At 40.2% G+C, this 114,920-nt stretch overlaps 1 protein-coding gene and 1 pseudogene across 4 annotated transcripts; one reads left to right on the forward strand and one right to left on the reverse strand.

Moving 5' to 3' along the window:
* Positions 1–21,531: 21,531 nt before the first annotated feature.
* On the reverse strand, positions 21,532–83,021 carry mlip (muscular LMNA-interacting protein). 4 transcript variants are annotated; one of them, XM_067386865.1, is made up of 13 exons: positions 82,866–83,021; positions 58,350–58,466; positions 56,495–56,626; positions 53,579–55,279; positions 52,955–53,026; positions 52,419–52,499; positions 45,233–45,316; positions 45,066–45,125; positions 44,564–44,614; positions 43,364–43,408; positions 40,317–40,448; positions 38,150–38,190; positions 21,532–25,092 (listed from the first exon to the last, which is right to left on the reverse strand). In XM_067386865.1, the coding sequence occupies exons 1-13, from the start codon at positions 82,899–82,901 to the stop codon at positions 24,990–24,992; spliced, it is 2,655 nt and encodes an 884-aa protein (XP_067242966.1). In that variant the 5' UTR covers positions 82,902–83,021; the 3' UTR covers positions 21,532–24,989. The 4 variants fall into 4 exon arrangements, 3 of the variants coding, with proteins under 3 accessions (XP_067242966.1, XP_067242965.1, XP_067242967.1); XM_067386864.1 differs by lacking the exon at positions 38,150–38,190 and having other exon boundaries at positions 21,545–25,092; XM_067386866.1 differs by lacking the exons at positions 21,532–25,092; positions 38,150–38,190 and adding an exon at positions 40,631–40,705 and having other exon boundaries at positions 40,312–40,448.
* Positions 83,022–89,009: 5,988 nt separating this feature from the next.
* LOC137020886 (5S ribosomal RNA) lies at positions 89,010–89,126 on the forward strand (annotated as a pseudogene).
* The last annotated feature ends 25,794 nt before the right edge of the window (positions 89,127–114,920 follow it).

The following is a 114,920-nucleotide window of genomic DNA, read 5'->3' on the forward strand; positions in this document are numbered from 1 at the left end:
CTGATAGGTTCTTTTCTCAATCTGATTGCAATCACATCATTCGCTATAGAGCACAGCTGATTAGTTCCTGCTGTATCAGTAGCCAATGAGCTCGCTGCTCAAACTTCAAATTCTTGGTCAGCATTTGCTGTAGCAGAAGCAGCATGCTTTCAGAAACCCTCCACCTTCCCCAGCTCCACCTGTATCGATCTGCTAAGGGTAATTCACATATATTGTACAGCAGCAGCGTGTCTTACTTGCTCACAGCAGTGTGTTGTGTATTTATTGGCAGTAGCAAGTCCTGCACTTGCTCTACAGCAACATAAGCAGCAGCATAGCAGGTCTATTCCACCAAGACTAAACATATCAACACTGTCATATCTATTACCATGCCAAACGCCCCGAGGGTTGTCATGACAGAAACATACAGTATATATATATCACCTGATTTTTTTTTTCATGTTCATGGTATCTGCTGGGAACATGAACCATGCTGTGTCATATTTCACCACAAAATCAAAAGGAAAATAATGCAATTTTGAAATGAAATGCCATGAAAGTAATGTCACTATGCAAAGTGTTGTTGAGTTGTGTGAGAGTCATGATATATGCTGTTTCCATATGTTACAGGGTTGAACTGTGTGTGATTCTGTTCATCTTGAAATATTTATGTACAGTTCTCCAGTGTTCTACTTTGCATAGGTAGAAAGTGAACTAGAAAGTGTGTGCAATGGAATGTGAGAGTGACATTAAAATGTATTAGACATTTAGTATGACATAAAATTTCATTACAACAGATGCAATGAAGTGGTATGTCAGTAAATGCTGTGTAGCATTTTGTTTATAGTGTGGTTAATTAACACCAATTATTTTATTAAATTTAAAATGGAAAATGTCATGCAATGTGATAAACAATCCTTAGAACACAGAAATATATTGACAGGACAAACACACACCCTGTTAATAACATATATACACAAAATGCTACACAGCATTTACTGACATCCGACGTCTGTTGTGAAGATCTATACATATTGACCTACATGATGAATTATACGTGTAGGTCTATATGTACATTTCTGTGGTTTGCTTCGGATGAAAACATCTCCTGAATCAAATATGGGTGTTTTTGCAACTATTGCACTTTTAACAAGCAGCCTGTAACCTTGCGGGACAAAGCTTTCAATTGCCATTTTTCTGTGTTCTATGATTTTTTTCAGCATTCACACCTAATAGAATGTTCACCCAGCTAGAAAATAAAACAACACCAAAAATGTTTTTATTCGTTTATAAAGTTAAAAAAACTTTATAACACAAGGCTGTTTAATTCTTGATTCTGATTGGTTGATGAGCATTCTAAGGTGTGCAGTTATTTTAGTTTAGTTTAGTTTAGTTTATTTCTTTATTTGAAAGGGGACAATGTACATTAATAAACATTAAAACAATGTAAATGTACCCGAGTTAGCTCAAAAGTGCTAATTTTCATCGGTAGTCCCCCAGCCAGATTTAAACAAGGCAACCTTTAAAAACAATCACAAGTACAAAAACACACAAAAAAAAAAAAAAAAAAAAAATTATATTACAACACATTATAGTTCCCATTCAGTCGGTCACGTTCGACGTATGTCGGACAGACCGACGAATAGGAATCTCGCTAGAGAGGCCAATCTACTTCGAGTGTAACTAAACGAGCCAATGCACATTGGCATGCAATCATATGCATCAGCTGCTTGCCTCGCAGCGCGGGTATATAATGAGCAGCAGGTGCGTTGCATCTTCAGCTTTTCGCTTCGGAGCCAAACCTTCTCAACACTGAAGAAGATAGCTACTGAAACCACGAGTGTGAACGAGTCTGCTCTTCGAGACGTCTCTTGGTTGTGGTGCAGGCGGACAGCGCAGCAGCGGGGCCGATTTCTCCTTTGTTTTTCTTTGCCTTTTTTATTTGAGCAAAAGCTGTAATCAGCGTGAAGGCCGTTCTCACGGCTGGTGAAACGGTGCGCCTAGAGCGCTAAAAAGCTGTTATTACAGCTGGTAAGAGAGCGCCTTCAAGGAGAGTGCACACGACAGGCTGCACATTTCCCTGTCTGTGCTGCAGCGGCTTTTCCCCTGCATGCTTCAGCACCTAAAAGAGTCAGTCCTTGAAAGAGCTTACACGAGTAGTTCGCGTCTTTTTAAAGATGTCGTTCTACTTGTGTGTTTCTGGATGCGGTCGTTACCTGGCGCCTCAGGATGGTCACCAGCGCTGTATCGCGTGCTTGGGCTTAAGGCACGCTGAGGCGGCGTTTGTGGACGAGTCATGTACCCATTGTGGGAAGATGACCGTCGCGGAGCTGCGGTCGAGACTCCACTTTCTGCAAAGGGGTGGAGTCCCAGTCCCGACGCCTCGTTCCAATCCTCCTCAGAGGGTTGCTTCGGGCGGCGGGGCTGGTGACTTGAGGATCACGGTGAGCGCGTTTCCTTCGGGGAACCAACCCCCTAGGAACCCTCACCCCTCTTGCGCTCCGCAGCCAGTAGAGCTGCCGGGGGAACGCGGTGGACCACCCCAGAGGTGTGTACCATCCGTATCCTTCGGAGCTCCCCAAGACGACCGGATGTCGATCGCTGCATCAGAGGGTGAGCCTGACACTTCTGGGGATGACGATTCGGCGCAGCTGCCTCCCTCGGGAGTGACGACTGTGCCCGATTCAGACCCGGAAATGATGGCTATGCTTTCCCGGGCCGCCAACAGGGTCGGGCTCGTGTGGAACCCTCCACCGTGTCCCGAGCCCTCGAGGTTGGATGATTGGTATCTCGGGGTGGCAAGGGCTGGTTCTCAGCCCCCCACCCCAGTGCCTTTCTTCCCGGAGGTGCATGAAGAGCTCACTGGCACGTGGACGGCACCTTTTACTGCCCGAAGCCGTGTCGGTGGGTCCTCCTCCCTCACCACCCTTGATGGTGGAGCGGCTAAGGGTTATACGCGCATACCCCCTGTGGAACGGGCCGTTGCTATGCAACTGTGCCCTAACTCCACCTGGCGGGGGGAGCCGTCTCTCCCTTCCCGGGCCTGTAAGTACTCGTCGGATCTTACCGGCAAGGCTTATCAGGCCTGTGGGGAAGCCGCTTCCGCCTTACACGCTATGGCGTTGTTGCAGGTCCATCAGGCCAAGGCACTGAAGGACCTGCACGAGGGTGGTCACGATCCGCAAGTTCTACAAGAACTTCGTGCCGCGACGGACCTCGCGCTCCGAGCAACGAAGGTTAGGTCAGTGGGTCGTGCGATGTCCACCATGGTGGTCCAGGAACGCCATCTCTGGCTGTGTCTTGCGGACATGAGGGATACCGACAAAGTCAGGTTTCTTAATTCCCCCGTGTCCCAGACCGGCCTCTTCGGCAACGCGGTCGAGAACTTTGCCCAACAGTTCTCGGCTGTACAAAAGCAGTCAGAGGCGATCAGTCACATCCTGCCGAGGCGTTCAGCTGCTGCACCTCCACCGCCGGCGGCACCTCAGACTGCCCGTCGCCGAGGGCGCCCCCCTGCAGCCGCCCCCGCTCCGACGCCCCAGCAGCAGCAGCCTCCATCCAAGCGGCGTTGTGGAGCCGGTCGCGGGCGGGGTGCCCAGCCCGTCCAGCCACCCCCTAAGAAGAAGGGTGGCAAGGCCAAGTCCAAGCGGCCCTAGGACGGGCGACCCGGAGATGGACGGGACTGCTCTTCAGGAGGTGGTGACCGCACCGCTCCTTCCCCCGGAGGAGGGCCGGGTGGAGAATCTTTTGTTTCCCCTTTTTGTTCCGCCGCTGGCTCAACGGCCAGCGGTACCCAAATTTTCAATAAAAGAGCAGTTTCCTCTATCTCCGGGTCCGAAGAGGGCTCGGAGAGCAGTGGGAGGGCTAGAACCTCACCACTCTCATCCACCTCTTCTGTCGCCAGCGGACAGCAGCGAGCAGCAGGTAGGCAAAACCTCGACTGCTCCCTCTGTCCACCCGTGGAAGCAGGTAAGTGTTGCACAGCACACTGTGACCCCGCTTCGGGCCGCCTCACACAGAGAGCCTCCCGGGCCGCGTCCCTGCGTTCCACCTCGCTGCCCCGCGGCGGGTACGCCGGTGGTCCCCTTGGTGCCGCTTGCGCGGTCTCTGGGAGCCTGGCTAGCGCTCCCCAGTCCGTCTCGCTGGCTCCTTCGGACCATCAGGCTCGGCTATGCGATTCAGTTTGCCCGGCGCCCCCCCAAGTTCAGGGGCATCCTCTTCACTACAGTGAAAGATGCCGATGCCCCTGTTCTGCGTGTGGAGATCGCAGTCCTACTGGCGAAGGACGCGATAGAGCCGGTCCCTCCAGCCGATTTGAGGTCGGGGTTCTACAGCCCCTACTTCATTGTACCCAAGAAAAGCGGCGGGTTACGACCGATCTTGGACCTGCGAGTTTTGAATCGGAGCCTTCACAAGCTACCGTTCAAAATGCTCACGCAGAAACGCATTTTCGAGTGCATCCGTCCCCGAGATTGGTTTGCAGCGATCGACCTGAAGGACGCGTACTTCCATGTTTCGATTCTTCCGCGACACAGGCCATTCCTGAGATTCGCGTTCGAAGGTCGAGCATATCAGTACAGAGTCCTACCCTTCGGGCTGGCCCTGTCTCCCCGCGTCTTCACGAAAGTCGTGGAGGGAGCCCTTGTTCCCATGAGAGAACAGGGTGTTCGCATTCTCAACTATCTAGACGACTGGCTTATCCTAGCACAGTCTCGGGATCAGTTGTGCGAACACAGGGATTTGGTGCTCAGTCACCTCAGCCAGTTGGGGCTTCGGGTCAACTGGGAAAAGAGCAAACTCGCCCCAGTGCAGAGGATCTCTTTTCTCGGTATGGAGTTGGATTCGGTCGAACAGATAGCACGCCTCACAGAGGAACGTGCTCGGTCGGTGTTGAACTGCCTGAATACGTTCAATGGCAGGACAGCGGTCCCACTGAAGTTCTTTCAGAGGCTCCTGGGGCATATGGCGGCTGCAGCGGCTGTAACACCGCTCGGTCTGCTTCATATGAGACCGCTTCAGCACTGGCTTCACGGCCGAGTCCCGAGATGGGCGTGGCAACGCGGCACGTTCCGGGTGCCAATCACTCAGGAGTGCCGCCGAACCTTCAGTCCGTGGTCGGACCCCTTGTTTCTTCGGGCAGGAGTGCCCCTAGAACAAGTGTCCCGGCATGCTGTGGGTTTCACAGATGCTTCTGCCACCGGCTGGGGTGCCACGTACAACGGGCATGCAGTCTCAGGGGTTTGGACGGGACCCCATCTGCATTGGCACATCAATTGCCTCGAGTTGCTGGCAGTACGCCTTGCTCTGAGCCGCCTCAAAGGCCTGCTTCAGGGCAAGCATGTACTGGTCCGTACGGACAACACTGCGACCGTTGCGTACATCAACCGTCAAGGTGGTCTACGCTCCCGTCGCATGTCGCAACTCGCCCGCCATCTCCTCCTGTGGAGTCGGAAGCATCTGAGGTCGCTTCGCGCCATTCATGTCCCCGGTGTGCTCAACCGTGTGGCCGACGAGCTATCACGAGCTGCGCTGCCCGGAGAGTGGCGACTCCACCCCCAGGTGGTTCAGCTGATCTGGAGAGAGTTCGGAGAGGCTCAGGTAGACCTGTTTGCCTCACCAGAAACCTCCCACTGCCAGTTGTTTTACTCTCTGACCGAGGGAACACTCGGGACAGATGCACTGGCTCACAGCTGGCCCCGGGGCCTGCGCAAATATGCGTTTCCCCCAGTGAGCCTACTTGCACAGACCCTGTGCAAAGTCAGGGAGGACGAGGAGCAGGTCTTGTTAGTTGCGCCTTACTGGCCCAACCGGACCTGGTTCCCAGAACTCTCACTCCTCGCGACAGCCCCTCCCTGGCCCATCCCTCTGAGGAAGGACCTCCTCTCTCAGAGACGGGGCACTCTTTGGCACCCGCGTCCAGACCTCTGGAAACTCCATGTCTGGTCCCTGGATGGGACGCGGAGGTTCTAGGTGACTTACCCCCTGAGGTACTGAACACCATCACTTCGGCACGTGCACTGTCTACGAGACGTGCTTACGCCTCGAAGTGGAACCTGTTCGTCGAGTGGTGTTCTTCTCGTCGAGAAGACCCCCGAAGATGCTCGATCGGAGTCGTGCTTTCCTTCTTGCAGCAAGGGTTGGAGCGTAGGCTGTCCCCCTCCACCCTCAAAGTCCATACTGCTGCCATATCCGCTTACCACGACCACATAGATGGCAAATCTGTTGGTCAGCACGACCTGGTCATCAGGTTCCTTAGGGGGGCGAGATGGTTAAATCCTCCTCGTCCCCCCTCCATACCCTCTTGGGACCTTACTCTGGTGCTCAGAGCACTCCAGATTGCTCCCTTTGAGCCTTTGCTGTCAGCAGACTTAAAGATTCTCTCTATGAAGACTTTGCTGCTGGTGGCATTGGCCTCCATCAAGAGGGTAGGGGACCTGCAGTCATTTTCGGTCGACGAATCGTGCCTAGAGTTCGGGCCGGGTGACAGCCACGTGGTACTGAGACCCCGGCCTGGCTACGTGCCCAAGGTTCCTACCACTCCCTTCAGGGACCAGGTAGTGAGCCTGCAAGCGCTGCCCTCGGAGGAGGCAGACCCAGCCCTGGCTTTGCTCTGTCCAGTTCGCGCCTTGCGACTGTACTTAGACAGAACTCGAAGCTTCAGGACCTCAGACCAGCTCTTTGTCTGTTACGGAGACCAGCAGAAGGGAAAGGCTGTCTCCAAGCAGAGGATGGCCCACTGGATAGTGGATGCCAACGCCCTGGCTTACCAAGCTCAGGGCGTGCCCTGCCCGCTCAGGTTGCATGCCCACTCCACGAGAGGTGTGGCATCCTCCCGGGCGCTGGCTCGTGGCGCCTCGCTAACAGACATTTGTAGAGCTGCGGGCTGGGCGACACCTAACACGTTCGCTAGATACTATAGCCTTCGTGTTGAGCCGGTCTCCTCCCGTGTTCTCGCCTCAGGTCAGAGGCACGGAGAGGCCCCGGCTTAGTGTCGGCTTGCTGCGCTACATGCGCATTCTATTCTCCAGAGAGTCCCTACGGGCAGACCCTGTTGAGTCCTCCGGTTACCCTTCGGCAGCCGACGTGGCGGAGCGTCTGGCGCCAGGCCTATACTCCGTTGTATCCTTGAGAACCGGATTTAGGCTGGGTTCCATATGTGTGACCCTACGGGGATCCCATATGGCTTTTTCCACGGCTGCTCCTAAACCAAGCCCGTGTCTTTCCCTCTGGGAAAACCCATCTCTCATCGAGTGGAGTCACCCCAGTTCTTCCATATGTTGTACAACCTACAAGGTTAGTCCATATGTACTTATCCATATAACTCCTTCGGGGAAGGATACGGCTTCCGCAGCGTTCCTTATCGCATGTAAGGCTACGCTTTCCCAGCGTTATCCAATTGTCGCACTGAGTGGGTTTTGGGAACAACAGTGATCGACCCTCTCTGCGTGAGCCTGGTCCCACCGTCCTTAGGCAAGGGGGTTCAGGTGGCTCACGTCAGAGCGCTGGAAGAGGGCAGGTCCTGTGGCGCTTTGGTAGGGATTCCTATTCGTCGGTCTGTCCGACGTACGTCGAACGTGACTGACTGAATGGGAACGTCTCGGTTACATAGGTAACCCTCGTTCCCTGAAGGAGGGAACGGAGACGTACGTCCCGTCGCCACAGGCGTTGTCCTGCTGATGCTGCCGCCTGCTCGGTTCGGCTCCTCAGCGAAAACCTGAAGATGCAACGCACCTGCTGCTCATTATATACCCACGCTGCGAGGCAAGCAGCTGATGCATATGATTGCATGCCAATGTGCATTGGCTCGTTTAGTTACACTCGAAGTAGATTGGCCTCTCTAGCGAGATTCCTATTCGTCGGTCTGTCCGACGTACGTCTCCGTTCCCTCCTTCAGGGAACGAGGGTTACCTATGTAACCGAGACGTTAATAAATACAATTCATATAAAAATTATATAGTATTTAAATACACACATAAAAACATTAGTGCCCACAAGTTTGGCTCTCTACAAGCCATTTTTTTGCATTCTTTTTGAATGAAAAGAATGACAAAGACTCTCTAATGGTTGCCGGCACTGTGTTCCATTGCTGAACTGCTCTTACGGAGAAGACGGCCTGACCAAAAGCTGTTTTTCTCCGGGGTATGATGCAGTCTTCCCTCACTGCCCCTCTAGTTACCCTAACCTCACTAGATCTAAAATATATAAAATCACATAGTGGAGGGGGTGCTAAGCCATATCTAATTTTATAAATTAAACAAATGTTTTTAAATTTAATTAGATCCCAGGTAAGTAACTGATATTTCCTCAGAATACTACAGTGGTGGTAGTGGTATGGTTTTTTATCCAGTATTTTTAATGCTTGTTTGTATAATCTTTCTAATGGTTTTATTGTTGTAGAGTGAGTATTGGACCAGCTTATTAAGCAATATGTTATGTGGGATAAAATCATGGAAAAGAAATATAATTTAGCAGCTTCTGTTGACATGAAATCTCTAATGAATCTAAAATTTGCTAAACTGAACTTAATCCTATTACTAACTTTTTTGATGTGAGTTTTGAAATTGAGATTTGAATCTATATATAATCCTAAATATTTATATTCTGTGACGACCTGTAACCTTTCTCCAGATATAAAAATTTCAGGTTCTATATTTATATTGTTTTTAGAAAAAAACATGGTAACTGTTTTAGATATATTCAATTGCAGACAGGATTGTTCAAGCCAGATTGAAATCGATGACATGGCCTCAGTTAGTTTAGAGGCAACTTCCTCTGCTGATTTTCCATAGGCCAAAATAACTGTGTCGTCTGCATACATCAAAGTATCACAGTTCTTACACAAAGATGGTAACTCGTTAATGTATAATCTAAAAAGAATTGGACCTAAAATTGAACCCTGTGGAACACCAGTTGATAATAGTAAGGGGGTAGAATTATATTGGTCAATTCTTACACTTTGTGAGCGAGATAAAAGATATGAGTTAATAAGACTAATATATTTTGAAGAAAAATTAAATGCATGAAGTTTGTGCAATAAAACTGAATGGTTAACTGTATCAAATGCTTTACGAAGATCTAAACATATTCCTCCCACTATCCCTCCTTTGTCTATATTTGATTTAACCTTTTCCAGAAAATAACATGTTGCTGTCTCTGTAGAGTGATAAGCCCTAAATCCAAACTGCATTGAGTGCAAAGGAAAAGAACTGCAATTAAGATGATTGATAATTTGTTTAGCAACCAATTTTTCAAAAACTTTAGATACTGTTGGTAAAATGCTAATCGGTCGGTAATTAGATGTAAGAAGGGAGTTGCCACCTTTAAATATAGGAATGACACTAGCAATTTTCCATGACTCAGGAAATTTCCCTTGATCTAGTGACACATTGATGATATGTGTTAAGGGACCCTTAATTGACTGACCTATTTGTTTTAGCATAAGTGTATCCATCCCATACACATCTTTTGCTCTTGAAGACTTAAGCTCTAAAATTGCCTTTTCCACATCGGATATAGATACAGATTTTGGATATAGTGGGGACTCAATTAACAAATCTGAAGTAATGACAGGTAAGTTGTTATATTTCACAGGGAAACTTTTAGCTATTTTCCAGTAAACACACAGCTAAAATAATTCCAGGTCTGTCAAACGCATTACATTTCCATATCACTTCGCCAAATTATTTCAAAGGTTCTTTGTGCCTATAACAGCAGACGAACCAAAACACACAAAGACATATTTGTTGCTGACCAAGCAAACAAATATGACAAACAATAGGGTAAAAATAACAGACAATTTCTTTGTTTTTCCACACTGGACCGGACAGGACCGGTGGAGGATTTAGAGCAGGGAGACTGGACAGAACCAGCAGAGGAAGAGGGTTGTCGGGTTGGACCAGCTGAGAAGGAGAGACCTCAGGAGTTGAAGAATGAGTGGGAACACACACCAGGAAATTTGTTTTATCATGGTGGATTTAATTAACATCTCAGTACACTATTTCCCCTAGATAGTCTTCAAGGGACATTTTGTAATGCCAGCTTACTGGATTTCTCTCCCTGATCTCGGCCACAAAAATTGCTTCTTGGTTATAGACTAGAAAGCCCTTCCTCATCTGCTGGATTCACACTGGATTCACTATCTTTCTCCTCTACCATGGTCAACAGCTGCGCCAGATCTCAACCTCTGCTGGCTTCTTCCTGGTCCTCGGCTCTAACTTGGTCATCTGCCTTGCCTGTTGACCTATGTTCTTCAGTTCAGCCAACATCCAGATGTCTCTTGCTTGGCTGGCATCCCAGAGGTCTCCACCATGGTTTCTCACTCAGCCAGCCACACCATCTTGGTCTCTATCTCCTCTGGCTCCTCGATGAAATCCTCCTCCTGCACCGGCACTCCAGGGATCTCCATCTCTGCAGACACTCCAGAGGTCACCTGTTCTGCTGGCTCCTCTGTGGTTCTCTCCTCTTCCGGCTCTGCCATGGTCATCTCCTCCACTTCGGTCATGGTCCTGGCCCTCCTTCCCTCCCCCTGGGATCCATCATTACCTCCCTCCACCAAGGCAGTTTAACACTTGGTGCTAGGTGTTGCCTAGTGGGGGGGTTAGTAATGTAATGTCAGGTTTGTTCCTGGACTTTTATTTTCTTCCTTGTTTCTGTATCACTACCCTTGTGTTTGAGTTTGTTGCCAAAGTTTTTATTTTCCCACACCTGTTTCATGTTTACTCCTTATGTGTTTATAGCCTTTTGTTTCAGTTTTTTGTTGTCAGTCATTGTCTTAACATCTTAAATTTGCTAATGTTTAGCTGTTGTGTTTTTGATTGTTTTGGATTCCTCCTTTTGTTGGTTCATCTTCTTGTTTAATAAAGTGTGATTAGATCCGCACCATAACTACTAGAATGACCCATTTATAAAGACAGCTTTATTCATGAATGAATCAGCTAATGAATAGCTTTAATGGATGAATCTATGACTCACTTATTAAGAGCAATCACCTATTGGCGGTTTCCGTCACATATAAACATATCTCATGCCCCAATGCCCACACTTGCAGTCTTTGCTCTTGATCACTTGTCTACATACATGACGAATTTCCTGTATTTGGCTCAAGTGTTCAAGTGGGCGTGAAGAATGCAAATGTGTGTAGAACTTTTGATTACCTGATGGACACACTTTTAGGGCCCTATCTTGCACCCAGCGCAATTGACTTTGTACACCGACGCATGTGTCATTCCTATTTTGCACCCGCGCAAAGCGCGCTTTTCCCTCCACAGAAGCACGTCGCTAAACTAGTGAATGAACTTGCGCTCCCTGGGCGGTTCAGCGCAAAAAAGGAGGCGTGTTCCGGCGCAAACAATCCCTGGTGCTATTTTGCTGTTCCATTAAACACTTGCGCCACTGACCAGAAAAAACCTAGTCTAAACTCAGTGGCGCGTTGCACGTTGTTCATTATGCTATTTTAAGGGCGCATGCTTGACCATAATGTATAGCGTGCACAACGCGCATACACTTTGCTCATGTAATCTACACAGATGCAACAGTTATTTTTGCAAATCATAAATTGTTACACTAAAAAAATATTAACACATGAGATAACAGAAATCATTGTGGTGTGCCACGAAGATGTGAAAAAACCTATTTAACCGACGCTATTTTGGGTGGGTTTCTCCCATCCCCATACAACACAACTTCTCTGTCTTTCACTGCTCTTACAAGAACATCAGTCTCCTCGGCTGTGAACCGCTCCTGGCGTGCGCCTGGTAAATACGCCATAATAATAGCAATCCATAATGGAACTTGCGCACCTGCTTTTAAAGGGAATGTTGGATGACGCTCTGATTGGTTATTTCACGTTACGCCCAAACCACACCTATGAATAATGAAGCTACTTCAGACCAACCCATTTTAGATTTGCGCCGGGCGCTAGAGCCATTTATCCTGCTGGGAAAATAGCAACAGTGCCGAGACCCGCCCACAAAGTTACTTGCGCTTTGACACTTGCGTTTCAGGGGTGCGTTTCCCAAAGCGAACTAAGGTCGCAAGTTCCGTCGTTACCAATAGAGTTCAATGGGACTTACGACCATGGTTTACCAACGATGCTTTCGGGAAACGCACCCCTGATCGTTAAAATAGGGCCCATAGTCTTGCAAAAACTGCAAGCATTTACAGAGCTTTTTTTTATCATTATTTTCAGTACTTTGCACTTTAAAATACACTTCTAAATGTCTGTTCAGTGCTCGCTATGTAACTAACAGTAGACACAATTTTAAAATTGTGGTGCTTCTTTAAGTGATAAAAAAGCAGTTGCAAATACACATAGCCTATAAATTATATGCAGTATATAATTAATTTAACTTACAGTCGTATGTTTTCCTTGATATCTCGCGATTTCGGGGCATGCGAGTTGCTAAACATAATGCATGATGGGGTTTGTGTTCAGTGTGCATGAAGGGCACTTCACTTGGACATTTTTAACACATGGGACAGTCTTGCACACTTACTTCTTGTCGCACGCATGCGTAAGTGTGGGTATTTGGACTGGGCATCTGTCTCAAACACACACTTAAGTGCTGAAAAAAAAACAGCATATGCTGGTAAGGTAGGTTTTGAAGCTGGTATGCTGGTTTGAGATAGTTTATGCTGGTCTAATGCTGGTCCATTCTGGTCCTATGCTGGTCCAGGTCCAGCACGGACCAGGACCAGCTCAGGACCAGCTTAGGACCGGCATAGGATCAGCACTTGATCAGCATAAACCATCTCAAACCAGCTTCAAAACCTACCTTAACCAGCATATGCTGTTTTTTTTTTAACAGGATTGCTCGAGTCTCTGTTTCTTGCTCTAAAATGACATTTTGAAATTAGTCTGTGATGGCTTAGGATGAAATTAAGGGTATGAAATTAGTTCTACACACAATCCTTTTTAGGGGAATAAGTGTATTTATGCAAGTTGGTATCACAAATAACACAGATACTGGCTTAAATATGTCATAACTACACACTGGTATGGTGTTGTTAAACTTCAAGTTGTGTTTGCAGTACCCCTCTGCAGTCAACATCCTTTTAAAAAAATATCTACAACCCGCATCTGTTTTTCTATTACAAAAGAAAGCGTTATTGAGCTGTTTTGGATCTTTGAGAGATAACCTTATAATCGGGCTTAACAGCTCATTTTGAACAAAATAAAATGGAAACAACTTCTAGAGTCATAGCTCTGAGTAAAACTTGTGCTGAGGTCATATGAATCAGTCTTCAAGAGTCTTCATTTGCACTCACCGGTGTACTGTGGGTTGTCCAACCTCATTCAGAAGTCCCTTCGTGACATTATGAACCAATTAAATTCTGCTCAGATTTGCCCATCCAGCCATTTCTACCCCACAAAGAAAATAAGCAACACATATTGGGTACCTCTAGGCAGACTTTTTTATGCTATCTCAGGATTACAATTGCAGGGGGAAAAAAAACACATGCTTGAGTGCCAATTTCCACTCATGTGACCACAGGAAATACTGGGTCTCCTGATTGTATATTGCTATGGGCCACTTATGTTGTATATAAGTTCAGACAGTTTTTGACATGCTGCACGGCGGGCGGGCGCCGCGAGTTCAAATCCCAAATCCTCACCTACATTACAATATTGCAAACTGAAATATTTTTTTATTTAATCAAATCAATGTATTTCTTTAATCAAAGTTCTATTTTTTCTGTTCCTTGTTCCTTGTCTCATATGTTTGTAGAATGTATGTTCTTTGAATATTTATTGCTATCAACTTATTTAGTTCAATTAAAATGGATGTGTTCGTATAGCCATAGTAAATCCAATTCAGCAACGTTTCATTAGTTTATTTTATCGTCTTTTAACTGTTAAAGGGATAGATAAATGATGACAGATCTAATCCTTTAATATGACTTGTTCGATAAATTCACCTTTCTTAGAAGATATATCTTGACCTTACTGTTTTTTTTTTTCTTTTGATGAACAGATTTCTATCTGTGAGTCACTCACAATGTGAACTTCTCTCATCTGTTCGGTTTCAAAATGTTCAGCAGAGTGAAGGATGAAATTATTTATTTGGAGAGGGACCATGAATTGAAATATTAAAAGTAACTGCACCACAAAGAGCAAGATTTGTGAATTCTTTTTTTTTAATGGCCAAAAATACAATGAATTAATTATACTGTATCCTAAATCATTCTTTTGAAACTGATGAGGGCCTCTAGAATAAATTTCCATAACAGAGCATAACGGACCTTTGCCAGTTCAACTGCTAAGCCTTTTATTTAAGATGACATTTAAATCTAAAATCTTAACAGAATTGAATTAATTCTTATTATATTCAAATATAAGTTTAGAATATTCAGTATTATAAACTGTAACTGTCATTAACTTTCAACATTGCTCTTTAACTGGAAATTTTCTTTTACATTTCTAAATTATGCATCTGGCTCCGCATGCACTGATAGATTGGACTGACCTGGTGGTGATGGTGATCAGTGATGACCCATGGTGCAAATTCAGATTCCTCTTCAGTGTAAATCCACAGTGCAGTGGTTTGGATATGTAAGTTTTATCACATCTTCCTCAGGAGAAGATTTGTGAATAGTGGCAAAAGAGAACGTTCCGTTTTGGATTTGGTTCCCCGGACTCTTAGTTTGTATGTTCTTGTTTCCTGTTTTTCCTTTGTTCCAGTGCTCAATAAGCTACTGACACTGTCCTATTGCTATTTTTACCGCAACACAATATAATATACGATGCCACATTGTGCAGCTTTTGGTTGTAATTTTCAGTCGAAGGTCAACAAGAGAAGTGACGTCTTTACTGCTTTACTAGCAATAAGAGGATCTATGAATGGCAAGTTGTGCAGATTGTGGATGAATAAAACCTCTTCACTATAGCCCTGAAGACTTTGAGGGTTTTTATCTGTATGTTTTGGTGCAGTGGTAGTAAGTATGACTTGTATGACTGACGTATTAAAATCGTCTGATCACCTGAATGCATACACACTTAAACGTGCTGAGAAGATGCTACTGTGACGGATGTTCATGAGTATACAGTATACTCACAATATTAATGTATTTAACTAATGATCCTTTTTCGATTTTTATTTATTTACATAGAATTAATTTGTCCACGAAAACCTTTATCATTTTGTTTTGTATCTTATTTTTGCTATTTTTTGGAAAATGTTTTATATCTGTATTGCATGGTGACGTCATTTCGGTTCAGCCCGCGCTGCATCCTCAGACCGCGTTAGCGGTGCTCTCTCAATATAGGCCTGTAAAAGTTCTGAGAAGTTTGATTAAGTCAATAATATGCAGTAATATTATTGCTCACAGTGTTATAAATGTATTAGAAAGTGTTTTATGAATGGATGGATTGGATTTGATAGTTTTATTATGGAGTACAACGCTTTAAGTATGTGTGTGTGCACCAATAGAACGTGGTGATTTTAACGGATTAAATAACTGCCTTTAATTTGTGCTGGTGAAAAATCACAGATGAAACGTTTTCTTATGCTGTACTTATATATCTGTAGCCAGAATTAGGCCGGTTACACTACTGTTTATGCAATCGCAGATATCTTGTGCATCACGGCACACACGAGCTTTGAGGCAGTCTGTCTCAATCGAGATGTGATAAATAGGCTTACCTTCGTCAGTCTCCACAACAGGTGCAGCATTTGGTTAAAGCATACACTTATATCCATCGCCAACTGTAAGCTCTTTCAGCTGTGGTCTACTAAAAGCCTCAAAGTCATCAGGGCTAAAGTGAAGAGAACAAAGACGCGGATCTTTAGGAAGTTTTATTCGTCCGCATTCTTCACAACTTCCCATTTGTTTCTCCTCTTATCGCTAGTAAAGCAGTAAAGACTTACATCGCTTCTCTTGTGGCTCATCGACTGAAAATGACAACCAAAAGCTGCACAATGTGGCATCCTATATTATATTCTGAGTTGTGTTGCAGTAGAAATAGCAACAGGGTAGTGTCAGTAGCTCAGAGAGTGCAACCATTTGACGTCATCGACGTAGAACGCACTGTGCGTCTAAACAAAACGGTGCCGCCCATTGTCCAAATCGGTCCAAATATGTCATCGATTTTTTTGTGTGATGGGTTTTCTACTACATATTTCATCATTTATGTTATATTAAGCCATACAAGTCTTAACACCAGGGTTCCCTTTAAAAAACTAGGCAAGAAATACCTAGATGACTTACTACTTCTGGCAAAATTCTGAAGTGCACATATGATGGACAATTTACTATCCCATGAGGCCATGGGAGAGGATTTGTGAATAGCAGTGACGTTGGTAGGTCACATGACAGTGTGACAACATGGCGAATGTAGTACGTCTGGATTACATTCATATTATATAGAACATACTTTTTAGTGGTCACAAAGTAATCACTTATTCAAGTACCTAATCAGGGAGTATGCGATTTTGGACACAGCCCTGTTTGTTCTAGTTTAGATCATTGTTAAGTCTATGTATTTATACTGTTCAGTTTATTGTCTAGTATTATGTTTCCATTGGATTGTAGCTGTTGCGTTTCCCTTCTCACATGTACCTTTTTGAGTTTATTGGATATTTTTGTTATTTTTGTTAAATAAAGGAAAGTGCTGCAATTAGATCCTGTCAATGTCAAATCCATTTTCCTCTGAATTGTCCTTGAAGGGAAATTTTGTGATATTGTTGAACTGGTGCTCATGATCAGTGGATCCTCTTTCACTGACGGGGAGGTTGATGGGGGCCAGACACTCCCCCACCAAGGACCCAGATCCAGACCCACAGCAGCCATGGACACAGAGCCCGGTTAAATGTTATTCCCGGAGCTTAATACAGCTGCCTTATTCATCCCAAAAGAAGCACAGATCAAGTTTGACATCCTGGAAAGGCTTCCCACCCAAACAATCTGTTGGTTTATTCCTCCCCACTGGTCCCGCTTGGCTTGTTGAATTTCGTACCGGTTCCCTGGCCCTTCCTCTGGTTTTGCCCAACCTCCTTGCTCCTTCCACCTCCACTGGTTCTACCCATCCTTTTTGCTCCTTCGTCTCTTCTGGTTCCACCCAGCCTCCCGGTTCCATCTCTGGTGGTTCTGCCAAGCTGTTTTACTCTTTCGTCTCCAATTGTTGAGATGGATAGCAATCTGATCACTAAAAAAACTCTAAGAGGAGGTGGTTTGAGACCGTCAATTGTAAATACATCTGGTTGTTCTAGTCACATACTTAAACTTTATTCTCCTCCCTTACAGCATTAGTATACACGTGGATGAGACACATGGATGGAGCAATTCAAACAGTCACTGTTTTGACTTATTACACGCAAAATTCCCCTGTAAATATGGGAGTTTCCAACCTATTTGCACATGTGGTTAATTGTCTAATTATTTATAATAAATCACCAGCATTTGTCACAGTTCACAATCACATAAGCAGCCTTTAATTTGGATCATAATAAATTAGTATGCAAGAGTTTAATCTAAACTAATTTGGCTGTTTTCAAATAGCAGAGCTTGTGTTGTTCCTTCTACACAAGTGGAAATGTAAAGATCTGTCTGAGCTCAGACTTAAGTTCTAAATTTGGCTCATCCAGGTTCATCACGCTCTGTATCTTCCTCTTTATCTGTCGACTGGCTTACAGCAGCATTTTAATTTAACACCTCTATTGACTGGCCCATGTATTCAAGAGACTGTTTCTTATTTTGTCTATCTTCACTATTCCACAAAGAAAGTGAATTTCTAATTAAAAGGACAATAAATGAGATGGACTGAATACAAGCTCATTAAAGAGGGTGTAAATACTTGAAAGACTGTCATTAGAAAAGGTTCACTTACAATGAGATAGTTTAAATATCAGTGACTTTTTTGTTATGGCACTATGGAGACATTTATGTTGTTAATCTGGTCTTTTCAGGCACTTGAGCTGCCGACCAGCTACTGTGTCTAAAGGGCTTGTTATGATACAAACAGTTCATGAGGGCTAATGAGAACTGAAAACACTCGAGATTCACGTCCGCTCAATAAACCCTTCCAGTAATTAGATCAGAATTACATGCAAGGGAGCTGCTTAAGTGCCATTACATTTTTTTCTTAAAGACTTTTTTAAATTAAAACATTAAGTATGTTTGTTGTTGCTATGATTTATCAGGATTTTTACAGGAAAATGTTCACAGTAGCAAAACATTCACATGGGATGCCATCATGATCTTTAGGTTGTTGTCGTTCACATAATTCTAGAAAGTTTTTTTTTTTTTTTTTTGGTATTTACCATGTGTAAAAATAGGTTATAATTCAAGAGAAAATAGTATTTTTACTTGAAACAGATTCAAATAATAATTTACAATAATTCATTGATACACAAACTTTTATTTCTGCAGTTCTGCATGTCTCAAGATTCATTGTCTACTATCTATAGGGCATACAGTACATGCATATGCTGACTTACAGGCTAGAAATGTGAAGAGCTCACTGATGTATGCAAATTTACAAAAAATCAAGTTTACAAAACAACAACAACAAAAAAAAACTACATTACTGCTGAATGATGTCACATGTTTCAGCTTCAAACTGGTTTTGAGACTCTGTAATTAGCACAAACCAACCAGAGTCCTTTAACATTGGTTAAAACAGCAAAGGAATGTGATTAGGTTTGGCAGGTCAGACTATGAAGACTTAAAGTGTAGATTTTGAAAGTCAGTTGCTGTGAGTTAGTCACTGCTCAGTGTGCACTGAAGTGGTGCCAGGAACTGTTGGTTTTTAATTTGGTCAGGCAAGTATGGGATTTGGCCCGCCTGGGTCCTGATTGCTTGGGTGGGCAATCACGAGCCTGAACAACTGCGCACATCACTTGTTTTAAGCTGTGTAATGACTGAGAAGTTTATGAAACCAGTAAGGTTTGACCCTGTGGAGAGCATTTGAAAAAACCCAACAGCAAGTCAGACTCTTGATTCAAGTACCCTATATTGGGAGTGTTACTTTAAAATATATTCCAGTACTAATGACTAATCACTCAGTCAAAATAAACCTGTGGCCTATTCAAAATACCAAAATAAGAAAGGAAATTAATTTCTTTGGATTACTATCAGGCCACATATGGTTTTTTATTTCTCATTTGCATATCATGTCAAATTCAAGATAAATGTTAAAGGCAACCTATTATGCCCTCATTTACAAGATGTAAAAATGTTTTAGATCATTTATTATAGCACGCTAAAATTGACACTTTTTGGCTGTGAGCAAAAACGCACTGTTTTTGAGTGTGTCCCTTTAAATGCAGATGAGCTGCTGCTCCCGGCTCACTTTCCAGAGGGCAAAGTTTACAGAACTCGTGCTCCGGCATCCCAGCAACAACAAAATAGGACAATCTCACGCACCAAAAATGCAAACTCTTATTAACGATAATTCCAATAGCACATGAGTTCGGCATCTGGATATGATGTTTGAGCACAAAGTGATGGTGTAGGAGCCCTATTATTGTTTATCCGAATTTATTCAAAATGTTATTTTTATTTATAATTATTAAGTATTGCCTTGTATGGTTGTTTTGTGTTTTTATGGGTACGAGTCCTCTATAGGAGGTGGGGACTAGGTGAAGCCATTAACATATAATGGAGTTATGTCGGAGTGCCAGGTGGAAGTGCTGTGAGCGGATATTATCTTTGATTGTGCTCACAGGAGCTGGCGCACAAGAAAGAGCAGAGGCCGTGAAGTTTGTGTTTGTTTGTTTGTTGACTGAATTTACATTTGTTTTGAGTTTTAAAATAAAGAAGAAATGCACTTTCAGCCACTTTATGGATTTTATTGAAGAGGAAGCACAAGTCAAACACTGGTCAATAGCGTTTCCTATGTGGTAAACAAAGAGGAGTCTTTGCTGCTACAGATGGTATTGACCCATCCTTCAGAATCAACCTTTGAGAAAATCCAGTTTAAAATGATTGGCGCAAATGTACTTTACCTCCTTTCTTCTGGACATTACCTTTAAAAATTAAGAAATTTAACCACAATGTCCTCAGTGACTCAGATGGCAGGACTCTAAGGAGACTCTTATCTGCATTTGTACATCCCAAAACACATCATATGTATTGCCTCTTTGTCACAGATATTGTAAAACTCAAGCTGCTACAGAAATGGATCAGGGCAGTGTCTATGTTAATATGGCAGATCAGCATTGTTTGTGAGTGGGGCTTCTACCTATGACAGTGCCATCATACACTCTAAAAAATAGTTTGGTTAAAAACAACCCAAGTTGGGTTGAAAATGGACAAACCCAGCAATTGGGTTGTTTTAACCCAGTGGTTGGGTTAAATGTTTGCCCAACCTGCTGGGTAGTTTTATTTAACCCAACTACTGATTAAAAATGACTATATGGCTGGCTTAAAATGAACCCAAAATAGGTGAGCAATTAAAAATCAGACACATAATTACTAGAGGCAACAATAATAATCAAAAGGTGTACATTTATTAATAAGCAATTTAATAAATGTTTATTGTTTATTATTCATTATCTTATTAATAAATGCTCATTTATTAAACATATTAATAAATGTTAATTTCCAGCATATTTTGGGTTCATTTTAAGCAAGCAATACAGTAATTTTTATACAACAGTTGAGTTAAATAAAACTACCCAGCATGTTGGGCAAACATATAACCCAACCACTGGGTTAAAACAACCCAATTGCTGGGTTTGTCCATTTTCAACCCAACTTGGGTTGTTTTTAACCCAGCATTTTTTAGAGTGTAGGGGAATCGAACACCTTATAAAAGTGAATTTTGCCTAGGTCCCCTTTAAATTCATGTCACTTTGCAAAACAAAAAATTAAGACCAGGGTGGTTTATGTACAATGCCTTAGCCAACTGCTTTACCACCATCATTGAAATTTCATGACACTGTCTTTGTCACACATACATTTTTCGGATAATGTTGGGTCAACAACGTTCCATTAACGTTCCGTTCCAGATTAACTTCTGCTAACTAATAGATTTGAGATTGAATAATTGTCAGATTAGCTCAATTGCATGAACAGAAATGTGAACAGAAATCACCTTTATTTGGCGTATACACTCTGTTTGCTCTGTAAGCCACTTTCTCCAGCATTATTTAAAAAACTACTGTAAACAAACATGGCATCTGAGGGCTAAATGTCTATTTTTCTCTATAGTTATGCTTTCAAGTTCTAGTTCTGTTTCCATCTTTTCCCTTGTTCTGATTTGCCTGAGATCTGTTTTTTAGTCAAGCCCTGGATACACTGCACAATTTGGTAACACTTTACAATACGGTTCATTTGTTAAACATTAGTTAATGGATTAACTAACATGAACTAACAATGAGCAATACATTTGTTACTGTATTTACTAATCTTCGTTAGTGTTAGTTAATGAGAATACAGTTGTTCATTGTTTGTTCATGTTAGTTCACAGTGCATTAACTAATGTTAACAAGCTTTTAATAATGTATTAGTAAATGTTGGAATTAACATTAACAAAGATTAATAAATGCTGTATAAGTGCAGTTCATTTTTAGTTCATGTTAACTAATGTAGTTAACTAATGTTAACTAATGAACCGTATTGTAAAGTGTTACCCACAATTTTAGCAATCCTATCATTACAAATCACACTGTGCGACATGTATCTGCACGACATGCATGTAGACTATGCGATGTTGACACCTGTTGACTCGTAGGCTACGATGCAAGTTTCTAAAGAAGAATAAAACATCGTCAGCACATGCTACTGGTAAACAAAACACCATGTTGAATCACACTTTGGCAGTTTTTATGTGTGCTGAAAATAAAAAGGGAGTGTCTAAATAAGAAGGGAAAAGAGCTTGAGTTAAGCAGTTTTACGTTTTAGTACCATGTCCAGTTGATTTGTCACATTTTCATTGGCTGGTCAGTAGGTCGTAGCAGCAAACATTCTGTGCGTTGATCATAATGAATTTCTGACACTGCCAGAAAATGATCGTAGGCTATCCATGGTCGCAAGACCAGGAAAATGGCCGTCTTTGAACCTCTCTCACTGTACGACATAGAACCACCGATTAAGAGCCACAATTACAGAAATCGCCACGATTGTTTCACGATGGCAATCTTTCATCTGGGACAGCCGAAAATAATGCAGTGTATCCCTGGCTTTAGTTTCAATGGTTATTCATTAGTTCCTCACCTGTTCTTCTTTCTGTTGATTACTCTCTCTGTATTTAAACCCTTAGTTCCCTCTTCCATCACACTCCCGGGGGGCCTTACTCTGCCATCATTTTTGTTGCACGTTGAGGGATTTATTCAGTAAATGTATTTCCATTGTAGTTTATGTGCATGTCTTTTTAGTGGATAAAAAACAATCCACAGTTAATCACTGTGATGCCATGATTTAGGCTATAATTTCTAAGCATTCTTCTTTGCACTGTTCAATGAATGAAATGACATGATTGAATAGGTTTGGTTTATTATCTTTATTTGTCATTGTACTGAATCAGTGCACAGGCTCAGTTATTTTCTTGGCTTATAGTTAAAACATTAAAACCATTAAAAAATAATTCCCTTTGACTAAAATTACTTTTTAAAACACATCTAAACTGTTAATATTCCTTTTGAGTAAGACACAAATTAAAACACGATGAAGACGTTAAAATGTTAGGTACCTGATGTGTCATAAGAATGGGCTAGAGGTTTAAGCAGGAAGTTGTTCTAAAGGAAGTGATTTGTTAGTTTGGACAATAAAAAATATTCTCCTGATCAATGTGATTTCTGTCATACTCAATGCTTTTTACATTAACTAAAATATATCCACAATTTCAAATGACATATAGAATTTTTGCAGTGACAAGAAAAGTTTGAGAGCATAGCCTTTGAAAATATATGGATTCCTAGTTTAGTTTAGTTTTAGCATGTTGAACAAGCTATGTGTGCCTGAGTCAATATGGCCTAAACTTACATCAATAGAAATGCAGACTTTGTGTGACTGAACATCATGTCGACCACCAAAAAGCTTTATAATCTGTGAACGTCCTTTGGTCTTTGATAGAGTAAGAGAATAGGTGTATTTGCTTTCACGGTGGTTTATTTAGAGGGAAAAGGACACCAACACCACAAGCTCTGCCCAGCTGAGAATGATGGTGGAGGAGAATCATGGTTTAATGCTGCTTTGCTGCCTCAGGACCTGGACACTTCGCAATCATTGAAGGAACAATCAATTCAAAAGTGTATCAAGACATTTTACTGGAGAATGTCAGGACAGCAGTTCATGACTTCAAACTTTAGAGAGGTTAAGTAATGCAACAAGACAATGATCCACAGCACACATCAACTAAAGATTGGTTTTAAAAGTTTGTCTGTTTTTTTTTCTTCTCCCCTGAATTATGACCTTAGGCCAACTAAAATGGTGTGGCAAAACCCAGAAATACAGATAAACTGAAAAAGATTTGTGAGGAGGGATAATCCATAATGGCTCAAAAGTCTTATAAGCAGCTACAGTACTTGTTTATTGGAGGTTTTGCTGCTATACAAGTTACTAAATTCAAGGGTTCACTTACTTTCCCTGCACTGTGAATCACTACTAAATGTATTCAATAAAATGTGAAAATACAATTACTTTGTGTTATTAGTTTATTATATTAATTGGTAGTGAAAATTACGATCAGATCACATTTTATGAGTAATCAATGCCATATATTTTCAAAGGCTATATTCCCAAACTTTTCTTGTCACTGTATAAATCATCTGTATGTACATAAAATAAATTCTATATATAATTTGAAATTGTGGATACCTAGTTAGGAAACCCTGGACTAGAGTATCAAAATCAGACAGACAAATATTGATTGGGCCGATATTGATTTTCTCAAGGCGCCACCATTAATGCAGCTTTTGACAGAACTGCATATTGGCCGTAAATGGCTTAAGTAATCAAATCTATTTGATCAGACCTACTCTTTGCTCTAAATGAAAATTGATTGTGAGGTCACATATGAAATATGTTTGGGGGTTTTTTTGCAAGGAAAGGTGATTTTGCGTTGAGTGCTTAGAGAAAGAAGCCGTAAGAAATGGATGTCAAAACACAATGAACCTAGACAGCAATATAAATTGGCATGATAATAATAGTTATAATATGAACTATCATTTTATGTTCCAACAGTACAGAGAAATGTCTTGGACATGGCATTTATTATTAATGGAATTGAAAAGGCTATGTCATATCACTGCGACAGTGTAGATGTGATGTGGACAGTAAGGCCGTTTTCAGAGCAATCACTCTTTCACTGGATTGCTGTAAGTTCACTAAATAATTACATGTCTGTTATTTAAAGGCTCTTGTGGTTGTTGTTGTTGTTGTTCTAGGTTAATGTTACAGAAATGAGCCCAGTTATCAAATGGCCACATTTTACAGCAAAATCAATTATTGTTATTATTTAATGTTACTTAAAGAAAATTGGGTTACGCTTTATTTGAAGCTTTTATGTATAATGCATTATAAAGGTATTCATAATGTAGGTTATGTAATGTATTATGACTTTTCATAAATAATTGTAACCAAAGTTCAAATGCATTAATATCATATGCATTTTTTGATTTTTTTTTTTTTTTTTTTTTTTTTTTACAAATTTCTGTCAGCAAAATATATTTTCTGATTTGATTTTGGGATGAAATTTGAACTTGATACATTCTTGATGAGGTTCAGATTTTGTTCTCTGGAGAGTATTAGAGTAACAATAATGTCAAATTGCCTTTTGATTTCAAGTTTGGTTTCCCACCATGAAGGGAAAGTCCACTTCAACTGATTATTGAGCTCATGTCAGCATACATCAGCATACATCATACATCAAAATTACTTTTGCACCTTTAATTGTGGATTGAATAGTTTTTAAGATGCTGGACGTGTGCTGCATTGAAGAGTCATTTTTATGTCTAGTCACAGTTACAATCAGATAAGGCTCCTTTGTTGGCATCATATGTGTGTCTCCTGGGTGTTGATGGAGGGAGGAACATCTTGTGTGGAGATCCTGGTCTGCGTGATCAGAGATGTCAGTCTGGTTTTACAATCTCCTTGCCGCTCTCCACAAGCTGACTGCTGGTCCGAAGCTCCTCGACCATCTGCTGGGGTTTCACCACTCGCACTGTTGACAAACTGAAAATACATGCACTGTTTTACTAATGGTATGTGAGCAGTGGGTGTGAAACTAAAGTTTATCATCAAATCACTGAACCAGAACGGACTCACAAAACCTTTTTGTTTTTGTTTTTTTTGTTTTTTTTGTTTTTTACAAAAAGAAAAGCTTATTTTAGGATTGTGCCACTAACATAGTCGCACACCACCCACTCATAAATTAACCATGCCATAATGCAAATAATAATAAACCTGGGATAGATTTCATGAGATTGACACAAACATACTGCTCTTAATTGATATTATTGACATGGCAATATGTGTAAATACAGGATAAGTTGATCAGTTCTGATGACAGAACTGTGGTGGTACCATGGTAAAGTGATGATTGCAAATGGTAACACCATGATGCACCATAATATAAGGGCTTTTCACATTTTAAATAGTTAACAGTGGTTCGTTCTAAACCCTGGGTGAACACAATCCTGGGTTCCCTTTCTATCAGTCATGTTCGATGTTTGACTCATTCAATTTTTGCTTCGGGGCTGAGTGATTGCCTGTATCAGAGCGATCACTCTTCCAATTAATCTAAAAGAGCACTCCCTTTTGCAGAGCATCTCGTTGCTCAATATGGAGTTGGACATGATGGCACATCTGCCTGAATACGTTCAGGGGGAAGACAGCGCTTCCACTGAAACAATTTCAGAGTCTAACGTGGTGATGCAGCTTGGATTGATGCATATGAGACCGCTTCAGCACTTCAGAGTCCCGAGACAGGATGGCGCCACAGCACACATCGTGTGAACGTCACACCGATGTGTCGCCAAACTTTCAGCCTTTGGTCAGACATTGGATTTCTACAGGCAGGATTGCCCTTAGAACAAGTGTCCAGGCATGTTGTTGTTACAACAGATGCCTCCAGAATGGGCTGGGCTCCTGGACAGGACCTCGACTGCAGTGGCATATCAATTGCCTGGAGTTGCTGCCAGTGCTGCTTGCCCTGCGCCAGTTTTGTGCATCAGGGCAAGCACATGTTGGTCCGGACGGACAATGCTGTGATGGTTGCATATGGCTGAAGGTCCAGCTGATTTATAGTTGATTCTGGGAAACCAAGGTAGACCTGTTTGCTTCCCAGGAATCCTCCCACAGGAACCCCTCAGCTCAGGCAGGCTTGCACACAGCTGCCCTGGGGCCTACACAAATATGCATTTGCCCCAATGAGCCTGCTTGCACACACTGTGCAAGGTCAAGGAGGACAAGGAGCATTGGTTGTTGAGGTCTTGATGGATGCACCTTACTGGCCCACCCAGACCTGGTCCTTGTGACAACCCCTCCCTGGTGGATTCCTCTGAGGAAGGACCTTCTTTCTCAGGGAGGAAGAACCATGTGGCACCCTTGCCCAGACCTCTGGAACCTCCATCTGTGGCGTCGGGACAGGAAGTAGTGGACTTAAGTGGCCTACCACCAGTGGTATCACTCAAGCCAGAGCTCCCTCTACTAGTTGAGCTTACAGTGAAGGCCGTTGCCCTCCACCTTGAAAGTGTATGTTGCCGCCATTGCTACACATCATGTTGCAATAGACGGTAGGTAACTAGAAAAGCACAACCTGATCATCAGGACTGCAGGCTGGGTTACACCTAATACCTTTGTGAGATTCTATAATGTCTGGGTGGAGCTGGTTTCTTCCCATGTGTTGAGCACAAACAAGTAAAGTCCAGTAAGACTGGCTTGGTGTCTCGCTTGCAGTGCCATTCTCCTCTAGTGGGGATGCCAGTGCCCTCTGTGCTCTCCACGAGAGTTCCCCAGCTGTGGCAAACCCTGAATTAGAGTATTTTCCAGAATCCTCCAGCAGTCGGACTCTGTGAAGGAGTTCAACATCAGGCCCAGTACTTGTGTGCAGCCCCTGTACTGGGCTAGGTGCCCCATACAGTGGGTACGGAAAGTATTCAGACCCCCTGAAATTTTTCACTCTTTGTTATATTGCAGCCATTTGCTAAAATCATTTAAGTTATTTTTTTTTTCCTCATTAATGTACACACAGCACCCCATATTAACAGAAAAACACAGAATTGTTGACATTTTTGCAGATTTATTAAAAAAGAAAAACTGAAATATCACATGGTCCTAAGTATTCAGACCCTTTGCTGTGACACTCATATATTTAACTCAGGTGCTGTCCATTTCTTCTGATCATCCTTGAGATGGTTCTACACCTTCATTTGAATTCAGCTGTGTTTGATTGTACTGATTGGAATTGATCAGGAAAGCCACACACCTGTCTATATAAGACCTTACAGCTCACAGTGCATGTCAGAGCAAATGAGAATCATGAGGTAAAAGGAACTGCCTGAAGAGCTCAGAGACAGAATTGTGGCAAGGCACAGATCTAACCAAGGTTACAAAAACATTTCTGCTGCACTTAAGGTTCCTAAGAGCACAGTGGCCTCCATAATCCTTAAATTGAAGATGTTTGGGACGACCAGAACCCTTCCTAGAGCTGGCCGTCCGGCCAAACTGAGCTATCGGGGGAGAAGAGCCTTGGTGAGAGAGGTAAAGAAGAGCCCAAAGATCACTGTGGCTGAGCTCCAGAGATGCAGTTGGGAGATGGGAGAAAGCTGTAGAAAGTCAACCATCACTGCAGCCCTCCACCAGTTGGGGCTTTATGATCTTCTCCAGAGTGCTCAAGACCTCAGACTGGGCCAAAGGTTTACCTTCCAACAAGACAATGACCCTAAGCACACAGCTAAAATAACAAAGGAGTGGCTTCACAATGACTCCGTGACTGTTTCTTGAATGGCCCAACCAGAGCCCTGACTTAAACCCAATTGAGCATCTCTGGAGAAACCTAAAAATGGCTGTCCACCAACATTTACCATCGAACCTGACAGAACTGGAGAGGATCTGCAAGGAGGAAAACTTGTTGCATCTTTCCCAAAAAGACTCATGGCTGTATTAGATCAAAAGGGTGCTTCTACTAAATACTGAGCAAAGGGTCTGAATATTTAGGACCATGTGATATTTCAGTTTTTCTTTTTTAATAAATCTGCAAAAATGTCAACAATTCTGTGTTTTCTGTCAATATGGGGTGCTGTGTGTACATTAATGAGGAAGAAAAAATGAACTTAAATGATTTAAGCAAATGACTGCAATATAACTAAGAGTGAAAAATTTCAGGGGGTCTGAATACTTTCCGTGCCCACTGTATGTAGTGATTCCTTCCTGGTGATCCCATATGTGTATTCTTCCACGGTACAGTTTCCCTGTCAGTAAACCCATGTCTTTCCCTTGGCAGATCTTGCTCTGCCCCTTCTCTGCTTCTGTAGTAGCCCAATCCCTTATCAGGTGGGAGTTACAGCAAATATTTTACAACATAGCGAGGGCAGTTGCCAGTGGGCCAGCTACAGCTTGCCAGCATCAGCGTCGCCAATACTCGTAACACAGTTCAGTGGTTATGACTCTTTCCATAGGGACCCCTAATGTCAGTCGACATAACGTTGAACATGATGACAGAAAGGGAACGTCTCAGTTACTGTCATATGCTCATTCCCTGACGTTATGTTCCTCCTGCCACAACATTGAACTATGGCCAGGACACAGTCTCAGCTCATCAGCACAAACCTAATGAGTCAATGCATCTTATGTACCTGTATTTACAGGGAGGCTCTAGCATTGTGCATCCTCGTATTATATATATCACCATCTGTGCTATCAAGTTTATCCTGAATCGACTTTTCCGACTAAGAATGAAAAGGTCTCTTCACTCCAATTGTCACATTTTCTTCACCATTTTACATTTTGCCTCTCAAATGCTGAAACATAGCCTTTTGTTTATACAAAACATTTCTGTGACTTTCCAAAGCATGGGAATATAGTGCATGTGATTGGCTGTTTGGCACTGCAATGCAAGGTTAACAGCTCAAAATGTCCATAACCCTGGGTAAAATACAGTGCTAACCCCATTTCTAAATTACAAGCTGGGTTAAATGTGGGGTTTAGAACAATGATAATCGAGGTTAGGTGCAGAAAGCCCTAATTAATTACAATATTCATATACCATGGTATTTACACCAAAGACTACCATGATACTATCAAAAAAAAAAAAAAAAAACATGGTATTACCATAATGCTGTTTTGTTAGTGATGTGGATAATGTAAGTTTAAATCATGTTCTTTCACCTCTCTATATTCTTCGATAATAAAGGAGATAGAAAGAATAGCAGCAAGACAATACATAATACTCTTTCTGAAAGATTCCAGGAGAAAACAGAAGAAAGATAAATGTTTCCCTCTGATTCTTTGAAGAAGAAAAAAAAGATACCTCAGTCAGGATGGAGGGTGACACTGAGCACGGCTCTCGTCGCTCATTCTAAGCCAATCCACAAACACTTAATCAGCTACAGACAGATCTTGAGAGAAGCTAAGCACTCAATATCTCGCTCTCTAGTGGCCGGAAAATATCAACCGCCGCCAAGGGCCACCATGATTCATCCGAACCCTATTAAACAATGTCCAGTAATGGATAATGAAGGATCTGGGCATACAAATAATGGGAAAATATTTCTATCACATGACAATGAGGCAAGATTCGGATATTCAAGAAATAAAATAGAATAAAACCATTTTTGGGAGGCTATGAGCTACTTTGCTGATCTTATACATTTAGATACATTATGCATAAGTTCTCTGTCAAATTCAGTTTTCTAATATAATATTCACCAGTTATTCTTGAATATTCTCCACCTACTTCACGTCAGTAGACATTGTCTAAATGGACTTTTCAGCACTCTGATGGGCTATAAATCACTCTTAGCCTTACTTCTCCATCTTATCATTCATTACAGCTACTAATTTACCTGCTGTTTATTGTACTCCCTCTTGTCACATGTCATCCAAGCCATCAATTAGGTATAATGAGATCACATCTCAACTACAGAGCCGTACAGGGAGCTGAGCTCCTCTTGGTCAAATGGGGCTCTGATATTGGGAGCTTTTCACGTCACAATTACAATTACATTTTGATTTCCATGTCTGTGCCATAATGACAGCTTTGTGAGCACAGAAATATAATCATAAAGACTCGAAACATCAAGACATCATTTATAATGCTTTAGAGATTTGAAAAAGTGCAAATATGATTGTGGCAAATGTCACTGATCATTTTTATTATTCTTTTTATTTAATTTTCCAACTTTTTTTGTCCAAATTTATTACTAAATATAAGCATTAGCATTTACCATAAAGATATGTTATGTTTGTGCTTTACGTAAAATGTAAACTGATGTGAAATTGATGTCTCCAACCACTGTTAAACATAACCCACAAACAGTATTTGTACTTGTCAGTTTTCCCCCTGGGGTCTCAAACCCTTCCCCTTTTTCAAAATGAATCAAAAGTGACTCAAAAATGATCAGCAATAATATTGAAGTCAACAAAACAAAATGCATGTGAATTATAATTAATAAAACAATCTGTCGTCTGACAGTCTGAGGTGTCGTTGTTGGTGGTTGAGTAGATTCCATATATAAAGTGCTTTAAGTGCTGAGAAAAGAGATATATAAATGTATAAAAATGCTATATATTTTTTTATTTACAATAATAATTTATATAGCCCCCCTTTTTGACAAACTATACATCATTAAAAAGATCTAAGACTCAAGCTTAAATTTTTAATCTTTATTTTACACTCAACATCGTATAGTGACCGTTATTTGTTAATATGCGGGGAGTTATGAATATGAGAAACGGAGTCGTTACCTTTTCATTGAAATATGAGCGTCAGCTTCAGCCATTGAGAAAAAAACTCTGTACGATCATCATGAAAAAACTCCACAAAATAACATCTCTCGGGGCTTTTAGCTTAAAAGCATGCACATTTGGAGAAATATTGATGCACTGTCATACGTTTATGTCAATTTTCTATACAGAGGAGTAATATTTATTCCATTTTTACCCAAAACGCGCTGTTTTCGTCATATGAGCGCTGTATACACTGACTACTGTGTGTCCAACTCATACCCAAAGCCGGGGGGCGCTCTGTGCACCTTAAGTCCACAAATTATACAGCATGAACAAGAGGCAGTCATGTGACATACACAGAACTAACAGAGGCTACCAGACATCGCTATAATCATTGATATAAACATACAGAACGTCACTTTTGAAAGTAGTAAATACACGATTGTGACGATATGTGGTTCATCTGTGTTCTTCACGCCATGTCAGGTATTCATAATAGTAGATTATATTTATAATGCAATGCTAATCGAGATAGCTTTTCTCATTGTGCAGAATAGCCTAAAATGATATATTTTCTGTCTGATTTTTGATCCAAAGCCACATCACATCAAAGAAGGTTATTTAAAACAATCGACTAGTAAGTTTGGAGCAAAAACGTGGTTTTAAACGTATAAATTGTCGTGTTTTGTTGGTGTGCTAAGCTAACATGCTAACAAGCCCAGGGATGCTCCTGTTCTGAGCTGATGCAAATAAATCATTTTTTAATCGTAAAGCTCACTTTTTTTCTCTCTTTTTTTTCCAAGAAGGGCATTAGATACAGTTTGAAAGAAGGTGAAGTCGGAATTTTGGTGAATGAAATGAGGGATTAAATCATCTTGAATAGAACATCAGTAATTATAATAGAGACAAAAGAAAAGAATAAGAGCCATAAGATGGCTGGAGAGGTGTGAATGTGTTCAGGGGAGACTGAATCTGAATGGGACTGTTAGCACCACAAACACCATATCGACAATACCCTTGAATAGATGACAATAAACATCAGTTAACATTTTAGAGTCCTTTCTAAATAAAGTGTCATTACATGGTCTTGAAAAACATGTCATAAAACTCAGAGTTTTAAATCTATCATCTTCAGATTTGAAATATAACATGGTCAGACATGTGGCTTTAGCTGCAGTGCATTTCTAGATTGCCACAAGGCCAACTTCACTTTTATTTTTTTTTCATAAATATATTTCATAAAAATAAATTTCTAATAACTATTCAAAATTTCAAAGCTATTTTTAACTATTTTCTTCATTGTGACAATAATTAATTATGAGTTTACCATAAACTGCAAAGTGTCTGCTTTCACATGAGACCTTACTTATGCTTTTAGTGCAAAGGGTTCATGAACTGTATCTGTTTTAGTTTGGGTATGTCATTTTTTGGGATTTTCCAAAAGTGGGGCTGCTGGCTAACAGGTTAAGGGACTCATAATTCCATTTCTATTTGTCAAATATCTTTATTTGTATACACTGGGGGTCACAAGTTTAGATAGTTTAAAGCTGTTTTTATTTTATTAAATATTATTACATTGAATTGAAAATAAATTTTTCCATATAATTGAAAATGTAATTTGTTGTGATGCAAATCATTACTCCAGTCTTCAGTGTCACATGACCCTTCAGAAATCAGGATCAAGTCAAAAAGATCATTTCATGTGACTGCATCAACCTAATCAGACAGGAATAATTCATTTAAGGTAACAAGATCGGCTATTGGAGAAATGCTGAAAAGCACACAAGCAAACTCATGACTGCTGTTATTCATTTGCAAATGTCAGTCTATCTATGTAAATGAAGTACAGCTGCTTAGATTAACAGCGGTCAACACCACAGGCATTACTGCGCTTATAGCTTGTCTAGTTATGTTGTCACATTGACAGCTTGAATACATAAGCAAATAGCTTTTATAAACTCATTTACAAATTTAATGATGCTGCAAGCTTGCTTTGGCAAGGTGATTTATTTTCTAGAGAATAAAGCAGACCTCCTCTGCATATAGGAAGTGAAAAATTGAATGTTGATAAGCTGTGTGCAAAATAAACGTCTCTGCCAAGAAAAGCCTTGGAGTTTCCTTTGGATGAAAGCCATTTTGCTCTGCTCAACAAAATATTGTATGGCAGCGAGAGCCCATTAATGTTATTTATCTTTGCAGCCCAAACATCACAAGTTCTTTATAAGATTAGTTCACAAATACATTATGGCGGTAATGTACAGACAGTGTCCACAAAATGTGGCATTTGAAAGTTATAATGCAAAAGTTTATTGGATTTTTTTTTATTTTTTTATGGAGGAATTATTCTTTTAAGGATAAAACGGTTGATTTAAGGATATTTACACTAGATTTAAACACACTCATTGAGGTTATTTACAAGACAGGCGCCTTTTCAACCATTCAAAAGCATTGCATATTTTTCAGCCACAGTACTGACAGAGCTGTGGGTTTTAAATTAATGACAGACTCAAGTTCTGGACGCTGTCTGACAGACAAACCCCATCTGTCCTGACTGTGAATGTGTTAACAGATCATCTCACTTATACTTCTCCATCATCTTTCACCTTTGGACCCCTGCATTTTCATGAATTTTCTTTTCCAGTAGGTCATGATTATTGAGGATGAGGACTTTAGTTTAAAAGTTTACAGTTGTGGATAAATGTGATGTCCTGCCTAGGATAATTGACATTGTCCTTTATTCAAATATCATTCAAAAATTGTTAAAGATTTTGTAAGCATAATGCGTAATTGTTCTTGGAGTCAGTTGTTTTATTTCTTTTATAAAACAATGAATTTTGGCTTGGCTATCATACAAAGAAATTGTGAACACATGCAAAAATAAGAAAGAACCAACCAAATATTAATAACTGTAATGCCATAGTCAATAAATCCTGTGCCTTTTTTGCCAAATAGTTTTGTCAGATACATGCCTTAATCAAGTTTAATGTTTTTCCCTCATATGTTGATTGTTTAATCGAACTTGTATGGTCGTTAAAAACAAATATTCTCTCCGAGCATCAATTGTGGCCACTACTGTAGATTATTAGCATAACTGAGCATTTCCTATATGGGTCATGAAAAAAAAAAAAGTATTTTTCCACAAATTTTGTATGTATAAATTGTATAATATCCAAGGTACACATTTCTAGTAACCATGCAATTAATTCTCATATTGTATTTTCAGGAAGTTTTGAATATTTTTCCTCTATCCAAATTTGTTTGACACTACCGAAACACATTAATAATTTAATGTGGGTTACATTGACCTATTAAGATTTTGTTTACATCTACCTTGTAAATACATTTTTTTGCTTTTTCTTTTTTTTTTTTTTTTTAAGTTTTCACAGGTAAATCAATAATAATTACAATTTTAACAATATTTCAAGTATAATTTGTGAGATTTGTTGTTTTTTGAATCCAATCTTTCAAAAAACAAGCCAAAAGAAATTCTGAAAAATGTACAATTTCAACCCTTTTTAAAATTAGGGTAAAAAATATTATAAATGCAATAGAAAATCTACATGCATTTATTTCACAAGAAAATGAAATTTTTAAATGTAAAAATTATTTTAACTCATTCTACATGTTCAATGTGTAGGCAACAAGAATCCCCCTGAAAGCGTCATTTAGTGCATCCTACTTTTGGATTTCACAAAAGAATTATTATTAATAGGACAACAGCTATACAAATGCCTTTTGAGTGGAAATGAAATGAGGTGTGAATGTCAAACACACATGAAGTGGTTTTTAAATGTCATGATGAAGGGGAGTCTGAAGACATTCACACGTCAGAGAGTGAAATAAATGCATCTCTTGTATCTGTAATCCTCTTCAAACACAATAATTTTGTGACAAATCCCGATGACTTTTTCTGTCTGTGATTGTATAAAAAGCCTGTTAAGAGATAAATACAGTGTTTAAGGTGTCAAAACACTGGCATCCTCAACCATAGATAGCTTCTAAAAGCTTGCGTATGGGAAAGACGTCGTACGCAAGAGCTCAAATTTTCTATGATTTTTTTTGTTTGTTTGATCATCACCGCTGTCTTATCACATGATTCTGTGCCGACGGAAAATACGGGGTGAACAATCATAGAAAATCAAAAATCATAAGTATGCATCAAGGGTGCATGGCGGACACTGAGGGGATCTCACACTGAAGACTTTTGTTACAGCCAAAATTATTCATTTTTCTCTAAATATATTTATGGTTTTATACATTTTGATTTAATATTAATCAAAAACAACAACATTCATACAAAGTAAAAAGATTATTTATTATAAAGACCTTATCAAACTTAATCAATACATTTCCTTTAGACATAAGCCAAAATGTGGCTTAATGTATGTCACTACAGTGTAGGGTAAGTTACTCTAAAAAAAAATAATAATAATAATTAATTAATAGAGGAAGTACAGAGTGCTTAGATTACTGTACTTATTAATCTGGTAACACTTTAGAGTACTGTTCCATCATTAATGAATAACTACACTAACACAATATTAATATTCTAGTAACTGCTATTAACTAACAAGAAACTCTGATGAATGAATTAGTAAGTAATAGCTCTCAGTTGAATGTGGTTGTTCACTGTTAGCTAATCAGTAACTATTATTATTTACATTCCTCCCAGAGGACTACTAAGACCTACTATATACAAGCTCAAAATTTATGTGAATAATGCATAATGTATAATTAATTCTAAAGTAAACATCGTGTTAAACTACAAGTAACTCAAACATGATCAAATCCTTTCATTTTAATTATTTGGAACAGAATTCTAAAGTGAAAAACACATGAATATGTAAACTAATGATGAAATCACTGTAAAAGTGAAGTTTTTCTAAGGTTTTGGATGTTAATGACTCAAGTGTTACAACATCCTTCTAAAGGAATTCGTAAATATTTGAAACAGTTCTAATAATTTCTACCCAAGATAATTTTTACTAATATAAATTTCTTGTGAAATAAATGCATGTAGATTTTCTATTGCATTGCATTGTGACATATAGTATCAAGATCCTTATCCTCTATCATTTTCTCCATAATTTTAAAAAGGAAATTTTACATTTTTCAGAATTTCTTTTGGCTTGTCCTTCCTCCCAGTCTTTGTCTTAATTAATTTTTTATCTGTCTGTGGAAAAAGTGTGGGCCATTCTACAGAATTGGTGTAAACTGCTGTCCCACAACCAAAAACACATTTAAAAAGCATTTAAGTATTCAAATCTTAGATGTTTACTAAGATACTTTTATTATCTATTGAATCCCACAATATTTAAAATATCAGTAAGATTATTATATATAAAGTCATCATTTATTGGGTACTTTCAGTTGTAAGGTATTTGTCCCGAACCCTAAACTACGGAAGAGGATTAGGGCCAAGCAATAATAATAAAAAAAAAAAACATCTCGAGATTAAAGAAAAACAAGATCAAATGTTGAGAATAAACTCATTTAATTAAGAGAAAAAAACTTGTTAAATTTTGAGAAAAAGTCGAAATAAAATGTTGAGAATAAACTCGTTAAATTACGAGAAAAAAGTTGTTAAATTACGAGAACAAATTCATTAAATTATGAGAAAAAACACATTGTTTCAAGAAAAAAGTCGAGATAAAATGTTGAGAATAAACTCATTAAATTATGACTTTATTCTCAACATTTTATCTCGACTTTTTTCTCGAAATATAACGAGTTTGTTCTCATAATTTAACAACTTTATTCACATAATTTAATGAGTTTATTCCCAACATTTTATCTCGACTTTTTTCTCGTAATTTAACAAGTTTTTTTCTCGTAATTTAATTACTTTATTCTCAACATTTTATCTCAACGTTTTTCTCGAATTTAATGAGTTTTTTTCTCGTAATTTAATGAGTTTATTCGCAACATTTTATTTTTACTTTTTTCTCGAAATTTAACAAGTTTTTTTTCTCATAACTTAACGAGTTTATTCTCAACATTTTATCTCGACTTTTTCTCGAAATTTAATGATTTTTTTCTCGTAATTTAATGAGTTTATTCGCAACATTTTATTTTTACTTTTTTCTCGAAATTTAACAACTTTAATCTCGAGATGGTTTTAATTTTTTATTATTGCTTGGCCCTAATCCTCTTCCGTACTAAACCCTGAATTTCAACTTGTTTTTAAAAATATTTTTGATTTTGATTTTTTTTTTAAGTGAACAAAAATATATTTATTTATTTTTTAAATCATGAAAAGAAAAAAAAAAATGTGCCCTGCATTTTCATGTCACTACCGAAACAGTGTATTAGCGAGATTGGTGAGACTGATTTTAACCACACTTCTACATTTATGATCAGGAAATATTCCTTTATTCTAAAGTAAAGATCATAGTAACCCTCTAGTAATGACTCAAGAGTGACCAAATCCATCAGAAGCAATTTAAGTACTATATTACCCACCACAATTATTTCTTTATATATTGAAAAGGTGCTTAGTTTTCAACACCAGTAAGACTTATTTTGTAAATGGAAAAATAATATGTGTGCATGACCAAAGTCACCTCATTCGAATGGGATGTCAGAAGAAAAGAGAAAAATCTTATTTATTTAGTTTTTGTGTTTAGGGTTAATCAGCATTATAAATAGCTTGATTCGTCTTCTTCTCTCTGAGGGTTCTGCAGCAATATGTTTGGTCTGTCATCAGTGTGATCTTATCTTGTGGGTTTTACATATGTACTGATGTGGGGGATTGCTCATGACATTGGGTTCTAGTGATGCGTGCACTTCCTGATCCCGCTGGAAATGAGTCAAACCCAGCAGGACATGCTGCAGCTCTGAAGAATCATTTCCAGGGGCACATTTCAAATTCCTTCTGAAGTGGGCTACATATGGAATGTTGACCCTTTGATTTGCTTGTTCCTTGATATAAAACCTCAACACATAATGGAAGGGCTGGACATTGTATTCAGACAGACAGATTGATAGACTCTAAATGTCAAAACAATTGGAAAAAAAATAACTGAACGTCTGTGACACTTTTGTGTGTGGTACTGCATATGAACTATTAGTGGCGAAGGGACTCAGGCGATAAACAGAATTTTGTTTCAAAAAAGATGTCTTTTAAGGATAAGTTCACCCTAAAATTATATATAATGGGATATAATGGTCCATATAATGGCAGTGAATAGCGACCAACATAGCGACCAACAAAAAGACACAAAAGGATCACAGAATGATACCATGAGACACGTGTCATATATCCCACATGTTCTGCGGGTATATGATGTGCTTTGGTGGAAAAAAAAAGGCATTTAATGTATTATTTAATGAAAATCCTGACCTTGCTGTTGATCTTCTGTGCTCGACTGAGCCTTCATGAGCCTTCATTAGCGGCCAGAAAAACACACAAGTTGTGAGAAAACAAGATGAAAAAAAAATCCCATAAGAGTATCCATGTATGTTCTTCACAGTCAGAATGACAGTTGAGAGATTTGAATGTGAAGATGTCTTGTTGTGACATCTCAGAGAGGAAAGTAGACGGATTGTATATTTCATGTCGTGTTTTTATCAATCTTAATTTCTCATAACTTGTGTGTTATTTCTAGGTGAGTCGGAGTGAACTGCGGCGCTGAACGCACAGTCGAGGACAGAAGACCAGCAGCCAAGATCAGGAATTTTATTAAATAATACAATAAATTTCCATTTTTCACCAAACCCATTCATCACTTGGAATATATGACACATGTCACATGCTGTGATACTTTTGCATTTTTCTTTTTTTAAAGCTTGATGCTGATCTCTATTCACGGCCATATTCATGGACATTTACAGCATTGCCTACAGTACTGCACATATATCCTTTGAGGTTAGATTCATGCGCTGTGACAGGAGTCACAGGACAAGAATCTAACCACATCAAGAAACAATAGTTGAAAAGTTGAAAAATAAAAGTACAATATAATTGCTAACATGCATTTTAAGCATGCCTCACTAGGTAGGACTTTCCCTTCCTGACCATACCGGCTCAACAGCCTATGCCTGAAAAGCATGTCAGATTGTCAGATGCTGCGTCCTCCTCCATCTAGCGGAGGAAGGAATCTGAAACTGCTTTGTGCATATAGTGTTCAGCACACATTTTGTGGTTGCATTTGAACTGCAGAGCCTAAACTGCATAATTCCTTTAGTAAATCTGATGCTAAAACAATACAGACAGTGTGTGCAAATAATGTCTTTCATTTTAATGCAGAATGAATCACATGGATCTACTGGGACAAAAAGATGCAATTGAACCTATTCAAAAATTACAGTAAGAGGATAGATTAACTAAAATATTTTTTTTATTATTATTGCACTTAATGTTATTTTTAGGCTTTATAGCACATGCATTTAAAAAAATCTAGATGATTTTCTAAAAAAATCTATAATAACCTCCTTCATGTGGCATGTCTATGAATTACATATGTGTCATATACACCCCCTTTTTTGTACATCTGCTCGTTATGAATTCCATACCTTATGCTGAGGTTGTAGCGGTACACAAATGTCACGGCTCGATACGAGTTCAAAAGCAACAAATCCCCAAATGCTAGGTATCTTTTCATTTATTATGAACAGATGTTTTGTGCAAATTACAGTTTGTTCCACCTAGTGGTATTTAGTCATTTAAAATGCAACATCTGTTTTCAAACTTATTGGTTTGATTAACATGTTGTTTGTAGCCTGTTGTCATTTTCTTTGCACATGAGTGTTCATTAACATGCGGTGACAATGATGGATGCATTACTCTTATTCAAGAAAGATGAGCATGAAAGAGAAAAAGAGCCTACTTCACTTTTTCACAAGGAGACAGCGAGTGAACCGGCACCTGCTTCCCATTTCCGGGACACACTTATTTCATAACTGGACTGTAGTAGTGACACTTCCACCACACAAATCGGCACAATGCCAAAAGATATGGTCTCATTATAACAGCAGAAACAACTTAAAATACTCCATCATTTATGGTCAAACATAAGAGTAAGACATCATTCACAAAATTATAAAGGGACAAAAATAAAACATTATGAAAAAAAAACAAAAAAAAAAACAGGATGCCGCTTTGTGCCATTTCCTTTGCTTGACGTTTGTGGTGCGTGTCACAAAAATTAATCGAAACTCAGCCTATGTGCTATTAGCAAGCTCTTGTGTGCCATTTGAACTCTTGTTTTGGGTTGGTGCATAGATTGTCTCTTCTTCTGCGCTTTTTCCTGTTGTGGCGGTTAGCAAACAGTGTTGCATTACCGCGCACACCCCCTTCTGGATTGGAGTGTGGATCACATGTGACTGACTGTATTCGTCGTCTGACTGTATGCACCGAACTGTGACGGTTCATTACAAATACATGTACCGTTACACCATTTTGCAACATGAAAGATATCTTCCCACATTCATTCTGCATGTGATGACATATGCTGTTAGTTTGATTTTGAGTTTTTGTTGACGGCGCATGAATCTTCAGAGAAACGCACCTTGTACTGGTAACGACTGGATTTGTTCTCTTGAAGGTTCTTGAAAGGATTTGGGTGGAATTCTTCATCATGTTGTTTATCATCTGTAACTCTGAATGTTGCAGTAAGTGGTCTAATAACTCCAGGCTTTGTCTAAGACAGATAAACAAGAAAAAAATATATACAAATCAATAATTTCCAAAATAAGCTAAAGATTTCAACAGCCAACACCTAGTATGTGTCGTCTAGAACAGCAATGTGCTCTGCTCTCTGCTCACAGCCTTAGCAGTGATTCACAATTAAACATATGAATTACATTCAACGATATGGAATACCTTTCAAACTAATCCTGGCTTCCTTTGGCCTAGAAAATCCTTTATCTCACGGAATGCTTTTCCTATTGTTTTCTCCTGTTGGGTATGGAATGTCTTAGATACAAAACCAAAGTGTTCAAAAATACAGTATTTTTGGAAATATTGTTAATGACAATTTTTTGTTACTGCATTTGTGTGTTTAAATATTTCAGTAGGTGTAATTTACTTTACATAACAGATCTTTCTGGTTCTCAAATGCAATTGGCTGAGAGCTGTGTGATATTCCTTAAGTATTGTACTATTTCACCATTTGTATCACTCTGCGTGCGGTTGAGCAAATCCACCATATATTTTACAAATACTACTGTTGTTGTGTCACGGAATGTAGTCCATTATTTATTGTGATATGAAGATGTAACACTGAAAGTTACAGTACATTATTACACCATTAGATGGCGGCTTTATGAGTGAGACAGTAGCAAATTGAAAGGGACTGGTTGTAAAGAAGGAACTTGTTTTAGGGCTGTAATGGGCTGAAATGTCTTTTTTTTTAAAGACAAAGATCTCACTTTCCTAAGCAGACAGCAAACTGATTTTTTTATAATGTGTATAATATTATGGACACTTGAGAACTGAAGAATGAATGCTGAGGTAGATGCAGGTACTCATTTAGTCAATCACTCTCTCATAATACCATGATACTCTACTCTACATATTATAATAAGCTTCAATGTATTTATTTACACAATTGTGCCGTCGAACTGTTGTAAAAATGCAATATCACACTCATACCCGAGCGATATGGCTGCATATCAGCACGCTGTGATTACCAAGGAATATTGTTCATACAATTATTTACAAACCCGATTCCAAAAAAGTTGGGACACTGTACAAATTGTGAATAAAAACAGAATGCAATGATGTGGGAGTTTCAAATTTCAATATTTTATTCAGAATACAACATAGATGACATATCAAATGTTTAAACTGAGAAAATGTATCATTTTAAGGGAAAAATAAGTTGATTTTAAATTTCATGGCATCAACACAAGGCCATGTTTACCACTGTGTGGCATCCCCTCTTCTTTTTATAACAGACTGCAAACATCTGGGGACTGAGGAGACAAGTTGCTCAAGTTTAGGAATAGAAATGTTATCCCATTCTGAAAGATCTGGACTGCAAGCTGGCCATTTCAGTACCCGGATCCTTCTTCTACGCAGCACTGATGTTGTAATTGATGCAGTATGTAGTCTGTCATTGTCATGTTGGAAAATACAAGGTCTTCCCTAAAAGAGACCACGTCTGGATGGGAGCATATGTTGTTCTAGAACTTGGATATACCTTTCAGCATTGATGGTGCCTTTCCAGATGTGTAAGCTGCCCATGCCACACGCACCCATGCAACCCCATACCATCAGAGATGCAGGCTTCTGAACTGAGCGTTGATAACAACTTGGGTTGTCCTCGTCCTCGTCCTCGTCCTCTTTAGTCCGGATGACATGGCGTCCCAGTTTTCCAAAAAGAACTTCAAATTTTGATTCGTCTGACCACAGAACAGTTTTCCACTTTGCCACAGTCCATTTTAAATGAGCCTTGGCCCAGAGAAAACGCCTGCGCTTCTGGATCATGTTTAGATATGGCTTCTTTTTTGACCTACAGAGTTTTAGCCGGCAACGGCGAATGGCACGATGGATTGTGTTCACCGACAATGTTTTCTGGAAGTATTCCTGAGCCCATGTTGTGATTTCCATTACAGTAGCATTCCTGTATGTGATGCAGTGCCGTCTAAGGGCCGAAGATCACAGGCATCCAGTACGGTTTTCCGGCCTTGACCCTTACGCACAGAGATTGTTCCAGATTCTCTGAATCTTTGGATGATATTATGCACTGTAGATGATGATAACTTCAAACTCTTCAATTTTTCTCTGAGAAACTCCTTTCTGATATTGCTCCACTATTTTTGGCCGCAGCATTGGGGGAATTGGTGATCCTCTGCCCATCTTGACTTCTGAGAGACACTGCCACTCTGAGAGGCTCTTTTTATACCCAATCATGTTGCCAATTGACCTAATAAGTTGTAAATTGGTCCTCCAGCTGTTCCTTATATGTACATTTAACTTTTCCGGCCTCTTATTGCTACCTGTCCCAACCTTTTTGGAATGTGTAGCTCTCATGAAATCCAAAATGAGCCAATATTTGGCATGACATTTCAAAATGTCTCACTTTCAACATTTGATATGTTATCTATATTCTATTGTGAATAAAATATAAGTTTATGAGATTTGTAAATTATTGCATTCCTTTTTTATTCACAATTTGTACAGTGTCCCAACTTTTTTGGAATCGGGGTTGTACATCCAGCTACAGTGTTCATAATTTATGTAGGATTTTTGTACTTTCACCTTTTTCATGAAGAATATATGCTCTTAGTACACAGCATAATAGTCACGTATTTAATTCTCTCTGCCATTTTGATCAGTCTTTATGTGCACTTCACCAGTTAATTACTCTTCGTCAGCGATGCCATAGAACTATACAGAGCTACCGCAAAAACGGAAGTTCAAACACAACGTTCTGATTGCAGCACGTACTTGTTTCTCTGGCGCATACGATCCATACCCTAAATAGTTAATTTTACAAAATCTCCACTCCATACTGAACTACAAAATGGAGCAGAATCTGAAGTAACATTTTCAATGCAAATAAATATGATGATCAAATGCATTTGATAAAAAAAAAAAAAACATGCTTACCAATGTTTTTTCAGGAGTTACAGAGGGTTGAAAAGGAGAGCTTGCCTAGAAAAAACAAAGATGGCTTTACCCATGACATCTATAAAAGAGTCAGTAATGAAATGCATCTGCATATAAAACTGTGTATATTCTACATTATTTTACATTTGACAATATATCCAATGTATTAAAAAATAGTTTTCAAACAAGTGATTCCACAATATGCTCTTAATTATTATAATATCATTTGAAGTGATTTCATATCACATTCATCTTTGGACCACTCTATGTCTGTAATCTTTTTGGAGTTTGTGATATTCCATTAAATTTTTCTATTGCCAAAATCTGTGGAGCAACAGGAGCAAACTGAATCTCCCAATGCTGTAATTTGTGTATGACAATAAAAACTTGTCCAAGCGAGATGAAATTCTGCTCTCAGAAAGTAAACAACATCTAAAATACCATTATTATAAAGTGAATAATACTTCAATAAAGGTCAGAATACGTGCAGTTTCATACAAATCACTTCTCATCATAAACAAAAAGTTAATGAAGATCCTAGCAATAGAAAAAGGGTCCAGTTTCCAGGTAAGTTGTTGGAATATGTACACTTTATATTCAAAGACATAATGCATTAGCTTAGCATACTGAATGGGTAGTACAAAGTTTGAATAATGTGATTGGATCTGACTGAATAACAGACATTTACTTTGATTACCCATGTTTCTGGAGTGGTGTATTGAGAGCTCAAAATGGCTTGCAGGTCTCTTCTGACAGGATTGTGAACAGCAGGGAAAATGCAGCTAAAACTGCAACTATACAGTTGTGCATTAAGATGACTAGGCTTATCAACATTTAAAAGGAGGGAGAAAATGCTTCCAATATTTTTCCTTGTTGACATCAAAGACTATGCATCCAATTAGTTTTCTCTCTCTTGGATCTAAAATCTAGTTGTGAAATCTGGATTCTTGATTGGCTTGTGTGCTCAGATTCACTGGCACACAAAAAGACTTTGGATAGTAGAATTGGACCTAGACTAAAGCAAAAATTAGGTGTTATCAGAGTCTTACAATAGCAATGTTACAAGAGCTCTGAGAAGGCATTTCAATATGAAGGACTGCAAAATAAGAATATTTCCAGAACTCAGACTTTATTAGTGATTTGTCAGATTTGCCTTTTTCTGACTGTAAAATATGTACAGAAATCAGTGGAAAAACTCACATATCTTGTTTCCCGTCCCAACAGTTTTGGAGATGGTGATGACGTCTGTGACTTTAGAAATTCAGAATAAAAGAGAAAAGAATGATTTAAGAAAGAACTCAGCAGCTCACAATTTCAAAGCAAGTACAGTGAGTCAAAATGGCAAGCTGGGTTTGAACAGCAGGGACTAAAATGCTCCTGGCTAAGATTGATCATGTTAGTCAGAGTGGATGACTGATTTCTTCATCTCGTGTTGCTAACAGAGGTATTGTTTGAAAATAATCAGGAAATTGTAATCAACATGATAATCTATTCTCTTTTTTATTTTATTTATTTTTAATGGATGAGGAAATATAATTTATACTGTAGCTCAGTCAAAGTTTTATTCTTGTGGCAAAGACCAAGATACACTGATTGATACCTAGACAAGCGGTATAATTTATGATTTGGCTGAAAGCGATGCCATTGTGGATAATCAAAATGACGATGAGATAATTCCCAGTGTCAATCTTTAATTACATACCCTTGACGTCTCCACTGCCAAAGACTTCACACTGGCTTTGTTCACATGGTCTGATTGACGCTGAAAAAAAAAAAAGAAAAAAAAAAGATTAAAACATGAAAATTGGTAGATAAATGGAATATTTTTGAAGTCTGCTTTGAGCAGAGTGTATTATGGTGGCAGCTCACCTTTCTGATCGCATCCTCAAGGACTTCATCAATGGTTGCGTACAGTTCTGCAGACTGCTGACGCAACTGCGCAGGAGAGCACATCTGCACACAAACATTGTCTTTTCACACATCAGGCAAGAAATCTAACATTCAAATGTATCACAATACTGGTACAATATCAGAATGTAGTTCATTTTGCTGGACAGTTCACCAAAATAAAAATATATTTTATATATTAAAAAGAGATACTAGTTTTGGAAAGTCCAGGGAATTAAATACTTAAAGGGTTAGTTCAGCCAAAAATTAAAATTCTGTCATTATTTACTTACCCTCATGTTGTTCCACACCTGTAAGACCTTCGTTCATCTTCAGAACACAAATTAAGATATTTTTGATAAAATCTGATGGGTCAGTAAGGCCTTCTAACACTTTCAGTGCCCAGAAAGCTATTAAAGACATATTTAAATCAGTTCATTTGACTACAGTGGTTCAACCTTAATGTTATGAAGCGACAAGAATACTTTTTGTGCTCCACAAAAACAAAATAAAGACTTTATTCAACAATATCTAGTGATGGGCGATTTCAAAACACTGCTTCATGAAGCTTTACGAATATGAAGCTCTAGCGCAAGTTCTGCTGGGAAGACTCAAATGTTACGTCACTTATCAATTCAGATCTAACCAATCATTATCTAACACTTGGAGTATAAAAGATCAGCACTTACGCTTGTCTGAGTTCGCAGATGCTGACGGAAACTTTCAGTTAACGGAGCGTCAGTCGCAAACCAATTTGCTATGTCTTCTAACAGATATACCGTGTGCGATTATTCAGATTCCGAGGAGGATTTCGTTCCACCATCTCCTCTTCCCCTGCGTCGTAGTACGCGCATTCAGTGCCGCGACACCTCATGGGTTCAGTGGCCCTCGGACAAAATAATCAACACTCTCGAGGCTGTCGGAATCCCGGTCAGCCAAGGATTATCCAGAGAAGACTTGCTTCTCATGGCCCAAAATACCCTAGGCAGTCCACCTATCACGGCCGACACCGCTGCTTCAACTTCAGCGCCGTCAGGCCACACCAAACAAGTCGGAAAGAAGAGGGCCGCCAAGTCGTCTTCTCCACATTCAGCCAAAAGATCCTCGCAGTCTGCACGGATAACATCTCCTCCGACCGTTTCCGGACCTGTGGATATTAATTCGCAGCTCATTCAGGTTGTTCAAAGCCTTTCTGACACCGTTAAAGGCTTAGAATCAAAGGTTTCGAAATTTGAAAATTCCTTTGCGTCCTCTAACCTTTCAGCAAATTCTTTTCCAAGCGCTCTAGCAACTCCAACGGATTTTCCTCCACCTGCCGGATTAAACTTTTCATCGTGTGTGCCTTCGACCTCTTCTGCCTTGCCAGCTTCTCTTACGATCCAGACGCCATTCCAACATGCTTCGGCCGTGCCCGCTACGCCAAACTTCAGTCTCTCCACGGCTGTTCCAGCTCAAGAGTTTGGTAGGAGTTTTGTTTCACCTGCTGCAGTAACGGTGTCACCCCAAATAAGAGCTAACATCATCCAAGGTAAGAACATAAACCTGGCAACCTTATTGCTTCCTTCACCTGCAGCTGACAGACAAATGGTTGACTGTGGTGACGTGGCAGTCTTTCTCAAAACGTCCGATCCCAGATTACAACGAAATCTCTCATTTGGCGAATTCGTTATTGCTTTCAGCATCTACCGAGACATTCTGTGCCAAGTGTTCCCAGATCGAAGGGAAGAGCTCGATCTTTACCTAACCATGATGGCGGATTTTAATCAAAGATATGGAGGAACTCTATTTTACGAATATCACAAATCTTTTTCTGCCAAATCCGCTTCTTACATTTGCCTGTACAACACAAAACTGAACTGGTCAGTTACCGACACCGAACTGCTCGTCCGTCATTTTGGCGGTCAAAAGATCTTAGCATGCACTATATGTAGCGCTCACGGACACTCGGCTTCATTCTGCCCTAAAGCATTCGCTACTAAAGACCCGGCCGCTGTCCATAGTGCTGAAAACGTAAGCGCTCCTCTCGACCGTAAAGGTCGCCCTATTGTGGAGTTTAACGGCATTAGCCTATGTAATAATTTCAATGAGTCTGTGTGTTCCTTTTCTCAATGTAAATTTGCTCATATTTGTAGCTTTTGCAAGGATCCACACCCGAAATCAGTCTGCCCTCGCCGGTACAGGCCAGCAACCCGAGGGAAGACCCAAATTCAGAAAAAATTCTGAACAGACACCCATCAACACCTATTAATATTCCAGTCCTCTCTAGCTACCTCTCTTCTCACCCCGATCCAACTTTCGTTGATTACTTAATCACCGGTCTGTCTCAAGGGTTTCGGGTGGGCATCCTTTCCCATCTTACATCTTCTTTTGTGACAAAAAACCTTCGATCCGCTTTATCAGAGCCTGATGTGGTTTCAGCTCTGTTAGAGAAGGAAGTAAATAAAGGTTACGTTATTGGCCCTTTTGCTTCTCCTCCCTTTTCTCCTTTTCGGATCAATTCTATCGGCGTTGCTACTCGTAAATATTCTGGTAAAAAACGTCTCATCTTCGACATGTCTTCTCCTCATTCTATTCATACCGCAAGTGTTAACGAACTAATCCCTTTAGCTCCGTTTTCTCTGCATTATGCTTCAGTCGACCATGCCATTCATTTAATCAAGATAGCCGGTCAAGGCGCTTGGCTGGCTAAAGCCGACATTACTGATGCTTTCAAGACTATGCCCATTCACCCCTCCGACTGGGCATTATTCGGCGTTAGATGGGAATCAAAATTTTACTTTGCAGTGAGGCTCACGTTCGGGTGTAGAAGTAGTCCCCATATTTTTAATTCTCTTTCTGAAGCCCTGTGTTGGATCCTGCTAAACGCCTGTAAACTTCCATTCGTTTTACATTTGCTCGACGATTTTCTGCTGATCGATTTTCCTTCTTCCCAATCTTCAATTCTCGACACGCTTAAGCAAGTTTTTAGTGATATCGGCGTTCCCCTTTCAGAGGAAAAAACCATGGGCCCCTCAACTTCGCTAGAATTTCTCGGCATCTTACTCGATACTGTCAACATGCAAGCCTCTCTTCCAAACGAGAAGCTTTTACGAATTAGGGAGTTTCTGGAAACTCTTTCTTCGTTACCTTCCGTATCTAAGCGCGACATGCTTTCTCTGCTCGGTCACTTAAATTTCGCTATGAGTATTATTCCTCAAGGCAGGACATTTATTTCTCGGCTGTTAACTCTCGCGCACTCCGTGCCAAAATTAAGCGACCCAATTCAGGTAGACGAAGGGTGTTTGTCTGATCTCAGCTTTTGGTCTCGCTTAATAAATCATTGGAACGGTATTTCCTTTTTCTATAATGATGTTCCTGAATCATCCATAGATTTGCAATTGTTCACTGACGCTGCCCCCTCTATCGGTTTCGGGGGGTTTTTAAAGGGCAATGGTTTGCCGAGGAATGGCCAAAAGCATTTCCCAAGCCTGAATCAGGTTCCGTCTCTTCCGCTCTTCATGAAATCTACCCTTTGGCGGTAGCCAGTGTTCTCTGGGGCTCCGAGTGGTCTCGCAAACGTATTATGATGTTTTGCGATAACGAAGCCACGGTCGCTATCATCAACAAAGGTAGATCTTCCTCTCTGTTGATCATGCCAGTTCTAAGACGTTTAATTTGGCAATCCGTCGTTCATAATTTTATTATTTTGGCCGCGCACATTCCTGGTCACCGTAATATCATTGCTGACTCTCTTTCTCGCTTTCGTTTCCAGGCTTTCAGACGGCTCTGCCCTTCAGCCAATCAGGATCCAACACCATGCCCTCCACTAGCAAGGATCATATTAAATTAGACCAATTGCTCAAATCGGCTAGTCACTATATCTCCAAAGGCGTGGCTCCTTCCACACTTAAAGCTTATACTTCAGCATGGTCTTCATTTCTTATGTTTTGTTTTTCCCTTCAGATTTCTTTATTTCCCATTCTAATATCGACCGTCTGTGCTTTTCTAGTTCACAATTTTGAAAATCGCAAACTTAAAATTTCTTCCATCCGTAGGTCGCTCGCAGGCATTCAATTTTATGCAAGATATTTTAATCCTAATTACCCAAGTCTTTTCTCCGTGCCATCCATTCGCTTATTACTCAAAGGGATGGCTAACTCGTCCAGCAAACCTCCAGATCACCGCCTTCCAATTACTTTGTCTATTTTACAAAGATTAATTCTTTCCATCCGCAATGGTCTCTTTTCCCCTTATATTAACATTTTGCTGGAAGCAGTGTTTCTATCAGCCTTCTACGGTTTCATGCGCCCAGGGGAATTTACTTCAGATTCTAAACATTTCAATCCTGCCCTTGGTCTGTCTTTTTCTGATTTAGGTTTTTCACCCAATTTCTTTACTCTTTTTCTGAAGCATTCTAAGAATGATTCTCAAGGATCTGGTGTCACTCTAACCTTTTCTAAACTTAATAACAGCTTCTGTCCTTTCAATTCCATGATCAAATATCTCAAAGTCCGGCCTAAAACTCTTGATCATTTTCCCCTTTTCCTCTTACCTGATGGAGCACCCCTCACTAAAGCTTGGTTCAGGACTCATTTAGCTACCACCATAGAAAGCTGCAGCCTTTCCCCCTCGCTATATACTGGTCACTCTTTTAGGATCGGGGCTGCCACCACAGCAGCCCAACGAGGAGTTTCATCTTCAGCCATCAAGCTCCTGGGCAGATGGTCCTCCTCTGCATTCGAATCCTATATTAGACCAGATTCTAAAACCATCCTCGAAGCTCAACAAGCTCTCTCAAGTCAAGTTTAAGGTAAAATCATGCAAATACTGGTGGTGGTGTTTTCGTATTTCATTTAATCATTTCCAGCTTCTATAGCTGTTCAATTTTTGGGGGCTCGTGCGGCCTCATCTCTGTGTGGCCTATCGTGGCCGTGTGACCCATTGCGGCTTTGTCTCTGTGTGGCCGATCGCGGCCTCGTCTCTGTGTGGCCTATTGTGGCTGTGTGGCCCATTGCGGCCTTGTCTCTGCGTGGCCGATCGTGGCCTTGTCTCCGTGTGGCCTATCGTGGCTGCGTGGCCGATCACGGCCTTGTCTCTGTGTGGCCTATCGTGGCTGTGTGGCCGATCGCGGCCTCGTCTCTGTGTGGCCTATCGTGGCTGTGCGGCCGATCGCGGCCTTGTCTCTATGTGCCTATCGTGGCGTGTGGCCGATCGCGGCCTTGTCTCTGTGTGGCCTATCGTGGCTGTGTGGCCGATCGCGGCCTTGTCTCTGTGTGGCCTATCGTGGCTGTGTGGCCGATCGCGGCCTTGTCTCTGTGTGGCCCATCGTGGCCGTGTGGCCGATCGCGGCCTTGTCTCTGTGTAGCCTATCGTGGCTGCGTGGCCGACTGCGGCCTCCTCTCCGTGTTGCTTGTTTTCCTTGTCGCTCTCTTCCTTTTACGTTTTAATATGTTTTTCTCTGTTTCAGGAACTGCAAGATTCTTCTCGGGTGGGTATTCATTCCCCCTCACAGTTTTGAGGGGAAGTGGGCTCCGTCCCGGCAGTCACGTCTCACCACCATTTTTGGGGGTTGGCTACGCCCCTGCCTTCAGCTTCAGGCAGGATACGCAACGTCTGCAACCCTCAGTATCGTGAGCTACGGACGGGGCCTACGCCAAAGATCACAAACTTTCTATATATTCTGCTTACCGTTTGGTAATAAATATCAGTGTTACGTCATTTTGCCTCCTGAGTCTTTCTGGTAGAAATGAAGCTCTAGCGCAAGTTCTGCTGGGAAGACTCAAATGTTACGTCACTTATCAATTCAGATCTAACCAATCATTATCTAACACTTGGAGTATAAAAGATCAGCACTTACGCTTGTCTGAGTTCGCAGATGCTGACGGAAACTTTCACCTCCATCCTCCCCACCACCACCAGGATGGTCCCTGTCCATACTCCTCGGGGGTTGGCTACGCCCCTGCCTTCAGCTTCAGGCAGGATACGCAACGTCTGCAACCCTCAGTATCGTGAGCTACGGACGGGGCCTACGCCAAAGATCACAAACTTTCTATATATTCTGCTTACCGTTTGGTAATAAATATCAGTGTTACGTCATTTTGCCTCCTGAGTCTTTCTGGTAGAACTTTTGTTTCGAATCAGTGGTTCAGAGCATGTATCAAACTGCCAAAGTCATGTGATTTCAGTAAACGAAGCTTCGTTACGTGATAAGTGTTTCAAAAGTTCAATGGTTCACCACTGGGGGGCGTGACTTTGGCAGTTTGATACACGCTCCAAACCACTGATTTGAAACAAAAGATTCATAAAGCATCGAAGCTTCACAAAGCAGTGTTTTGAAATCGTCCATCACTAGATGTTGTTGAATAAAGTCTTTATTTTGTTTTTCTTTGGAGCACAAACAGTATTCTCATCACTTCATAACATTAAGGTTGAACAACTATAGTCATATGAACTGTTTTAAATATGTCTTTAGTAGCTTTCTGGGTGACAATGGAAGCGTCACTGAGCCATCAGATTTTAAAAACAATACCTTAATTTGTGTCCTGAAGATGAAGGTCTTACGGGTGTGGAACGACATGAGGGCGAGTAATTAATGACAATTAATGACAGAATTTTCATTTTCGGCTGAAATAACCCTTTAAATTAATGGTACTTCATCTCATTGTATTATTCATTCCATTAAAAAAAAAAAACAGTTATCAATGCTAAGATGCATGCCAGGCCCACCTTGGCAACCACTGTCCCTATTGTTTGGCCCATCCTGAGAGTGTTTGGCACTCGTTACATTATAGAGCTAAAGCTGTGACTACACTCGAGGTAAAACCAAAAAAGTTAAATATAAAAAGGATAGTTAAGAAGTTTGCCCTGAACTTTATTTGGTGCACATCTCATATTTCTTTGTTGTTTTACACGTAAAATAATGTAAAGCAGTCTTGTGTACATTCTACAAAATACTGGGTTGTTTCAACCCTAATTTGGGTCAAACAGGCACAAACCCAACCGTTGGGTTACATTTTTTAATTAAATTTTCAACCCAACTGTTGGGTTTATATTTGAGTTAAAACAACCCAGTGTTTTTTAGAGTGTACTGAAATATATCTCGATAAAGCAAAAACTCTATTGGTTGTACCAGCCACCGCACAGTATACTGTCATACACAGCTATTTCAGATGTTTTGGTCTCATTCTACCTCTGTGTGTGGATCCTCCCAAGAATAGTTGTCCGCAGGATTGAGCAAAGCCTCTTTCTTGTTGACATCTTCATCTATAGCCTTCAGCAAGGAAATTAAGACATGTAGTTGAAGCTTTAATCTTTTAATGATACAATATTTTCTTGAGCTTAACAAGTGGGTAGAATGAGGTTGTAGAAGTTACTAAATCCCAAAGATGTGTCTGCTTGCATCTTATACTGACCCTGTTCAGTACATTTTAACCTCTCCTATAATGTCTAATGAAGTATGCAATGTGGATGACTCATTCTGCTGGTTCTTTTAAGGTCCCATTTGACCACTTATGAGCAATTTCATTCTGCTGTCCATCAACGAAATAAAAATCAATGATTCAGTTTCAACCTCCTCCATTGGTATCTTTACCGACGACACAATTGCATGGAATCCAAAAAAATAACAAAGATATAATGGCTTAAAATGACACTGAATGAGATCCATTTATTAATTGAACACTAAATAATAGCTGTCATTTTGAGTAATTAGATAAAGCTGCTCACCTGCTGTTCCAGGAGCAGAGTATTTGTAGGAATAGCAGCGAGTGCCTTGTAGGTGGATTTGATCTTGTATGGCTATTTTAGGAAAGAATAGTTGAGAAGTCATAAAAAGTCAAAAGCAGAATTAAACAACATAATCTACAGTAGTACTATGCAATAAGGGTTTATTATTAATTCCCTATCATGAAACAGTCATATCACAATATTGTTGTTTTTGCATGGAAAAAGTTATCAATACTAAATCATGTCGTTCTACTTATTGGGGAAAAATGCATGCATGCATGAATGCATATAAATTAGCCAATATTCCCATGCCTGTGACTGCAGATCAACATAAACATCACCATCCGTTCACCATATCTCAGTCTGTATGCATGGTATGTATCCCCAGAGATAGCCGTGCAAACATATCTACTGTGGTATACCATACATGTATTGTTCATGCAAAACTTGACCTTTGCTAAAGATCTACTGCTCAAGTATGAGTATGATGCATATCATGTTCCCCAGCAATGTGGGAGGCATGTCACTCCTGGAAATGCACATCACTCTTTGCATGATTGCCACTGCTCAGCAGTAGAGCATGCAAGTAGCTTGCAGGTAACAGCAAAATGGCATGCAATGTACCTTCCTATTTTTACAGTCCCCATCTGCGCAGTCTGGTGTGCTGCCCCATAGGGATGGAGAGGGTGATGAACAGAAGGAGTATGAGGGTGAGGGGGAAAGCTGGCGGCTTGGGACTGCTGGGGAGGGTGAAAGGGTGCTGCGATCTGGGGTGGAGGAACGAGAGTTTGGGTGGACTGCAGGACAAGCAGGAGAGGCTGGAGGTGTGTAGGTTAGGCGGGTGAGACCCATGAGTCTAGGAGAGGGAGACGGGGATGATAGGTGCACTCTTTCAACATCATTTTTGCGACCATTTTGGAAAAGAGTACTTTGTTTATTATCTCTGTGGCTTAAAACTGGAGATATGGAATTACTTTCTGCTTCAAAAGAGTGTTTCGGAGTAGGAAAGGCGGGAGATTTACATGAACTTTGAGTGGGTTTTGGTACCAAGGAGTCTGAATTGTCAGATGGACTTCCTGTATCTTTCAGATATAGTTCGTTGGAGAGTTCAGGTGATTTCTGACTCTGTTTTAGTGGCAATGAATATTTTTCTGACCCAACATGGGGTTTTGTTTCATCTTTATGTATCAAGGATGTTAAAGATTCAGCTGACTTATTTGGATCCATAGATACCAGGCATTCCCCTGACATGGATGGATGTTTATGGTTCTCATTGCTGGAACATGACAGAGAGCTTGATTTAGGAGATGAGGACCTCATGCGGGAGTAGGAGCTACACAAAAGAGAGCTAGGAACTGTTGGCAAACGATTTGCCTTGGGACCTGATTTAGAGAGGTGAGCCTGGACTGCAGGTAAGCTTGGTGAAAGGATGTGACTTGTAGGCAAGACGATGCTACTACTACTGGTGAAAGGGCACGAGTCAAGACTTTCTGGTGGTTTCGTCAGTGGGGTTTCGTCAGGTGCCTCGACAAGCTCTGGTTTCCAAAGCTGTGGCTTTAAAATCTGGCAAGATTTAGAACAGGGTCTATCTATGGAGGTACAAGACTTTGCTTTGGGCATGTTCATGGGTGCAACAGAAGAGGCAGCTGAGCATGCTAAACAGGAGGACATGTTAACTGGACTGATGGGCCAGCAGGGCGTGTAAGGTCTTTGAGAATAAGAGGATAGGACAGGGAGACGGCCTTTCCTGAGGATGGCCGTTAGCAGGGAGAGTTGGGTTGGAGGAGTCCTGTGCCGGGCACGGGGCGAAAGAGGACAGGGTGAAGTTGCCCGACTGTCACAGCAGGGTGTTACGCAAGTGGACGACATCTGCAGCAAACTGGAGCCCGGAGCCAAAGAGTGCCGCTTGATTCTCACTACAGAGGGTGTGAAGGTCCCTGATCTTATGGAGGAACACGGGGAAACTGTGCGACTAAGGGGACCAGGAGAACCATCACGTGAGAACATGTGGAGTGCTGACCAGCTCCTCTCCTTGTCCCAGCCCTCGGACAGAATAGACTCCTTAGAAGAAGCAGGGGATGTGAGAAAATCCATGGAGCTGGCAGGGCTAAGGACCTCTTCTCTCTGGGATGAGCTATTTAAAAACAGACCTGAGCTGACCTCAGCAGCCAGTGAAGTGTTGTGAAATCCTAGATGAGAAATGCCAGGGTGTTTGTTAACAGTTTCCATGGCAGGGCCAGGCTCAGGGGTTATGCTACCAAATTCTGCGTGAGGATCAACTTGGGTGGTGAGTGGTTTAAGGGTTAAATTGTCAGTTGACTGAATCTGAGAAAGAAAGAAAATTAAAGAACCATAAACAGAAAAGATTTGAGTAATGATTGCATTGCAATGATGACTAATCACTGTTTTCTTCAAACTGTTCAATAAGACTACATGGTGGGCCTACAATAAAACCCATTATTGAATAAAATTTTTGATGCATCAGTATCAATTCTCACTTGTTGCCCAATGAGAGGCACTTTCAACTGGAAGCAGGTTCAACTGTGCTTTCGTAAATCCTATCTCAAATGTCAGGCTTGTGATTCCAGCACCAAATGGTCTTTATGATTAAGTGACCCTAACTGGGCATACCATTGGGGAGAGAAGTCTTTGAAACACGTTTAAAAACAGTCATTATTTTAAGCTTCTGATAAACACTAGTGGCACAGACTAATTAGACACAATAAACATTCCTATCCATTAATTGCATGGTCAGAACTGTATCTACTGTGTAAGCACCCTCATGTGTGTGTTTAATTAACAGGGGACTGTAACTACCTCTGATCAACACATACACAGCTGAGTGTGATCAGCATAATCATTATCATGATGTCTCCCATTCGAGTCATATGAAAGCAACTTGAACATTGTACTCTACAAACAGTCCTTCATCTCTAAAATCAAGCATCGTGTTAGTTCAGGTAGGCCACGTCAGTCAAGCTTGCACCAGCTGACAGTCAGCTGTTTCATGACGCGTACCAATCCAGTTGTGACATTTAAATGCCAATTCATTCTGCCTCTCTCTATTGCTTAGCTGCACGCTGCATTTAACTCCCTCCTCCATCCCCAACTCCACCTGTCTGGATTCTTTAATCTAATCTGTGTCTGTTACGACTGGCTTTGCATATAGTAATTTTATTTTCTTTCCCTGTGTATTTAGCTGTTTACAACACTAATGTATTGTGACTGTTATTATGTATGTATGATACTGGATCTGTTCTATAGCCCAGGGGGGTTTGACTTGCTGCTCTCCCCGCTCTGTCCAAGCAGGACTGCATGGACGGGCGTGTGGAGTTTGCCCAGAACAGATCCATACCGCCAACACTAACTGTATGCATTTATCATTATAATAAATATACATTTGACGAAAGTGGCCTGACTGAAAGCCTGAAAAGTCACTGCTTCAATAGTTTTTTTTTTCTTTTTTTTTTTCTAGTCAGTCATTGTCATAACATTTTTATTATATATAACTTTTCTGACAGAATATACCAAAATACTCACCTCACTTTTAGTGGTGTTCTTGAGCGTTGCAACAAGCTGGCCCTCTTCAGGGTCTTGGATGTAAATAACCTCAGCTTTGTAGACACCCTCTTCTGCCATGCTCTTCTCAGAGTCCCCTGGCTCTTGTGAAGTCTGACATTGGAACAGGAAATGTTACTAAGCGACATCAAACCTGAAACGGCAGCTGTCCCAAAGCAGGCCTCTGCTACGGATGGCTATTTCTAGATTCTGAGCATCTTGACGATATAAGAGAGTCAGTGAATGCATTTATATGTGCGTGTGTTTCCCGTTCCAGCTTGTGCCTCTTTTTACCAGAAGTCCATGTCCCTCATGTATTGCACACATGCAAGAACACATGACCCACCCTGATTGTGTAAGCCCTTCAGCAAATGCCTTTGACATTTTCCCTTTCACACACACATAGGTCGGTCATCTGCTAAGGGACTCTGGGTAGAACTTCACCCGTAATCACTGAATTCTCCCTCTATCAGATTTGTGCAGTATTTGCTATTTAAAGAAATAGTTCACACAAATGTGACTGTTCCAAATGCACATGATGTCATTTAGATCAAACAACACAAAAAATAATGTAAAGGGACTAATCTAAATGTGAAATACAATTGAGAGCTTCAGTGGAGGTAAAAATATGTGATTTATGACTTAAATATGGGTCTGTTCTTCCAAAAAGCTTGGGAAATAGCCAACATGTTCTCCAACCAATTTGTCAGTTCCCTGAAATATGACCCATAGGAGCATTTACTAAAGTTGTGCCCCTATCGACAACAGGACACTTTCATTTTAATGCATTGTTCCCTTTTATCTGCATCATATTTTGGGTTTTGCATAGCTCAACTGGTAGAGCATTGCAATATATAACAATGTATTGCAATGTGATTATGCGATCCCAGGGAACACATGTGCTCATAAAGTGTATATGCACTATAATTCACTAAGGGTAGGTTTAGGGGTGGGGTAGGTGTAGTCGTTAATAAAAAATGTGTTTTGCTAAATGGAAATAGGACAAATGGTGTAAAAATTTCTCACATTGCATTTAAATGAACATGCATTTTGATTGGCAACGACCGTCATATTTTTATGACAACAGACGTAACATAACACTGTCATTATTTTTACACCAGCTAGAGGGCGCATGACTTTAAAATGTAAATATAGGCCGTAATAAGGTGCTTGAAAAATGACCTATAGGGTTTTTTTATTTTTATGTTTTTTTTTTTTTTTCTTTTGAGGAAAGTCTGAAACTGATTTTATGATACTTCTAGTGCTTTAAACATGTTCACTATGAACTATCACTGTATGTAAAGATCTGCATACGATTCTGTAAAATTCTTCAAAACACTCATGTTCCATGGAAAAATAAACCAACGGAATATGGGTTTGGAGCTGCACAAAGTAAATAATTAACCAATTCCAAGTAGTGTCATGTTCGTTTCCTCTTTTTTGAGTGACACATTATGGCATAATCTGATTTTGCTGAGTTCAACATGTTCCTGGGTCAACATTTTTGTTGATCCTGGAACAACATTCAAATCAACCAATCAGATTTGAGGGACAAGTTTACAGATTATGTCAAGTTTAGGCTTAAAATCATGAATTGGTGCTTCTGCATCAGTGTTATTCATCTATCATTTCACTCTGATTTTTGGGATAGCTTATGGGTAGGGTTAGGTTTAGGGGTAGGAATAGGGTTAAGACTAAATTTTCAGACTAGAATGTTGTTCCAGGATCAACAAAATATGTTGAGCCAGGAATGCATCTAACTCAGCAATATCAGGACATGCCACAGTATGGCATACATTTACAGGAACCATACCGAGCCGTCAAGAGTATTTCTCACCTTGTTTGGTCTGCCTGTCTGAAGTACCTTTTTCCAGACCCTGTTCTCCACAGGCAGTCTTTTTAGAAGTGGCACAAAGGTGAAAGACTTGAGCTTGGTTGCAAAAACAGTGGTGACCTGTAAAACATACATATTATTAAAGTAATTCCAGTACACATTGAGAAACAGCATTGAGCAAACGAAAACAACAAAGAGCCATCAAGCTGCACCAACAAATGATAGAATCAAAACAAGTGCTGTATCCAGATGAGCAGAAATGTTTCATCCTCATATTGTCTGATTGGAGCATTCAGTGTTACAAAAACTGCAGTGTCTTCATTCTGAAGCACAAATCTAGAGCTGTGATTACAAAATCATGCTACAGCCATTAATACCACTTCATTTTGCAATCATGCCTTTTCTGAATTTTGGTTTAACATATTTAGCTAACACCAAGCTCCTGAGGATGAAATAAGTGTCTGTCTTGCTAATATTGACAAAATGTGATAGTGACTTGTTTTCCACCCTAAAAAAAATATTACATAAGGGAGTTTGACATACTTCATTTCTGACAAAATTTGAAATGAGTAAAGAAAGCTTACACAGCACATTTGCATCCTAATCCAAAAATGGTAAGACAGAGTAACTTTAAAAGAAATGTTTTACCTTCTGCTGACTTTAGCACTGCTGTTGACATGAAGTGCTTTGAGAACGATAACGTGTGGTCTCCCAGATTGCTTTCAAGCTGTTTTATATTCATTGGAATGCAGAAACAACAGAGGGTTCATTCAATGTATAAATGTAGGCGTTAGGGACAGCCCTTCCTGCTCTCTTTTTAAAATCTGACAATTAACGATTGTTGGCTTGCTCTCTTGACAGAGAAGTGTTACGTTTGTGATTACTAGCAGATGTTATCTGGTTTAAAACACACCTACTCGTTCTTTAATATAAGCCTACTATTGGATTGTACACTGTTTAGAATAATAGTGAAGTCATCAAAACTAATGATGACCACAAAAGGAAATATGGTACTTTGAGTAGTTACTGAAACTATGTTTATATTTCCAGTTTTGAAGGAGTTCCCAAGCATGCTGGGGTGAACATGATTTCATCAAGTACAACACATTCCTGGATAGGCATCTTTGGCACTCTGACTGGTCTGCAGCTATGCAGCTCCATACACAACAAACTGTGACGCACTGTGTATTCTGACACATTTCTATCAGAACCAGCATTAACTTCTTGAGTCTGTTGGATTGGACCACACGGGCCAGCCTTCACTCCCCACGTGCATCAATGAGCCTTGGCCGCCCATGACCCTGTCACCGGTTCACCACTGTTCCTTCCTTGGAGCACTTTTGATAGATACTGACCACTGCAGACAGGGAATACCCCACAAGAACTGCAGTTTTGGAGTTTTTTGCCCAATAAATAAAGGTGCAGTTGAGGAAAAAGTAATCAATAATTCATCAATAGTGGGTCACTTTCACTCGTTAGGTCAGATTGCTTTTATTTACACTGAAACTCATACGCCTTAAACCTGACAGTCTACAGACCACCTAAAATCCATTCAATTACCGTCTCTGGCAGATTCTTGATCTGGCAAGCTCAAATCCGACTCCTGGGAATAAGAGCTCTTTTTCAGTCTGCCTATAGCAAAAATTTTGTGTTTTAAATTATAATGGTGCTTACAAGCTTTCACTAGATTGCCTTGTTAGTGGCATCAAATCTTTGAGACTTTTAAGTTCACTATATATAGTGTTATTTATTGTGTTCTTTATTTGATTATTTTATTAATCTTCTTGGGATTGTAGTAGTTAATTCCCTTGAATATATGTTGAGCTTCAAATCAAAGTGTGTAATAGTGTTTTATTAATTTCAGAGCTGGTGTTACAATACAGAAGGGCCGGAGACTGAATGTAACAGATAATGGTTGTTTACTGACACACAGCAGAGGTTACAGCGCAGCAGGCGAGTAAATGGATGATGTTGGAGTGAATGATGAGTGATAGTTAAGTGATACTGTCCTTTGTGATTTGTAGAGATGATGATCCTGGATGACGATGGCGAAACGAGACACTGGAGACTGAAGACACTCACAAACAGACTTGGAACACAGGAGGAGACTTGGAAATGCTGGAGACAGATAAGTATAACAACAGGAGTCCTTGAGGTAAGCATGGAGGTAAGTCCTAATGCGAACAAGACTGGACAGTGATTGAGTGTGTGTGAGTGTCTTTTATGTGGTGACTGATGAGCGTGCTGATTGAGTGCAGGTGCGTGTGATCAGTACTCTGGTGATGGAGTGCACTGTGATTGGATGGTGTGCCTTCCTCTTCCACGTGGGGCAGTCTGTAGGGATGAGCAGCATGGAAAGTGTCTAGCAGGTTGGGACCAAGAATGTCATTTCGGGGGACCCATGAGTGCTCCTCGGGACCATAGCTTTTCCAGTCCATGAGATACTCCTGCTGACCACCACGGTGCCGGGAGTCCAAGATATCGCGAACCTCATAGGCTGCTCCATCGCCCAGGATAAGGGGGGGTGAAAGTGTGACAAATGGAATGTGGGGTGAATGCGATACTGTGGTGGTAATTGGAGTTGATACATGACTGGGTTGATCTGCTTGGTGATGGTGAATGGGCCAATGAACCTGGGACTCAGCTTACGGCAGGGCAGATGCAGATGGATGCCCCTGGTTGACAGCCAGACCTTCTGTCCTGGTTGGTATGCTGGAGCGTTGGTGAAGGTCTGCTGTCATCCTGCGTCTGCAAAGGGCTCGTTGAAGCTGGTGATGAGCGGAGTCCCAGACCCTCTCGCTCTCTCGGAACCAGTAGTCGACCGATGGTACATTCAATGGTTCCCCTGACCAGGGGAACAGTAGGGGTTGGTAGTAGAGCATGCACTGGAAGGGTGTGAGTCCAGTAGATGGCTGTCACAGGGAGTTTTTTGCATACTCAGCCCAACCCAGGTACTTGTTCCAAGAGTCCTGGTGTCCGTGACAGAAGGTATGGAGGAAGCGACCGATCTCTTGGATCTTCCTCTGTATCTGGCCGTTCGCCTCGGATGGTAACCAGATGATAGACTGACGGTCACACCTAGGAGTGAGAAGAAAGCTCTCCAAACCTGGGAAATGAACTGAGGTCCTCTATCCGATACGACGTCCTCGGGGATACCGTAGTATCTGAAGATCTGATTAAACATGAGTTCAGCAGTCTCCATAATAATAATAATAATAATAATACATTTTATTTATAATGCGCTTTTCTGGAACCCAAAGCGCTACAAACAAGTGAAATACAAAACTACATTAAATGTAATACAAAGTAGAAATTAAAAACCTAAAATAATCAAAACAGTAAAACACAATAGTAAATTACTAACAGTCCATAAAAGCAATTTTAAAGAGATGAGTTTTTAACAGCTTCTTAAAACTGGCTAGTGTGTGAGCATCTCTAACAGCAATGGGAAGCGCATTCCATAACCTGGGTTCAGCAACAGAAAAAGCTCAATCCCCCATAGATTTTAATTTAGAGGGAGGCTGTTGAAGAGTAAGGGAGTCAGCAGACCGAAGGGAACGAGAAGGCGTGTAACTGGTCACTAGGTCACAAATATAAGAAGGGGCCATTCCATGTATAGCTTTGTATGTTAATGTGAGAGTTTTAAAAACAAGACGTGACTATACTGGAAGCCAATGCAAACTATGAAGCACACCTGTGATATGCTGACGTGATGGAGTATATGTGAGAACACGAGCTGCTGAATTTTGGATATACTGCAGACGTTTGATAGATTTAGCAGGTAAACCAATGAATAGTGCATTACAGTAGTCAATCCTAGAAGTAAAAAATGCATGAATAAGCCTTTCAGCGTCAGGTGGAGTGAGGAAAGGCCTAATTCTTGCAATGTTTCTGAGGTGATGGAAAGCAGATTTTGTGATACTCTTAATGTGAGAGTCTAGTGTCAGATGAGTGTCAAAAATCACTCCAAGGTTACGAGCCTGAGCAGATGGAAGTACTACATTGTCATCCATAATCAAATTAAGATTGCTACCCTTGTGAATAACCGCCGGTGTACCAATGAGTAGGACCTCTGTTTTAGAACAATTCAATTTTATAAAGTTATGGTGCATCCATGTTTTTACTTCCTGCACACACTCTGAAAGAATTGTTGAAGTGAGAGTAGGATCAGATTTGGAGCTGATGTAAATTTGGGTGTCATCAGCGTAAAAGTGATACCCCAAACCATATTTCCTAATAATTTGTCCCAGAGGAAGCATATACACACTAAACAATAAAGGACCCATTACAGATCCCTGAGGAACACCATGACAACACCTGTCCAAGTTCAGATTTGTTGTTTCCCAAGACAACAAACTGGGTACGATCAGTGAGGTAGGATTTAAACCAGTTAAGCACCGTACCAGTGATACCAAGCCATCTCTCTAGCCTATTTATCAGGATAGAATGGCACACTGTATCAAATGCAGCACTAAGGTCTAACAAGACCAGGATGGTGGAGGCTCCAGAGTCGGCTGAGACAAGCAGATCATTCATAACTCAAACCAGGGCTGTCTCTGTACTGTGTCCCTTTCTAAACCCAGACTGAAAAGGTTCAAAAAGCTTGTTGGAAGACAAGTGTGAGTGGAGTTGAGCCACAACGACATGTTCCAGAACTTTAGCAAGAAAGGGTAAGTTTGAGATAGGTCTGTAATTAGATAGATCTAACTTATCACACCCATGGCAGTGGGCAGTCCCTTTAAAGGAATCAGATGACAGGATTTAGAGAGTCTGTCAACAATCACAAATATACAGGTACAGTCTTTGGAAGCAGGTAGGTCCGTAATGAAATCTACTCCTAGGTGTAACCAGGGTCTGTTGGGAACGGGCAGAGGAAGGAGCTTGCCTAATGGAAGATGGCGTGGGCTCTTAGAGATGGCACATTCCTTACATCCCTGCACGTAACTTCTGATGTCAGTTACCATGTTCGGCCACCAGAAGCGCTCCTTCAGCAGTGAGAGGGTTTCATTGACCCCAGGGTGGCCAGTGCCTAATGATGTGTTTGCAGAGTGGATGAGTGGAGTGCGCCGTGTCCTGGTGATGTACTGCAAGCCTGGTGGGCAACCCGGCGGAGTGTTGGCGGAGGCATTGGAGGAGGGTACGGTTTCCTCAGACCAGGTGATGGGACTGACAATGAGTTTCTCTGGAAGGATAGCTTCAGGTTCTTTGGGATTTTCCTCAGGAGTAAATAGACAAGATAAGGCATCAGCTTTGATGTTTCTGGAGCCAGGATGGTAGGAGATTGTGAAGATGAAGCAGGGGAAGAATAACTCCCAGTGTGCTTGTCTTGGATTAAACCTTTTGGCTAAACCTTTTGGTTTTTGTGGTCTTTGAGTACCAAGAAGGGATGTCTAGCTCCTTCCAACCAATGCCTCCACTCTTCCAGGGCCAACTTGATGGAGAGAAGTTCCCTGTTGCCGATGTCGTAGTTGATCTCTGCCAAGTTGAGCTTGTGGGAGAAGAAGGCACATGGATGGAGTCTACTTGGGTTCCCCTGCTGCTGTGATAGGACGGCTCGTACTCCTGTGGTGGAGGCATCTACCTCCACGACAAAGGGCTTGTCGGGATTGGGATGGAGGATTAGAGGAGAGGTGGTGAAGGCTTCTTTCAGGATGTTGAAAGCTTATGTGGCAGCTCGTGTCCAGGACAGAGACTGCAGTTCCTTTCAAAACACTGTGATCTCAACATGTAAGTCAAAGTAAGAGTTATTTCTGCCCTGTGATCCTGGAACAAATGCCCCAGCCCTTAAGCCATGTTCCAACAACAAAGTTATAACACTTTATTTCTTTCCCTGATTGGCTGTTTCATCATTCATTTATTCTCTTTTCATTGATATTCCTGTTCAATTAAAGAGCTTTGGAATTAAATTAAAAAAGCTCAGTCGCATCCATATGAGCCCTCAACCACACACATAGCACCATTTCCACACACACTCTTGGTAATATATACAGTATATCTGGAAGATTACACTTCTGGTTCTTTAATTGAGCCAAGCGAGCCATTCTGATATTTCATATGAATGAAATATCATATATTCTGTGACTTGGCTAGTTAAATTATGCACGGAAAATGTTTCTGTTAAATTTGGCCTTAATAGCTTGGTACATTTCATAAAAGCGTAGGCTAAAATGTAATTTATTCAGCATTATGCAGTTAAGAGGACCTACTATGCTTTTTACATTTTCTTTTTTAGTGTGTAATGTTGCAATTTGTGCATAAAAACAATGTTACAAAGCACAAAGTACACAATATTTCTAATTTAGATAATTCCCGCCCAAGGCATATTTAAAAGTAAAGGGTCGAATCCTGGTTGAGTTGCTATGTTAGGCATCATAAACTGTCATCAGGGATGCATTTCCTAAAAACTATGGTTGCGACTTGTTGGTAAAGACTGAACTTGCGACCATAGTAGATTTTGGGAAGCACAACCTAGATTAGTATTAAAAGGTGCAGTAAGCAATTTCTGAGAAACACTGTTGAAAGTGGATTAAATCCAGCAGCACAACACACTTGTAGCCAATCAGAAGTAGGGGGCGTGTCTATAGCTAGACTTACCATTGCCCACTCCATTACCAGTCAGAAATTATTAGCCACATTTCCACTCTCGGCATGAAGACATATAGACGTGCTCATGTTGCATTATACTTTTTAGGGGTTTTACAGCATTGCACACTGTAACCAATCACACACGATTCTGTTGAGCTTATAATTGCAATGGCCAATCAGAGGCGTTCAGACTAGTCATCGATGAAAAGCAGGAGTTTTGTTCAGTGCGTGAGCTGAATTCTGAATTCTGACTGAATCGCTAATGCTCTCAGTCTCATCATAAACTGAAAAACAAACAGATTCTGTGCTCTTGAGAGCGTTGAAACTAACATAAAAGGGTTTTTCTATTTACAATGTATTTTTGCAGCGTTGAGCAATGTAGCCAATCACAAACATACTATCTGATGATTTCTTGAATGCATTGGCCAAAACGTTGAGCGCAAAACCAGTGCAGAGATCTGCACACTCAAATTCTCTCATTATAATTTAAATTTTAATAAAATAAAAAGAATAGATATTATGTAGGCTAAATAAGATATTCATTGTACAGTCAGCTTAATCGATTAGCAGAACTTTGTGAGATCGGGATGAATTAAGATGAGTGACAGCTTAGTGATTATAAAGGGAGCACTTTTATGCATGCTTTCTAGGCGATATAATTCACTCAGAATTTGAAGAAAACCTATGTATTACTGCATTAGGCAATGGTTAGGCTATTTATTATTCAAAGTGCCTGCCATGCCAAATTACGCATACAGTATGCTTGTCTGTTCAAACTATAGTGGTTTGTGAACATAACCACTTTAATAACAAGAGAGTTGATGCCATGTGTAGGTTGCTGACGGGCGACATGTAACTATTTCATGACATTCTATTTAAATGTGTTTTCATGGAAGAATCCCTTCGGGAACACATATTCACTATTAACTATGACTTTTCCTTCAATAAACTCGTAATTTACTGCTTAGTAATAGTTAGTAAGGTAGTTTAGGTTTAGGTATTGGATAGAATCAAGAATTTAGAATAAGGTCATGCAGAATAAGGCATTGATATGTGCTTAATAAGTACTAATAAATAGCAAATATTCTTGTAATATGCATGCTAATAAGCAACTAGTTAAATGACCCTAAAATAAAGTGTTACCATTACATCTAGCCTTACCCTAGAGTTGGTTCACCCTCCGCCTATGATTTCTATTTATTTTCCACTAAATTAAGCGATCTGAAGAGTTTTGAGCACTCTTTCCCGTCTCACTTCCATCACACTATAGTGGGGCAAAAAATAAAAAATAAATAAAAAATTATTATACCATAAGCCTATGATATATGAGTTATCCCAAGGAATAAGGGTCTTATCTAGAGAAACCATTGGTCATTTTCTAAAAAAAAATATAAATGATGGTCCCACTTTATATGAGGTGGCCTTAACTACTGTACTTACATTAAAAAATAAGCACAATGTACTTATTTTGTTCATATTGTATTGTGAACAGTTTTGCTGCTATTGAGAAGGTTTGGGACAAGTTTGGTGGTATGGGTAGGTTTAAGGGTAGGGGTAAGGTGTAAGGGATGGGTCAACAGTGTAAATATAAATGTAATTACAGATGTAATTACATGCAGGTGTTTTTAAAATATAAGTACAATGTAAAAACATGTATGTACACAATAAGTGCATTGTATCAAATGATCAATTTAAATGTAAGTACATAGTAGTTAATATAAGTTAAATTATATATTTTATAACCATAAATGCTCATCTTGCACTGCTCTGTGGTGTGCCATGCATTACGTTATCATGTTAGAAAGGTCACACGTGATGTAGGCGGAAGTACCAATCCAGTGTCTACAAAGTGAACTTACAAATACTAAGTCAAACGGCCCTTACAAAAAAAAGGTAAAACAACAACGACGATTTGACGACTTTTCCAACGTGATTAAGTAATGTGTGGAGCATCACAGAGCAGTGCAAGATGAGCATTTGTGGTTAAAAAGTACATCTTTTTTTTTTTTGTATAGTTTGTCTAGATAAGACTCTTATTCCTCGTCTGGGATCATGTAGAGCTCTTTGAAGCTGCACTGAAACTGACATTTGGACCTTCAACCCATTGAACTCCAGTGTCCACTATATGGAGAAAAATCCTGGAATATTTTCCTCAAAAACCTTCATTCCTTTTCAGCTTTTCAAACCTTAATTTTCTTTTCTCTGGCTTTATTGCTCAGTGTTATTTCATGGTTTTGATCTTCTCTCAACTGAGAGAGCACATCCTGTATTTAATTACAAATTAATATTATTGCTAAACTTTGACTAGGCCGCATGGCATGTTAAAACATGGCTAGGCATATTAATATAGTGTGGCGAGGGGGGCGTGGTTTAGCGGGGTCTGCAACAGGAGGGAGCGTCTGGGGAGGCGCGTTGATTGAACGGGTTGAATGTAAATCACGAACACCTGTTTCTTGTTCCAGTAATTGGCATGGAGACAGGATAAAACGCCAGGAGAAGCAGGAGCGGAGGAGAGAGAGAGACTGCTGACAGTCACTTTGAGTGAGCCGTGCTCGTGTTGGAGTGAAGCCCGTCCTTGGATGTGGAATTATTGAGTGTGCATTGCACCGTCCTTTTGTTTATGTGTTTGATATTTTCTCTGGTGAGAATAAAGACTGTCAGCAGTCAAAGCCGATCCCTGTCCTCTTCCTTCCCACTACACAAGAACCTTTACCACACTGGTGCCGAAACCCGGGAGGGAAGACGGAAGCCGCCGCCATGCAGGAAGCCCCCGCCGCTGGAACGCCATTTGCGGACATCATCGCGTCCCTCGCGGTCCTTCATCAAGAGCAGCATCGGGCCCTGCTGGATCTCCGAAAACATCAGGAACGCCGCTTCGAGGTGATCATCCAGGGCCAGCAGGAGGACCGCGAAAGGTTCCGGAGCTGGATAGACCGGGAGGTTCCCGCGGAGACCAGCGCAGCAGCTGCTGGCCCCTTCCAGCTGCCACTGCAGAAGATGGGCCCGCAATATGACCCGGAGGCCTTCCTGGACCTATTTGAAAAGACTGCTGAGGTGTCAGGTTGGCCCCGGGACCAGTGGCCCATGCGGCTGGTCCCGCTGCTCTCGGGAGAGTCGCAGGTGGCAGCGCAGCAGCTGCCCATCCAGAACCTCCTGGTCTTCAACGATCTCAAGAGGGCCATCCTGCAGCGGGTCGGCCGCTCCCCCGAGCAGCACCGTCAGCTGTTCCGGTCTCTGGAGCTGGGGGAGGCGGGACGGCCCTTCGTGTTGGTTCAACAGCTCCGGGACTTGTGCCGCAAATGGCTGATGGCCGACGGAGGTGACGTGGAGCAGATGATCGATCGGGTGGTGCTGGAACAGTTCACCACTCGGCTTCCGAAGAAGACCGCCGAGTGGGTCCAGTGCCACCGGCCCACGTTGCTGGATTCAGTGGCGGAGGACCACTTGGTGGCGTGCCCAGGGGTCGGCGAACCCCTGCCATCTGTCTCTCTCTCTCTCTCTCCTTCTCTTCCACCCCTCTCTCTCTCCAGACCTGTCCCTCTACCTAGGTCCCACCTCGTGTTCCGCCCAGGGGGGCGGGACTGGCCACCGCCGGGCATGACCCCGCGCCTGCTTCTCCCCTCTCTCCACGCCAATCATCCGGCCCGTTCTTCGCCACTGGAGCGGCGGGCAGGTCTGGGCCGGCCTGTTGGCGTTGCGGGGACCCGGATCACTTCATAGACCAGTGTCCAGTGATGGAGGTGGGGACATTGATCCTGCAGGTTGCCCCCGGTCAAGCTGGTCAGTACCAGATACCAGTGAGTATCAAGGGGGGTACATATCAGGCTTTGGTGGACTCAGGTTGCAACCAAACCTCCGTGCATCAAAGCCTGATTTCATCCGGGGCATTGGATACAGGCCACATGATTAGGGTACGTTGTGTGCACGGGGATATCGCGAGTTATCCGTTGGTGTCAGTCAGGATTCTATTTAGGGGACAAAAGCATAGTGTGGAGGTGGCAGTTAATCCGAATTGGACGAATTGGCCCGCATTTAATAAATTATTGGGACATTTATGTTCGGGTGCCTCTTGGAGTAAATGCTCGCGGGGAAAGGAAGTGCGATTGCAGGCAGGGGAGACTGATCGGGGACCAGTGGTGACTGCCTCAGGGGAACAGAGCGGAATCGGGAGACTGATTCTCTCGGACCGTGATGATTTCTCCCTGGAGCAGTCTCATGATGACACGCTGAAAAATGCGTTTGAGAGGGTCAGCACGATCGACGGTCAGCCTCTCCAGCCTGGACGACCACTGACTTATCCCTATTTTGCGATTATTAAAGATAGGTTGTATCGAGTGACCCAAGACACTCAGTCAAAAGAAGATACAACCCAGTTATTAGTACCAAAGAGCCACAGGGAAATGCTTTTCCATGCGGCTCACTCTAACCCAATGGCTGGACACTTAGGACAAACAGCGACACTAAATCGCTTCATGGCCCGATTCTTTTGGCCGGGCATTCACGAGAACGTGTGCAGGTGGTGCGCGTCTTGTCGTGAATGTCAGCTGGTAAATCCTCCGGCCACTCCAAAAGCGCCTTTGCGCCCCCTTCCATTAATGCAGGTCCCCTTCGAACGAATTGGCATGGACCTCATCGAGCCATTAGAGTGATCAGCGAGAGGGCATCGTTTTGCATTAGTCATTGTGGATTATGCAACACGATATCCAGAAGCAGTGGCTCTCCGCAACATTTCCGCTAAGAGTGTTGCGGACGCCCTCTTCAGTTTAATCTCCCGAGTGGGGATTCCGAAAGAAATCCTCACTGATCAAGGCACGGCGTTTATGTCACGTACGCTACGCGAACTGTACAAATTGTTGGGCATTAAATCGATTCGAACCAGCGTATTTCACCCACAAACAGACGGGTTGGTCGAACGTTTTAATCGCACGCTTAAATCCATGATTCCTAAGTTCGTTCAAGAAGACGCCAAAAATTGGGATAAATGGTTGGAACCCCTGTTGTTCGCTGTGCGAAAGGTCCAGCAAGCCTCCACAGGGTTTTCCCCCTTTGAGCTTCTCTTTGGGCGCCACCCCCGTGGGGTGTTGGATGTCCTAAGAGAGTCTTGGGAGGACGGACCATCTCAATCGAAAAATGAAATTCAGTATGTGCTGGACTTGAGAACAAAACTCCACACTTTGGGGCGGCTATCTATGGAGAATTTGTTACAAGCCCAGGACAGACAGTGCCGGTTGTATGACAGGGGAACTAATCTGCGTAAATTTGCACCGGGAGAGAAAGTACTCGTATTACTCCCCACGTCAAGCTCAAAATTACTGGCGAAGTGGCAAGGACCATTTGAGGTCACACGGCGAGTTGGTGATCTCGATTATGAAGTAATACGGTCCGATAGGAGAGGGGCACGTCAAATTTATCACCTCAACCTCCTTAAAAAGTGGAGTGAGGCGGAGTCAGTGATGCCGGCGATGGTGATTAGCGGGGAGGATGATCTCGGGCCAGAGGCAAATGTAAAAAAACAATCCCTCGCTCTGGCCCTGGGGGGAGATCACCTTTCGCCCTCACAGCTCACTGATGTTTCCAAATTACAGGCTGAGTTTGCCGACGTGTTCTCTCCCCTACCGGGCCGTACTGACCTCATTCAGCACCACATCGAGACAGCCGGCCATAGGTTACCTGAACACAAAAAAAAGTGGTTCAGGCAGAATTAGAGGCAATGCTTGAAATGGGGGTAATAGAGGAATCCAGCAGTAACTGGGCGAGCCCGATAGTTTTGGTTCCCAAAACAGACGGGAACCAGTGCGGTTCTGTGTGGATTATCGCAAGGTGAATACAGTGTTGAAATTCGACGCATATCCAATGCCGGGTGTGGACGAATTGCTTGACCGGCCTGGTACAGCTCGTTTTTATTCGACACTGGACTTAACAAAAGGGTATTGGCAAATCCCCTTGTCTCCATTATCCAAAGAAAAGACCGCTTTCACAACGCCGTTTGGATTACACCAATTCGTGACCCTTCCGTTCGGGCTGTTCGGGGCACCGGCTACCTTTCAGCGACTCATGGACAAGATCTTACGGCCCCGGGCTGCAGGCCGGACGGCTCCCCGGCCTGAGTCAGGCGGTGGGGGTATGTGGCCAGGGGGTGCGTGGTTTAGCGGGGTCTGCAACAGGAGGGAGCGTCTGGGGTGGCGATTGAACAGGTTGAATGTAAATCACGAACACCTGTTTCTTGTTCCAGTAATTGGCGTGGAGACAGGATAAAACGCCAGGAGAAGCAGGAGCGGAGGAGAGAGAGACTGCTGACAGTCACGTTGAGTGAGCCGTGCTCGTGTTAGAGTGAAGCCCGTCCTTGGATGTGGAATTATTGAGTGTGCATTGCACCGTCCTTTTGTTTATGTGATTGATATTTTCTCTGGTGAGAATAAAGACTGTCAGCAGCCAAAGCCGATCCCTGTCCTCTTCCTTCCCACTACACAAGAACCTTTACCACATATAGGAACATCAAAGCATATTTTAATGTTTTTGTATTTTGTGCTCCATAATGATGTTCTAGTTGAGGTCATTTGTAGCGTCTGTAGTGCCCAAACATAAACTCAAGCCCAGAGGTCCCCAGCCCCCTCAGTCCTGCCCTGGGTGTGTCCACTCATGATGGGGGAGGAGAGAGAGTGAGCAAGGAGAGATACGAAGGAAGACTGGAAAAAAGAGATGGCTGAGAGTCATTACAAAAGAGAAAAGCTCAGAGGAGTATCACTGGATAAAGAGGGTTATGATCAGGCAAGAGCTTTCGGACCCACATTAATATTAGAAAAGCTTTACAGAGCTGGAGAGACCTAAGCGGGAAGGCCAGAAAATGGATGCAGAGGTTGTGTTGTTTCTGCTCCTACATTGGCTTTGCTATGTTTCACAGAAGTTGGCAAATAATGACAAACTCTTGTTGTTCATTCGCCATCTTCACTTTACTTTTAACAAAGCATTATTTTGCTTCACTTCAGATTTGATAAAGACGTCAACTCTTGCATTGTGTGCTTGTGCATTTTGTGGGCGCAGCAATGAAGGGAGAGGTGTGTTTGTTTGGGTTGATTTCAAACAACAGTGTTTTTCAGAAGTTATTTACTACACCTTTAATGTATCTAATTATCCACCAGGGGAACACTTTGTGAAAATTCACTTATTCTTCTATCCTTTGTAATTGTCAATATAACTGTGAAAGACTTGCACACACTTTAAAGTAGGAAAAATAACTGGGTTGCCTGGGACAGAATCACACTCATATTCAGTTTCAAGAGAAAGATAATCATAAAAGATACAAGCTATAAATGCAGTTATGCCATATTCATCCCATGTTCTGTGTCTTTGACATCCCTGCCATACACATATTCAGAGCGTGCAGAATGATACCCCACTTACACTGCTAATGACACAACATGACAGACTGAATGCTCCCATTATAATCACTGCCTATAATGATGCAGAGTGTGGTCCCTTGAACAATTAAACATGGCTTTTTGAGTTTCTGAGGTTCTGCATAGTGTTCTGCACTCCCACAAACCTCCCCAATTATAATCAAAGAAGCGGTCTCCTGCCTCGCTTGTGGTGTCAAAGGGATGTAAAAATACGCCTTCGGATATTAAATACATTTTCATTGCAATTAAAATAGCTGTTGTGCAAACAAGAAAAAAAAATAGTGAAAAATGACCCAACACTCTCAGATAACCATAAAATAAAATCTGAGGCTTCATAAAAACCCTAGCCACACTCCTGACCAGCAAAAGCTTGATGTTCTTCATTTCCATTTTGCTGCTGAAAAGTCCATTTTTGTAATAAACATAAGTTACTTAATATTATTTGTTATTTAATCATTAATTAATATTAGATGCAAGATGTAGGTAAACTTCCAGTATGACCACAAGTGTATATTATGCCATCTTGCTTTTATTCAGTGGTCTGTCTGAATATTTGATTCTGATTGGCTGGAAACCGATTAATTAATAGATTTCACATGATGTCACACCTTTATAGGAACGCCAACCTGGAGGGCAAAACAAGACTTTTCTCCATAGCCTGCCAGTTATTTTTTCCAGGTTTGTGCTAAGTACTATTGAAGTAAGACAGTTATACTAAAAGACCAGATTCAATATACACCTTATTGATTATGCTTACTACGTAAAGGCAGGCAGATTAACCCAGAATATAAACACAATGCAGTTTCTCAATAAGCATTTTTTTCCATAGAAAAAAACAAACAAAAAAACACTCAACCATTTAGCATGTTGCGTTCATATTCTGGGCTCATCTGCTCACTTAAATATAGTATGCATCAACGATAAGGTGTACACTGAATTTGATCTTTTAAAGGGGACCTATAATGCCCCTTTCACAAGATGTAATATAAGTCTCTGGTTTCCTTAGAATGTGTGTGTGAAGTTTCAGCTCAAAATCCCCCACAGATCATTTATTATAGCTTGTCAAATTTGCCCCTATTTGGGTGTGAGCATAAACACACCGTTTTTGTGTGTGTCCCTTTAAATGCAAATGAGCTGCTGCTCCCGCCCCCTTTCCAGAAGAGGGCGGAGCTTTAACAGCTCAACAACAACAAAGCTGGAGAATCTCACACAGCCAAAATGAGGATTGTCAGTAACGGTGTTCAGCCTTACATTGTTCAAACCGGAGTCGACACTGATGGAGAGACTCAGGAAGAAGTTACAACTTTTAGAATGAAACTGGACGTTTCTGAATGTTAGTTGTTAGTTGTTATTTATGTAGTTGATGTCACTAACCCAGGAAGAAGCTCGCTGTAGTCCCTACCAGCCTTTTGTTGTAGTCCTTAACAGAGCACTCTTTAAAAGAAAATTTCTCCCTTTGCATTGAACTTTGATCATCGTAACTTTGCAGATGTTGTTTATGATCAAACAGCAACATTACACACTAACTAAAGTTAAAAGAAAGTGAAATCATAATTAACCAAACCTTTAAATATTGTTTAGTACATTAAGGCACTTTAAGTGTTTTTCATGTTAAGTGTTTTAGAGCATCCTGTTGTTTTTAGTGAATGAAATACTGCAGCAGGTGCAGGATATGGATCACAAGTGCCAAAAACCATATCCAAATTTTGTTTACACAATTTTTTCTTTTTCTTTCGAGAGGTGATTTAAATATTCCTGGCTTCAAACAGATGGAAAATTGACAGGTCTGTGCAGCAGTATTATTGATGTTTTGCCCTCCAAGTCTCCATGCCAGTCGTGACTGAAAGCAATGAACACACAGTTGGTTCTAGTAGGATTAATTTGCCTTCACTGTAGCACACGTATAATTGTGTTCAGGAGCACAGAAACTCAATAAAATAGCTTCGTAGCTAAAATCTGGATTACACTAGGCTACACATTCAATGTTGATTCAGTTCATTTCAGTTACCGATTATTTACTGAATATTAGGAGTTCAATTAATGAATTTTAAGTAGGGGGAGTGGGACAGTTCTCCTCATAGCTCTCTTTTTGTAATACATAGAACAGCTCATCTTTATTTTTGTATTAGATTAATAAAAAGGCCAAAGCCGTATTTGAGAGGATTTAACGTAAGTGATTTTACTCAGAGGGCTTCTTCTTCGGTCATTTTCTTCGGGCTCACTTCCCAAGCGCTGCCTCATTCTTAATGAACAGTACCACATTGAGGCACATTTTATTGGACAATTACTCTTGAGTTCCCATATTATCTCACAATATGCTCATGATTACAAAAAGAATTATTTTTAGTCGTACTTTCTGTCACTCAGTCAGTTGAGAAACACTATCTTGTTTTTTTTTTTCTAAACCTTGACAATGGAGGAGTGTCAAATATATTTTCCCATCAAAAACCGCCATTAATGATCATTTAAAATGCAAGGTACATCACTCACGTTGAGCAAATCCAGATAATGGAATTAACTCAGAATTTAGCATCTAATTTTTGCTATACAGTCTGAAGGCTTAAAAAGAGATGCAAATACAGAGTGATGTAGCCGTGGCAGTGCATCAATTTAAAGTCAATAGGCTTGCGCATCTTCTTAATGAAGATCACTAATTAAGCTTAGAGGGAGATTTTCAATCCTCCAGCCATGAATTAGTCAGAGTGGATAAACTAAATGAAAGGAATCAACATGATGTAATAAAGCAGGTTTGATAATTGTAGGTCATCTCATGCTTGAACAAATAATGACTGTTACAAAAGTTCTTGTGCCTTACTCATATTAAATCCCTCGCTGCATTTTCTTAATTTACTGATGATGATGATGATGATGATGATGATAATAGGTACTTGCGCTCATGGCACTGGTGATGAGAACATTCTTGCTTTTTTTTTTTCTTTTTTTTTTTTTTTTTTTACGTGTGTACGTTTCAAGCCTTAGGTGAGTTACAATAGCTTTGATTCCGGCTTTGACTTTCAACCTTTCCTAATCTCATGGATGCCAGATAAAAATAGACTTTAAAGACCAACCGTGAAGTTCTTGTCAAAGTGTTTGGTGTTCAAACAGAGAGAGAAAGTGGCACTATAGTGGTACTATAAAGAGTGTAGAAAAAAGTAGATCAGGCTGCTTGTCTTGTTATTTTTAAATTTGAGTTTTGAATTCATTGAACGTTACCTTTCATGCAAATCGACAGTTACGTTAAAAAAATTATTCTTATGTATGCTGTGACTGAACATTTCAAATGACATGCCTTAGCATTGCAGTTGTTAATACAGCACTGCAAAATGCTAAATATAATATTTGCATAAAAGCAAGCAATCAAAATTATCCAAATTTTGTTCTATCAAATGATCTCTGTTATGAAAATGTAACCTTACCCCGATATCAAATGCACAGTAATAAAATAATTATTTAAAAAGGCGGCCTTTGCAATTCGGAGGTCCATTTTGAAGAATCAGTCGGAGGCCCCCAAATGACAAAAAAGATGTCAAATTATTTTATTATCTCTGTTATGTTTATAATGTTTTCTCATATTTCACTCTTAATAGTTTATTTATAAACACATTCTATCTTTAACCAGTTACAATCACGAACAAAAACACCATTCAATCTTAGTCACTCAGCTAAAAATGAAATAACGAGTGAGTCATTGCAAGTATGAGTGAGTCGTTGAGTCTGTTCGTCTTAAAGCAGCGCTGCGCAGTCTGATCGGTGTATGACATCAATGCACCACAATTAGCCAATTCGTTTTCTGCCCAAAACCATATTTTGTTAAATAAACACAAACTCTAAATTTTAAAATGCTAAAAAGCTTTTTCTACATATACTGACTCAATCAAAACACAGCAAACCTGATTCAAAATTGACTCTTTCTGTCAAAACATAGCACTAGTTTTCTATCTAACATGAACCATGACATGAGTCAATCAAAGTGCAATGACTGTCAAAATATGAAAACTGCATTACTGTCATGTTTCAGTTCTACCTGCAGAAAATATGAAATACATTGTTTTTATAATTCAGTTTCCTTTTACTGCAGTAAAAGTATAATGCATGTAAGCCATTCTACATTTTTGTTTGAGTGTTGACTGTGTGCATTCTTGGTGTTGATGTTTCCCCAATAGAGGGTGGGATGATGTGTCCTTAGTAGTTAGTGCCCTACACAGACCACATATTCTGCATATATGGAACAGTGGTAGTAGAATCGTTGGAGTAAAAGTTTACACAAAGCTTTTACTGAAATGAAAACATGAAATTGCTGTCGCTGATCAACAACAAATCCAACTTACATGATCGATGGTTATTATGGAAGCTTTTTTTCCGCCACAGAATAAAAAAGTATAAAAGGTCATTGTTTTTACCTCACAGTTCTATTTTTTTTTTCTTGCAATTGTGAGTTACATATCCCAAATTCTGACTTGTGAGATATAAACTAGAAATTGTGAGCTCTCATAGGTTCCACAAGTGTAAGGGGAAAAACATAACCCAGCACACATTCTTCCTCCTCTCCCATATCTCTTATTCTCCCTTGTCCTGATCCAACTACTCCTCTCCTCCTTCATCTATTCTTCTCCCTCACCCAGACTTTATTTTTTTTCTCTCTCATTGCCTCTCTGTGTTTTTCTGCATCCACACACTGTACAAAACCAAAACCAGTCCTATTTTACTGTATGTCCATGAAAATAACTTCAACACCTGACTATGCCACAACTGAGATTTGTATCTGCTATTTCTCAATATTTCAGTGATCTGCTATTAAAAAATGCTTATCAGTTGTTGTTTTTTTTTTTTTTTTTTTTTTATCAATTGCAATTTCCATGTATATTGTTATTGTTTTTCAATACTTTTAAGCTGCTGTTGTTGCAAAAGTAGAGGTTTTATACTATACTTAAAGATCGGAACATTAGGTCTTCATTTCTGAGATGCTGTGTTTAAGCATTGTAAATAAGATCAGGAAGATCCATGATTTTAGTATTGGCTAAGCTTGTATGAAAAGAAAATTTAAGAATTGTATTTAACAACATGAATTGTATACTGGCATGGTCAAAACAGACGGATGATGTGCTAATTGTGTTTAGAGTTTTGAAAATGGGACTAAAGATCTTGGACAAAAGGATGTTAGCAATTGAAAAACTATCATTAGACCGTTTCATTCAGTAATGAATCATCATTGTGTTCCTCAAAGACGCACAATGGCTCTGCAGTGGATTTGTTTGGAACTATTTTCGTTGGTAAAACAGACCAAAAGCAATTTACTATGCAAGTCACCTAATATTAACTTCTTGTTTATTGAACTGTTGTATAAAATCAATATCACATTTGCAAACGTGCTGATATTTGTGAAAACAGAACTCTTGCTCGTGTTATTGCTTATAAATATTGAAAACAAGAACTTACACAGTGATATTTTTGGCACCATATCTTTGATTTTAGGGTCATTTTTATTCATTTTGGTGCAATATTTGCCTGTGGGCAGGGCTCTTTTACAGGCGCAAGTGAAGGCCCCTTCTGTTACGATGCCTGTTTTAAGTGAAATGGGTGAAACACAGCAAAGGCCATAAGGTTAAGGGTTTTGCTGGTTAGCATGTCCCCGATAGCAGATGCAGCGACTATTCTGATCACAAAAACCATCTTTCTCCATTTTGATGGCCAATCAAAAATAACTGACTGTAAAAAAAAAAAAAAAAAAAAAATCTGCCTTTATCACAGCTCAGAACTGTCAGTAATGCATGATTTGGGACAGTCAACACTATCATGCAGTTTCAGAGTGTCTGCAAATAAAGATTTTAGTCTTTAGAAACTTTTACGCTATCACCTAAAGGGGGTTACACACAGAGCTTGCAGCTCCCCTGTAGTGTATCCACAGTGACAGTGAAAACCACAAACAAACAGAAGCAGTCAAAGGCCTCAGCAGGCTTTTCCTACTCGCCTATAAAATCTCACTCTCTGTAGCCCACAGTGTTATGTGGATCATACCGTTCCTCAAGGCTCAGATTTCCATTCCGTACCCAAGCATGGGGTGTGTTTGTCCCAAGCTGTTCCCAGCATAGTGTTTTATCCAGAACACAGGACTCAGATCCAGCAACTCCTTGATTACTAATGCAACAAAACTTGAAGACCCGATGCACTGAAAACTGGGTGACTTTCACCGGTTAGACTTGCACAGGTTGTTTTTTAAAAATAATCGCTTCGGCTCTACAGATGCAGAGGCTTTGAAAGAAACTGTTTACAGTCCAGATTTAGTTTATCAAGAAATGATTTGGCAGCATACAGCAATAATGCAGAGTTGACCTTTGGTTGTATTTTTGCTCTAGGCCTGTAAACTTAAACATGCAGGCAAGTTCATTTACCAGAACATTTGGCATCTGAGTTGAAAACGCAGCTGACACCTCATTTCAGAGTTGTTTACAGCAGAACAGAAAACAAGACTAATGTGAATGAGAAACATGAGTCAGTATATTAAATAGTGAACAAGAACGGCAGGTCTTGTTCCCCTCAAAAAACGAATCACTTCAAATTTACAACAAACAAATGTCTTGTGCTGTCTAATCAGTCTTTCACAGTCAGCCTACAATATCTATGTATTGGTGTTTATATTAGCAATTCAGACATGTTGCCTGGTATCAGACATAGCTGTTGTGAACTTGACATTATTTGTTGATTTTTTAATTTTTTTTTATTTTTTATTCTAAAACACTAGTTTGAGCTATGAAACATCTGTTCACCATATGACAGTACAGCACCCATAGCCGATCATTATTATTGTTGCATAGCAACATTCTGTAGTGTACATATTAAAAGTATGGCTGTATGGCAATGAATTAGACACATAATTCAGTATTCATTGTGCCTAATAATGCACTTTAGCTAAAACTATTTGTAAGGCCAGCTTGGAAGAGTTGTGCAACTTACAGCTCGTTTCCACCGAGCGGTATGGTAAGGTACAGTACAGTATAGTAAGCAATTATGTCCATTTCCATTGTCAGAAATTGTGAATGGTACCAATATCCTGAACCCTTTTGGGACCCTTTCGTTGGGGTACCTAGCACAGTCATCTGTACCTAAAGGGTGGAGCAAGACGCATTGCAGAACGTTGATTGTTTGACAGAGTTTAGTCACTTGTGCGTGCTACAAGGGGAATGACAACACAAGAAGCACCACACAAATGTGGTTTAGGCAACACGTACATTGATTTTCTTCACTTCATGCAGGCTATATTTATAACAAAATGAATAAAAAACAACCCTGCCCATTTTCGTTTTCATTTTAAAAATATGAAACCCATTAATGTGTGGTTCAGGCAATATGTGCATATGTAGACTGATTATCTTCACTGTATATGTAGCCTATAATAAAATAAAATGTATCATAGGATTAGATAGATAAACATAAGATAAACATAAGACGAGTTATATCTCATGTTTAACCACTACAGAGACATCAGAGCCAGCAGCAAATGTCAGAAGGACTAGGAGAGGTAAGGCTGTTCTCAACTGGGTACTTGAGCACTGGGCACCCGTTGATCGCCTAGATCTCCGAAAACATCAGATCAAATTTTCAAATAGGTGCCATCTTTATAAATAAACAACAGATTTGAGCTTTAAACAACTACATTCTTGTCTGAAAAACTCTTAAAACTACATTTGTATGACACAATAAAGTAGTATTTCTTTAAATTACATGGGTTTTCTCCTCCGCTATTGACAATTGCTTGTAGATGCAAGATACCAAACTAGCGCAAACTACCAAGGACGCAAGTCTGAACTCTGTGGAAATGAGCCATAAACCTCACACTCCTGGCCTCAAGAGGCACACAAGTGACTATGATCTGGATGAGGGTGAGATTTAGAGGGGTCTTTAGTGTAACTGTTAGCATGACTACCTCCCATACCAGTTAATGCTTGTTTGAATCCCACTCAAAGCAATTCAAATAGGACCAGTTAAATTGTTGTCATTACCTGGATGGGAGTGAGGTTTAAGGTTGTCTTTAATGTTGCATTGGTTTCATGGCCCAGATAGGATTGACTGCTTTGTGGGGTGGGATCTTTAACTGATTTGTTAACATGACCACCTCCCATGCTGGCTGACACTGTTTCAAATCTCATTTGGACCCAAATGGGAGTAAGGTTTAGGGTGCTCTTGAGTGTCCTTGCTAGTGTGTTTACCTCACATCCCGGTCAATGCTGGTTCGAATCCGGATCAGAGTGGTGCAAATAGGACCAGTTACAATGTTGCCATGACCCGAATGGGAGTGAGATTTAGAGGGTCTTTAACATCCTTGTTAGCATATTTGCCTCCGATGCTGGTCAATGCTGTCTGCCTCCCATGCCAGTTGATACTGGTTCTAATCTCTCTCAGAGCAGTGCAAATAGGATCTGTTAAATTGTTGCCGTGACCCGAATGGGAGCAAGGTTTGGGACGGTCTTTAGCATCCTTGTTAGCGTGTTTGCCTCCGATGCTGGTCAAACACACTATGCTGTTGTGCTTCAGGGGACCTGATTTTGAATCTGACAGACAAATGCAGGATGCGAGGACATTCCAATCATTATGTGCACAAAATATGGTGATATTGATATTTTTTTTTCTGCTTCAAACTATTTATTTTATGAATTTAGCACAAAGCCTTGAAATGGATGCAAAGACTGGCAAGAATCCTGTTTTCAATTTCATTTTCTTATTACAGTAAATGAGATCCAAAGTAGATGGCACAGGTTTAAATTCTGGGCTATAAAATCTAGAATTCACAAAAAAAAAAAAAAAATTATATATATATAATATAACATCTGAGTGTTTACCTTCTTGATATATGTCTGTGAGTCTAATCTGCTGAGCCAAGGACAATTTTAACAAATCACCCTGCTGGTTTATACGTTAACGAGTCTGTAAATGCTCTAAAGATGTTTTTGCTTTTCATGAAAAACAAAAATGTAGTAGATGCAGTAGAGGGTTAAGCTCACATTGTCTTAACTATTTATTGTGATTACTCTGACCTTTTGAAGCTAATAACTGGCCTTGTTGGTAGTTTGCATCTGCACTGTAAATAACCATCTATTTTCATTCTGTCCTGCCTGAATTCCCCTATGGAATTACCATAAGCAGTAACCACGTATCTAATGTCTGATTCTAATGTTGCTGTCTTGAGAGGAACTTTGTTTGCAGTCAGTTGAAGGATAAGCAAAACCAGAATGCCTGTGGCAGCACACTCAAGCCACCATTTTGAATGCCACTGAGTTAAGTTTGCATAAATGCTAGAATGTCAACAGGGGTTTGAAAACCCACATGTGGGTGTGTCGTTGGGTTTTAGAAGAATTTATACCCCAGCCTGCCTAAACCCCCTCCCACTACAGTGATCACACCCATGCAGCTTCCAGCTCGCCTCAAAGAGTCCAAAGGCTGTCAAGGGCTTTTGGGTTTTGCCATATGATAAGAGACTGCATCAAAGCTGGGAAACACTGGCAGGGCTCTATATTTACAATGTTTGGAGAGGCAGTTCTGTACCTCCCCTATCATTCTGCAGCCTTAACCCTTTCATTATGCATCGCTTTGCAGTGAGAAGCTGCCTGAGAACTCGCCCGTCATTACACTAACACATAATTGATTGTGTATAGTTGTAATCTTATTTCATGGTAACCTGCCTGGTTTATTTGACACAAATGAAAAGTTGGCACTAAACCAAGAGTAAAAGCTGAAGCGTCTCGCATAATGCCTGATAGATAAATATAGCTTATGCAACACCACACACACGAGGCAGAGCCAGCACAAGGTGTTATGTACATAACACTCCCGTAACACTCCCCAGCCCTGGGAGCAATGTTAATAAGAGTCAGTCAAGTATATTATCATTTAAACATTCAAATTATATTGTAAAAAATATTCATCAGTTAAACGTTGTTGCTCTAGACTTCCCACTGTAGTTGTACTAAGATGGAAAATAGAGTCTTTTGATTGATTCCTAATTAATTTGAATGTTGTAAAAGCTATGAGGTAATATTCTCATTTGTTAACATTAATTAATGCACTAACAACATGAATTAACAATGAGCAATATATTTTTACTGCTTTGGATGTCTAAGATTAATGAATGCTGTATGTATTGTTCATTATTAGTTCATGTTAACTAATGTTAACAAATGAAACCTTATTGTAAAGTGTTACCATATGTGTCCGTGTGTGTGTTTTACACGCATTATATTAGATTTGTGTTAAGCATAATATCAAATAAGACTCCAAAACTTGTCGTGTTGCCCTGTACACCTGTTGCCTTTCTGACCATGAACTTTCCAGCAGCATTACTTTGTCCCATCTTCATTGACAATGACCCTCTGGTGCTCTAAAAGACTAATTCAATTCAACCGCACAGTTTATACACTGATAGAAAAACTTTTAACATTAAATAGAGACACTGTCAGTCAAGGATAAATTCCACACAACAATTCACTGCTATAGCCACTCGCTTTTCCTTTCTAGAGCTCAACGTTTTGGCCATTTGGCCACTTACCTTTCCCAAGGTCCTGTGTGGCTTTTCCAAGGCCATGTGTGTGCTTGTGCTGAAGGCTTGTTTGTACAGAGGCTGCTATACTGGCATTCTCGTGCCCTCCGTGTTCAGCTTCACATGAGGGAGAGTGAGTAGTGTCCTGATAACTCTTGACTGCAGTAGGCTTCCATTTATAGAGCCAAGAAAGCCACAAATAGTCTACAGACAGCAGGGAGCCCATGACAACAATAACAGCTATCTTTGATGACTGGATGATCTTACTGGAATGATCACAGATGGGAACATTTACCTCTGTTGCTTTTGCACTGTTGAATAAAATGTGAAAGTGTGCAGCTGTAAGAATGTGTAACTGGAGTGACTGTATAGCATTGATGGTCAAAGGGGTTGTACTTTTTGCTTCTAAAACATTTACCCAACATTTGCCTAATTGTCCTGTCATTATGTTTTTTCTCTCAGATATTCCTTTTATTTAATTCTATAACATTTACACAACATGTCAAATGTTCATTAATATAGTTTTAATATTTTTGAAAGTCTCTTCTGCTCACCGAGTCTGCATTCATGTGATCAAAAATACAGTAAAAACAGTCAAATACTATTACTGTTTGAATATAGTAAAACATAATTTATTCCTGTGATCAAAGCTGAATTTTCAGCATCATTACTCCAGTCTTCAGTGTCAAATATGATGATTTGCTGCTCAAGAAGTATTTATGATTATTATCAGTGTTAAAAACAGTTGTGATGCTTCAGATTTTTCTTGTGAACACTAGAGGAAAGAAATGAATACTTTTATTGAGCAAAGTGTCAATACATTTATTTATAAAGTTTTTTTTTTTGGGTCACTGCAGACTTGTTAATTGAAGATCAAACATTCAAAACTAGTGAATTATGGAAGATTTTTACAGATTAAAAAAAACAAACAAACAAAAAAAACAATATGATTTTTTAGTAATAACTATTAGTTATTACTTTTGCCATTACTGTTGAAATGAATTAATTTAACTATAATAGATTTGTTTTTACTCCTCATTCTGTGTCCAAGATGTACTTTTAACTTTGAGACAGATGGTGTTTGTTTGTGGCTTTGGGGCTCATCTTCATCCTTGTGAAACCTCGATCAAACCTCATGCCAAATTTTCTGAACTGTGTGAAAAAAAGGTGAGGCCAGTGATGCATACTATATGAGGCAGAAAAACAATATTGCAATAATACCAGCTTTCTCTGCAATAATGTCTTAATATCATTTAGATTTTTTTGTTATTATTATATTTAATGGTTTTGCAACAATGAAAGATTACTGTTAGCAAAAATGACGTAATACTGTCTGATTAAGTTGTGATACATGTGCAGTAATCTGTTCTTCTGTTTGAGGGATGTTGCTTTGTCGTTCTTGTTTAACTCTGGTATTACTGCAGGATTAATCAAACAAATGAGCATCTGCTTTACTGAACACACTCATCAATATTGGCAAAGACAGCACCTTTAACCTTCGAGTCACAGCCGTTGTGCTTGATCAATGATACCTGACTCAAGTGCAGAATTACGACATTATTCTTCTATTGTAGATACTGCCTCAAAATCAATTGCTTTCTATAAATGCCAGTGATTTTCTCCAGTGACTTTAAAATAAGTTTATACTGCTTTCAGACTGGGGTGTCAGGAGAATGTGCTCAGTGATCCTGAAACTCTGGGAGCTGAAAAGCAACTAAACAAAAGGTAGCACTTAGTGAACCGTTCTCAATCTCTTCTACTCAGTTCATTCTGCATTTACCGAAGTTGTGCCTGGAAATGGAAAAGCTTAGACAGGTCCTGTGAGTCTGACAGAAATGCGAAAAGACACGAGGAAGAAAAAAAACCAAACCTCCCCCTGGCTAATCAGTAAACATAGGTAGTGCTTCAAACACCCGGCTTATTCAGTGTTCAACTTCAAAATAATGACTCATTGAGTGTTTCCAAACAAATCTATTTACTATTCTGGTACACGTCCACCTGCAGCGTCCACCTCCTGTAATAATTCTTAAACACGTCAGTAAGCGCAGACTAAAAGAATGGGCTGCAATCTTCTCAGCATGTCGTGTTGTGGACTCAAGCCTCAGCTGGTCCTGTCCGTCACTCAGCGAGCCTCCATAAGCCTCCTAATGCAGGAATAATCACTCACGGAGAGGGGGAGGCGACTCCGTAACCTCCGAGTCATGCGATTCCGCCAACGCATCCGACTGACACGCATCAGTGTGATGAAATGCTTTCTCTGTTCCCTCAGATATAGCCAAGTCAAAATTTTGGAGGACAGGATTTTGTCATGGCAACCAAACAGGTCATTTTCTTTCCCTGTCAAGCAGTTTGAAAGACTCAGAAATGAGGTTGTGACAAACTTTATCTGTTGATCCAGCAGGCAGGTGTAGCATATAAAAAAAATGCAGCATTGTCATTTAAAAACACTAGGAATATGTACAGTAAACATACGTCACAATGAGCTCAAGGGCTCGACTCGAGCGTAATTGAGGTATTCAAAAGGTTGTGTTCTTTCATCCAGAGACCTTCGCTTAATCTATTCCCATTGTTGATGCGCACACATTCTCTCAAGCTCAGTGGATTTCATGAAATGATTGGCTTTTAGCAACGCTGAAAGAATTCCCTTTAAGATTACCCTTTATCCACATGATGATAGAAACACACGCGTGTTGTGCTAAATCAGATCTGTGATCTGAAGGGAAAGGGAACATACTAGATTATCTAATGAATTTCAGGTTTAGTAATACGCTTAAAACACACCTAACACACCTCATGACATGTTATATATATTAGGGGAAATTGGCCAGATTTTATTCAGCCTCTAAATGTGCTGCAGTGAAGTCACCAAAATTGTACATTCCACTCCGTCTGCCTTTTTGCTTTTTGAATACAAATGACTTCAAATGAAATTCCTCAGATTTATTTTATTTTTATTTTTTTTCCTGGGCACAGTTTTCAGTCCATTACTTGTTCTCTATGTTAATATAATGGAAATTTGTCTTTGGCACTGGCACAAAAAGAATCTGCAACTAGAAATTATGGTAACACTTTACATTAAGGTCTCATTTATTAATATTAGTCAAATTCATTTACTAAAAATGAGCAATATATTTGTTATAGTATTTATTAATCTTTGTTAATGTTACAGTTTATAAAAACAACTGTTCCTTGTTAGTTAATTAAAGGGTTAGTTCACACTGAAATGAAAATGATCCCATGATTTACTCACCCTCAATCCATCCTAGGTGTATATATCTTCTTTCAGCCAAATATGATCAGAGATATATTAAAAAGTCCTACAATCCTTATAATGGGTGTGAAGGAGGTGGGGGGGGGGTGCATTTTGAAGCAAAAAATAAAAAATAAAAAAATACATCCATACATAATAAGGGGGTTAATAAAGGCCTTCTGAAGTGGAGCAATGTGCTTTTGTAAGAAAATATCCATATTTAAAACTTTTTAAATTCAAATAACTAGCTTCCTCTGGATGATGCAATGTAAGAGTAGCATAAACTTAGATGTCTCTCACGATTCAAACAAATTCTCTTTTTCGCAGAATGGATTTGACATTTCTCTTTAAAAATGATTCTTTTAGACCTATTTCATGACCGGTGTTTAGTTTCCCTTTTCATATGACATAGCGTCTTGTTCCCTTATTCAGGGAACCAGGGTTACACAAGTAACCCGAGACGTTTTGCTCTCTCCACTGCACTTCCACGTCTGTCAAAACGTCATGTGTCGTGTCAGAGGTTGTTACTCAAATTGATGTGTACGGCCATCTGCCGAAAACTAGTTATTATAGTTAATGAAGTTTTAAATATGGATATTTGTCTTACAAAAACCCATCGCTTCGCTTCAGAACACCTTTATTAACCCCCTGGAGCCGTATGGATTACTTTATTACGGATGAATGCATTTTTGTTGGCTTCAAAATGCGGCCCGCCAATTCACTGCAATTATAAAGCTTGGAGGAGCAAAGAATATTTTTAATATGATTGTGTTCGTCTGAAAGAAGATATAGGATGGCTTGAGGGTGAGTAAATCATGGGATCCTTTTCATTTTTGGGTGAACTATCCCTTTAATTACATAATAACAGATATAACTTTTGATTTTAACAATGCATTAGTAAATGTTGAAACTAACATTAACTGAGATTAAGAGTTTTTCATTGTTATAGTTAACTAATGTTAACAAATGAAATCTTTTTACTAAAAATAATAAATGGGGCATAGGTCAAAATTAGACAGCAAAAGCAGATGTAAAAACATGATGCACATTTATGGGAAAAATGAGGACAGAAACTTTTATAATAATAATATTAATAATCAAGAGCATGGTGTGGGCAACATGAAGGTTATGGGTTTGATTCCCAGGCAACACACACATAGATTAAACTCATACTTTGTACTGAAAGGCACTGTTTACCTGGTGATCATCTAAAATGACAATAAGTTACCAGTCATAAAAATTTGGAAATATATTTGGGCCAAAGTTTTGTTTATCCATCAACATCCCATAACACGCTGATAATAGTGAGTGATGCATCTAGTTATGAAATCAGAGACGGTTCCCTCAGAAGTGGCCACAGATGATCTGTCTCAGCTGCTGTGATCGGTTACCTGAGCTGGATGTTAATACCAGGCATAAACAGGGTCTAAATCACTTTGGATGAAAGCCTCTGCCAAATGCATAAATGTAGATGCAGAGGTGCTAAACAAGAGCCTGAGGAACAACTGTGCAGAAGAGGAAGTCGACAAGATTAATCGATATATCTCACATGCTCCGTCACTAGAGTTGATAATGATATTGTCAAATCATCACCTCAAATGATTGTTAAATGCATTGATAAAACACCAGATTCAGTGGCCCCGCAGCACTGAGAGAGAGTGTGTTAGCATGAGCCGCAGATTGACAGTGTGGAAAATAATGCTGTTATTTCCCCTGTGGTCACAGCGACCGGTCCTCTGCCCATCATCCTGTAAACTTAGCTTGATATTTACAAAATTAAACAACAGAGAGTGGGCTGAAATGTGAGGAGAGAACACTTCCCTCCAGTATTAAATAATACGCAAGTATGTATATAGTAGTACAGAAAGTATGTAGTACAACAAATACTACCATTAAGTATTTAAATAATATATTTATTTTTGCATTAAATTGTTAAACTGCATTAAACCGTGGGTGCAATTATGGCAACAATTTGGGAGAGAAATGTACTTTGTCATTCAATGCTTGCAGTCTGTGTGGACTTGTTATTTTGTGTCTTGTGCCATGTTTTGTAGTTTTTTTTTTGTGTGTGTTTTTTCAAGTTGATTAGTCTCCATAGGTGTATCTTGTTTCTTCACTACCTTGTTAAGCTTGTTTGCCCACATGTATTTATAGACCTTGTGTTTCACTTGTTACTTGGCCAGCTGTTGTGCATAATGGTTGCTTCTGGTTCTGTTATCCTCATGGTTTTGTTCCTTTGTTCCTTGAGTTCTTTTGTATCTGTGGTACTTTATTAAAACCCCTGCATTTAGATCCGCACCTCAGCCTGCATTAAACCAGCTCATTACGTAATTTCTATAAATATACATTTTTTTAAATATAATTAAATTTTCATTAGAGATTCTGGAGTGAAATATGACATTTTGTGAGATTCACCTGCTAAGTAAATATTTTAAGTTTCTGTTTGCTGACTGAGAAAACATTAATCATGGGTTTTATACTGACACCTGTCTGCATGGTGCAGCATCGCATGCTTGAGGTTACCAGCATCAATGCAGAAAAACAGGTGAATCACTGTGGGAATCTTTTCTCATTTGTTGTATCATTAATACTAGGGGTGGGACAGTTCAGATTTCTCACGGTTCAGTTTGTATCACAGTTTTAATGTCACGGTTTTGGTGCAGTTCGGTATGTCCCTTTCGGAAAAAAAAAACCACATGAACTTGGTCACGTGATTTTGCACATGTGAAATTTAAGATGTGAAAACATGTTAAAAGCACATGTGACGATATGTGGATCACATGTGAAACGTGTTTTGCACATGGAAAATGTGTGGTTTTGGAACGTTTCCCATGTGAAACCCCATGTGATCACATGTGAAATTCATGTGTTTTTTCTGTAAGGAGGGCTATGTTCAGAAAAAAAACAGCAGCCATATCACCCTGTAGCCCAAGACCAGTTGCCCACTGAAGCTAAGCAGGGCTGAGCCTGGTTAGTACCTGGATGGGAGACCTCCTGGGAAAACTAGGTTGCTGCTGGAAGAGGTGTTAGTGAGGCCAGCAGGGGGTGCTCACCCTGTGGTCTGTGTGGGTCCTAACGCCCCAGTATAGTGACGGGGACACTGTACTGTAACAAGCACCGTCCTTCGGATGAGACGTTAAACCGAGGTCCTGACTCTCTGTTGTCATTAAAAATCCCACTTCTTGTAAAGAGTAGGGGTGTAACCCCGGTGTCCTGGCCAAATTCCCTCCATAGGCCCTTACCAATCACGGCCTCCTAATAATCCCCATCCATTGAATTGGCTCTTTCACTCTCTCTCCTCTCCACCTTCAGCTGGTGTGTGGTGAGCGCACTGGTGCCGTTGTCCTGTGGCTGCCGTCGCATCATCCAAGTGGATGCTGCACACTGGTGGTGGATGAGGAGAGACCCCTGATATGATTGTAAAGCGCTTTGGGTGTACAGTAGTACATATGAAAGCGCTATATAAATTCCTCATTCATTCATTCATTCAATTGCCAAATAAAGATAAAAAAAAATAAAAACAAACTAGATAAAAAAGTTTGTCGAGACAAACTTTAAGTTGGCTTGAAAAAGCCGGTCCAGACAGTTTGAAGCAGTTTTAAAAGTTTTCAGTTTGAAAGTTTCAGTTTTAGTTTAGTAATTTTGATAGAGTACTAGGGTGCTCTGTGTGGTTGCTAAGGTGTTGCTATGCGGTTGCTAGGGTACTCAGGATGGTTGCTAAGGTATTCTGGGTGGTTGCTAGGGTGTTGCTATGCAGTTGCTAAGGTACTCAGGGTGGTCGCTAGGGTATTGCTATGCGGTTGCTAAGGTACTCAGGGTGGTCGCTGTGGTCTTGCTATGTGGTTGCTAGGGTACTCGGGGTGGTCGCTAAGGTGTTGCTATGTGGTTGCTAGGGTACTCGGGGTGGTTGATAGGGTGTTGCTAGATTTACTTTGATAGATAAATAAATTTAGTTTGATAGATAGATAGATAGATAGATAGATAGATAGATAGATGGATAGATGGATGGATGGATGGATGGATGGATGGATGGATGGATGGATGGATGGATGGATGGATGGATGGATGGATGGATGGATGGATGGATGGATGGATGGATGGATGGATGGATGGATGGATGGATGGATGGATGGATGGATAGATAGATAGATAGATAGATAGATAGATAGATAGATAGATAGATAGATAGATAGATAGATAGATAGATAGATGAGTTTACGAGTTTGAATGAGTTTCAATGGATTAGAAATAGTACATAGAATGGCACTTGAGTCTAATTGAGTTTTTGAGTCTAATGGGCTTCCGTAGTTTAAATTTGAATTTTGACAGTTGGATTTTGAACAGTCTTGGCTCATTTGAACATTCCATCAATGAAAGTCAATGGGATTTTTCCGAGCTTTAACAGGCTTTTTTAGGAAAACTGTAAGTCAGTTAGAAAAGATATAGAACACTAAGTCAGAACAGTCTGAAGATCTGACCCGAGTTTGGAGTTAAAGCTCTAGGAGGAGTTAGAGTTGGAAATTTTAGTCTCAGAAGAAAATAGCATAACAGTAAGTTTTTCAAGCCAACTTAATAATCAAACTACAAGAAACAGATAACAAATAAATAAACGAGAGCTAAGATACAAATAAAATAAACAATGCTTTACAGGATTTTCAGGTCTTTCAGGTACAGAAATTGAATAAAGTAATCAAATATAAAATAACACTGCATAAAAACTTCTCTGAATAGTTAAATAAAGATGAAACATTATTGAAGTAACAAAAGCTATTCAGTCAAGAGTGATTTCTTTGTCTTTTGTCATTGGATTGACATTAAAACACACAAAGCAGGAATGTTAGACTGCTGTCCCCTTAAGACATAATTCAGATTCAGTACACTGATACTGATACGCATGCGCTGTCTGTCTCGTTTTTCTCCTAAGACATTACCTACTATGTTAGTTAGGAAACTCACTAGGATGGGCATTTTGACATAACTTTTGTGTGAATTTGTCCGTTTAGGTGCAAGACTTGAAAGAGAATTTGTGTGAGAGTATTTTGCTCACCATTCCGTCGGCGGCTCCGCAGCCCATCTGCCCTGAGACTCCGCTGGGCTCCCTCGTCACTCCAGGTCAGCCTCCAGCTGTCGACGCCCAGCTTCCACCACGTACTTCCGGGATTCTGGTGGTGCCTACACCCTGCACTCCTATGGCATCATCGGCCTCCCCCTTCCTTCGACCTCCCCATCGTCCTCGCTCACCCCATCGTCGCCCCGGTCATCCGAGTCCCCATCTCCGCCTCAGTCCTGTGAGTCAGCAGCTCAGCCCCAGGCTTCCAGGCTTTTAATGTTGCCCATATCCATCATCCGCTCTGCCACTTCTTCCTCTCACCATTGTTCTGCCAATCAGTCCCAGGGTCCTGTCCGCCCCTCCAGTCAGGACTCCATCCTAGATCCATGGTGCCTGTGCCTACCTACCCCAGGCTCCTATTCGTCACTAGCTCCATGCCCTCCACCGAAGCCTCTGCCTCCTTTCCTCATCCTGAACTTTTTCTATCACAGAGTGAGGTCGTGCCTTCTGGAGGGGGGCTTATGTCACGTTTATGTTCAGTTTAGTTTCTGTCATGTATGTTCTCCCATGGTAAAAATCATGTTCTGGGGACAGGGGGAGAAATGGGAATGCGAGGATGCAACCGCAAAGGGCACTTTCACTTTCGCAATCAAAGGGGCAGGGGTTCAGGTCCCCCCCAGGTGCAACATTTACCATCACAGAACAAAGCAAACTTCCTTTTACTATTGTACTTTTACAACAAACTGTTAATTACGTGCATTCAACAAGTCTTGTGTTGAGTGTGAAGATCATCCACATCAGATATTCACAACAGCACTGCCCTTCAGAGACATCATTCATACGAGTACACACTTGACAGGCACAATGACATTTTTAAAGTTTATTTCATTTTTGGCAACTTATAAACAATACAAGTAAAAACATTTAAATAAAGCATACACAAAGCAAGTAAGGTCTATTTAAGAGCATGTAAATGTTACAAAAATATTATCTATTTACTTTATATCTCTTTCACACGCGGCCACTGTTCTAAACAGTTCGGATTGTTTTATTTGACTCATCATGGACTCATGGTAAGTTTGCCTGAAGTATCGATCCCTGCATCACTCATTTTCTGCTCCAGTGAATGTGGACCACAGCCAGAACAATCTCACTTAACCGAAGTACACAGGCACATCTGAATTCACAAAGAGAGAAAAACTGTTAAGCCTCCTGAAAACTTATTTCTATGGGGAAAAATACATTTATTTTTATCTTTGTAACATAAAAATCATCTGTAAAATTGAGTCTGGCAGCCACCTGATAGAAATCTACGGTTAAATTAAGTTCTCTGTTCATCTCAGTTTTTTATTTATTTTTATTTTTTTTATTTCAATTTGCTATCAGACTATTTTTGTGGTCGTATTTTGTAAATATAAGGAATCACACCCCAGTGCATTTCCTGATCAATTATGTGGACTGCCGTTAGTGATTCCATGTAAATCTGAGATCCACTCTGCATGTTTACATCTGTGGGCAAATAAAGGCACATCCTGGACATGCTGATATCATGCTAATAACCACATGATCTTTGTTAATAATAATTATCTCAGGGACAACAAAAAGCGGATATATGGAAGTAATACAATTTAGTAGGACTAATTCATTCCAAATGACAAACAATATGAAACGTGATGAAGTACCTGAAGCCAGTGTGAGGCTTTCACAGAGGATAGAAAGCGTTGTTCAAGAAGTCAGAGTAGATGTGACTGTCTGAATCACTGAAGTCAGAATCAAAATCTCCATCATCTGGGCCCTGTGTCAGCGGCTCCACTTCTTCATCTGAGGTCGAAGGGTGAGTCAGAATGATCCGAGGTATCTGTCAAAGTCAGCAGAGAGGAGATAAGATTTCACAATGCTGTCAGGAACTGGCATTTAAAATTAGCCATGGTTAGTTTGTGCTTTCCTGTTATAGCGAGAGATGAGATCCTTGTCTCAGGTAGAACAAAACATTTTCACACTTTATAACAGGTATCTTTAACAACTATGTACTAAAACAAGTTAGGTACGGCGCATTTATTGCATTGCAAAACACTTGTGCTCCTATTGAGGTGGATACGGGTATGGTTATAGAACAGGTTTGGTGGTATGGCAGGTTTAAGGGTTAGTAATGGTGTGAGGGAAGGTCAATAGTGTAATTATAAATGTAATTACAGAAATTAATTACAGCTGTACATGCAAGTATTTTTAAATATATGTATAATGTAAAATGTAGGGCTGTCAAACGATTAATTGCGATTAATCACATACAAAATAAAAGTTTGAGTTTGCATAATATATGTGTGAGTAATGTGTGTAAATAATATGTATATATAAATACACACAAATTAATGTATATATTTAAGAGAAATATGTTATTTATGTACAAAAATTATATAAAAATATAAATAAATACATATACTTGTAAATATTTCTCAAATATATACATGGATGTGTTTGTATTTACATAATAATTACACACAGTACACCCACATATATTATGTAAACTCAAACTTTTATTTTGTATGCGATTAATCGTGATTAATCGTTTGACAGCCCTAGTAAAATGTACAAAATAAGTGCATTGTATTAAATGATGGTAGTACATATAGTTAAAGATACTTGAGTCCCAAAAGTCATTCAAATTGGCTGTATTTTTTCTATTATATAATAGCAGAACTGAGGGGAAAAAAGTTAAAGGAACACACTTAATTTCCACTTTAGACATTCTACTGACTATAACTTTGCAACTACATGCCATCATTCTTAAGCATTTAGGATACGTTTACACGACAACAAAAATCCCTGCAAAGAAATGGTAATGTAACTTTCCATTGTCAAAACGGATCAGCGAGAACAATTAACGCTGTGTTCTGCTGCCAGGCCAGTAGATGGCGATGTCACTTTGTAAAGAAACACTACATGCCTATAGATCGAACACTTAATACACATGCACATGACGTCACAGTTTTCACAAATTTGTATTTTTATAGTTTACACAGAGACGATAATAGTATTGTTTTCAAAAACTTGTACTTTGAAGCCCATTTTCAAAGGTTTGTATTTTCATGCCTGTTACATCCTGTTTGTTTTGGGAATAATATTTTGTTTGTTTGTTTTCTTCCCTCTTTTTTTCTTTGTCTTTACTTTCGTTTCAGCAGGGTGATGTGGGTACCTGAGTGGTTAAATCCTATGGCAATCACAGGGACATGTGGTGATGGCAACGCGCGGCTTCACCATTGGGGGCACGCTAGTTGATTATAAAGAGTGCACCTGTGCAGGAAGCGGGATTTCTCTGGCACGCCACACATTCTTTTGTTGTTCGGTGGTTGACTCACGTGCTTGTTTTGCCTTGTACCATCCTTGTGTTTAATACCTGTTAGTTAAGTCTGTGTTCTTTAACATTCAGGGGTCTGAGGATATTTGGGGCCTTGGAGAAGTTTTGACATGCCCTGACATTTGTGTTTTTTTCAGTTGTTCATAAACATATTAATGGAAAAAGTGTCATTACACTGTATTCAGCACAAACTAGGCTACAATAATATGTGAGGAACATGTATGTACATGTTTGTATTTTTGAAGGAATAACGTTTATGCGTGGTTATTGAAAAAACAAAAAAACTTAAGTCACTGAAATAAGGGCCAAAAAATATATATTAAATCTTTGTTCACAAGACTTCTGGGTATTTGAGGTTGTAGACTAGAGTTTTTGCTTGAGGTAAAAATTATGCTGCCTGCTTGTTCATATAAAACAATAGAGAGATTTAAATTTTCTAAAACATCTTTGGTCAAGAAACACAGTATGCGTGGAGGCGTGAATAATCATGAATAATGAATGATTCTCACCTGAGAAGACAAAAGAATTGCATAAAGAGCTCTAATGAGCTGCATAAATAATGAGCTCTTTCAGTCAGGTAGGCTGTGAAAAAACCCTCTGTTGATCATGTCTCAAATCTCATCATAATGTAAATCAAACATACAGAAAAAATAGCAATACTGTGAAATATTATTACAATTTAAAATAATGGTATTCTATTATATTCTTTAAAATATAATGTATTTCTGTGATGCAAAGTGTCTGAACAATTATGTTACCTCTATGGCATTTCATATAGGCTTTTAGTTTAAAAGCATGCACATTTGGAGAAATACTGATGGATTCTCATATGTTTGTCAATTTTCTATACAGAGGAGTAATATTTATTCAGGATTTATTGTCATTACTATGAGTGCTGGATACTGTGTTTTGAATTCATACTTGCAGCCAGAGGGCACTCTGTACACCTTTAGTCCACAAATGCCTGAGCACTAAAGAAGAATAGCCAATCAAGGAACAAACCGAACTAACAGAGGACAGAGATCGCTAACTATGGCTATTCAAAACACTTTTCAAGACAATAAATACACGATTGAGACGATGTATGCATGTATTGCCTCTGAACTTGCGTCTGAATAGCGTTGGCTCCGTGGGCGTGGCCGCATTAGCGGATAATGAGCTGAATCACGGACTTCTGACATGGCTCTCTTTTCATACCGATTACATAAACACAGAATATTTGTTTTCGATTTGACTTACACGATTTAAAGCCTGACATTTCAATGTTTTTTTAGAACATAAGTCTAATTTTTTTGTCATTAGTATTCACTAAGTTACAGTTCATTTTCTGAGAACTATCAGATTGGACTTCGTTCAGAGGGAGACGAGAGATCACGCATCATGATAGTTTTCTTTATTTTACAAAAAGCACAACATTTTGTTGTTACTCTGAGTGTACACAAAAAAAGAGAATATATTCCACAGATTAAAATGGGGTTGTGACGAGGGGGCGTGGTTCAGTGAGATCTGCAACCGGAGAGAATAGCGGGAGACGCTTGATAAGTGAGTGGGTTGAATACAAATCACGAACACCTGTTTCTCATTCCAGTGATTGGCGCGGAGACAGGATAAAACGCAGTGAGAAGCAGGAGTGTGTGAGAGAGAGGGGAACTGCTGACTGAGTCGCGTCGAGGTTCTGGAGTGAAGCCCTTGTGGATTGTGTATACCAAACTTGGAGAGAAGCCCTTGTGGATGGTGTATACCGAACCTGGAGTGAAGCCCTTTGTGGATTGTTTATTTTTGTTGTTGTGCGCTGCACAGTCCTTCTGTTGAACCCTTTTGAAAGTTAATAAAGTCTCAGTCAGCAGTTGTTCGTCGACCCTGTCCTCTTCCTTCCCCCAACTACGAACTGAACTGTGTTACAGGTGTATAACTCTTAATTGTATGTGCAACATTGAGAGAGTATTTTGAGTCTCTTTCACACTGGTTATAAAAAAAATGCGGTGATCACGCCGGCATGACGGCCAACCCGAGAGTGTTAAGTCAGTGCTTAACAGCCCATTCGATCTTTTCTCTTTGGTGTTTCTCGCCGTTTCTGTTATCTGGTTGATAAACCGACATTACTAATGCCTTAGCAGTGCAGCGCACTTTCAGAAACCCTCCTTCTTCCCCAGCTCCACCTGTATCGATCTGCTAAGTGTAATTCATGTATGCTATATTGTACAACAGCAGCGTGTTGTGTATGTATTGGCAGTAGCAAGTCCCGTACTTGCTCTACAGCAGCGGCAATAACATAGCAGATCTATTCCGCCAAGACCAAACATATCAACACCGTCATATCTATTATATACCAAACACTCAGAGAGTTGTCATGACAGAACTAACTTTAAAATGTTAGTACCAGTCTTGAAGAAAAAATTGAGATGACTAACTTTTCAGACTAGTCTAAATAGTTGCAACTGGCCACTGATCTCTGTGTGTTTCCGTCTCGGAAAAAAAAAATTGTGAATGCCCAACATTTGTGTTTGGTGTGTAAAGGCACTAAACCTAGTTCAGTTCGATCTAATATCTTATGCAAGTTTGCTTCTCAGGTTAATATATGTTTCAATATTTTTACTGGAGGGAAAAGGAAATGATTGCAGTCATTGCATATTTCATAGAGCTGTCAAAGGTAAATCTACGGAGGCCCTAAGGTGACATGCTGATGAAAAAAAAAATGAGATGGGAGGAAAAAATCAAATATTTCAATGAAACTGAAATATAGTTTTTCCTCCCACCTCATATTATTTCCATCACCAGTTTTTCTGTAACGTGAAGCAACATCAGCACGGAATCATGGCAAGACATTAGCTGATCACATGACAAAAACAGCCGATGACAAAACAGAACTGCTAAAGAAGATAACTAGACAATGAACATGAACCAATGAGAGAACAGAACTGATAACAACAAGACAATAAACCAATGAAGCGGGAAACACATGACATGAAACACATGAGGGGAACAGGGAGCACATGCCTATCCCTGCGTCCCGATGTCCATACTATCCTTCCTAAATAGTATGTGAAACTGAAATAAGCGTGTCCCAAAGGATGGTATGTTGAAAAGAGTGTCAAAAGTCCCTAGATGGTCTACTATTTTCGGTAGATTTTTGAAGTGTGGATCCGTGCACACTACGACGGCTAATATTACCCATAACCCATTGCGCTTTGGAGGAGGATTCAGTTCAGAACTACAAACACAAATAAAAAGTGTTAAAAAACTACAAAACATGGTGGATTTGTGTGACAAACAGTTAAGTAGAGAGGTTTAGATAAAGGGGTTTGAGTGACTAATAATCAACATTTAACCTGATAAAAAAATATTAATTTAAATGTTATCCGTGTTATATTTCATATGCAACAACGTGAACTTTTATAAAGATCTGTTTGGCCATTAACTTTTAAATGCATCATTATGCAAAAATGTAAGGAGAGTCTCCACATAGAAAAACCAGTGAATGGCAGATAAACGTGCTGCTGCGTTTCCCCTCCGGTAAGACATTAAATGAAATTAAATGTGGTGGAGGTTAACTGTGACAAGATGATTGACAGACCAATTCATGGTGATAGGATGCGTGTAACTAAGCAACAGAGAGCAACCATTAAAGACAAATTTATGACATGATAGTATGTCCCAAAGCATGTCTACTTTTCTGCTGCACACTCAAAAGTATGTACTTTTTCTTCACAAAAAGAGCACATACTTTTAGGGCATAGTAGAAGTAGTTGAACTGGGATGCAGCATATGACTATGAAGAAAGTTCAAAATAAAAGACATGACAATAAAAAACTAAACATGAAACAAGACGTGACATTTGTTTCTAGTTTTGCAAGCAAATTAATAGTTTATCAGGGGAACGCAAAACAATGAAATATAATTTTTACTCCCGTCTTATTTTTTCCCCATCATAAAACTAATTTCAAATCAGTTGCATTAAAAATTTCAACATCTTCATCTTGTTTTCAAGAACATATGAAATTGCTTCAAGTCACCTTTAAATCAAAATTGAGAATTCTCTCTCTTTTTAATGGAATATTGCTTTGTTTGAATTGTTTTATCAGTGCACAACACTATTTTTATAAATTCATGTGGCCTCCAGCATCATGTCACTCACATGAGATCGAAACAATTTGCAAATGACAGCAATCCAATGATCCAATCAATTCCCAATGGACAAAACCAAGTCCCACCCTACATTTTCTTGTTTAAGAAGCTATTTAATGCAGATGTACATCACGCCGACTTCAAAACAAAATAAATGGATCAGAGAAGCACAATTGTTATTGTCCTGGAAAACAAGAAGAGATCTGAGATCGTACAAGGGAGTATCTTTGTGTATACAGAGAGGAAATTAAATAATAAGAATCACCGATTTGTTTTCGTTAAGATATCAGAGGTATATTTAGAGGAATATTTGTTCACCAAGACTGAATGAAAGGACAACAGGACAGGAATGTTTTATTATGCATCAGAATGAATGACAGAAGGTTGATAAAATGCTTTGTTAAAAAACAAGCATGCACTCTAAGAGCAAAAAGAAACGCTTACTATCCTCCACACGTACCGTCATGGTGTTTTTCACAACCTGTAGGGCATTGTTTCTGAAGGTCTCCATGTCTTTCATCAGCCATAAATCCTGTGCTGGTTCATTCTGAAAAAATAACATGAAAAGTGTCAAGAGGAAAACCGGAAAATAAGCATCACATTTCTAAAACTATGATTATTGATTTTAATAATAAAAATCTTGTATTTCAGCAGGCCTAACTTATTCAAATTCCATTTCAGATCATTTATTTGCTTCTATTCCTCTGTGGTGGAATATAACAGAACTGCTAAGGCTCTCTCTCTTTATAATGTCAGCACTCGAGCCTACCGGTCCGTTTCCGTTGCAGACCGTAGCTTCTATTCTGTTGGTCAGTGGGCTGCATTCTGGCATGGGATCAGCGGAGGATTGTGGGCCACTTGATCTGTTATCGCTCAAGGTAACATCCCACTCTTGGCTGACCTGGGGGTCCGTCTCCATGGTGTCAGACCTCTCGTGCTCTCGCGGCTCCACGTGCACGCATCTCTCCCGGAGCACTTTCATTTTTATGCAGCTGCCAGCATTCCTCAGGACGCTGACAGCCTCATGGTGACTGACCTCCTGCATGTCTTGGCCATTGACCTGGTGGCAGGAATCAGAAATGAGCTGCAGTGAATTGATGGAAAGAGGCAGAACAGGTGACAAATGCCACGGAAGCCAAGGAATGAGAAAATGTCCACCATTTATTTGAGGAAATGACCTGGGATCTTCAAGAGGAAGTATGTAATTTTCTGCACCACGAGTATATTCAAATGGAATTGTGGAAAAAATTACTGTTTTCAAACAGGTTTTCCAAAGATTTGCACACCTGCCATTTGTAGAATGAAAAAAAGAAAGGGCTGTCCCAGTAGGTCAAGGTTTTGCTGGTCAGTTGTGGGAGTCAGCCCACTTTTGAAAGCACATAAATCCCATAATTCTCTGTCTATTATATTAGGTATTTTATCAGATCTCATTTTTAGAGAGCTCTAAACAGCATGAAAGACTTGTTTATAGCCACTTTTCCACCGTACCTATAATTCCGTGCCGATCCAGCCCAGTAATAAAAATCTTCTTATTCCATTGTGGGGCTGATAACGGAGCTCTTTGGAATGTAATACAAATGGATGAGTCATTTTCTTGGTAATGCAGCAGCATACAACAGTATGAGATGTAAATAGCGACTGCTTTATGACAGATGATCAGATATATCTTTTAACTTGGGTTTATGTCATTCAAATAGCGCACCTGGCCAGCTACAGAGAAACTGGTAGCCAGGCAACAGACCAATCCATAGTGGTGATGTCAGTCAACCATGCTCTGAATTCTGGGCCAAGAACGGTTTGTAATCATGCCATGCAGAACCAAGCTCAAGTGGAAATATAACTGGAACTGATCCTTCAGATGTTTTTTCCTTCCCTTGTCAGCTGCCTCTTATGTCACATCTCAGGATAGTGGCTAGACTCGCTGCTAAATGGTTTGGGATTGTGTGTTGAAAGCACCAGAGCCACAGCATCAAACATTTTAAGAGAAGTAAACCTATGGCTAATGACTTCTAGTTGTCACTGCATATTAAACTTAGGATAAGAGAATTACCTTAACATGTCAGCTGCAGCACAACTCATCTTTGAGGAAAGATGCTTTTCTTTGAACTAACTTCACTTAACTTTTAAATGACTAACAACCAACAACAGATTATTAAGATGATTTTAATGGCAGTATGAAGTCAGTTTTATATATATATATATATATATATATATATATATATATATATATATATATATATATATATATATATATATATATATATATATATATATATATATATAGTTTTAGCATGTAACAAACTTCTTTTTATAAAATATATTTTGCTTTAAAAAGTGCTTGTGCTATATTCCTTTAAAATACATTATGCTTTGATATTTTATCTAATGCAATGACATCAGTACGATTTTAAGTGTGACTTGCATGACCCCCAATGTTGCTTGATTACCTGTTGCTTTAAGGCTTATGGGGTCACAGCATCTGTGTGATGATGCCCTCCAATGGCCATCAGAGAAACAACTATAACGCATATACCAGGGGTTCCCAAACACATTCCTGGAGCCTCCCCAACACTGCATGTTTCCTTAATCAAACACACCTGATTCGGATCATCAGCTCATTAGTCGAGACTCCAAGACCTGAAATGGGTGAGTCAGACAAAGGAGAATGTGTTTGGGAACCCCTGACATATACAATGCATGAATACTTTCATTATTCAAAGGCTGTTCAACCAATCAAGTTAAATTTTTGGCCAAAATTCATCTGTAATTTGGTAGAATCTAACCAAATTGTGGTCATGCTAACTCTACTTGCAATGATAAACATGGTTTGTTCTGACCACAAATTGTGTTTAGATTAATTATTTGTTTCTGTATGTAAGAGACTAGAATTTTAGATTATTATAGGTTACATTCTCGATTATTATACCATGGCAATAACTAATACCATCCAAACTTGGATTCAAGTAAACAGTCAGTAATAAAATAAGAACAAATAAATAGGACAAATAAATATGATAGAATAAAGATACTGTAACATCTTGTCAGGCACGAAGACAACAAAAGGCAAAGCGGACCAAATTTGAAGCAATTACTAAATTTTCAAAATACAAAACAAAAAAGTATAATCTACAAAGGGAAAATAAGCGCAGTAGTGTGTACTAAAAAACACAACCAACACCAGACAAAGACAAACTAAGTGTACGTTCACGCGACAACAATGTACTAAAAAATGGAAACGTTTTTCATTTGCGTTTTTTCACGTACAGTCGACAATGTTGTTAAACGATCCCTGTTAACACAGATCCATGAAAACAAGGGCAAATAAACAAATGGAACTAATGATCTAAACAAGGAATAAGGTGGAACAAATCACAAAAACAATGAGTCACCATGACAACAAATGAACACAAGCTAGAAACCATCACAACCAAAGGGAAACACAGGAAATAATGAGAAACAAACTAAAGCTGCATCTGAAATCCAATATTCCCTACTATATAGAATGAAAATAACAGTATGCCAAAAGAGTAGTATATCCGAATGCATAGTATTCGGAAAACAATAGACAAGAATATACCTAGATGACCACATTCGATAGACACTTTATTATCCCATGAGGCCACGGGAGGGGATTTTTGAGTGGAACTGAAGCAAAACAACTGACACTGGTAGGTCACATGACAGTAACAACGTGGTGGATGTAGTACTTCCGAATTTCATTCATACCACCCATATTCATACTTTATATAGGGTATTTTTTTTAACGGCTGGGAAGTTAATTTAAATTCAAATGTCGTACATAGTAGTGCCTACAGTACGTGATTTCAGACACAGCGTTAAAGTCCATGAAAAATAAACTAAAAATATGCATGACAGATACAAATTAAATAGGTAAATAAAATCAATGAAATCAGTTTAACTGTTTATAATGCTATGCCTCAAAAAGGCATGTAAATGATTTTTACTCATTTTGCCTACAGTTTGGCCTGCACAGGTCATGACAATATGGATATATTTTTACAGTTTTATTTCACTTTTTTTACTGAGTTTGGTCACTTGTGAAACCTGGGTCCTGAAATAGAACCAGCTGATAGCCACTGAACCAAATGTAACCAGTGCTCCCGTAATTACGTGAAGTATGGAATTTTGTTTGACATCAAAATGCTTTATGTTCTAGCTTAATATGCAGAGTCAAGTATTAGCCAGCCATTGATAAAATCACACATACAAAAATCAGCAATTAATTGTACCTTTGAAGTATCAAGTATCCCCAGTTGTAACCATGCTCCCCAATTAGTCATTAAATCAATGTATCGTTAAAAAAATGGTGCATACATTATAATACATTGAAATTACCTCCAACACTCTGTCCGCAACATGAAGCCCGGCCTTCTCCGCGGGGCCACCTTTAGACACTCTGGAGATGAAAACACCCTGACACGAAGAAAACAAATCAATCAGCGCACAGAAGGAAATAACTAGTTATGGGGGAAGCAAATCAGACACAGTCATATCATCAGTCAAATTATTGGCTGGATGTGTGTTAGTATTCAGGTCCATGTGTATATTTTATTGTAAATAGACCCATAGGAGCATGCTAGTAATAGGATGTCATGAGATTCAGGTGGTGGAGCTACAGGAAGATAAGGCATACCTCATCATTCTCTTTGTACGGCAAGGAGCCTTTCCCTCCCGCAATACAGATTCCCAATCCTCCTCTCTGTCCGTTCACTTTGATCTGTAGCTGGAGGGACAGAAAACACCATCACCCAAATAGTCAAAATCTTATAAAAAATAATGAATTGGAGCAGAATCGCCTACCTCACCTTATACTAATAAAATCAGAATCTTACATACAGTGGATATAAAAAGTTTGTATGATCTAAAAATTGAAATAGAGATAAATCATATCAGAACTTTTGTGCATTTCATATATAAATTACAACCTATGCAATGCCACTGAAAACCAAAGATAATAGAAAATAAATAAATAAATAAAACATGGAATAACTAACTGCATACGTCTGCATGTCACGTTCCGGTTGAAATAAGGGTGAGAAAGGTTCTATTCGCAGCAGTGTGGATATTTATTTAACAAAACTCAAAACATTAAGAAGACTATGAAACAAAACAACCACTAAACACACAACGAGAATTGACAATGAACAGAAAGAAATCCAGAGCTTAAATACACAGACAAACCAAACAACAAAATAAACAACAGGTGCATAAAAATTAAACTATGAGAAACCATAGTAAGTAACAGAAACACAGGAAACAGAACTAAATATGTGCAAAGCCCACCCAAACAGACATGAAACACCCATATTCCTTACAAGTCCTGAAGAGTCAAAAACCAAAAACCAAAAAACAAAACAGAGGTGGGCGGGAGGGGGCTTAGATGGGGGATGAAGAGCAGGATCATCGGCAGGCAGGGCCAGGGCAGAGTTGAGGGAGTAAGGAGCCATGGTGGAGGCTTGAAAGCTAGAACCAGGGTGACGATGGACCTGCTGGCACTGCTGGATGGAGCTGCTGGCAGTGGAGACCCAGGCATAGAGAAGAAGAACTGAAAGGACTGGGTGACACAGAAGGTCCTGGAGGGCAGGGCAGAGCCTCAGGCTGTCGGAGGACTCAGGCAAATGAGGACTGACCGAGGACCTACCAAGGTGGAACTGGAAGGAAGGAGGAGCCCGTCAGAGCCGAAGGAGTGGAGGGACAAAGCGAAGTTGAAGACTTGAAAGTCCATGGTGCAGGAAGACAAACGACTGATCAAGGTGGAGCCATAATGGTCTCAGTTGGAGCCGAGGGAGAGAGGAGCAGTCTGCTCCACAGGGCAAGGTGGACTTGCCCAATGGCTGAGATGGCAAGCTAACAGTCCGAGGTGGATCCATGTTGTGATGGATCTGCTTTGTGGGAGGAGAAAGAGGGCTGATGTGAGACATTGAGGAGGGGGTAGAAGGACTGGGCAGTGCAGGTAAGGGTTTACAAAATGGCCTTCATGGCTGATACTGGACACAAATGGTCTAAAACTGGCCTCCTTGAACAATACAGGAAAAGCAGGACAGTTCACTGGATTTACTCTGAACAGGTAGAGAAGGTGGGAGTGGGAGGAAGAGCGGGAACACAAACTCTAACAATTCGGTGCTGGTTGATGAAACAGGTTCAGTGCACAGCAAAACAGGCATGGGGAATTCCTCACATTCCTTGAAAATAATCAGCGCTCCATTCTCCGTCCAGGTAGATGGGGTAGGTCTCCACTTCATCCCCTCATACTCCAACAGTAATCCCTCTTGAACAGTCATTGTTGCCAGCTCACGCACCAGGTCAGACGTTACTTCGGGCTCTGGGATGATATATGGCCCCGTCCTTGTCACTTACGCTGTTCTCCCGGCAGGCTCCAGTTCCGCATCTTTGGTGGGCTCAGGCTTGTTGATCGCTGGTGTGGAGGCTGTGGCTGGGACACTGTTATCCTCCTCACTCTCGCAGATGGTGAAGGGGGAAACATTGTACCAAATGAGTACCAAATTCATGTGCTCCTTAAAGGTTCCTAGAGGTCCGTCTCCCAGCTTACATCTTAACGTTGAGGCCAGCCTGGAAAAACACACACATCCAGAAGTCTTCTTAGTGCAGAAGATGCTATAAGTCCAAGAACTTCCAAGTGTGCCTCTCTAGGGACTGTTCCCCTTGTGAGAGGAGGAAGATACGAACTGCTCCTGCTCTCTTGTTTTCTTGATTTACAGCGAGTAACATGTCTATACCAAGTGATTAACATAGCATAATCAGAAAGAGCTTTATTTGTAGTAACAGTAATACAGTAATACAGCATGTTCTCCAACATACAATATATTTTAAAAATAACTGCATGCCATTTAACAACACAAGTCATCCAGGTTTTATTATACGATATTATAATATCGATCTAGCTTACTGCAGTGTGCAACAAATGCGTCATACCAGTCACTGCGTGAACACACAGAATAACGTAAAAACAACTTTTAACACACTCAAATGTATTTTTAGTATGATTGTTTTGACCAAGTAAAACAGTGCTGCATTACCCCACAATTTCAATTCGTCAGATAAACTGACCTGTATGAGTAGTAATTCAGCACTTGCAGCTTTTTCATTAGAATGAAATAAAATAATGTGAATTTACATGATCAAATGTTACTGTAACTAAGTTAAAGTTAAGAAGGAGGCGAATGGTAAACATAACTTATAATAAATAAACAAACAACTGTTACAAATGTTCAGTCTTGTTTGTTCTTAGTTTCATTTTCATGGACTTTCAGGGTTTTTTTTTTTTATTTATTTTCTGCCCCTTTTTAGTTACCATTGTTACTGACGATTAGTTGTTTTCAGCTATGTATCGTTAATTTACTTTGTTTGTATCACTACTTAAGTTCATCCTTTTCCTGAGTTCAGTGTCTGGTCTCATCTGAGAAAGTGTTTGCATTTTACATTCTGTTACTGTAACATTTTGGATTATTATTATTAAAACTTCTTATTCTTCCTCATCTTAATGTGTTCAGAAGACCCACGACGATATGAATTACGCAACGCAATTGGCTGCTTTAGCCCATAGTGGCATAACTTTTTTGAACTATGCAGAGTGTTTCCACAATCTTGCCATGAAGACGAGTCTTGACAATAAGACCGTTAAATCAGGGCTAACTAACACCATCCTTTAGACCTCTAGACCTCCCTCCTTAGGTCTAAACTGAAGGGAGGCCATCATCAGGTGTCTGGAGAGTATCTATCCCCAATCCAGGACACAGCCAGACCCACAGACCAGCTCACCACCACCCTCGACCGCGGAGACTTCACTAGAGCTCCCCACGGACGGAGAGCGCCTGCCCTCCACAACGAGTGCGACAGAGTCCAACGAAGCCCCAGAATGAGTCAGAGACATCAGCAGCAGAGGGAATTATGGTGGACGTGGACACAGAGGACTAGCTGATAAGATGGGACATTGAGACATTGCCTCCCACCCTATCCCACCCTGAATTAATAGTTTCTTCTTCATCATCGCTGTTTCTAGCCAGCATCAAAACTTATTTGTCGACCTATATGGACTTTGAATTATCATGCGTCAAGCTGCCATCTCTCACCCTCACCACACAGGTCAGCCAGTCCTTTAGCCTCACTTCAGCTGGATGCCTGCAGCCTTTCATCTTCCCCAGTGATGCCTTGCAGCAATGTGAAGCCTCAGGTTGAGCAATAACCAACCTCGTCTGAGCGAAAGGATCCTTTGGATCCACCTCCGGCCTCTGATCCCTTCACTCCACCTCAGCTCGATGACCTGTCGGCTCTATCTTGGCTTCTCCCACCCTTGGCTCCACCAGAGACCGTTGGGCTTGTGACTCCACTGGGTTCCCTCATCCCACTGTCCCACCTTGATCAGTCATCACTCTACTTTCACCATGGACTTACGAGCCTTCTGCTGCGCTCACTCCTTCCACCCCTACGACTACGGCGGGTTCCTCCTTTCTTCTGGCTCCGCCTCTGTCCTCTGTCACACCGGCTCCACCTCAGTCCTCGGGTACTCTGGCTCCATTTCAGGCACTCATTGCCATGACTCCGCCTAGGTCTCCAGTGCCAGCGGGGTCGCTAAGTACCATTGCCTCTACGTCTGTGCTCTGGGATCCATCAGCTCCGTTGGTCATCCCTCAGATGTTGTCAGCTACATCACCTTCATGGCTTCTCCCACCATCGACTCTGCCATGGCTGAGCTCTGGGCCATTCCTCCTGTCATTGCATCCCTGGCTGCTTCACCCATTGGATCCTCCCTGGTCTTCTCCGTCCTTCTGTCTGCCTGCTCTCACCATTCCTTCTCCTACCCTGCTTGCCATCCCTTCACCATCTCCTTGTCCTCCTGCTAAGCTGCATTTTTCTCCTCTTCACCTTCCAGGAGGGGGCATTATGTTACAAATTTTCAGACGTGTTTGTTCTTAGTTTCTTGGATTTCTTCCTCATTTTCATGTGTTTGTGCAACAACATTGTGACCACAATAAAAAGAAAGAAGTAGCAGCAGCCAACTGTGGCATATAAGCATTATAAAAACAGCAATGTAAAACATCCCGGCCTCTCGGCCCGCCCTGCTTCATACCACAATAACATTAATAAAACTTTAATACTTTAGCTCATCCATGAACACTATTTCTGCCTGAGTCCCGTCAGATTGCTTTCCATCGGCTGTGGAGGTGAAGACAACAACTCCCATGGTTCCACACTCATTCACGGCATCATCAGACTAAGACAAAACTTACATACTGTGCCTTTAAGACTGGATGGGCAGGTGATTTAAGTGAGCTTATGTTAAATGAGTGTTTCCTACTTTATGTTTTTCCTATTCATCACCCTCATCCAGTCCTCCAATAGCCTAGTTTGACATGGCATTCACATATTAAATGTTTCATAGAAGTCACTTTTGTGCACTTTCGTGTTTCTATATGGATATACAGCCCTTAACATTTCTTTCTATATCATTTACCGATTCATGAGTTCACCCCCATTGTTGGTAGTGTTGCTATCCTGACTCTAGCTTTATAAATCATGCAGATGGAACTAGTTGGAATGTCAAATTAGATCATTGTGTTAAATACATTTAACAGCATACATATTTAATCCATCTGAAGTTAATAGAAACTTATTGCCCCAATACACACCACAAAGTTTTGGGACTGATAACTGCATGTCAATGCGGGAATGATTTCTGTGTGTGTTGAACCATTTGGTTTGAATCTGTTCTGCATGATTTATAAAGATGGGATCAAGATTTTGCCAAATGGTATTTAAATGCAACTTCAAAAGACAAACAATATGAAAAAAGTTCCATAATTGTTGTTGGTGCAAAATTAAACAGTGTCTCCTTGTTGTTGAAATTCGCTGTTTTGAAACCAAAACGTTATTTAGCCTACGTCATTTGTGCAAAACAGGGTCTTTGCATTTGGTGGCTAGGGGAATCGGTCCAAATTTTTAGAAAATATTAATCTGTCAAGACAACACAACTGAACAGTTTTAGCATTTAATGAGATATGCATTGTGTGTCCATTTAAATGTCAGCCTTTTGTGAAAATGATGTGCACTAGGAAATTGTGTTGCAGATGCAGTGCGTTAAGGTGCAGTTTAGCCTTGCGGTACCTAATGATGATGATTTACATTAATTTGTTATAAGCAACAGAATATATGGAAGACTGAATTAATGCAGGACTTATAATATTCTTCTGATATTATAAGTTATATGCCTATGATGTATAAAATCCTGGAATAATGACAGTATAGGCATGTATGTTCTCGCTTTGGTTCATAATCATAGTCTGAAGACATTGCAGTAATTATTACAATGAAGTTTTATTATAAGTAATAGTTATTTCAATTTGGGGTAGGATTTTTCCAATTGTAATCAAAAAGTTGATTCCACCGCTTTCCGTACATCACTGGCCCCTGCATTTCAGCTTGGTTCATTATATAAATGTATATTATCATTATTTGAGCCCATCTCTTATGTATACTGTAAATCTACTATACTAGACTATCATGACTCACAGAAAAAGTGCCAGAACTGTCACTGGTGCCCCCTCAAAAAACACCAAAATATAGATGGCACTCTTTAAATATCAGCAGACACAGTGATAAACATATCAACACTGTAATGTGTACTGTGTGTGGCCAATGGCAGCACTAGTTATTGCAAATTGTTCTGCTGCTGAATCATTGTCTGTCTTCTTACTCTTAATGGCACGTGTGAAATGAGTGATTTGTGGAGGCAGGACCGATCAGACACAGCCAGACGGCTGAGCTTCTCTGAGCCGGTGTGGCATTCGGGGTCATGGGTTGTGTCTCGGTGGAGATGGGTCGGTAGGCGCTGGGTTCTGTATCTCTGCAGCTTCCTGTCATGGCCGTTCTCTCCCCACTGAGGCTTTGGTCTGCGTCCCGCTCCCTCCAGCTCTGTGAAACGACCCAAACTGTACTGATGGAGAAGAACAGTGAGTGTTTTCAAGTGGAAATTAATATGGTTTTCACTCAGTATCATAATATATATCGTACTACATGGAACAGCATAAACCAGCCTCTAGATCACTTTTGTGATGCTCCACAGAGAAAATAACAGCATAATGGTGTTTTTTATTTGCTTTAATACTATTTTCACAAGTAAGGTGTATATTTTCAAAATTCTTAGTACAAAAATCCAAAGTGTTCAGATTTGTAACACTACTAATAATTTTTTTAAAACTTTATTTACAGTTATACATGTTTTTTTCCACATAATTGTTTCAAAACACATTATAATATGAATTGAGAACATTTGCTTTAATCACCAGAACAGAATAATATGTTTTTCTTTTAATTTAGTTATTTATTTTAGTGTCAAATTATTTTAGTGTCATTATAGATAATATTGTAGTTTTTATTTATATTTTAATATTTTCCATTTTCATTTTTATTTTTTAAAGTTTTAGTAACTTAGTTGTGTGTTTTCCCCATTTTTATTACTTTTTTTTTTATAGTTTTGGTTATTTTAGTACAAGTTAAACTAAATTAAAATGAAAAAAAAATGTTGTTTTCTTATTTTTTAGGTTACAGTGAAGGGTTAGTTACAGTAATTTTTTGATGATCTGTTGTGAGACAAAGAGTTTTGATGACGAACCACTTGCTTTTGAAAATTGCACCAAAGCAATGGAACGAAATTGTAATGACAGAATTTTCATATGAATTTTTTAAATCAAAGATGACAAAGCCCGACTCTGAAACAGACATAAACACATTGGTCTTACATCATCAGATGGCTCTTCCATCTCCTCTGCATCTTTCTCTGGGTTGGAGCTGCGGCTGGAGGTAACAGGGAACAGACGCTCCTTCCCCGTGACCCAGCGCAGGCCGGGAATGGCCCAGCTGTAGCTGCTGCTATTCACAGAGGGTTTAGCAGCTCTGCACCCCTGTAGATGAGACACTGAAGTGACCAAACACTCTCAGCTACTTGCTTTTCAAAAATGTCACCTTTACAAAAACTGTAAGATTGAAACTAATGGATTTTGGAAGTACCACATGTGGAAAGAAGTCCCCAGTAGGTCCAACCTTAAAACAGGGCGGGAACTACAACAAAGTGACTGGCAGCAGAGGACTAGGGGAAGACATGGGTTTACCGACAGGGAAAATGTATCATGGACAATATACATATGGAATTACTGCCAAGGAATCACTACATATGGAGCACCTAGCTCCAGTACATGGCTGACCCAACAATGCATACACAAGTAGTGGGCCTGACATCCCACAGTTTTACCGGCATGTACCTGACAAAACACGGGATGAAACTGGCTCAACCAGGAGACTGTAAAACCTGCCGCTCTGCAGATGTCTGTTACAGAGGCGCTGTAGGCTAACACCCAGGACGATGCAACACTCCTAATGGAGTATGCTCAAACTCCAAAGGGACATGGCACGTTCCCCTGTGCCTAATAAGCCAAGGCTACACTGTAAAAAATGACCGTGATTTTAACAGTAAAAGACTGTAAAAATGCTGCGGTGAAAAAACGTTAATTGGTTTACAGAAAGTTTCCGTAATATATACGGTGAATAACTGTAATAGATCTAATGGTACATTTAATGTAATTTTACAGTAAAATACTGTTAAATTCACAGTTTTTGGAAGTAAAAAATAACAATTCATTGTAAAATTTACAGGGAAAACCGTACATTGACATTCCCACAATTCCCTGCGTGACACTTCACATTTGATATATTTTCGTTGAAATAACTCTGTTTCTTCTAAGTTTTTCTCATTTTTTTTTTCTAATCAGTTATGTACATTAGGGTTTTATGTTACATCTAATGTTGTTAAATTAATGTTTATTGCATTTTTAAAATTTCATGCATGTTACCATGATGGTGTTTAGTGTGTGTGTGAATGACACTGTGTGCACCTTCTATATATTAGTATTGTCCTCCTCAGCTTGTGGAAAAGCTGCTTGTGATGAACTTTGATTCATCATGTGACTCTTATCACCACTGTGTTTGGTGACTCTCAGTGTATTATAAAGGTACAAAACAGATATTAGTACTTCATTAGATTGGTAAATTAACATTATATCAGTTAATGAAATACGTTATTTTACTGTAAATTTAACAGTTTTTTTTTTACGTTGCTACTGTATTTTTTACGGTAAAGTTCTGGCAACCACAGCTGCCGGTTTTTTACCGTAAATTTTACTGGGATTTTTTTTTTACAGTGTATAACATCCACTATCCAGTGGGCCAACCTCTGTTTGAAGACAGCCTTCCCCTTCTGCTTTCCCCCAAAACAAACCAAGAGCTGCTCAGAGCTCCTGAAGCTCTGCGTGCAGTCCAGATAAATGCGCAAAGTGTGTACTGGACACAGCAATGGTAAGGCTGAGTCTGCTTCGTCTCAAGGCAGCGCTAGCAAGTTCACCACCTGATCCCTGAAAGGGGTAGTAGGAACTTTGGGTATGTAGCCCGGTTGGAGTCTCAGGATTACGTGAGAGTGTGAACTCAAGGCACGATTCGCTGACAGAGAATGCCTGTATGTCACCAACCATCTTGATGAAAGTGAGCATGGTCAGGGCTGTCATCTTCAAAGAGAGGACACTTAGCTCTACTAACTACAACGGCTCAAAAGGAGCTCTTTGTAGGCCCAGCAAGACCACAAAGATATCCCATAAGGGAAACAGGAGTGGCTTAGGAAAATTCAACCTCCTGGTGCTTCTGAGGAACCTGATAATCAGGTTATGCTTCACTAATGACTTACCATCCACTGCATCATGATGTGCTGCTATGGAGGCCACATACACTTTTAGGGTGGAAGGGGACAGCTGACCCTCCAACTTCTCCTGCAGGAAGGAAAGCACTTCCCTATGGGAAGCACACCAATTAGGAGCTTAAGTCTTCCGTCCCATCCAGGGTCCAGATATGGAGGTTAAAGAGGTCTGGGCATGGGTGCCAAATTGTGCTCTGTCCCTGAGAAAGAAGGTCCTTCCTCAGGGGAATTCGCCAGGGAGGGGCTGTCGTTAGGAGCATGAGCTCAGAGAACCAAGTCCGGTTGGGCCAATATGGTGCAACTAGCAAGACTTGCTCTTCGTCCTCCCTGACCCTGCACAACATCCGTTGCCCGACTTCAGTCGCTGCTGACTCCAGAGAAGGAGATGGCGGGCAAGTTGCGATGTGAGAGTATGCCACCTTAACAGATCATGTACGCTACCGTCATGGTATTGTCCCACTGGTTTAAAACATGCTTGCCCTGGACCAACGGCTGAAACCTCCGCAGGACCAGTAGTACTGCCAGCAACTCAAAGCAATTGATATGCCAATGCAGCTGAGGTCCTGTCCAGACGTCCCACTCAGACTGAGCTAAAACACCCGAGGGCGGGAGCTCAGCAGAGACTTCCACATCAAAAGGCTCTAGCCCACCCCCGATGCTGTTATCAACAGCTTGTCCTCATTGGAAGCCCAGAATTAAATGACAAAGTCGCCGGAAGTCACCCAGGAGATCCACTGAACGTACCGAAGCAGGAGATCTGTGGGGATTCACCCAGTGGAAACACTCTGGCTGTGTAGCCCTCATGTCCCTGAGCACTAGCCACAGTGTGAGAGATATTGACCGCACACAGAAGTACACAAACAGAAAGGCATTTTCTCATTTGTACAGGCATTTTTAAGGAAAACTGCTCTTTTAGCTGAAGCACCCAGGGGAAACTCAGCATTTATATACCTTCGCTCTTTTAGGAGAGACCTCTGTAAAGTGCTGTATCCCTCTTTCTAGTTAGAACAGGTTTTTTTTAGAGCAGTAGATTGGAATGAGCTTGTGAATAGGAGACACTTTGTTTGGCTCCGAAGAACAAATCTGACTAGAGTCTTTGCACGTTGCTCATTTACACTTGATTGATGGGGAGCAGCATGCAAATTCCACTCGCCAATTTTTTCATTGGTATTTTCTAAATTCTCAAAGGTGATTGGGGCTCCCAAGTACAACCCTTAGTCTCGTCATTGATTCAACACAACGTCGAAGTGACTGACAGATATGGAACTATGGTTTCGTAGTAAAACCATAGTACATGCAAAACTGACTATGGTTTTACTATAGTATGTGCCCTTATTTAATGTTGAGAGAAATAATAAAGCATGATTTTATAAAGAATGTTGTTTCCAAAATTAAAAAAAAAAAAAAAAAAAAAAAAAAAAAAAAAAAATCGCTCAGCAATTAGATATTGCTTTGCAAAGTCTGTCCAGAAAGTATGAAAGTATGGCAGAAAGATGACGACAAAACTAAACAAAATCTCAAACAAACCATATTAGCCCAATTAAAAATCCAATTTTACCTCATTAGACCCCCAAAAAATTACAACCCCCATTCCCAGAATTGTTGGGACATTTTGTAAAATGAAATGGAAAATGCAAAATCAAGAATCTGTGATTTGTTAATTCTTTCAAACCTCTATTTAAATGACAAAAGTACAAAGAAAAGAGTTTCAGTGCTTACAATTTAATTTTATCTTATAAATATAAACAGATTTTGATGGATGCAACTCACCTACTGACCCATCTCCACTGAGACACAACCCATGACCCCGAATGCCACACCGGCTCAGAGAAGCTCAGTGGAATTTTTGTCCAATCCTGCCTGATACAAGACAGCTGCTCAAGTCTGTGGTCGTCATTGTCTGATTCTCCTTTCATGAAGAGCAATACATTTTCAATAAGAGATAGATCCGGACTTCAGGCAAGCCAGTGAAGCACATCCCTTCTACGGTGTAGAGTGTCTAAGAATCCACTCTGTTGTAGCTCATTCAAAATAATAATAATAATAATAATAATAATAGGCCTGGCACTGTCTTGCTTCCCAGGGAAGATGTCATCTTGATGGCAATATATGTCTCTGTACAATCCCAATATATTCCTCCACATCAATGGTACCTTTACACACATGCAAGTCACCCATGCCCTTTGCACTGATGCACCCCCATACCATGACCAACGTTTACTTTTGCACCTGTCGCTAATGAAAGTGTGGATGGTCCCTTTCATTTTTGGGACTCAAAGTCCATTTTTCTCAAAAACAAGCAGAAACGTAGACTCATCGACCACAGCACACATTTCCACTGTTTTTGTTGTTGTTGTTGTTGTTGTTTTTTGAGAAAACAGAACTCGGCAGCATCTCTGTATAGAACTGATGTATAGCTTTCTCCTTGATGCAGCGGCAGTCTTTGTTAAGTAACAACAGTTTTTCAAAGCACTCCCAAGCCCATGTGGCAATATTTAACACAGCAG

This window comes from Chanodichthys erythropterus, chromosome 5 (assembly GCF_024489055.1).
Source record: "Chanodichthys erythropterus isolate Z2021 chromosome 5, ASM2448905v1, whole genome shotgun sequence".
Taxonomy (NCBI): Eukaryota; Metazoa; Chordata; class Actinopteri; order Cypriniformes; family Xenocyprididae; genus Chanodichthys; species Chanodichthys erythropterus.

Coding starts and splice junctions, on each gene's coding strand:
- mlip (XM_067386864.1), bottom strand. CDS start 82,901: ATGGCCTTGGAAAAGCCACACAGGACCTTGGGAAAG. Junction 44,615..45,065: donor TGGCAGTGGAGACGTCAAGG/GTATGTAATTAA, acceptor GAATTTCTAAAG/TCACAGACGTCATCACCATC. Junction 43,409..44,563: donor TGGGACGGGAAACAAGATAT/GTGAGTTTTTCC, acceptor TGTTTTTTCTAG/GCAAGCTCTCCTTTTCAACC.